The sequence below is a fragment of the Corvus moneduloides genome, unplaced genomic scaffold (assembly GCF_009650955.1).
Source record: "Corvus moneduloides isolate bCorMon1 unplaced genomic scaffold, bCorMon1.pri scaffold_102_arrow_ctg1, whole genome shotgun sequence".
Lineage (NCBI taxonomy): Eukaryota > Metazoa > Chordata > Aves > Passeriformes > Corvidae > Corvus > Corvus moneduloides.
In genome coordinates this window covers 37,281-177,960 of record NW_022436873.1, presented here as the reverse complement: position 1 = coordinate 177,960, position 140,680 = coordinate 37,281, and the positions used below count along the sequence as shown (strand labels likewise).

The following is a 140,680-nucleotide window of genomic DNA, read 5'->3' as shown; positions in this document are numbered from 1 at the left end:
GATGGGATGGGATCAGTGGGGTGGGATGGGATCAGTGGGATGGGATCAGTGGGATGGGATGGGATGGGATGGGATCAGTGGGATGGGGTGGGATCAGTGGGATGGGATCAGTGGGGTGGGATGGATGGGATGGGGTGGGGTGGGGTGGGATCAGTGGGATGGGATCAGTGGGGTGGGATGGATGGGATGGGGTGGGATCAGTGGGATGGGATGGATGGGATGGGGTGGGATCAGTGGGATGGGGTGGGATGGGATGGGGTGGGATGGGATCAGTGGGGTGGGATCAGTGGGATGGGATGGGATCAGTGGGATGGGGTGGGGTGGGATGGGGTGGGATCAGTGGGATGGGATGGGATGGGGTGGGGTGGGATGGGATTGGATGGGATTGGATGGGATGGGATCAGTGGGATGGGATCAGTGGGATGGGATGGGATGGGGTGGGATCAGTGGGATGGGATCAGTGGGATGGGATGGGGTGGGATCAGTGGGATGGGATGGGATGGAGTGGGATCAGTGGGGTGGGATCAGTGGGATGGGATGGGATGGGATCAGTGGGATGGGATGGGGTGGGATCAGTGGGGTGGGATCAGTGGGATGGGATGGGATGGGATGGGATGGGATCAGTGGGATGGGATGGGGTGGGATCAGTGGGATGGGATGGGATGGGATGGGATGGGATCAGTGGGATGGGATGGGGTGGGATCAGTGAGATGGGATGGGATGGGATCAGTGGGATGGGATGGGGTGGGATCAGTGGGGTGGGATCAGTGGGGTGGGATGGGGTGGGATCAGTGGGATGGGATCAGTGGGGTGGGATGGGATCAGTGGGATGGGATCAGTGGGATGGGATGGGATGGGATGGGATCAGTGGGATGGGATGGGATGGGATCAGTGGGATGGGATGGGATGGGATGGGATCAGTGGGATGGGATGGGATGGGATGGGATGGGATCAGTGGGATGGGATGGGATGGGATCAGTGGGATGGGATGGGATGGGATGGGATCAGTGGGGTGGGATGGGATGGCTCGAGTGGATTTTTTCCCCCTTTTTCTCTTTCCTAGCTGGATTAACCCTTCTGTGGGAGGACAAAAAAATGGGAATATTGGGATTTTCCACTCCGAACCGTCCCTTCCTCTGCCTCGGGAATCATTTGGGAACAGCTCCCAGGCCTTTTCTCCCCTTTTTCTGGGAAAATTTGGGAACCAGGGCCTGGCAGGGAAAGGGAGAAAGGGAAAAGCTGCAAATAACGGGAAAAAGGGATTTTTCCTTTGCGAAGGCTGTGATGCTCCAAGACGGAGCTAAAATCCCAAAGGACTGGGATGCTGCGCTGGGATCAAATATGGAAATTTGGGACGGTTTTATCCCCCTTTCCTTCCTCTCCCACTTCCCGCTGGATTTATTCCCACCCATCTTTAAATCCCGATGTATAATTCAACCACCCCTGCCCTGCATTTCCTCATTCCAAGGACTTTCCCTCCCTCAGGACTCCCTGGAAATCCTCCCTGCATTTGCCCCATCCTCGACGTTCCCGTTTCGCGTCCAAGGACAAAAACCCCCTCCCGCGGCTTCCCAAAAGCCCCATAAAAGCTCCAAATTCCCACTGAATCCCAGCCAGCGAAGCACTTCAGCGTCTCCGCGGTGATTAACGAGGAGCAAACGCCTGGATTTGGGATGGAGCCGGGATTTTCGGAGCCGTGCGGGGACGAGGGAAGAGCCGCGGGAGGAAATCCCGCTCCTTGTTCTACGCCGCCACCGATTTGTTCCCGTTTTTCTCCCTCTGCATCCAGGAGTCGGAGCCGGTTTGGGAAAAGAGGGAAAAAATTCCCTCTGGATGCATCCAGGAGAATCTGCTGAGCGCCTTCCCTTTCTTCCAGCAATTCCGCCAATTCCGCTCTGCAAGAAGGGGGAAAGACCAGGAGAGAAATCCATGGATTTCAGGGAATTCTGTGTTTTCCCGTTTTTCCTCATCCCGGGGCGTTTTTGGGATTTTTGGGGGTTTTTATCCCGCGGAGATTTTGGCAATCCTGAGCTTTTTAGGACGCTCCGATTTGGAGCTGCCCCCAAAGCCTTTCAACTCCAACCTTTTCCAAAGAAAACAACGGAGAGCAGTTCGGCGCTGGGAATTGGCGACAGGGAGTTAAGCTCGGCCTAGGCTGGGTTTAAGCCGTGCTTTGGCGCAAATCCTTCCCCAAGGAGCCAGGAAGGAGGAATTTTCCTGCGGGAAGCAGCTGCTTTTGGCAGTTTCCTTTGAAATTTTACAAGTTTCCCTTCAATTTTCCATTTTCCCCATTATTTATGGGATTTCCCTTCCTTTGTTCCCATTTCCCCTCCTTTTTTCCCCCTTTTTTTTTTTTTTTTAAATTCTCCCTTATTTTTGGAATTTCCCTTTTTTTTTTTTTTTGAGCATTTCCCCTCCTTTTTGTTCCCTTCTTTTTAAAAAATGTCCCCGTTATCTTTGGAATTTCCCTGGATTTTTTTCCACTTCCCCCCCCTTTTTTTGCCCCTTTTTATATGCCAAATCTCCCCGTTATTTTTGGAACTTCTCTTTATTATTTTTCTCCAATTTCCCCCTTTTTTCCCCTTTTTTTCCTTTTTTGTTTTTTGATTTCCACATTTTTTATGGAATTTGTCTTTATTCTTTTTTCTAATCCCCCCCCTTTTCCCCCCTTTTTTTCAAATTTCAATTTCCCTGTTATTTATGGAATTTTTTTGTTTTTTTCCCCAATTTTCCCCCCTTTCCATTTTTTAAAATTTCCCTTGATTTTTTCCCAATTTCCCCCTTTTTTCCCCCCTTTTTATTTGCCAAATTTCCCCACTATTTTTGGAACTTCTCTTTATTATTTTTTTCCAATTTTCCCCTTTTTCCCCCTTTTTTAATTTCCCCTTTGCAGCCACAGAAATCGCGGATTCAGGAATGGATTGGGATTGGGATGGGTTTTGTGCCATCCCCGTGTCCCAAACTGGGATTGGGATGGGTTTTGTTCCATCCCCGTGTCCCAAACTGGGATTGGGATTTGTTTTGTTCCATCCCGGTGTCCCAAACTGGGATTGGGATGGGTTTTATTCCATCCCTGTGTCCCAAACTGGGATTGGGATGGGTTTTATTCCATCCCCGAGTCCCAAACTGGGATTGGGATGGGTTTTGTGCCATCCCCGTGTCCCAAACTGGGATTGGGATGGGTTTTATTCCATCCCTGTGTCCCAAACTGGGATTGGGATGGGTTTTGTGCCATCCCCGAGTCCCAAACTGGGATTGGGATGGGTTTTGTGCCATCCCCGTGTCCCAAACTGGGATTGGGATGGGTTTTGTTCCATCCCCGTGTCCCAAACTGGGATTGGGATGGGTTTTGTTCCATCCCCGTGTCCCAAACTGGGATTGGGATGGGTTTTATTCCATCCCTGTGTCCCAAACTGGGATTGGGATGGGTTTTGTGCCATCCCTGAGTCCCAAACTGGGATTGGGATGGGTTTTGTTCCATCCCCGTGTCCCAAACTGGGATTGGGATGGGTTTTATTCCATCCCTGTGTCCCAAACTGGGATTGGGATGGGTTTTGTTCCATCCCTGTGTCCCAAACTGGGATTGGGATGGGTTTTGTTCCATCCCGGTGTCCCAAACTGGGATTGGGATGGGTTTTATTCCATCCCTGAGTCCCAAACTGGGATTGGGATGGGTTTTGTGTCACCCCTGAGTCCCAAACTGGGATTGGGATGGGTTTTATTCCATCCCTGTGTCCCAAACTGGGATTGGGATGGGTTTTATTCCATCCCTGAGTCCCAAACTGGGATTGGGATGCGTTTTGTTCCATCCCGGTGTCCCAAACTGGGATTGGGATGCGTTTTGTTCCATCTCGGTGTCCCAAACTGGGATTGGGATGGGTTTTGTTCCATCCCCGAGTCCCAAACTGGGATTGGGATGGGTTTTATTCCATCCCCGAGTCCCAAACTGGGATTGGGATGGGTTTTATTCCATCCCCGTGTCCCAAACTGGGATTGGGATGGGTTTTATTCCATCCCTGTGTCCCAAACTGGGATTGGGATGGGTTTTGTTCCATCCCGGTGTCCCAAACTGGGATTGGGATGGGTTTTGTTCCATCCCTGAGTCCCAAACTGGGATTGGGATGGGTTTTGTTCCATCCCCGAGTCCCAAACTGGGATTGGGATGGGTTTTGTTCCATCCCCGAGTCCCAAACTGGGATTGGGATGGGTTTTGTTCCATCCCGGTGTCCCAAACTGGGATTGGGATGGGTTTTGTTCCATCCCCGAGTCCCAAACTGGGATTGGGATGGGTTTTGTTCCATCCCCGAGTCCCAAACTGGGATTGGGATGGGTTTTATTCCATCCCTGTGTCCCAAACTGGGATTGGGATGGGTTTTGTGCCATCCCCGAGTCCCAAACTGGGATTGGGATGGGTTTTGTTCCATCCCTGTGTCCCAAACTGGGATTGGGATGGGTTTTGTTCCATCCCGGTGTCCCAAACTGGGATTGGGATGGGTTTTGTTCCATCCCTGTGTCCCAAACTGGGATTGGGATGGGTTTTGTGCCATCCCCGTGTCCCAAACTGGGATTGGGATGGGTTTTGTTCCATCCCGGTGTCCCAAACTGGGATTGGGATGGGTTTTGTGCCATCCCCGAGTCCCAAACTGGGATTGGGATGGGTTTTATTCCATCCCTGTGTCCCAAACTGGGATTGGGATGGGTTTTGTACCATCCCCGAGTCCCAAACTGGGATTGGGATGGGTTTTGTTCCATCCCCGAGTCCCAAACTGGGATTGGGATGGGTTTTGTTCCATCCCTGTGTCCCAAACTGGGATTGGGATGGGTTTTGTTCCATCCCTGTGTCCCAAACTGGGATTGGGATGGGTTTTGTGCCATCCCCGTGTCCCAAACTGGGATTGGGATGGGTTTTGTGCCATCCCCGAGTCCCAAACTGGGATTGGGATGGGTTTTGTTCCATCCCCGAGTCCCAAACTGGGATTGGGATGGGTTTTGTTCCATCCCGGTGTCCCAAACTGGGATTGGGATGGGTTTTGTTCCATCCCGGTGTCCCAAACTGGGATTGGGATGGGTTTTGTTCCATCCCGGTGTCCCAAACTGGGATTGGGATGGGTTTTGTTCCATCCCCGTGTCCCAAACTGGGATTGGGATGGGTTTTGTTCCATCCCCGAGTCCCAAACTGGGATTGGGATGGGTTTTGTGCCATCCCCGTGTCCCAAACTGGGATTGGGATGGGTTTTAGTCCATCCCTGTGTCCCAAACTGGGATTGGGATGGGTTTTGTTCCATCCCCGAGTCCCAAACTGGGATTGGGATGGGTTTTGTTCCATCCCTGTGTCCCAAACTGGGATTGGGATGGGTTTTGTTCCATCCCGGTGTCCCAAACTGGGATTGGGATGGGTTTTGTGCCATCCCCGTGTCCCAAACTGGGATTTCATCGTCTCCTTGAGCTCTTCCATAAATCCCAGCCCGCCCTGGAGCTTTTCCCAGCCTCTGGAATGGGGGACGCCTCCCTGAGGGCACCTTTGACTTCCCAACCTCCTTTTTGGTGTCGCTCCAGTGCCAGCAGCGTCCTGGATTTTGGGATCTGCTCCACTTCCTCCATCCTCTGGCCCGGCACGGAGTTTAATTAGCAGGGTGTGTAATTAGGGCATTCATTTGGGAAGTGGCAACAGCTGGGGCTGCGTTGGCCCCCCGACGGCTGCAGAACACCCGGAATTCGGGAATTTGGGGGGGAAAAATGAGAAATGCGCCTTTTCCCCCTCATTTTCACGCCGCTGGGGCGGAAACATCAAAGGTGGGGGGTGGGGGGGGGGAGCTTTTCCCGAAGAAAGGGAACAAAAATTCCGTGGGACCTCCCGCTCTTTGGAATGCCGGCTTGGATCGGGCTGGAGAGGAGGGAAAGGCGGCATTCCCGGCACGTTTGGGAACCTTTTAGAGGCCGAACATTCCAGGGAATCGCTGGAGAGGGATTTGTGCCGTTTGGAGCCGCGACTGAAAAGCTCAATTCCGGCTTTTTAACGGAGCAGGAGGAAAATGGGAAGCGATGTGATGGGATGAGCTCGGAGCCGCGATGGGATGAGCTGGGAATGGAAAAGCTCCCGTGGAAGGGGAGGGAAGAGCAATTAATGGGATCGTTCAGGGGGATTTGAGAGCTGGATAATGGAGCCGTTACGGCCTCGTGTGCTCCGCTGGGATCGAAAGGAAATCCCGCTCGTTTTTCCCTAAAAAAAACGGTGGAATCGCTGCATGGAGCAGTAGGAGGAACTGGGAGAACTGGGATCTTATCCAGCTTAACTCGAGGTGTTGGCTTCGGGGAGGTATTTTGGGATAAATCCCTGGGTTTTGAAGGATAATGACAATTTTTGGCATTGTCCTTCCCTGCCCTCCCATTCCAGCCTGATTTTTGGGATATTTTGGGATATTTTGGGATAAATTCCCATTTTTTAATCATAATTTTTGATATTGTCCTTCCCTACCCTCCCATTCCAGCCTGATTTTTGGGATATTTTGGGGTATTTTGGGATATTTGGGGATATTTTGGGATATTTTGAGATAAATCCCCCTTTTTTGAAGGATAATCATCACTTTTGGCATTGTCCTTCCCTGCCCTCCCATTCCAGCCTGGTTTTTGGGATATTTTGGGATATTTTAGGATATTTTGGGATAAATCCCCATTTTTTGAAGGATAATGACAATTTTTGACATTGTCCTTCCTTACCCTCCCATTCCAGCCTGATTTTTGGGATATTTTGGGATAAATCCCTGTTTTTTGAAGGATAATCATCACTTTTGGCATTGCCCTCCCCTGCCCTCCCATTCCAGCCTGATTTTTAGGATATTTTGGGATAAATCCCCGTTTTTTGAAGGATAATGACGATTTTTGGGATTGTCCTTCCCTGCCCTCCCATTCCAGCCTGATTTTTGGGATATTTTGGGGTATTTTGGGATATTTGGGGATATTTTGGGATATTTTGAGATAAATCCCCCTTTTTTGAAGGATAATCATCACTTTTGGCATTGTCCTTCCCTGCCCTCCCATTCCAGCCTGGTTTTTGGGATATTTTGGGATATTTTAGGATATTTTGGGATAAATCCCCATTTTTTGAAGGATAATGACAATTTTTGACATTGTCCTTCCTTACCCTCCCATTCCAGCCTGATTTTTGGGATATTTTGGGATAAATCCCTGTTTTTTGAAGGATAATCATCACTTTTGGCATTGCCCTCCCCTGCCCTCCCATTCCAGCCTGATTTTTAGGATATTTTGGGATAAATCCCCGTTTTTTGAAGGATAATGACGATTTTTGGGATTGTCCTTCCCTGCCCTCCCATTCCAGCCTGATTTTTGGGATATTTTGGGGTATTTTGGGATATTTTGGGATATTTTGGGATATTTTGAGATAAATCCCCCTTTTTTGAAGGATAATCATCACTTTTGGCATTGTCCTTCCCTGCCCTCCCATTCCAGCCTGATTTTTGGGATATTTGGGGATATTTTGGGATAAATCCCCCTTTTTTGAAGGATAATGACAATTTTTGACATTGCCCTTCCTTGCCGTCCCATTCCAGCCTGATTTTTGGGATATTTTGGGATATTTTGGGATAAATCCCCCTTTTTTGAAGGATAATGACAATTTTTGGGATTGTCCTTCCCTGCCCTCCCATTCCAGCCTGATTTTTGGGATATTTGGGGATATTTTGGGATATTTTGGGATAAATCCCTGTTTTTTGAAGGTTAATGACAATTTTTGACATTGTCCTTCCTTACCCTCCCATTCCAGCCTGATTTTTGGGATATTTTGGGATAAATCCCTGTTTTTTGAAGGATAATCATCACTTTTGGCATTGCCCTCCCCTGCCCTCCCATTCCAGCCTGATTTTTGGGATATTTTGGGATAAATCCCTGTTTTTTGAAGGTTAATGACAATTTTTGACATTGTCCTTCCTTGCCGTCCCATTCCAGCCTGATTTTTGGGATATTTTGGGATATTTGGGGATATTTTGGGATATTTTGGGATAAATCCCCCTTTTCTGAAGGATAATCATCGTTTTTGGCATTGTCCTTCCCTGCCCTCCCATTCCAGAGTGTCCCAGCTTGGCCTTGGCTCCAATTTTCCAGCTCCCGCAGGGAATGGGATGGAGATCCTTGAGCTTCCCACTTCCAAGGCAGGATTTTCGCCTCCCCAAATTCCGGCTGCTCAGGGGAAATCCTGGATTCGCCAGGATCAGGGGATTTTGTTGCTTTGGGAAAACTTCTCCCTCTCGTGCCCGGAGCATTTTCCCACCCCATCCACAAATCCACATCCCGGAATGGAATTTTTCCATCTTTTTCCTCATTTCCCTTTCTTGCACCAACCCCCTGGGCTGGGTTATGCCGGGAAAGGACGTTGGAATCGCTTCCAGCCCCATTCCCGTCCCATTTCCCGCCATTCCTGCCCTCTGCGCTTTTCCCTCCTCCGTCCCCTTTGCTTTCCCGGGAATGCCGTGTTCCCTCCTGGCTGCTGGACCAGCACAGGGAAATTTCGATCCAGATGGAGTCAGTTTTTAATCCAGACATTCCCGTTTTGTCCTTGACCCGGAACCTCCCTCGCTCCAGCCATAAATCCGTGATCCTCTCTTATTTCCCATCTTCCCCCCCCCCCCTCTAATTTTAGTGGAATTGCTCGTTCCAGGCGTTTCCAGGCGATGGCAGGGAATAAATGGAGGCATCGGGCGTCGTTCCGTTAAATTAAACTCCTCCAACGTAAACACATTCCCGTTATCAGCGGGAAAAGCGCAGCCAAGGAGCCTTGGGAACAGGGAGATGTCCTTATCTGCAATTCCAGGCGCCGGCAATCGGGAATTGCCGGGGACGGAGCCGTCGATGGCTCCCTGCTGGAGCCACTGAGCTTGGAAAAGGCCTCCAAAACCATCAAGTTTGGGGGAAGAGGGGAATTTCCGTAGCGCTGGACGCCCTCCCTGGGGTTTTCCTGGGGCTTTGCAGAGGAAATAGGGAATTTTGTGGAGGGAATAAGGAATTCTGCAAAGGAAAAGGGAATTTTGGGAGGCAATAAGGAATTTTGTGGAGGGAATAAGGAATTCTGCAAAGGAAAAGGGAATTTTGGGAGGCAATAAGGAATTTTGTGGAGGGAATAAGGAATTCTGCAAAGGAAAAGGGAATTTTGGGAGGCAATAAGGAATTTTGTGGAGGGAATAAGGAATTCTGCAAAGGAAAAGGGAATTTTGGGAGGCAATAAGGAATTTTGTGGAGGGAATAAGGAATTCTGCAAAGGAAAAGGGAATTTTGGGAGGCAATAAGGAATTCAAGGGGATGGGAGGGGCTGGCCCAAAGGGATGAACACCAGGCCTTGGCCCTCTGTCCATGTGGATGGAAAAATTGGGATCTGGAGCTCTGGAAGTGGGATTTGACCCCATGGAATGAGCCACAAAACTCTTGGATTCGCTGCTCCGAGTGAGGAGGAATATTTGGGTTTTAACCTTAACAATCCCTTTCCAGACCCGGAGCGGATCCCTGGCCATGGATCAGCGGCTCCTGGTGGATCCCAGTGGGAATGACCTTGGAATGACCTTGGAATGACCTTGGAATGACCTTGTTTGGGATGCTCCAGGTGCCAGAAATGATGAGTTCACCCCCCAGCTCATGTTTATCCCAAGAAAGCTCTGTGTAACCGAGCTCCGGAGCATCGATTCCGGGTTCAGCCCTTGGAAAAGCTCCGGGATGACCTCAGGCGTCTCCCTGTCCTCCTCAATCTCGGATTTTGTGCCTGGGAAGGGGGAAAAAAGGGAGAAAGGGATCCTCCAGAATTTGGGAATAACCCAAATAATGGGATTGGAAGCATTGGGAGGAGCCAATTCTCCCTTGGGATGCTCCTGGAATGTGACGTGGGCCCCATCCCGACCTGAAGTCATCAACGACACTTCCTGTGCAACATTCCTGGTTGCATTTGCTGGGAAAACGGGAAAAATAAATTCCAGTGAGCTCGGGAAGCTCTCCCGGAGAAGCAAAGCCCCATTCGGGGCCGTTTTCCTCCCGTTCCAAGCGGGATTTTCGCTGCTGTCGGCTTTTCCTGGATTTAAAAAGTTTTGGGGAAAGGGAAGATTTGGGGTGGAATGTTGCATTTTTTGGGAATAACCTCTCGGTGAGGGCTGCTCCTGCCCCGCCATATGCTGGGTCTCTCCTGTCTTTTTTTTTGGGATTTTTTGGGGATTTTTGTGGCAGTTAATGCTCCTAATCCTACAAAAACATGGGAATTTTTCTTACGGGAAACAACGCTGGGGAACGAGGCCGCCTCTGGGAACCAGAGCAATGCCAAACCCCTCGTTCTGATCTCCGCTAATTAATTAAGCAGCATGGAACCTTTCCCACCTTTCCCCACGGATCTGCTGAGCGCTCCCCATCCCGCCCCACGGCGATTCCCCCTGGGATCTTCTCCCGCGCTGTCGCATCGCTTCCGTGAATTATTCACACCCTTCGCCGGCGCCGCCGTGTCCCCGAGCCGTCCCCGGATGATTTTAAGGCTCCGTGACAGGTCGGGGACCGGATCGGTGGCGCCGATCCCGGGATTGCGGCGTAGTCACAGCGCATTAAGGGTGTGAGGAGGCCCCGCGCTGGCACCGGGAGATGATCCCAGCCCGGAGATGATCCCAGCCGAGGGATAATTAACGAGGGTCTGATCATCCCTGATGGCCACGCCGGTGAATCCAGGGAGAGCGTGATCCCTGGAGCTGCCGGAGCGGGATGCGGCGGGACAGGGCTGAGTTTTCCCGGGGTTTGGTGCCCGTGGGGATGATCCCGGTGCCGCGGCAGGTTGTGCGCGTTCCCAGGGCGCCATCCGAACCTTTGGGGCGCTGTTACCTCGAATTAACGTCCTTTTCCTCCCCCTTCCCGCTCAAACCTCTCCCTTTGCTCCTCCGGAGCGTGAAGGTCACGGATGAGTTGGGATTATCCAGAAGCCACCTCGGATGCTGAAGGTGAAGGTGAAGCCACCTTGAGTTTCTCCTTCCGTTGGGCGCCGGGACGGCCCAAAAATCCGATTCCTGCCTTTTTCCATCCTTTTCCTGCCTGTGAAATGCCTGAATCCTGCTGGCGTCTGCGGGGAGGAAGTCAACTGGAAGGGAGGAAAAGCTTGGACTTGGATCCGGAGCAGAAACCAAACTGTGCCGGTGCCAGGCCTGGAATCGTCTGCTCCCGTCACGGTGGGGGGTTCGTCTTTGCGGCTTTCTCTGCCAAAACCACCCCGGGACGGCTCCAAACTCCCCGCGGGGCGGCTCCGCTTGGATGCAGCTCCTTCCCGGGAGGGTGGGATCCCATCCAGGCCCTGCCGAGCGTGGCTGCTTGGATTTGGGGTCTCTCGGAGCCGCGGCAGCGGAGAGGGATGATGAGGTTTCGCTGCAGCTGAGCCGAGTGCCAAAGCCCTCGTTAAAATTGCAGGAGCTTGGCAGAGTTGGAATCTGAAACTTGGACAAAGCCGCCGTTTCCTCCCCCCAAAGTACAATCAATTCCTTTCGTCTATAAATATCCTCTATAAATAGCGACGGGAAGAGGTTTCAACACTTCCAAAGGCTCTTTTGGGGGAAGAAAAGCTGGAAAACTGGGGCTAAACCCCTTCTTTTCTCCCCACGTCGGCTCAGCGGAGGCAGCACCGCACCCTCGAGCACCCCGGGGAAGCCTCTTGGCTCTGTTCCGAGAGCCTCCAGGAGCCAGGCTTGGAGAAAAGTCGGGAATAAAGCGTGGTTTTATTCCCAGCCGGGTGTCTGGAAGAGGCAGAGTCCATAATGGGGTCAATGACTCGGCCGCGCTTCCCCCGGGCTTGGCAAGGACCTGACAAATTGCTGCGCTCCCGCCCGGCTGCGCCGATTCCTGCCCGCCGGAGACCTCGGAGCGGGTCATTAGTGCCTAATTAGAGCCTAAACGCTCTCATTTGTCCTCCCCTTGTCAGCGCAGCGCCGGGGAGATCCCTCCCGGCCTCGTCCTCCGGCGTTCCACGGGCTGGGAACGCGGGAAAGGCGAGAAAAGCCATAAAATCCAGGGGGTTTTTCTTGTCTGCTTCGCAACGAGAATTAATCCTGGCCCAGCACGGGCTAAAGCCTGGCTTGGCTCTTTGTTCCTAGAGCCCGGCTTGGTGTTTTCTGGCCAGAGCCTGACTTGGCTCTTTCTTTCTAAAGCCACACTTGGCTCTTTCTTCCCCAAACCCAACTTGGCCTTTTCTTTCCAAAGCCTGGCTTGGACTTGTCTTCCTAAAGCCCAACTTGGCCCTTGATTTTCAGAGCCTGATTTAGCATTTCCTTCCTAAAGCCTGACTTGGCTCTTCCTTTCTAAAGCCCCACTTGGCTCTTTCTTCCCAAAACCCGACTTGGCCTTTCCTTCCTTAATCCCCACTTGTCTCTTCCTTTCCGGAGCCCCTCTTGCCTTTTCTTTCCAGAGCCAGATTTGGTCTTCTCCATCCTAAAGCCTGACTTGGCCTTTTCTTCCTAAAGCCCAACTTGACTCTTTCTTCCTTCCTAAAGCCCCACTTGGTTCTTTCTTTCCTAAAGTCTGACTTGGTTCTTTCTTTCCAAAGCCTGGCTTGGCCTTTCCTTCCTAAAGCCCAACTTGGCCTTTCCTTCCTAAAGCCTGACTTGGCTCGTCCTTTCCTTCCTAAAGCCCAACTTGGCCTTTCCTTCCTAAAGCCTGACTTGGCTCGTCCTTTCCTTCCTAAAGCCCAACTTGGCCTTTCCTTCCTAAAGCCCCACTTGGCTCGTCCTTTCTAAAGCCCCACTTGGTTCTTTCCTTCCTAAAGCCTGACTTGACCTTTCCTTCCTAAAGCCCCACTTGGTTCTTTCCTTCCTAAAGCCCTACTTGGCCTTTCCTTCCTAAAGCCCCACTTGGTTCTTTCCTTCCTAAAGCCCAGCTTGGCCTTTCCTCCTTAAATCCCCAGCAGGGCTTGGCCCCTCTCTGCTTTCTCCTCCTCCTTTTCCCAAGGAAACGGTGGAATCCCCATCCCTGGGAGCGCTCAAACCCCGTGCACGTGGCCCCTGGGGCCGAATTCAGTTCATGCTTGGACTCCACGACCTCGGAGATCTTTTCCAGCCTCCAGTTCCGTGATCCCTCTTCCCTTCGCTGCTGCCAGCTCCTCCTGCCAAGACCGCCTCCGGTTTAGGAATAAATTCCCAGGTTTTGTGTTCCTGGGATGGCAAATGGAGTTCCGGGGATTTGGAACATTCTTCTGTTTTTTCCTGCTTTTCCCTCCGGATTTTTTCCCGTCTCACTCAGAGCCCAACTCGGCATCGCCGGGTGACAACGTGATGACAGCGGCTCTGGGAAGAGGGGGAGGAGATGGATTCGTGTGAGGGGGAAAAAACTGGGAAGAGGGAGGGAGGGAGGGAAGGACCGAGGAGACGTGGAGATGCCACTTTGCTGCTCACACTCACCGTGATTATCCCATCCCGGCTCCTCGGAGCCGCCTCCCCCTTCCCTGGGAGATGGGATCCGTGTCCTCCCCCACCTCTCCCGGCTTTTCCCGGGTTTATTTTTATAGATTTTACGTATTTTATATTTATGGTTTTCCGTAAATAAATCAGGAGCCATCCCAGCGCCGTGCGATGCGAGGACATGGAAGGATCCACGTGGATCCGGGATTGTCCCTTCCCACGTCCAAGCTGGAGCACAAAGAACCCTGGGATGGCTCCAAAATTAGGGCAAAATGGGTCTTTTCCCTAAAATAATGGGGAATTTTCCTCTTTTTGCCCCCAAGGCGAGGGTAAGATCTTTGCAGGCTGAGTTAATGAATTTTTAATTAATATGCAATTCAGGCAGGAGCCTGGCTGTGGAAACGGGTTTTTTGGGATGCACATTTTTGGGATGAGGGTTTCCATCCATGGGGCACGGCGGGCTGGGATTCATCATCAGATCCAGGGGTTATTTTCCCTACGGTTCCCTTGGGAATCTGTTGTCAGCTGTGCCCTGACTCTAATCCCTCCCCAGGCCCTTCCTCTGGATCTCGGGATCTCCTCTCCCCAAACCCTGATCCAGAGGCGAGGCCGCATCCCAAATTCCCAGCAGGAAGGAAAATCCTTCGTGTCCAGCCTCCGATTCCGTGGCACGAGGGGATCGCAGAGGCCGGAGCTGGCAGAGAAACCCAAACAAATCCCGATTTTATTTTTTCCTCCTTTTCCTCCCTTTCTGCCTCACCTTGAGCTCCCCCCCGGCTCTTCCCGAGGCGGCAGCACCTGGCTCCGGGATTATTTTTCCCATCCCTTTTTGGCAGCGCTCCCTCCTCCCGCACAAACGCAGCTCCTATAAATAACCGCGGCTCGTGCTCGCTCCCCCTCCCTCCCTCCCTCCCTCCCTCCCGCGGATCCGTCTTCTTTTCTCCTTGTCTGTCCCTTCTCCTGCCAGGAGGAGCCGCCGGAAAATCCAGGAGTGGGGGTTGAGCTCATCCATGTCCCCCTCATTCCTGAAATCGGCAGCATCCAAAGCACGTGGGGGGATTTTTCACTGGATTTATGCACCCCCCCCTCCAATTTCCTCCCCGATCCCCCATAATTAATTCCCGTATTTCCTTTTATCCTTCCTGATGTTCCCAAATCCAGGCAGTCGCTTCCTACAAACTCCCCCCCGACCACGTCACTGGGTTTCCACCCCACAGATATCCCTAAATTTGTGTGTTTCCCGAAGGAAAGCGTTGGTGACGATGTTTTCCAGCCTTTTTTTGGGCACAATGGGGTTGGGATGGATTGGGAGGGAATGGCTGCACGCGGATTGGGAACAGGATCCCTTGGCCCGTGGGAATGTGGATTTCCAGAAATAATTCCAAGCTTGGGATGAGCACAAATGTCCAAGAAGTCGAAATTTTTGGGAAAAGCTAAAACTGAGCTCAACCCGGGGGATCCCGAAGGATAAATCCGGGCCCGGAGAGCGGAAACTGCTCCCTGTGCGACCAAGGATCAACTCAGGATCCCCCATCCCAAGGGATCGCAAATCCGGCTTGGACTTGGGGTTTTTCCGGTGGGGAATTTGCTGGGAATGGTGGCGGGGTTGGGATAATGAGATGCTGCTCACGCTCCCTAATGAAGTGCCGAAGGAACTCGGCGCCGGCTCCCGGCAAATTAGATCGGGATTATTGGAGCAGTGAGAATGGAGCGATCCGAGCTGGCACCGGAGCGGGCGGGAAGGGCTGGAAGCGCCCACTGGCCTCGACTGCATTCCCTGGAAAGGAAGAAAGGATGGAAACCCCTCCCAAAAGCTGGATGAGAGCAGGAGGAGAGGGAAGGGATCGGCCTTTCCGGTGGCGATGCCGATTGGAGCAGGAATGGGATGTGGGAATGGGGCCCTCTGGAGCATCTCCGGCTTTCCATGGGCTGCATCTCCCCGGATTTGCTTTTCCTCCCATTCCTGCTGGGATTTGGCTCCTTTGCAGAGGAGCTTTTCCTGCAATTCCCGGCTGGATCTGGCTCTGATCTCCTTTCCAAGGGGTCCTTGGGTGTTTGGATCCTCCAAATGTGGCATTTTTGGGAATGTGAGGGATTTGGGAATGTTTGGATCCTCCAAATGTGGCATTTTTGGGAATGTGAGGGATTTGAGAATGTTTGGATCCGCCAAATGTGGCATTTTTGGGAATGTGAGGGATTTGGGAATGTTTGGATCCTCCAACCGCGGCGTTTTTGGGAATATGAGGGATTTGGGAATGTTTGAATCCTCCAAATGCGGCATTTTTGGGAATATGAGGGATTTGGGAATGTTTGGATCCGCCAAATGTGGCATTTTTGGGAATATGAGGGATTTGGGAATGTTTGGATCCTCCAAATGTGGCATTTTTGGGAATGTGAGGGATTTGGGAATGTTTGGATCCTCCAAATGTGGTGTTTTTGGGAATGTGAGGGATTTGGGAATGTTTGAATCCTCCAACCGCGGCGTTTTTGGGAATGTGAGGGATTTGGGAATGTTTGGATCCTCCAAATGTGGTGGTTTTGGGAATATGAGGGATTTGGGAATGTTTGCATCCTCCAAATGTGGCATTTTTGGGAATATGAGGGATTTGGGAATGTTCAGATCCTCCAAATGTGGCATTTTTGGGAATATGAGGGATTTGGGAATGTTTGGATCCTCCAAATGTGGTGTTTTTGGGAATGTGAGGGATTTGGGAATGCTTGGATCCTCCAAACGCGGCGGTTTTGGGAATGTGAGGGATTTGGGAATGTTTGGATCCTCCAAATGTGGTGTTTTTGGGAATTTGAGGGATTTGGGAATGTTTGGATCCTCCAAATGTGGTGTTTTTGGGAATTTGAGGGATTTGGGAATGTTTGGATCCTCCAAACGTGGCGGTTTTGGGAATGTGAGGGATTTGGGAATGTTTGGATCCTCCAAACGCGGCGGTTTTGGGAATGTGAGGGATTTGGGAATGTTTGGATCCTCCAACCGCGGCGTTTTTGGGAATATGAGGGATTTGGGAATGTTTGGATCCTCCAAATGCGGCATTTTTGGGAATATGAGGGATTTGGGAATGTTTGGATCCTCCAAATGCGGCATTTTTGGGAATATGAGGGATTTGGGAATGCTTGGATCCTCCAAATGTGGTGTTTTTGGGAATATGAGGGATTTGGGAATGTTTGGATCCTCCAAACGCGGCGGTTTTGGGAATGTGAGGGATTTGGGAATGTTTGGATCCTCCAAATGTGGTGTTTTTGGGAATTTGAGGGATTTGGGAATGTTTGGATCCTCCAAATGTGGTGTTTTTGGGAATTTGAGGGATTTGGGAATGTTTGGATCCTCCAAACGTGGCGGTTTTGGGAATGTGAGGGATTTGGGAATGTTTGGATCCTCCAACCGCGGCGTTTTTGGGAATATGAGGGATTTGGGAATGCTTGGATCCTCCAAATGCGGCATTTTTGGGAATATGAGGGATTTGGGAATGTTTGGATCCTCCAAATGTGGTGGTTTTGGGAATATGAGGGATTTGGGAATGTTCAGATCCTCCAAATGTGGTGTTTTTGGGAATTTGAGGGATTTGGGAATGTTCAGATCCTCCAAATGTGGTGTTTTTGGGAATTTGAGGGATTTGGGAATGTTTGGATCCTCCAAACGCGGCGGTTTTGGGAATGTGAGGGATTTGGGAATGCTTGGATCCTCCAAATGCGGCATTTTTGGGAATATGAGGGATTTGGGAATGCTTGGATCCTCCAAATGTGGTGTTTTTGGGAATTTGAGGGATTTGGGAATGTTTGGATCCTCCAACCGCGGCGTTTTTGGGAATATGAGGGATTTGGGAATGCTTGGATCCTCCAAATGCGGCATTTTTGGGAATATGAGGGATTTGGGAATGCTTGGATCCTCCAAATGTGGTGTTTTTGGGAATTTGAGGGATTTGGGAATGTTCAGATCCTCCAAATGTGGTGTTTTTGGGAATATGAGGGATTTGGGAATGTTTGGATCCTCCAAATGTGGCATTTTTGGGAATGTGAGGGATTTGGGAATGCTTGGATCCTCCAAACGCGGCGTTTTTGGGAATATGAGGGATTTGGGAATGCTTGGATCCTCCAAATGCGGCATTTTTGGGAATATGAGGTATTTGGGAATGTTCGGATCCTCCAAACGCGGCGTTTTTGGGAGTATGAACTTTAAATTGGGATCACGGTCGAATTTCCCAGGAAAAAATGCGTTTCCGATGGATTTCACCCCAGTTCGGCTCTTTCCCATCCTCAGCCAAGCGCTGCTGGGATTGGGATGAGCCGGATCCCCCTTTTCCCATTCCCACCGCGATCCCTTGGGAAAGAGCCACCCACCAACGGAGCCGATTAAAAGCATGGAAAACACAGATTTAATTAAACCCAACCTTGCCTTTAACAGGAAAAGAATTCCACCCTTTTCCATGGAACAATGGATTTTCCCAGCCCTCCCGTGCCGGGATTCCTCCCTCTTTTCATACCTCTCCTTTATTATCCCTGGCTGGGAGCAGGCGCTGCTTGATTTGCATAAATTTGCATCAGGAATTGGGGGGGGGGGGGGGGAAGGAGGAGGGGAGGGAAAAAGAGCTGGAAAAAGGAGATTTTCCGGCACTGAACTCGCTCCAAAGAAAGGAGCCCCGGCTGGAGGAGGGAAAAGGCAGGAAAGGGTGGGAAAGATCCCGGATTTTTCGAGTTCACCCATTCCCTGGTGGTTTTTTGGGAGCGAAAAGCTTTCCCAAGCTTGACAGGGAGCCAGAATTCCCGGTTTATCCGAACACAAAACCTCTAAAACGGGATCCTCTGGGCAGCCCCTCATTCCGGTGTTTTTCTCGGGAAGGATCCGGAATTCTCTGGCTTTTCCACGCTGGGGAAACGTTGGCTCTGAGCTTCCAGGTGAGGGAAAGGCCTTTGGAGCCTCCGAGGCTGAGCTTGGAGGATGGGATGGGATCAACTGTGGGATCTGGAAGGTCGTTTTTCTTCAGGATTGGCTTTTCTTGGGATTTAAGGAAAGGCCCATCCACGGGAGAAGCATCCGGGTGGGAGAGGAGCGTGGAGAGCAATGACCCCACCCCCCAGAAGCAGGAATTATCCATATGTGGAATCAAAACGGCTGAATTCCCAAGTTTGGACAGGCTGGAGAGGCCGAATCCCCAAGCTCCTCCTCTGGGATCGTCGGAATTATCCACGATTGTTGCTGGGATGGGATTTTCCAGCTTTTTCATGGATAACCAGAAGTACTCGGGGCGGTTTTCCTCCTGGCTGAGGTTTCTAGGGATTCAAGCCAGGGATTGAGGGATTGGGGAGATGTTGGAATGAGGCTTTTCCTCACCCCTTGGAGCCTCTCCATCGCCACCGTTCCCAGGGATCCGCCCCTTTTCCCAGGGGAGAACGGACAGGAAAAGAGGGAACGGCCTCAGGGTGCAGCAGGAGGGGTTTTGGTCGGATACTGGGAAAATTCCTTCATGGAAAAGGTGCTGAAGCCCTGGAATGAGCTTCCCATCCCTGGAATTGTTCCAAACCCCCTGGATGTGGCCCTTGGCGCATGGAGGTGCCGTGGGAATGGTTGGACTCCATGATCCCGATGGCCTTTTCCCACCTTAATTCCATGATCCAATGCCAAAGGACGGGGATGGACCATGGTGCCGCTCCAAATCCCGAATTTTTGGGATGTTTTCCTGGTTTTTATTGGCAGAGGAGCAGCTCCCAGGGTTTTGTGTTCCCAAGGAGAAAATGATCCCTCGGTCCATGGCCAAAATCCGGCTGTTTTTTGGGAAGGGAATGCCCAGAATGAGCCATTTCCAGGTTTTTGTGGCTTAAATCCTTCACGTTCCCATTCCATCCCCACCTTATGGATGGATCCTGCTCGTTCCGTTATCCCGAGCTGTCAATCACCTGTCAGAGTGATGGACAGGTGCCTGGAGGCGACGTGGAATCCCATCCCAAGATTTCAGGGAATTACGGATGAGTTATGACCATGTCAATCCAGGCTCGCGGTCCCATCGGAATCCGTGCCAAGATCTGAGGGAATTATGGATGATTTATGGAATTGTGGAGGGTGGCAAAGGCGTGGGATCGGGATAATCCTGGAGTCGGAATTCAATCCGTGTTTTAATTCCCAAGTCCTGGTTTCGGCGTTCCAGCCTATTTTGAGGATGGAGAAGGTGGAAAAGAGCTGGAAGAAACGACCGGATTCGAGGAGTTATTATGGGAGCTCACCTGATCACCCCGGAGAGGGAGAAATTCCCGGGAAGTCGAGTTCGTGCCACATCCGAGTGATTTCCTGGTGAAATCCCACGGAAATCCCGTTTTCTTCTCTGCAATGACCTCGGGGAAAGACAAATCCCTGGACCCGGGGCTTTGCTGCCTGCTCAGGCCCTTCCTGTGGAATTTGGGAGCCAACTCGGATCCAAGTCGGCTTCTCCCAACCCTTCCCCATCCCACTTTGGTGGGAATAAAGGCTGGAAAATTTCCAGAGGGGTTTTTTTTCCCGGTTTTTCTCCTCCTCTGTGGCATTCTGGGGGAAACCGAAGCATTTCCCCCCCTTTCCTTGGGTTTTCCAGCCTTGAGTCGCCTCCTTCCCCAGGAAATTTCCGTTGCCTCTTCAGCCGGGGCTGTGGATGGAGATTTTTCCCTTTTTATTCTCAGGGTTTATCCCTTTTTCCCCCTTTCCCTCCTTTTTTCCCTTTTTTTCCCTTTTCCCCCCTTTTTTTCCCTTTCCCCCCTTTTTATCCCCCTTTTTCCCCTTTTTTTCTTTTTTCCCCTTTTTATCCCCCTTTTTCCCCTTTTCTCCCCTTTCTCCCCTTTTTTTCCCTTTCCCCCTCTTTTTTTTTCCTTTTTTCCCTTTCTTCTCCCCCTTTTTTTCTCCCCTTTTTATCCCCCTTTTTTCCCCTTTTTTCCTTCTTCCCCCCTTTTTTCCCTTTTTTCCCCCCTTTTTCCCCTTTTTTCCCTTTCTTCCCCCTTTTTCTTCCCTTTTTATCCCCTTTTTTCCCCTTTTTTCCCCTTTATCCCCTTTTCTTCCCCTTTTTTCCCCCTTTTTTTCCTTTTTCCCCCTTTTTTCCCTTTTTTTCCCCCCTTTTCCCCATTTTTTCCCTTTCTTCCCCTTTTTTCCCTTTTTTTCCCTTTCTTCCCCTTTTTTCCCTTTTTTTCCCTTTTTTTCCCATTTTTTCCCTTTTTTCCCTTTTTTTCCCTTTTATCCCCTTTTTTTCCTTTTTCCCCCCTTTTTTCCCTTTTTTCCCTTTCTTCCCCTTTTTTCCCCTTTTTTCCCTTTTAATCCCTTTTTTTCCCTTTTTTCCCCTTTTTTCCTTTTTTCCCCCTTTTCCCCCCCTTTTCCCTTTTTTCCCCCTTTTCCACTTTTTTCCCTTTTTCCTCCCTTTTTCCCTTTTTTTCCCTTTTTCCCCTTTTTTCCCTTTTCCCCCTTTTTTCCCTTTCCCCCCTTTTTTCTTGAGCTCCCTTTTCCCAGGAGAAACGTGGCTTTGTAGGCACCGGCAGCAAGAAAATTGGATTTTCACGGATTTTTGGGATCAGGAAGACCCTTTTTGGATCCAGAGGGGTGGGAAAAGCTCCTCACCTGGGGAAGCAGAGCAGCAGCTCCCCCAGAATTTTGGGAGCTGTTCCTTTCCCGATCCAGGGCCATGAAATCCCAGCAGGATCCTTCCAGCCGAGGGAGGAGCCTCCCGCTCTTCCCCCGGGAATTGGAGCCGGGGTTGGATTTGTCCGTCACCACCTCGCACTGGGAATATTTTCCACCTTTTTTGGGTTTTATTTCTAGGGATCCTATGGGGGCTGGGAAAATCCCGCTCTGTTTTGTGGGATGACATCATTCCCGAGTTCTTGAGGAGAAGGTGGGAGCAGCAGCACCCACTGGTGCCAGGGAATCTCTGTGGGAGTGGGAAGATCCCGGGAATGCAGGGAGCAGCTGGAATGCGGCGAGCCGGGGTTTTGGGGGAATTTCTGCCGATTCCGGGCCTGTTTTGGGGTCAGGTTGGTTTTGCCAGTGTGGGATGATCCCGCTGGATCTGTTCCCTGCCAAGCTGAAGGAAGGGATGGGGTTAAAAGTGCTGGGAAAGCAGGAGAGGAGAGCTTTTGGTGGGAATTGGGCATTTTTTGGGATTTGAAGGAGGAAAGCAGTGAAGTTGTGCTGGGAGGACGATGGGATCGGTGTTCCTGGGAATTTGGGGCTTTTTGGGATTTTGCAGGGCCGAACTTTGACGTTGTGCTGGTGTCACCTCAGGGATTCTGAGAAAGGAAGCCGAGGAAGGAGCAGGAAGAGCCGGGCATCCCAAATTTTGTATGGAATTCTTTCCAGGGTGAGTGGAGGTGCAGAAACTGGGAGCGATACAGAGGAAAAACCTCTGGGTTCCCGGGTTTTTGGGATCCTGGTGCAAGCTGGATTTAACTGGGATGAAGGCATTTCACCCACAGGGAGCTGGGAATGGGCTGGGAATGCAGCTGGAATGGGAAAGGGAATGATGAAGTGGGGAAAGGGAATGATGAAGTGAGGAAAGGGAAGCTCCGAGTTAGGCTGGTGGGAAAAGGTGGGAAAATGCCACCGGATTCCTCCGCCTGGGATGCGCCTTTGGGAGCGGCCAGAGGGGACTGGGAACATCCATGGAACCCCACTTTTCCAGCGAATGGCCCCCCCCAATCCGGGCTGTTCCCGATGCCCTGGAATTCACTGTGTGGGATCGGGGAGGGGGGGTGCAAAGGGAGCGCTCCTGACTCAGCGGGAGTGGGACAAATCCAGGTGGGCCGGGACACCGGGAATGCGCGTGGGAGAGCAGCTAAATCCGGCTGGGAGTGACTCAGAGCACGAGGGATTGGCTCAGCCACCCCCGAGGTCCCTTTCCCTGAGTTCCCAAAGCTCCAGAGGAGAAGGAAAACGCCGGAGGCCTCCAAAGGGGTGGATTTGGGATGGATTTGGGATGGCTCCGCTTCCAACCCTCGGGAAGCTCCATTGGCCACGGCTGTTGGGATTTTTTCCTCGTTATTTTAATGTATTCCTTAGTTTTTCAATGTTTTATGGAGCTTCCCAGAGCTGGGAAAAACCCCCTGGGATGTGCAGTGATCCCTCACTTTTGGCTGAGGCTCCGGCCTCCGGCATCGCCCCAAATTCCCCCCAAACTCCACAGAATTCCAGTCCAGGTGAATTCCCAGCTCCCACAGAAGGTTCTCCCGATTATTTCCGGGGGAAATATGGAATTGGATGCGATTATTGCCGTTATTCCAACAGGAATGATCATTCCGCTGGGAATTGGGTGGGAAAACACCGGCAGAGTTCACCCGGAGAGGCGGAAGCTGCTCCATCCCTGGAATCACCCAGGGCCAGGCTGGATGGGGCTCCAAACATCCCGATCCCGCTGGAGCCATTCCCGATCGTTGCAGGGTTGGATTAAATTGGATTTAGAGCTCCTTTCCAGCCCAAATTTTTCCACGATCTTGGATTTTATGGAACGGTTCGGCCGGGCCAGGTGAGAAATTTGCTTTTGGGGCAGCACTGGAGGGAGAAAAGGAGGAATTTCTGCTGGATATTGGGATTTTCCTGGCAGAGCCGGCGCCCTCTCCCCAGTGAGTTTTCCGACTCCTTTCTTTCCCTTGGCTGCTGGAGGAATTCCCAATTAATCGCTCCTTCGGGCTCTGATCCCATGAATCAGATCCAAAGCTTTCACGGGAATTTTTCCCGGCCCTCCCTCTGTGCTTTATTCATGATTTTCTTGGGAATGTTTAAAGATCCACAAAGGATCCCAATCTTTTCTCCAGCCACATCCCTCTTCCCAAAATAATTGCTCCAATGGCCTCTGGAGAAGGAGGCTTTTCCTGGGAAGCATTTTGCTCTTCTTTTCCCTTTGAAAAAATCCATTTGGGGCCTTTTTTCCTCCTTTTATGCCTCCTTTTCTCCTTCTTTCTTTTTCTCCCTTTTCCCTCTTTTTTTCTCCCTTTTTCTCCTTTTTTTCTCCTTTTTTTCCTCCTTTTTTCCTCCCTTTTTCCTTCTCTTCTTCCTCCTTTTTCCTCCCTTTTCCTTCTCTTCTTCCTCCTTTTTCTTCCTCCTTTTTCCTCCTCCTTGTCCCTCTTTTTTCCTCCTCCTTGTCCCTCTTTTTTCCTCCTTTTTACCTCCCTTTTTCCTGTTTTTCTTCATTTTTCCCATTTTCCCTCATTTTTTCCTGCTTTATCCTCATTTTTTCCTCCTTCCCCCCCCCTTTTTCCCTCCTCTTCTCCTCATTTTTTCCTCCTCATTTTTTCTTCCTCCTTTTTCTCCTTTTTTCCTCCTTTCCCCCTCCTTTCCCCCTTATTTTCCACCTTTTTTCCTCCTTTTTCCCCCCTCCTTTTCTCCTTCATTTTTATCTCCTTTTTTTCCTCATTTTTTCCTTCTTTTCTTCCTCCTTTTTCCTCCTCCTTTTTATCTCCTCCTTTTCCCTCTTTTTTCTCCCTTTTCTCTGTTTTTTCTCCTTTTTTTCCTGTTTTGTCCTCCTTTTTTCCTCCTCTTTTCCTCATTTTCCCCTCCTTTTCCCCTTCCTTATTTTCCTTCCTTTCCCCCTTGTTTTCCAACTTTTTTCTCCTCCTTTTTTCCCTCCTTTTTTCCTCCTGCTATTTTCCTCCTCCCTTTTCCCTGTTCTTCCTCCTTTTCTTCATCCTTTTTTTCTCCTTTTCCCTCTTTTTTTCCTGTTTTTCCTTCCTTTTCTTCCTCCATTTTCCCTCCCCCTTTCCCTCCTTTTTTCCCTCCTTTTCCCTCCTTTTTCTCCTCCTTTTTCCTTTCTCTTTCCTTCATGTCCAAGCTTGGGACAATCCCTGAGGAAAAGGCCATTGCCTCGGCTCCATCCCTTCCTTCCCAATCCCTCCCGGGGATTTTCCTGCTCCCATCCCAGCTTTTCCCGCTGCTTCCAGCCTTGGAAAACTTCTCCCGGAGGAGCAGGAGCCCTTCCAGGACAGCAGATGGCTGAGGAGGAGGAGGAGGAGGAGGAAAATCATGGATGCAAATGCTCCGGGATGTCTTTGCAACATTCCCAGTCAAGGTCGTGCCGCCAGGAAAAGCATCCTCCAGGATTTTCCCCCAATCCCCCAAATTCTGGGATATTCCATGAATACTTGAAGCTTTCAAAGCAGCCCGACCTCTCCAGAGATGCCAATCCGAGGAATCCGCAGGGAGTGCGAGGACCCCTCATCCATCAGCTGGGATGAACCTGCACTTTTTGGGATGTCAGGGATCCTGGGATCGCAATCCCACGTTTGGAGCAGCCGGAATTGCCGGGCGTTTCTGCCATCTCCAGAAAATCCCCATTCCCAGCTTCCCGAAGTGGGGTTCCCTTGCAGGAAGACGGGATCTGCTGGAGATCTCCCACAGGAAACCCTTTGGAATGTCGAGATTTATTTGGATATCCCGGGGGGGTGGAATCCATAAATAACGGACCCAAAAATTCCAGGGATTCTCTCGAAGCTTCGAAACTTCTCCAGACCCCTGGAGAACTTCACAGCCTGGGATGAGAATATTCCCTGTTTAATTCCCCCACCAGGGATTTAAGAGGAGCAGCAGAGCCGGGGGTGCCGGAATTAAAGAGATCAAAGCAATTTGAGCCTCGTTATCTCCAAATTCCCGGGAAACTGAGGCTGAAAGCCGGGAAATCTCCCAGCAGCCAAAAGCTGGGAAAGGGGGAGGGAGGAGAAAGCAGAATTCCCAAATCCCTGCTCTGCTGACGAGGTGAAAGCGCGGAGCTGAAATCCCCGTGGAGCGTTTGGAGTGACAGAGGCTCCAACAGGGAATAATTCTGCTTGAAAGAGCCGGATTGAGATAAAAAAGGGGATTTTTCCCAAAAAAGTGCCAGCTCGGAGCTTGGCTGAGGCGCGGGAAGTTATTTTGGGAGAAAAGGCGGCTTTTAGTGTCATTCCAAGGAGTTTCATCTTCCATCGGCAAACTCTGCCCCTGGATTTTGTGCCGCCACTTGGAGCGGCCGGAATTGTTCGGATCCCACGGTTCCGCTTCATCCCGAAATTCCTGCTCGCTGCCGTGGTCCCTCCAGATCTCCGGGATGGTGTGGGAATAACATGGATGGGAAGGCTCTGGCACAGCTTCTCCAGGAATCTGGGGCTGCCCCATCCCTGGAAGTGTCCAAGGCTGGGTTGGAGCAACCCGGGATGGATTTTTGAGGTCCCTTCCAACCCAGTTCCCAGCCAACATTCCCAGTTCCCAGCCAATATTCCTGGTTCCGAGTCAAAATTCCCACTTCCCAGCCAATATTTATGGATCCCAGCCAGTATTCCCAATTCCCAGCCAATATTCCCAATTCCCAGCCAATATTCCCAGTTCCCAGCCAATATTCCTGGTTCCGAGTCAAAATTCCCACTTCCCAGCCAATATTTATGGATCCCAGCCAGTATTCCCAGTTCCCAGCCAACATTCTCAATTCCCAATAAATATTCCCACTTCCCAGCTAACATTCCGAATTCCCAGCCAAGATTCCCAATTCCCAGCCAAAATTCTCAATTCCCAGCCAACATTCCCAGTTCCAAGCCAAAATTCCCAATTCCCAGCCAATATTCCCAGCTCCCAGCCAAGATTCCCAGTTCCCAGTAAAAATTCCCAATTCCCAGCCAATATTCCCAATTCCCAGCCTAGATTCCCAGTTCCCAGTAAATATTCCCAATTCCCAGCCAACATTCCCAATTCCCAATAAATATTCCCAATTCCCAGCCACTATTCCCAGTTCCCAGGCAATATTCCCAGTTCCCAGCCAACATTCCCATTTCCTGGCCTAGATTCCCAGTTCCCAGCCTAGATTCCCAATTCCCAGTAAATATTCCCAATTCCCAGCCAAAATTCCCAGTTCCCAGCCAACATTCCCAGTTCCAAGCCAAAATTCCCAGTTCCCAGCCAATATTCCCGGTTCCCAGCCAAGATTCCCACTTCCCAGGCAACATTCCCATTTCCCAGCCAACCTTCCCAGTTCCCAGTAAACATTCCCAGTTCCCAGCTGGTATTCCCATTTCCCAGCCAACATTCCCAGTTCCCAGTAAACATTCCCAGTTTCCGGCTGGTATTCCCAGTTCCCCGTCCTGCCTGGGCACAGCTGGATGCTCCCCACGCATTCCCAAATCCCATTTTTTCCCAACCCCCCCCCGCGCTTCCCAGGCTGGAATTTCCATTTCGCTTCCCAACTAAAACCCCCAAAATCCCCGAACCCTCCCAGATCTCCTGCGGAGTGAGAATGAATTAAAAGAATTAAATGAATTAAAAGAATTAAATGAATTAAATGAATTAAATTAATTAAATTAATTAGTGGTCATTGTGTCATTAATGCCAGACTTTAATTAAATCGTGGGGGAGATAACGATTCCGGAGCTTCCCACCAGCCGAACATTCCCAGGATGGAGAAATTCCTCCTGGAACGGATCCGAGGCGAGTCCTGTCCTGCGGTGAAGCTCCAAGGCCGGACATTCCAGCCGATTTTCCACCTAAAACCGGCTCCTTCTGCCTCTTCCTCTCCTCTTTTCCAGCCTTTCGGAGCTCCCGGCTCTTTCCCGGGATCGAATCCTGGGAGATCCGGGATCTCCTCAGCTCCTTCCCATCTCTGTGCCTTGGGAAAGGTGATCCCTCGGGACGTGGAGTGGCCGGATCTGGACCGACTTCCTGGAGTCACCCATGGGATTTGCCGGGGCGGGGTGGGGGTGGCTCATTCCAGGAATTCTTTGGAATGTTGGCTGCCGGAAAAGCTTCTCATCCAGCTCACCGCATCCCTTGCTCCTGGATGGATTTGAGCTACTCCAGAGGGCTGGGAATTCTGACCCAACCCTGTTTTCCAGGTGATTTTTTGTCTGCCAACGTCTCCAAGGTCATTCCCAGGTATTCCGTGGATTTTCCACCCTTTCCCAAGTCTCTGGTTGGGATTTGCAGGTGGAGTTTGGGCCATTCCTGAAATTCCCAGGATTTCTGTGGGAAAAAGGTGCCGGTTGGATTCCTAACGAGGAGAAGGTGCTCCCAGCTGGATTTTGAGCTGGAAAATGTTGGATTTCCCTGTAATTACCGCCCTGCCCTAAAAACAGCCGCCTTCCCCCATCCCTGACATTCCCAGCCTGGCAATTCCCACCGATTCCTCCTTCGTGGACACGGAGCAGGAACTCTTCCACATCCCGATTTAATTCCAGTTCCTCGCCTCCCGCTGCCAGCACAGCCACAGAGCCGGATCGGGAACGATGAGCTCCGAGGCCTCGGGAACGGCGCCGGAATGTGGAGGGGGCAGCTCCTTCCGTGGCCTTTTCCCAAGCTCCTTCTCCTGGCAGCATTCCAAGCAAACGCCGGAGGATTTGGGATTTGCTGGGGTTTTACTTCCCTTTGATATCCAGGAATTTTCATTCGAATTCCGCCGCTCGTCTCCCGCTTTTCGCTCCGTCCTTCATCCCCGCCTCTCCCACCTGGAATGTTTCCCTCTCCGGCTTTTGGAGCTGGAAAAGCTCCTGGGAGAAGGTTTTGCTTTGAAGGAGCGGGAACATCCCGGGATAGATATTCCTGCTGGTGACTCCTCGTCCTGTTCCAATGTCCCCTGGGAGAGGGGATGTCTTCGCGGATCTCCCAAGAGCTCCGAAATCTGGGAAACAAAAGGAAAATCCTGGCTAAAAATCCCTTTCCTGCCAATTCCTCCAGGTCCTTTTCCTCCTTGGAATATCTCCCGATCCAGCCCGAGGCTGGAGGGAACGGTGGTGTGCCAGGAAAGGCCGCGGATGTGCCCGGAATTCCGAGAGACTCCGAGCTCCAGGAGGGCAAAGCCTCCTCTGAAAGGTTCCAAAACCTCTGGAAAAGCAGGATTTTCTCTTGGATGTCGGTTCCATCAAAGCCAGGGGGTCCCAACTCTCTTGGATTCATCCCAGGGGGAGCCGGGTCGGGATCTTTCCCTTCTTCCTTCTCCTTCCCACTCCTGGCTTTGATTTATTCCTGTTGGATTTGCTCAAAAGCAGGAAAAACCTGGAGCTCCAGCTCCCGTTTTTCCAAGGCTGGGAGAGGATCAGAAGCTCCAAAGTCGTTATTGACTAAATTCATGGATTTTGGAACAAATTTTATGGAAAATCACTTTTTTCCCACTTTTTACTCTGGGAAAAAAAAAGTTCCCGATTTTCCTCTGGATCCGGCTGCTCTTCCACATCCTTTAAGGTCAATTCCATCCTTTCCCATTCCTAAATTTTGGCTGCCAAGGCCACGGCTTGAGCTGTGCTGCCCCAACCCCTCCTGTCCCATTCCCGACATTCCTTGGGAATTCTGGCTCTTTTCCAAGGATTTTTAGGATCTGAACCCTGCGGGCTGCAAAATGGGGCTTCTCCCACATCGCTCCCATTCCAGGGCTGTGTTCCCATCCCCACGGATCCTATTCCGACCTTTTATAGGGATGCCGATTTTCCTTGGATTGGGGAGCTTTTGGGGCTGGAAAATTGGGAAAAGCTCCGGTGCACTCCTGCTAAAACACCAAGGAATTCTCCGGGGGGAAAACCAGGATTTATTCCTTTGGGGGAAACATTCCCAAAGCTGCCTGTCCTGGAAAAATTCCTCTCCGAAGGGCCCCCGCCAAGGCTGGATTTATTTCTCCAGCAGCAGAGCCTGGAGGAGGGGAATTCCGGACCTGAGAAATGTGGGATGGGGGAAAGATGAGGAATCGGGAGGCTGGAAAAATCCCTGGGGGAAACTTCACTGGAGAAAAGATTGGAATGTGACCGCATTTTGTGGATTTGGGATCTATTTCGTGGATTTAGGAGATATTTTGTGGATTTGGGATGTCTTTTCTGGATCTCGGATCTATTTTGCGGATCTGGGTTCCATTTTCTGGATCTAGGATGTGTTTTATGGATCTCGGATCGATTTTTTTGATTCACGATCTATTTTGAGGATTTGGGATCTATTTTGTGGATTTACGAGATATTTTGTGGATTTGGGATCTATTTTCTGGATTTAGGAGATATTTTGTGGATTTGGGATGTCTTTTCTGGATCTGGGATCTATTTTGCAGATCTGGGTTCCATTTTCTGAATTTGGGATATATTTTATGGATTTCGGATCTATTTTTTTGATTTGCGATCTATTTTGTGGATTTGGGATCTATTTTCTGAATCCGGGATATCTTTTCTGGATTTGGGATCTATTTTGCTGATCTAGGGTCCACTTTCTGGATTTGGGATCCACTTTCTGGATTTGGGAGATATTTTCTGGACCTGGAATTTATTTTCTGGATTTCGGATAGATCTTTGTGGATTTAGGGTCTATTTTCTGGATCTGGGATCTACTTTATGGATTTGGGATATATTGTCTGAGTCCGAGATGTATTTTGGGATCTATTTTGTGGATCTGGGATCCATTTTCTGGATTTGGGATTTATTTTCTGGATTTGGGATCTGTTTTCCCAATTTAGGTGTTTTCCCTTCCCGTGTGCAGTGGTTTGGATCCGTTTTCCAAGAAAATCTTCCCTGTCGCCCTCGGATCCCTTTTCCCGCCTGTTTTTTCCAGCCCCGCTTCCTCCAGCTCTTCTCCAGGTGTTCGGATGGATTCAATCCCTCATTCCAGCCTCTTCCCATCCCTCTCCTGCCCGAGGAGCAGCCATTTCCATATTTATTAAATTCCTTTCCCGGGATCCGCAATCCCCAGCTCATCCCGCTCCCAGCGCCGGGAGGTGGAGCAGGGATGGGAAGAGGGGGAAAATACGGACGGGAAAACACGCGGGAATCAGGATCTTGTTTTTCCTGCCTTATTCCCACTTTTCCTCACCCTGGAGCTGCCGGGAGCCGGAGCAGACGGAATGGGAAACTCCACGTGGGATTTTCCAGCTCCAAGGATTCCGTGCTGGGATCCAAACGCTGCTTTCTACGGACTTAATGAAGCAGGAGGTGCCCGGATTCTCCTGGAGATGGGAGCGGGATTCATCCCGCGGGAATTCCGACGTTGCCGCACGGATGTTTCACATCCCAGCTCCTGCTCCGGCTGCTCCCGCAGTGATGGGAAGGTGGAAAGATGGAAAGATGGGAAGCTGGGATCACGGGAAGGCCCTGGGATGGGAGGATCAGGGCAGGATTTGACAGCGATTCCCAAATTCCCGAGGAGCAGCGCTGAACCGACGTCTCCTCCAAAATCCTTTATCCCCATTTTCCCTGGCAAATCCCGGGAAGGATCCTCGGGGCTGAGGGGCAGTGGGATTTATCCCCTTTTCCCTCCTCCTGCTCAAAACCTGGAATTTGGCTCTGGCCTGCTCAGGCGTCCCAAATCCCCATTTTGAGGCCTTGGAGCTTTTCCTTCCTGGGAATTCTCTCTGGGAATATTCACCCACTGAGGCGCTGCTCCCAGCCCCATCCTGAGCTCCTTTTCCTTCCACGGATGGCCGGGAATTGACCGAAATGTCTCCAATTTGGGTCAAATCCAAGGATTTTTAGCTCTCCTGCTGCAGTAGCTCGGGCTGCTGGCAGCGCTTCCATAATCCACCTTTTTTATTCCAAGGAATAACGATACTCCAGGATGGGAAAATCCCACCAGACAGGAAAATCCCATTGACAACTTTGGGAATGAGCCTCAAACCCACGGATCCCTCTGGGCTGTGGAATTCCCAAAGGAAGCGGATCAATCCTCCAGGCCCTGGAATTCCCAAAGGAAGCGGAACAATCCCTCCAGGCCCTGGAATTCCCAAAGGAAGCAGATTGGCCTCTCCAGGCTCTGGAATTCCCAAAGGAAGCGGATTTATCCCTCCAGGCTCTGGAATTCCCAAAGGAAGCGGTTCGGCCCCTCCAGGCCCTGGAATTCCCAAAGGAAGTGGATCAATTCCTCCGGGCTCTGGAATTCCCAAAGGAAGCGGATTGATCCCTCCGGGTTCTGGAATTCCCAAAGGAAGCGGATTGGCCTCTCCAGGCTCTGGAATTCCCAAAGGAAGCGGAACAATCCCTCCAGGCTCTGGAATTCCCAAAGGAAGCGGATCAGCCCCCCCAGGCTCCAGAATTCCCAAAGGAAGTGGATTGATCCCTCTGGGCTCTGGAATTCCCAAAGGAAGCAGAACAATCCCTCCAGGCTCTGGAATTCCCAAAGGAAGCGGATTGATCCCTCCAGGCTCTGGAATTCTCAAAGGAAGTGGATTGATCCCTCCGGGCTGTGGATTTGGGAGGAATTCCTCAATGGGAAATTCCCAAGCCGGGAATGTGGGACGGAGCAGAATTTGGGAATCGGGGATGAGCCGTGCCGGGAGGTGCCAGCTGGGAAGGTGGGATTGTTTTTCCAGGAGTGTCAATAGCCCGGGATCCGTCCGGCGGCGTCGCTGTTTGAGCAGCCCCGGCTGTGTTTGCTCCCGAGCCTTTGGGGCGGGAAACGTGCGGAAAAGCCGCTCATCCCGGTGCCAGGCGCAGGAATCCCACCGGATCCGCTCCTGCCGCATTCCCGGTGGCTCCAGGCACCTGTCCAATCCCATCTATCCTTCCCAGCCTTGGCTCTTCCCAAGGTTTAGGGCAGGAGCAGAGGTCGGGAAGGGACGGAGGTGGAGCTGGAAAAGCTCCCACTGCCAGCGGCATTCCCAGTTTGGGAATGTTCCAGCGCTCAGGGCAGGAACCCCCTGAATTCCCAAGGAAAACCCTTTTAGGAGTGATTTTCCCATGGAAAAATGGATGCGTTGTCCTGTTACCTATGGAAATATCCAGGAAAAATCCGGGATCAGGCTCCTGGAAGCTCCAGCGTGGGCGGAGCGAGGCGCTGGACACAAAGAGGACCTGACAGGCCTTGGGAAGTGAAGGATCGGGATGGACATCCGGAAAAAAATCCCGGAGATCTCCGGGATGAGAGGGCAGCAGGGGCTGGGCTCGGGGACCTGGCGTCACCTGCAGAGGGAGAAGATTCCATGAAAAACCAGGAAAAACAAGCGGCAGGAAGGAGGAACCGGTGCAAAGCCAGGGATGCTCCCACGAAATGCCCGAAATATCCTAAAATCCCACTTTTTTGGGGGGAGCAGCTCTGGAGCAGTGCGGAGCCGTCCCCGCTTTTCCAAGGGGTTTTCCCTGTGTCCGTCTGGATGGGAGAGGATTCCATGGGGTGGATTTGGGGCCGGCAAATGCTCCAAGGGGTTTTTCCCATTGTCCCGAGCCTCAGTCAGGTTTTTTCGGGATTTGCACTGGAAATTTCCCCTGTGGAAGTGGCCCTGAGCATGAAATGAGGAGATTATGGAGTTTTTGGGAATTTTGTGGAATTTTTTTGATTTTCTGGGAATTTTTGGGAATTTTGGGGAATTTTTGGGAATTTTTAGTGCCAGCGCTGCAGAACCAGGCTTGGGATTCCCCATCCTTCCCGTCCATCCCAAAAATTCCACACCCAGGCACCGATCCCATTTTATCCCTAAACATTCCCAAAGCAGCGCTTCCAACCCTTCTTCCCAAAAAACCAACCCCCTGTTCCCATCCGACCTCCTGGATCCCTGCAGGATAAATCGGGATTATTCCTGAGTCCCCAAATCGGTGTTGAAATCCCAAATCCCGTGGAAATCCCAAATCCACTTCTCTCATCCGGGCAGGAATTTTGAGGCTCAGCTCTGACTCCTCCTCATCCCTCACGTTCTTTGGAATAGGGAATTCTTCCCCCCTTTTCCCACTTTTTTTCCAGGCTTCTCCATGCCAAAGCCACCAGAGAACCGCCTCGATCCCAAAAAATCCCGTGGGAATTCACGGGCAGCTCCGACCTGGCTCCGACTCCATCCTTCACCCCCTCAATTCCAAGGAAATTCCCGTTAAAATTCCAAATTCATTTCGAGCCTCGAGTTTTCCCTTCTTTCCCCTCCCAATTCCCCAGTTTTTCCCAGCTCCTGGGATTTTTCTGGAAGCTGGAGCTCAGCTCCGGGAGTACGGGGATATTCCTGCCCTTTCCTCGCTCCCACTCTTGGATTTTCCTGCTGCCTTTCCCGGTTTTTGGTCACCGGTGGATTTTCCATCCCAATCCTCCCATTTCTTTGGTTCCCAGACCCCATTCCAGGAGGGATTGCCCTGCTCAAAAATCCCTGGAATTTATCCGAGGAGATGCTCCATCCAAACTTCCCCCACCCCGGGATTCATTTCCCAGGGCGATGCTCCAGAATAAATTCCCAGTTATTCCAAATTTGGCACTTTCTCCTTAAATTTGGGACTTTCTCCCGAAAATTCGGGATTTCCTCCCTAAATTTGGGATTTAACCCCCCAAATTCGGGTATTTCTCCCTAAATCTGGGACTTTCTCCCTAAATTTGGGATTTCCACCTCCAATTTGGGATTTTCTCCTTAAATTTGGGATTTTCTTACCCAGTTTGGGACTTTCTCCATAAATCTGGGACTTTACCCCCAAAATTTGGGATTTTCTCCCTAAATTTGGGATTTTACCCCCTAAATCCGGGATTTTCTCCTTAAATTTGGGATTTTCTTACCCAGTTTGGGACTTTCTCCTCCAGTTTGGGGCTTTCTCCCTGAAGCTGGGATTTCCTCCCAAAATTTGGGACTTTCTCCCCAAAATTCAGGATTTCCTCCCAAAATTTGGGACTTTCTCCCCACAGTTCAGGATTTCCTCCCTAAATCTGGGGCTTTCTCCCTGAATTTGGGACTTTCTCCCAAAATTCGGGACTTCTTCCCTGAATTCAGGGTTTTCTTCTCTAATTTGGGATTTAGCACCTGGATTTGTTCTGGAAAGGTCGGGAAAAAAGAACCAAACTGGGAAATTCTCCCTTCGGGAGCCTTTTTTTGGCCCAAATTCCCATGGCCGAGGGCGGGTGGAGGAGACTCACCCGGAATGCGCTGCCCTGGATTCCGGTGCTCCCAAAGGACTGCAGGAATCAGGTTTGCACCTGGTTTTCCAGGCCGGATCAATCCCTCGGGAATCTGGGAAGGACGGGAGGGCGCCAGCTCCATCCGAAAACAGGGATTGGTTTTTTTAGGGAGGGAAGGGATCCGGCTTTGCAAGGGGCAGCGGGAAAATCCTTCTTTATGAAAACATTGGGAATAATCGCCCCGGTGGATGCGCCCGGATGAGGCAGGAACATCATTCCCGCCCTTCCCGAGGCCGGGAATTCCCTGGGGCATTCCAAGGGAGCTCTCACCAGCCATTGGATTCACAGGGAATTAAAAGCCGGGAGAAATCGGAGCGAGCCGGACACGGATCCCCCCATTTCCGTCGCTCCCTGTCTCCTCGATGTCCCGGGAGCCGCCTGATGGGCCGGGAGCTGCTCCCGGGATTTGCCCGCGGAATCTGGAGGCTGCCAAGGAAGCTTTGCCTTCGGATCACAAATCCGGCTCGCAGCGTTCCGAGTTATTCCCGTTTATCTTTCTCCCACTGGATCGTGGCTCCGGGCAGAGGTTGTGCAGCCAGGGCTGAAATTCCCATTGGGAAGGAGTGGAAATGTGGGAATTTTTGAAATCCTGGTTTCGTTTTGTTTTCCAAGGAGGCATCGGAGCCGCGAAATCTTTGGGAAAGAATTCCCAACTTCCCTAAAATCCTCCCTTGCCTCATCCAGGGGTCACTCCCATCCAATGGGAGCTTTCAACCATGGAAAAAGCCCTCGGCTAAGGAAAGCGGGAATGCTGGGAAAGCTGAATTTTGGGAATGTGGAGGTTACGGTTTTCCCATGGAAAAATAGATGGGAAGAGCCAGACTTTGGGCTGGGAAAAAGTCCTGGATTGGGTCATCCTGCAACGATGGATTTGGGAATTTTTGACTCCTGGTGTTTCGGTTTTTCATGGAAAACTCCTCGTGAGGGGGGAAATGGAGGAGCTGGAGTGGGACACCGGGGTTTGGGTTGGTTTTGTCCCGGATTTCCGGGCACTGAGGGATGGGTGACTCCAAAACTTTGTCCTGGTGTTTTTTCCCCGAACAAAAAAGGATCCTGGGGTGGGATTTTGGGGGGTTTTCCATGGAATTGGCTTTCGGGGGGATGGGGAACAGCCGGAATTCCAGCCTGGTAACACCAGTCTGATCCAAACTGGTGGGATTTGATTCCCAAAAATCCTCCCTGACAGGAACCAGGCTCTGCTGGATCCATGCAAACCCCATCCAGTTAAATCCATGAATTGCTGGAATTCCTGGGTTTTCCTTTCCTTCTCCCCCTGCCTCCAATCCTGTGGGAAAATCCTGTATCCCAACCTGCCCTGTATCCCACATCCCTGTGGGTCCCTGCTCCTGGATCCTGGATCCTGCATCCCATATCCCAGCCCTGCATCCCAACCCTACATCCCAATCCCTCCTGCATCCCACATCCCAATCCTGGATCCCACATCCCGATCCCACATCCCAATCCTGAATCCCACATCCCAACCCTGCATCCCACATCCCAACCCCTCCTGCATCCCACATCCCAATCCCACATCCCAACCCTGCATCCCACATCCCAATCCTGAATCGCACATCCCAACCCTGCATCCCAATCCTGCATCCCATATCCCAACCCTGCATCCCACATCCCAACCCTGCATCCCACATCCCAATCCCACATCCCAATCCCATATCCCAACCCTGCATCCCAATCCTGCATCCCACATCCCAACCCTGCATCCCACATCCCAACCCTGCATCCCGCATCCCAATCCCACATCCCAACCCTGCATCCCAACCCTGCATCCCACATCCCAACCCTGCATCCCACATCCCAACCCTGCATCCCAACCCTGCATCCCACATCCCAACCCTGCATCCCGCATCCCAATCCCACATCCCAATCCTGCATCCCACATCCCAATCCTGAATCGCACATCCCAACCCTGCATCCCAACCCTGCATCCCACATCCCAACCCTGCATCCCGCATCCCAATCCCACATCCCAATCCCATATCCCAACCCTGCATCCCAACCCCTCCTGCATCCCATATCCCAACCCTGCATCCCACATCCCAACCCTGCATCCCACATCCCAATCCCACATCCCAATCCTGGACCCCACATCCCAATCCCACATCCCAACCCTGCATCCCACATCCCAACCCTGCATCCCACATCCCAATCCCACATCCCAATCCTGGACCCCACATCCCAATCCCACATCCCAGCCCCTCCTGCATCCATGTTCCCCCCTCACCCCCGTGTCCCCATTCCTGTCACCCCTCTGCCCTTCCCCTGCTCCTTCCACCCCCTCAGCTCCCAGTGCCCCCCCCCACTCCCCCAAAATCCATCCCTGCATCCTCCCCAAAATCCATCCCTGGATCCCCCCCAAAATCCATCCCTGGATCCCCCTCCTCCCCCAAAATCCATCCCTGGATCCCCCCCAAAATCCATCCCTGCAACCCCCCCAAAATCCATCCCTGGATCCCCCCCAAAATCCATCCCTGGATCCCCCTCCTCCCCCAAAATCCATCCCTGCATCCCCCCTCAATCCATCCCCCCTGGATCCCCCCTCAATCCACGCCCCCCCCGGATCCATCCCCCCGCATCCCTCCGTGATTCCCCCCCCGCTCCTTCCCCCCCCAATCCCTCCCCCCTCTCTCCTCCCCGCCCCCCGCTCCATCCCGCCCCCCTCAGCCCCTCCCGGGGGCCGGGCCGGGGGCGGGCTCAGCCCGGGGGGGGCCGGGGGCGGCCGCTCAGCCCCGCTCGGCTCCGGCTGCTCCAAATCGGCTTAAGGGCGGCAGCGGCGGCGGCGGCGGAGCTGCGGCACCGGGGGGCAGCGCCGGACAGGGCCGAGCCCCCTCCCCGGACCGAACCGAGCCGAGCGCCGTCCACTCTCGGACCGAGCCGAGCCCCCTCCCGGACCGAACCGAGCCCCCTCCCGGACCGGGCCGAGCCCCCTCCCCGTGCCCAGCGATGCCCGCCCGCCCCCCGGCGCGGGGGCCCCGCTGAGCCCCCTCCGCGGGCACCATGCGCACCATGAGCCCCCTGCCCCTCTGCCTCCTGCTCGGGCACCTGCGGCACCTGGCTCTGGGTGAGTGTCACCCCCCGAGGGGACAGGGACCCCCCGGGCCCGCGGGAGGGATGGGGTGACCCCCGCACCGGAGTTGGGCGCCCCCGCCCTGGGGTTTGGGGTGAGGGGGGAGGGGGGGGCGCCCATGGAGAGGAGAATGGGTTTGGAGCGGGGAATTGGGGTTGGTTACTGGGACACGCGGTCTGGGGGCGGTATTGGGGCACCCCCTAACCGGGCACTGGTGTGGGATCTGTTATTGGGGCACCCCATAACCCGGCACTGGTGTGGGATCTGTTATTGGGGCACCCCATAACCGGGCACTGGTGTGGGATCTGTTATTGGGGCACCCCATAACCCGGCACTGGTGTGGGATCCGTTATGGGGGCACCCCATAACCCGGCACTGGTGTGGGATCCGTTATGGGGGCACCCCATAACCCGGCACTGGTGTGGGATCCGTTATGGGGGCACCCCATAACCCGGCACTGGTGTGGGATCCGTTATGGGGGCACCCCATAACCCGGCACTGGTGTGGGATCCGTTATTGGGGCACCCCATAACCGGGCACTGGTGTGGGAGCTGTTATTGGGGCACCCCATAACCCGGCACTGGTGTGGGATCTGTTATTGGGGCACCCCATAACCCGGCACTGGTGTGGGATCCGTTATTGGGGCACCCCATAACCGGGCACTGGTGTGGGAGCTGTTATTGGGGCACCCCATAACCGGGCACGGGTGTGGGATCCGTTATGGGGGCACCCCATAACCCGGCACTGGTGTGGGATCCGTTATGGGGGCACCCCATAACCCGGCACTGGTGTGGGAGCTGTTATTGGGGCACCCCATAACCCGGCACGGGTGTGGGATCCGTTATTGGGGCACCCCATAACCGGGCACTGGTGTGGGAGCTGCTATTGGGGCACCCCATAACCCGGCACTGGTGTGGGATCTGTTATTGGGGCACCCCATAACCCGGCACTGGTGTGGGATCTGTTATTGGGGCACCCCATAACCGGGCACTGGTGTGGGATCTGTTATTGGGGCACCCCATAACCCGGCACTGGTGTGGGATCTGTTATTGGGGCACCCCATAACCCGGCACTGGTGTGGGATCCGTTATTGGGGCACCCCATAACCGGGCACTGGTGTGGGAGCTGTTATTGGGGCACCCCATAACCGGGCACGGGTGTGGGATCCGTTATGGGGGCACCCCATAACCCGGCACTGGTGTGGGAGCTGTTATTGGGGCACCCCATAACCCGGCACGGGTGTGGGATCCGTTATGGGGGCACCCCATAACCCGGCACTGGTGTGGGATCTGTTATTGGGGCACCCCATAACCCGGCACTGGTGTGGGATCCGTTATTGGGGTACCCCATAACCGGGCACTGGTGTGGGAGCTGCTATTGGGGCACCCCATAACCCGGCACTGGTGTGGGATCTGTTATTGGGGCACCCCATAACCGGGCACTGGTGTGGGATCCGTTATTGGGGCACCCCATAACCCGGCACTGGTGTGGGAGCTGCTATTGGGGCACCCCATAACCCGGCACTGGTGTGGGATCCGTTATTGGGGCACCCCATAACCGGGCACTGGTGTGGGAGCTGCTATTGGGGCACCCCCTAACCGGGCACTGGTGTGGGATCTGTTATTGGGGCACCCCATAACCGGGCACTGGTGTGGGATCTGTTATTGGGGCACCCCATAACCGGGCACTGGTGTGGGATCTGTTAATGGGGCGCCGTTAATGGGGCGCCGTTAATGGGGTGTCGTTAATGGGGCGCCTGCTTTGCACCCAGCAATGGGGCGCTGGGGGACCCCGGGAGAGGCCGGGGGGTCTCATCCATGGGGCCACCCCCGTGTCCCCTTTTCCCGCTTCTCCCGGGCTCCGGCTGCGAATCCCAGCCCTGCTCCAGACGGGGGTGGGGGGGGTGGAATCTGTGCTCTGGGGACCCCCACGAGCTCAGTTTTGGGGGGGTCGCAGCCCCTCCTGCTCCTTTGGGACCCCCAAACCCCGAGCAGGGAGCAGCATCCCCCAAATCCCCGCTGCGCTGGGGGATTGCAGCTGCCCGAGATCCCAAAAAAACCACCCCGGGACTCCTCTCCGCTCCCCACCGCAGCCCCAAACCCGCGGCTCCGGGGAGGGGAAAACACCCGGGGAGGGAAACTTTCCCCTCCTCTCATCCCACAGCCTCAGGAGCAGCCGTGGAATTGTATTCCATGTCCATTTGAGGCCAATTCCCTCCTTTTTTCCCCCCAAATCCCCGCTCGGGGGTCTCAGGTGGCCGCTCCTTCCCGAGCCCCGGCTGCTCCCGGGAAACCGGGAGCTTTTCCAGCCTCCGGGAGCTGGAGGCGCGAGCGGAGCCTGCTCGGCATCTCCCATTTTTTTTTTTTTTTTGGGTTTTTAATGGACTTTTTCCTCTCCGGGAAGCGCCGGCAGCCGCTGCAGGGCGCGGGGCGGGGGAGCCTCTGCTCTGCGGGGCCGGCGCCACACAAAGGAGCCGATTCTTCCCCGGCTGCTCCCGCTCCGTCCCTCCGGGATCTCCGAGCAGGAGCCCAGCCTGGATTTGGGCTCTGGCAAGAATTCCCCGCATCCCTCTTTGCCTTTCCCGCTGGGATTTGGGTCCTGCCGGGCTGCGGCTGCTGCTCCGAGCCCACCCCTCCCCCCCCCCCCCCTTTCATCCCGAGCATCCCCCACGATCCCAGCATCGGGAATAAAACCCGCTCGGGAAAAGGAGGGGAGGGGAGGGGGGGAACTTGTGCCAAACGCAGCCCCGGCTCCCTCCCCTCCCCGCTCTCCTCCGCCGCCGTTTTAAGGTCACGGACAGACAATTTCCAAGGAACAACGCATCCCCCCGGCTTTTCCGTAGCTCCAGCTGTCTGTCACTGGCGCAGGGATCATTTTTCCTGCCTCTCTCCTGCTTTTTTCTCGCCGCGGATCGGGCGGTTGCTCTCGTGCTGTTGATTCCGGAGCGGAGAAATCTCTGTTTGTGGGGTGGGGGGTTTTTTTGGGCGGGGGAGGGGGGGAAATGGGATCAAAGTTGGTTCGTGGAGGGGCTGGAGGAGCTCGGGGAGCCCGGAGGGGTTGCGGGTGATGAAGTGATGGATGTGGCGCCGGGAATTGCTTGGATTTGGACATCCAGGAGCTGGATTTGGGCTCTCAAACCCCACAGGAACTTCGCGGCTTTGCTGGATCCCGAGGATCCGCCGTGTTCAGCACCTCCTTCCCTATGGAGGCCGCCCCTGCCCGTGCTCTTTTTGGGATTCCAACCCAACCCGGCCTGGAATTCTGCGATTCCACCCCTCGGCTGTCCCAAAAACCCCAGCCCGAGCTCTGTTTTTGCACCACGCAGCCCCAAATCCCGGCCAAATCCTGGGTTTGGGGCACCTCCCTTTGCTCGGCGCAGCAGGGGCTGAGCTGCTCCCGAATTTCGGGGAGGCAGAGCGTTGTTCCCGAATTTCGGGGAGGCAGAGCGCTTGCCATTCCCGAATTTCCGAGGGCAGATGGCTTTTCCCTGGCTGACGGCATCCTTGGCCGGAGCCGCCGCTGTGCCCTCCCCGTCCCTCTGTCCCCTCCCCAGCCCTCCGTGCCCTCCCCAGCCCGCCTGCTGAGGGATCCAAGGGATCCAAACACCGGGAAGATCCAGGTGGGCACGTCCCCAACGCGCCGATTCCCGCTGTTCATCCCCCCGTTTGCCGTATGACCCCCAAATCCCTTTTGTTTTGTAGGGAATTTCGCCTGGTTTTATTGTCCCCTCGTTGACCCCCTCATCCCTGCCGCATCCCGGAGGATCCCGCTGCCGGAGCGATCCCCAGAAATCCTCTGGAAGCACTTCCCGCCCTACAAATCATCCGTGGGAAGCTTCGTTGGGCTTTCCAGCCCTTTTTTCCATCCCTCACCCGGTCAGGAAAAGCCCTTTTGTGACCCCCGAACGGAGCTGGGCGGGATTGGGATCATTCCCGAGGTGTTTCCCAGCCCTCCGGGAGCATCACCCCTCGGATTCCAGCTTTTTTTTCTCCTTTGTCCTCGGCTCAACCTCTCCTTTTGTCCAAAAAAAAAAAAAAAAAAAAGGAAAAAAGCCGCCGGGGCCGGGGCTAAGTGGGTTAAGGAGCCGTCAGGAGGGAAAAACGAGGCCACGCGGAGGAGGCAGCGGCTGGACCATGGAAAAGGAGCCGGAGCGCCAGGAAAAGAGGCTGGAAAAGCGCCCCTCTTCCCCAAATCCGTGGATTCCGGGGTCAGGGCTGGCTCGTTCACTCCCCGCCTGAAATACGGCCCCAGAAAGGGCTCCTGGGGGGTGTTTTAGGGCCGTGGCGAAGCCTCCGGGGAGGGATGGAAGCGTCGCGTTCCCGGAGATTTCCAGAGGTTTTATCCCGGTGATTTGCGTTGGCTTCTGCTGCCCACCCCCAGCCGGGGAAGGGGGGGAAAAAAAAAAGGGAAAATCCAAGTGTTTGAAGCTTTTCAGGGATTTGTCCTTGGGGATATCCCTGAAAAATCGAGTTTGGGAAAAAAGCTCTTTGCGGTTGGGATTTTACCTGGAATTCTCGCCCCTCTCCGTTCCCCCCGAGGTTTTCCTGGCAGGGGTTTTCCCAGCTGACACGGAAACCCCCGGCTGGATCCTTTTCCAACCTGGAAAAGTCGATTTTTCCTCGTTTTTGGAGGGAAAACCCAGCGTGGGGCTTTCCCCAGGGTAGTAGGAGCCACCTGCTCCTGTTTCTTTTTAATGGAAGGAGGAATTTGGTGGGAATTTGGTGGGAAAAGGAGGAGCAGGGGATGGAATCCTGCTTTAATTCACCTGTAAATCCCAAAAATCCATCCCACATTCCCGCCACCCTTTCCTAGTAACGCTTTTCCCATCAAATCCCGCGTTCAGCTCTTTTTTTGGAAGTTCTTCCTGCTGTGTCCACGAATCCCGCATTTCCACGGAGCCTCTCCGGGTAAATCCAGGCCACGCAGCCCCTTCGGAAAATCCCCCTCGCTGTGCTAATTGCCCTTCCCCAATTAGCCCAATTTCCCTCTTCCCACTGGCTGCTTTTGGGAGCTGCCACTTCCAATCTAGAGCTCGGGAAAAAGCTGCGACTCCGGCAAGGATCTTCCCTCTCCTTGTGCCATTCCAGGATAATCAACATCTTCGGGACAGGGAGACATTCCCGGCTTTATTTCTCCATGGAAAAGCTCCTGTGTTAAATCGTGGCTGCTCCCGGAGCGTTCCCAAAGATCCCCAAGCTCGGTTTGGGGGTGTTCACTCCCCAAATTCCCTTGGGATTGGTGGCATCCCCCCAAAACCAAAGCCTGGGAATGTTGTAGGGTTTGGCTTGGGAATGTTGGTGCCCTTCGGCCTGGGAGAAGGAATTGAGATCCAGGCGCCGGGAGCCCGGAGCCGAGCGGGCCCTGCCCTGTGCAGTTGTTAAATATTCCCGGCTCCATCCCACGGAATCCTGGGATGCTCTGGGTGGGAAGGGACCTTCAATCCCATCCCATGCCACGGGCAGGCACAGCTCCCACCATCCCAGGTGGCTCCAGCGTGGCCTTGGACATTCCCAAGGATCCAGCCATAGCTTCTCTGGGAATTCTGTGCCAGGGCCTCTCCACCCTCCCAGCCGGGAATTCCTTCCCAAAAACTCATTCCAATTTCCCTCTGGAATTGGGGAGCCATTCCCTGTGTCCTGTCACTCCAGGCCCTTTTGAACAGACTTTTCCCATTTTTTCTGTCGGCTCCTTCAGCTCCTGGAAGGCCAAAATTGGGTCAACCCAAAGCTTCTCTTCTCCGGGCTGAACATTCCCAACTCTCCCAGCTTTTCCTTGGAGCCTCCTCTGGATTCCAGCAGCTCCAGAGGGCAGAATTCCCGCTTTTCCTGCTGTGGGATCAGCCCTGGACTTGGGAGGTTTCCACGGCCAGGTCCTTCTCCACGTGCTCATCCCAGCCTGGATCCATCCCCGGGATTGCCGCGCTCCAGGTGCAGCTCCTGCTCCTGTTAAACCTCAGGAGATTCCCGTGGGCCGCTCCTGGACTTCTCCAGGTCTGGAAGCCTGGAGGCTTCTCAGGTGCCTCCAGACTCTTCCAGGTCTTGCATCCCAAATCCATGGGTGGTCCTGGAGCATCCGGATGATCCCACCAGGCACCCTTTCCCATGGAGAGGTTTCCCATTCCTGTTTTTTCCCCATAGCCATCACCAAAAAATGCTTTTTCCTGCTGGGAAATCCTTGGGATTTGGGAATGCTTGACCGACTCTCACCTCGTGTTCCGGGATCTGCCAAGGAAAAGCTCTCGGGATAAGAGCGGGGTTTTAGTGAATCCAGGTGTGGGAATTCGGCTGAGACGGAGCCAAGGATCTTCCCGAGGCTCCGGCAGCGCTTGCCGAGGGAAAAGCTTTGCAGGGAGCTGGGAATGGAGCTGGAATCACAGCCTGGATGGCTGGGAATGGGCACAAATTCCTACCTGGAACAGGTGCAGGGGGACGAAGCAGCATCACCCCCTTGGATCCCCTAGTGATGGGATTTGGGGGATTTTTCCCACTTTTCCACAACAAATCCTTGACTTCAGCCACGCCGTGTCTGGCTCTGTGCTCAGACCCCACAGAGAGGCAAAACGAGGCGAGGAGCCCCCAGATCCTGAATTTTGGGAGGCAGCTCCGGCTGTGCGAATTCCCGGCTCTGCGAATCCCGGCGGGAGGGATGCAGCTGACGGATGGGGCTGGAATTGTTCCCGATCCAGCTGCTCTCTTTGCCCTTTTGTTTGCTTGCGGCCGCGCTGCCGGGCTCGTTCCGAACTCGTGGCTGGCGCTCCCATTCCATTCTCTCCTTCCCGCTTTTCCCCTCTTTTCTTCTTTCCCAAAATAACCCGTCAATCACCGGCCTTGTTTTCAGCGCGTTGGGACCCGGATCTGCCGGGAATGCCAAGGGCGGGTGGATTCCAAAGGCAGGGATAATAACCCACGGCTGTTGTTCCCTCTTTGGAATTGTTGATTTTATCCAATTAGGGATTGGGGCTCTCCAAAAGCCGTTGGATCAGGGAAGGTGCCTCGTTTCCACTCCCACCTTGGATTCAGCTCCGAGGAGGTTGGGGAAACGCCAGGAAACGCCACAATTCCCAGCAGAGGGAATGGGAACAGGGCTGCAGAGGTGGGAATGTGGCTCCACCGAGCCCTTCTGGGCCTCCCGGCCACACATTTTGGCTCCTCTGGTGCCAGGAGTGCTTTTCCATCCCGAAAATCCTGCCTGGAGCAGGGGAGGCAGGGAATTCGTTTGTCTCCTGCTCAAAGCTCCGGAATAATTTCCCCTTCCTGTAATTCCTTGGTCAATTTTCTCCGGACGGGAGGGCAGAGGGGATTAAAGCCCTGCTCTACCTCCCTGTGCCCGGGGATAAATCCTGGAGCCGCTTCCCATGCGGCCAGGACAGGGGAAGCGGGAGCTGGGAATCTTCCTTTGGGATGCGTCTCCTGCTTTTCCACCTCTTTGTTCCTTTCCCAAGGATCTGCAGCCACAGGGAAGGGCCGGAGCCAGAGAGATGCTCCGTGGGGGGAATTTGGGATCGGAGGGATGGGTGGGATGAAGGGTGATGGGAGGTGACACTTGCATCTGCTTCGTGGTGGTCTCCCATCCACGGAAATGCTTTTTTTTGGGATGAATTCCATGGATAAGCCTGGATTTATGGATAGAACATTGCTTTGGAGGCCGCTCGTGCCGGGCTGGTCCCAAGGTGGGATTTGCTCCTAGATCTGGGGTCTGGAAAAGAGGGAAGTGATGGAAGGGACATTTTTGGCCGGTGATTGTCACCATGGGATGTCCCGGGATGGATTTGGGAACCTCTGGCTCTTCCCAGAAGCTGGGAACAGCAGGAGAGGGTCACAAAGGCTCCAGCTCAGCAAATTCCACCAAAATCCTTGGGGTCATCCCAATTTCGGGATGAGGGGGATGTAGATGAGCTCCCTGTGAGCCTCTTGTGGAGATGTTCCCCTTCCTCATCCCGAGTTCTCCATGGTTGTGTCTTTCCTTTGGGAAAACCCCCATGGAATGGCTGGGAATGGCCTGGGAAGGGATTTTGATGGGGTTGAAATTCCCAGCGCAGCTTCTGGAGAGAGAATTCCAAAGCTTCCAAGGCTTTGGAAGATTCCCAGCCTGGATTCCTGGACCAGGATTTGGGATATTCCCGCTGTTCCGTGGAGAATCTTCCTCCTTTTTTTAGGCCCAGCTGCCCCCGTTCCCTGCAGATGGAGCCGCACAAAGTGTGGGAACGCGGGATCCACGTGGGAACGCGGGATCCACGTGGGAATGCGGGATCCACGTGCCCGGGCTCTGCCGTCCCACCCTGCACAGCTCCGGGAGCATCCCGAGAACCGGGGGCGGAATTTGGCTGCTTTCCTGGCTTTCCTCCTAAAAATAAACCCTGGAGTGTTGGATCGTGGGAGGACCCCATGACTCGGAGCAGGGTGGGAGGGTTTGGGGGGCTGGGAAAGGATGAGGGGCCCAAAATATTCCCAGGGAGCTGCTGGGGAGCGGGATTTTCCATGGGGGAGGGATGGATGGATGGATGGATGGATGGATGGATGGATGGATGGATGGAGGGATGGATGGATGGATGGAGGGATGGAGGGAGGGATGGATGGATGGAGGGATGGATGGATGGATGGACACAGGGATGGATGGATGGAGGGATGGATGGATGGATACAGACTGGATCCACTGAGGAGTGGGATTTTCCATGAGGGATGCGAGGCTGGATCTGCCGGGGAGAGGATTTTCCATGGGGGATGGAAACACTGGATCTGCTGGGGAGTGGGATTTTCCACGTGGAGATGGACGGATAACACCGGACCCGCTGAGGGCTGGGATTTTCCATGGGGGAGGGATGGATAGCACCGGCTCTGCTGGCAAGCGGGATTTTCCATGTGGGATACGAGGCTGGATCTGCTGCTGGAAAAGCACCAGGCAATGGGCACATCCCGTTCCAGAAAGGATCCAAAGGATGCAATTCCCACCAGGAATGAGGGTTCCAGAGAGCCCATCCCGCATGGAAAACCCTCCAGCGCTCCGGCTCCACTCGGAATCCTTCTCTTTGGAATTGGATAATGAGATGTTTTCCATAAACACCGGCTCCTGGTGGCTCTTTTGAAGTTCTGTTTGCGTCTCCCTGCATTATTCCGGCTTTTTTTCCCTAGGGAAGTGCTTTGTGAAGAGTGGAGATCGTTGGGATTCCTCCCAAATTTCCGCCGTAATTAGCACAGGGCATCGGAGGCGAGCGGAGCTCCGGGAAGCGCTTCCCAAATTAAACCCTCCCATCCCTGGCAATTTGCGGGGTTGTTTTTATTTAGAGCAGGAAAATCTGGGAGATTCCATGGCAGGAGAGGGAGGATTTGGACACTGGGATGCTCGGGATGCTCCCGGCACTCTTGGTTTGCATGGATCGCACTCTGGATCTGCTCCATGCTTCCCGGCAGGAATAAAAAAAAAAAGGGAGGAAAAAATCCCAGAGTTTTTGGGCTGAAAGGATTTGATTGGGGAAAGGAGAGCACTTCCAGCCTGGAAAATGGGAATGGGAATGGGAATGGGGGCCACTTCCCACCTGGAAAATGGGAATGGGAAGGGAGAGCACTTCCAGCCTGAAGAATGGGAATAAAGAGCACTTCCTGCATGGAAAATGGGAATGGGAATGGGAATGGAGAGCAATTCCTGCATGGAAAATAATGGGAATGGGAATTGGAATGGGAATGGGAATGGGAATGGGAATGGGAATGGAGAGCACTTCTTGTATGGACAATGGGCTGGGATTGGGAATGGAGAGCACTACCAGCCTGGAAAATGGGAATGGGAATGGGAATGGGAATGGGAATGGGAATGGAGAGCACTTCCAGCCTGGAAAATGGGATTGGGAATGGGAATGGGAATTGGGAAATGGGAATGGGGGGCACTTCCCACCTGGAAAATGGGAATGAGAAGGGAGAGCACTTCCAGCCTGGAAAATGAGTTGGGAATGGAAAGGAAGGCACTTCCAGCCTGGAAAATGGGAATGGGAAGGGAAGGCTTTCCCAGCTGGAGAATGGGAATGGGAATGGGAATGGGAATGGGAATGGGGAGGGCACTTCTTGTATGGAAAATGGGCAGGGATTGGGAATGGATTGGGAATGAGAATCGGAATGGGAATGGGAATGGGGAGCACTTCCAGCCTGAAAAATGGGAATGGGAATGGGAATGGGAATGGGGAGCACTTCCAGCCTGGAAAATGGGAATGGGAAGGGAGGGCTTTCCCAGCTGTTTGACATCCCGGGCTCTCCTCTCCGCCCCGGTGAGCAGGAAGACCTCCCGCATTCCCGGCCTCTCTTCCCGCCCTCCCGGGAGCACTGAATTAAAGGAATATTGGCTGATCCCACGCTTGGTTATGTTTTATTAACACGGAGCCGCGGCCTCCCGGCACATCCAGCGGATCCGAGGCTCTGCCGGGTGTTTTTCCCTCTTTTCCAAGCTCTGGCTGCTGCTGTTATTCCCAATCCCACTCCTTGGGTTGGCTGGGAGGTCAGGCTGGGATCTCCTGGAAAAGGAGGGAAATTTGGGATGAAAAATGGGAATATTTGGTTTGTCTGAGGATGCTCCGTGTCCTGGCGGGATTGGGGATGGAAGCTGTGCAGCAGGAATGGGGATGGAAGCGGGAATAGGGATGGATTTGGGAAAGTGGAGTCACGGACACCGCATGGAGCCATGGAAAAATCTCCTCCCGATTTTCCAGCTTTGCTCCATCTCAGGCCGATCAAGCCAGGGGTGGGAGAACCTCCGGGATGTCGGATCCGGGGGAAAAGATCCCAAAAAAAAGCCAACATCCCACAAGGAGAGGTAAAGCAGGAATCAGGGCTGAGATTTTGCTCCGTCAGCCTTTGGGATCAGCGGGAAAAGCCAAACACGGATAACACTCCGGAAGCGCTGGGAGAGGGAAAGGTGTCAATTAGCACTAATTTCCCAGTGGTGCGGAGATGGATCGGGATTCAGGGAACAGCCCCGTGGAGATGGATCGGGATTCAGGGAAGAGCCCTGTGGAGATGGATCGGGATTCAGGGAAGAGCCCTGCAGAGATGGATCGGGATTCAGGGAAGAGCCCTGTGGAGATGGATCAGGATTCAGGGAAGAGCCCCATGGAGATGGAGCGGGATTCAGGGAACAGCCCTGCGGAGATGGATCGGGATTCAGGGAAGAGCCCTGTGGAGATGGATCGGGATTCAGGGAACAGCCTTGTGGAGATGGATCGGGATTCAGGGAAGAGCCCTGTGGAGATGGATCGGGATTCAGGGAACAGCCCTGTGGAGATGGATTGGGATTCAGGGAACAGCCCCGTGGAGATGGATCGGGATTCAGGGAAATGCCCTGTGGAGATGGATCGGGATTCAGGGAACAGCCCTGTGGAGATGGATCGGGATTCAGGGAAGAGCCCTGTGGAGATGGATCGGGATTCAGGGAAATGCCCTGTGGAGATGGATCGGGATTCAGGGAAGAGCCCTGTGGAGATGGATCGGGATTAAAGAAAGAGCCCTGTGGAGATGGATCGGGATTCAGGGAAGAGCCCCGTGGAGATGGATCGGGATTCAGGGAAGAGCCCTGTGGAGATGGATCGGGATTCAGGGAAGAGCCCCGTGGAGATGGATCGGGATTCAGGGAAGAGCCCCGTGGAGATGGATTGGGATTCAGGGAACAGCCCTGCAGAGATGGATCGGGATTCAGGGAAGAGCCCCGTGGAGATGGATCGGGATTCAGGGAACAGCCCTGTGGAGATGGATCGGGATTCAGGGAAGAGCCCCATGGAGATGGATCGGGATTCAGGGAAGAGCCCTGTGGAGATGGATCGGGATTCAGGGAACAGCCCCGTGGAGATGGATCGGGATTCAGGGAAGAGCCCTGTGGAGATGGATCGGGATTCAGGGAACAGCCCCGTGGAGATGGATCGGGATTCAGGGAAGAGCCCTGTGGAGATGGATCAGGATTCAGGGAAGAGCCCCATGGAGATGGATCGGGATTCAGGGAAGAGCCCTGCAGAGATGGATCGGGATTCAGGGAACAGCCCTGTGGAGATGGATCAGGATTCAGGGAAGAGCCCTGTGGAGATGGATCGGGATTCAGGGAACAGCCCTGTGGAGATGGATCGGGATTCAGGGAAGAGCCCTGTGGAGATGGATCGGGATTCAGGGAACAGCCCTGTGGAGATGGATCGGGATTCAGGGAACAGCCCTGCGGAGATGGATCGGGATTCAGGGAAGAGCCCTGTGGAGATGGATCGGGATTCAGGGAAGAGCCCCACGCATCCTCTCTGTGGGAGCGGGGAAGTGTCGGGGAATCAGCGCCTGGAATCGGGGCTGGAAGAGGGAGATATCCATTAATCCCATTAGGGACGTGGAATTACCGGGAGAGCCAAGGGATTATCAAGCACGGAGTGTGAATCCGGAGGAGCGGGAGCGGCGATCGGCAATCCTGCTTTGTCCAGGGAACGGGGCTGGAGAGGACGGGAAAGGCGGAGTTGGAAGAGGCTGGGGCAGGGAGATCCTGAGGGATGGGATCGGCTGTCCCGAGGGATGGGGGAGGGTTTGGGATGCAGCCGCCCCTTGTCCCAGTGGCCGAGAGAGACGTCTCCAGGCCAGGGCCACATCCCAGACCTGGGAATTCCGGTGGGAATTGTGGCTGTGAAGGAGTCTGTCCCAATAACCCAATCCCTCCCTTCCTTCCTTCCTTCCGAATTCCTTCCTTCCTTCCGAATTCCTTCCTTCCTTCCGAATTCCTTCCTTCCTTCCTTCCTTCCTTCCTTCCTTCCTTCCTTCCTTCCGAATTCCTTCCGAATTCCTTCCTTCCTTCCGAATTCCTTCCTTCCTTCCTTCCTTCCTTCCTTCCTTCCTTCCTTCCTTCCTTCCTTCCTTCCTTCCTTCCTTCCTTCCTTCCTTCCTTCCTTCCTTCCTTCCTTCCGAATTCCTTCCGAATTCCTTCCGAATTCCTTCCGAATTCCTTCCTTCCTTCCGAATTCCTTCCGAATTCCTTCCTTCCGAATTCCTTCCTTCCGAATTCCTTCCGAATTCCTTCCGAATTCCTTCTGAATTCCTTCCGAATTCCCTCCCTCTCTCCCTAGAAGCCTCCGGAACATTCTCCACAGGAACACCGAGGGTTTTCCAGCAGAGCAGGGAGCCTTTGGGGCTGATCCAGCTGCCCCAGGCTCCCCCCAGGTCATTTTTTCAGGAAAAAGCCGCACATCACACCCGGAATTCCAAAATCAAAGTGGATTTTGGAGCTCCTGGGATTCCTGCCCAGACCAGGTTTATTTTCCCTCTTCCTCTGCCTCAGGCTGTGCCTTTGGAGGAGGAGTTCAGAAGGAGAAATCCCAAAATGTCGATACCGATGATCCCTTCCCAGCTCCTCCGTGCAGGAATCGATGGAGGGAGCAGAGATCGCCCGGAGCCGACAGCTGGGAGGGAGGGGGGATCGATGGCTCCTCATTTGTCACCAATCCAAAATCTGGGATAATTGGATTTCCTGCAAGTGGAGAAATAAAGCCGGGAATTCATCAGGCGGGTCAGGGTCACCCCTTCTCCAGGGCCACCTGGGCTTGGGAAAACCCGCTTGGAATTGATGGGAAACCCAATGGGAGCTTCCAAACCTAAATCCTCTGACTTGCCTTAATGGAATGAATGATCTTCCCTCTTTTTCCCATCCCAAGCCTGTGGCTCTCCCGATAAAGCTGGAAAAAAGAGTTTTAGGGAGGACTGGGAAGTTTCAGGTGGGAAAATTCCTTCCTGGGGTTATTTTTGGGAGCAGGAGCACCTCTGATAACCCCCTGCTGTTATTCCAGGACAGGAGTTTTTGGGGTCTCCAATATTCCCTTGCTGTTACTCCAGGAATTTATGGGATCTCCAATAACCTCTGCTGTTATTCCAGGAATTTTTGGGATCTCCAAAATCCCCTTGCTGTTATTCTGGGATGGGATTTTTTGGGATCTCCAATAACCCCTTGCTGTTATTCCAGGAATTTTTTGGGATCTCCAATATCCCCTTGCTGTTATTCCAGGAATTTCTGGGATCTCCAAAATCCCCTTGCTGTTATTCTGGGATGGGATTTTTTGGGATCTCCAAAACCCTCTGCTGTTATTCCAGGAATTTTTGGGATCTCCAATAACCCCTTGCTGTTATTCCAGGATGGGATTTTTTGGGATCTCCAGTATTCCCTTGCTGTTATTCTGGGATGGGATTTTTTGGGATCTCCAATAACCCCTTGCTGTTATTCCAGGAATTTTTGGGATCTCCAATAACCCCTTGCTGTTACTCCAGGATGGGATTTTTTGGGATCATGGATGAGCTGGAAAAGGCCTCGCTTTCCCCTTCACAAGTGGGAAACTGAGGCATGGGAAGACCCGGAATCATGGAATGGTTTGTGTTGGGATGGACATTAAAGCTCCTCCCATTCCACGCCTGCCACAGACAGGGACGTTTTCCATAGGTTGTTATTCCAGCCTGGCCTTGGACACTTCCAGGGATAGGGAGCAGCTCCCGGCTGCTTCCTGCTCCGTTAATTATTCCGGCTGGGATTAACTCCAGCCAGGATTAACACCCCGAGCCGCGGCTTCCCAGAATTGGCTGCTGGTGCCATAATCCTCATCCCGACAAAGGTGAAACAGCGGGAAAACCCTCGGCTGCCGCCGCCAAATCCCTCCCAAGCCATGGACTGAGCTCTGCCAGGGGTTTGGAATTTTTTCCCAATTTTCCAATCCGGTTTGGGGCTCTAACAAGGAACACCGGGTACAATAATTCCCTTTTTTCACTCTGGAATTTCATTCCTGGGATGGATTTTGCTCAGCGCCTCTGGCTGGGGATAAAATCCTTTATCCCAGGTGAGGTTTTTCATAATCCCCGTGCCCGGGGGCAGCACCCAGAGGGTGCAACTTCCCGGGAGAGACTCCAGGAGGATCTGGCTGGCGGGGAACCTCTTCCCTGTCAAGATGTGGAACAGAGCCGCTGGAAAAGGAAAGCTGGGAATTTGGTGGTGTGGGGAAAAATCCCGCTTCCAATCTTTTTCAGAGCTGGATTAGGACACGGCCTCTCCTTCTCCTGCCTCACTTAATTCAGGGTTAAAGCCACATCTGCACACGGAGCTCAGATCCCGCTGTGCTTCCCACGGAGCTGCTTGATTAAAAATCAGGGAAAAGCGGAGCAGGGGGGGAAATTTTAGCCCTGGGGCGGCTGCTAAGCCTGGAGGACACCTGGACATTCCGGCCTGGAGCGTTAATCCAGGTTAATCCAGGTGTTGAGGAGGCACCGTGCTCTGCTGGAAGGGTTTTAGGGCATGTTGAGCCAATCCGGAGGCATTCCGTTGAATTTGGTGGTTGGTGGTGGCGCCTGCTTGGCAAAATTGGGATTGTAGGAAAATTCCTCAGCTGGTGATTTTGGGATTTGCTGGAGAAAGACAAAAATCCATGGAAATGGACTGGAGAGTGATCCATGGGGCAGCTGGAGGGAGCTGGAAAAGAGAGAAGGGGGGAAAAGAAGGAAAAATTGGGATTTTTTTTACAGTTCTCGAGGTTCATTGGGATCAGCTGGAAAAAGGAAGAAGGAAATCTCTCCTGGGATTTATCAGCAGGAGGGAATTCCTGCCCTGCAGCCCAGACTGGGCGGTGGCAGCACTTCCGGGTGGAAAACTGAGGAAAATCCAGGAGGAAAACCCTCGGGAAATCCTGCAGGAACGGGATTTGTTTCTTCGGAAAAGGGAAAATTTGGGATGAGAGGTGGCACCTCCCACCTGTTTGGCCTCATTTGGCCAAAATCCATTGGCTTCACCCCATGGAATGGGAATAAAATCGAGGAGTGACTGATCTGGGAGATTCTGCCTTGATTAGCTGGGCGGGGCTTGATTGGCAGCTGGTGCTGCAGGGAATCAGCCCTGATTTGCATATTTGCATAGATGCAAATGAGGGGCGCGATCTCCATTTATCAAATGAGGCGTCTCAGACCCAACCTGACCCCGAGGAATTTTTGGCTCCGGCAGCTGCTCCAACATCTGGGAAGAGGCCACGAGGTGCCGGCGGAGCCATCGTGCCAAATTAGGGATGGTGCCAGGATTTTGGGGGAATTTGGCCTGGCTGGATTCATTTTCCCACCTTTCCCAGGATGAGGCATCATTTTGGACTCTGAAAGCGCCCAAAATGATCCAAACAAAAAGAAAAATCTGGAAAAATCTGGAAAAATCCTTAAATAATGTGGAAAAGCAACAAGAAAAATGACACCGGAATGAGGACAAATATCCGGCTCTTCCCAAAATCCCAACCCAACGATCCATCCTGAGCTCTTCCAAAATCCAAACCCACTGACCATCCCAAGCTCTTCCAAAAATCCAAATGACCCATCCTGAGCTCTTCCCAAAACCCCATTTACCTGTCCCGAGCTCTTCCCAAAATTCCAACCCAACAAGCCACCATGAACTCTTCCCAAAATCCCAACCCAACGACCCATCCTGAGCTCTTCCAAGATCCCAACGACCCATCCTGAGCTCTTCCCAAAATCCCATTTACCTGTCCCAAGCTCTTCCCAAAATCCCAACAACCCATCCCAAGCTCTTCCCAAAATCCCAGTGACCCATCCCAAGCTCTTCCCAAAATCCCAACCCAACAACCCATCCTGAGCTCTTCCAAAATCCCAATGACCCATCCTGAGCTCTTCCCAAAATTCCAACCCAACAACCCACCATGAGCTCTTCCCAAAATTCCAACCCAACAACCCACCATGAACTCTTCCCAAAATCCCAACCCAACATCCTAAGCTCTTCCCAAAATCCCAACAACCCATCCCGAGCTCTTCCCAAAATCCCAATGACCCATCCTGAGCTCTTCCCAAAACCCCATTTACCTGTCCTGAGCTCTTCCCAAAATTCCAACCCAACAAGCCACCATGAACTCTTCCCAAAATCCCAACCCAACGACCCATCCCGAGCTCTTCCAAGATCCCAACGACCCATCCTGAGCTCTTCCCAAAATCCCAACCCAACAACCCATCCCAAGCTCTTCCAAAATCCCAATGACCCATCCTGAGCTCTTCCCAAAACCCCATTTACCTGTCCTGAGCTCTTCCCAAAATTCCAGCCCAACAAGCCACCATGAACTCTTCCCAAAATCCCAACCCAGTGACCCATCCTGAGCTCTTCCCAAAATCCCAATGACCCATCCCGAGCTCTTCCAAAAATCCCAATGACCCATCCTGAGCTCTTCCCAAAACCCCATTTACCTGTCCTGAGCTCTTCCCAAAATTCCAGCCCAACAAGCCACCATGAACTCTTCCCAAAATCCCAACCCAACGACCCATCCCGAGCTCTTCCAAAATCCCAATGACCCATCCTGAGCTCTTCCCAAAATCCCATTTACCTGTCCCAAGCTCTTCCCAAAATCCCAACAACCCATCCCGAGCTCTTCCCAAAATCCCAACAACCCATCCCAAGCTCTTCCCAAAATCCCAACCCAACAACCCATCCTGAGCTCTTCCAAAATCCCAATGACCCATCCTGAGCTCTTCCCAAAATTCCAACCCAACAACCCACCATGAACTCTTCCCAAAATCCCAACCCAACATCCTGAGCTCTTCCCAAAATCCCAACAACCCATCCCGAGCTCTTCCCAAAATCCCAACAACCCATCCCGAGCTCTTCGCAAAATCCCGGTGACCCATCCAGAGCTCTTCCCAAAACCCCATTTACCTGTCCTGAGCTCTTCCCAAAATTCCAGCCCAACAAGCCACCATGAACTCTTCCCAAAATCCCAACCCAGTGACCCATCCTGAGCTCTTCCCAAAATCCCAATGACCCATCCCGAGCTCTTCCAAAAATCCCAATGACCCATCCTGAGCTCTTCCCAAAACCCCATTTACCTGTCCTGAGCTCTTCCCAAAATTCCAGCCCAACAACCCACCATGAACTCTTCCCAAAATCCCAACCCAACATCCTGAGCTCTTCCCAAAATCCCAACAACCCATCCCGAGCTCTTCCCAAAATCCCAATGACCCATCCCGAGCTCTTCCCAAAATCCCATTTACCTGTCCCAAGCTCTTCCCAAAATCCCAACAACCCATCCCGAGCTCTTCCCAAAATCCCAATGACCCATCCCAAGCTCTTCCCAAAATCCCAACCCAACAACCCATCCTGAGCTCTTCCCAAAATCCCAACAACCCATCCCGAGCTCTTCCCAAAATCCCAATGACCCATCCTGAGCTCTTCCCAAAACCCCATTTACCTGTCCTGAGCTCTTCCCAAAATTCCAGCCCAACAAGCCACCATGAACTCTTCCCAAAATCCCAACCCAACAACCCATCCCAAGCTCTTCCAAAATCCCAATGACCCATCCTGAGCTCTTCCCAAAATCCCATTTACCTGTCCCAAGCTCTTCCCAAAATCCCAACAACCCATCCCGAGCTCTTCCCAAAATCCCAACAACCCATCCCCCTCCACCGCTTTGAGCCACCGTGGGAGCCCCAGTGGGACATCCAAAGTGATATTTTATGGGAATATCAGCGGGATGAAGATGTGGAGATAAAACATTCCCCCCTCCAGCACTGCTGGGAGGCGGAGGGATTTTATGGAAACATTGGAAGTGGAAAGGGGGGGAAAATGATGACTAAAACTTCCCAGCGCTCCCATAAATGCTCCTAAACATCCTTCCCACCCGGAGATAAATATTCCATGTGTGATTTACAGCCCTGCATTCCCAGGCCGTGCGGGGGGGAGGTGGTGGCAGCCGATAAAATCCAATAAATCACTGGGAATGTCATTGAAGCCACCACGTTCCTGCTGATAAGCAGCGTGGGGTGGGAAAATCCATCTTTTCCGCGCTGGCTGCTCCTCGATGGAGTTGATTTAAGGAGTTTTGGGATTGGGAGGCGTTTCCCGAGTCTTGGAAGGGTCTTGGATCCTTCTCTGTGCGTTTTCATGGAGGGAGATCCTCTTCCGGGGGGTTCGGCTTTGGGGGGGGTTGGAATTTTGTCCCAAATGGAAGAAAATTCCCGTCCAAATAGTTCCCAAATCTGACTGATCCTGGTTTGCTGGTGGCTGTTGCTCCCCTCCAATCCTGTTTTTCCTCTGTTCACCCCCAAATCCTCACTTTTCCAGCATCCCTGCTTTTGTTCCATCTATCCCAGGGAGATACATCCCAAATCCAACTGATCCCGGTTTTCTGGTGGCTGTTGCTTGCCTCCAATCCTGTTTTTCCTGCATTCATCCTCAAACCATCACTTTTCCAGCATCCCTGGTTTTGTATCTGCTGGATTTGGCTCTTGGGATGAGTGGGATGCGATCCTTGGATCCACCATGGATTTACATCTCTGAGTATCTGGGAAATCCCTGGATTTTTAGGATGAGGGACCCCCCTGAACATCCAAACGATGATTCCAAGGCCATTCCAAGGGTTTGTAGCAGGGCCTGGGCTCCATCCAAGGAAAACTGTCACGGTTTTCCCTTCGAACATCCATCTTTTTCCTGGAACGCCCCATTCCCTGCGGATTTGTGCCGGAGATGTCGAACAAGCGCGAAATTGACGCCGCGAGTTGGAGCGGAGCCGGGAATGGGCTCCCTCATCCCGTGCTCCAGTGAGCCGGAACAGCTCCGAGGAGCTTGGAAAAAGTCGGATGAAGACGTTCGAGGATTTATTCCAGTCCGTGCCCAGGCCACGGAGCTGATTCCGACGGCTCAATCCCACCTGGATCTGTTTGGCAGGAGGCGCGCGGTGAAGGCGGAAAACGCTGGGGTTTTCCTGGGATTTATTGGGGATGGGGAAAGCTGGGCTTGAGTCACTGTGGGAAGGAAAGCGGACAGCGAAAGGTGGAAAAGTGGGAAGGAGGAGATGGAAAAAGGCCGGAGATGGGGGTCAGAGAGATGGGAGGGCACGGCAGCACCGGGAGGCTCCCAAATCCCAAATTCCCCGTAGCTTTTCCAGCCCCAAAGTGCCCAAACTCTCCCTTTCCCTCTGAAATCCTTTCTTGTGCCGACGGGGATGAAAATCCCACGGAGCCGGAATGTTTGGATGGTTTTTAGCCCAGCAGGATCCCTTTGGATCTCATTCCTCATTTCTCTGCCGCCTCTGGAGCTGCTGCCCTGGCCGGGCCGGAGTCTCAAAGCTGATAAGAACCATTCCCACCCCTCCGGAAGATAAAAGGGACTCTGGAGCTCGTGATGAGGAAAAACAGGTCTGAAAATGGATTTTTCCTGAAGATCCATCAGCATCAACCCTCAGGAAGCCCTCAGGTGGTGTTGGAGATGCTTCCCATGGACACAAGGACATTGGGAATCACGGCACGGAGCAAATGGGGCATGAATCCTTTTTCTTTGGACTGGGATATCTTTTCTTTGGGATGTTTTGCTTCAGAGGAATCTGGGATTTAAGGAAAAAAAAGGGAAGCTGGAAAGTGGTTAAAAATTCCACCTCAACAGGATTTGGGTGTTGAAATCCTTGGGAGCTGCGTTTGGGGTTTGCGCTGTGCTTTATAAAAATAGGGAATCATGGAATGGGTTGGATTGGAGGGACCTTAAATCCCATCCCATTCCCTACCACGGACAGGGACACCTTCCCCTGTCCCAGGGTGCTCCAAGCCCAAGAAGGCTTTGGACAATTCCAGGGCTGGAGCAGCCTTGGCTTCTCTGGACAGAACTGATCCATACAAATTCCATCGTTGCGTAATTCCGAAGTGTTTTGCCCACGGAATGTGACCGGAAGCAGCCCCCAGGGCCCGGCTGTCCCCAGCATGGAGTGGTTCCCTCACTTCATCTTCATTTAAAAGGGGCCAAGAGGCCAAAGGGGCCGCGCTCAATCCATGGATCGATCCAAAGGATCGATCCAAGCCATCGATTCCCACCGCAAAGAGCTAAGGAGGCTCGGGATACATCCATGGAATCCGGCAGAATTAATTGGGAATAAACGGACCAAACCACGGGCTGGACATCCCCCTGCTCATTCCATACATTTTCTCCGGATCCTTTAAAATTTAGGAGCCGCTTTGGTCCAGCAGCCCCCCCTACGGAATAATTCCAGATCCAGCTGCGGAATTGTTCCCTCCCACTTATGGAAATGAGGCAGGGAAGTGGCTCCTAATGAGATGTTTGTGAGGGAAGAGGAATTTTAATTACCGGCTCTTAATTGTCTGCTCGGCCCGTTAACATCCCATTTTCCCGGGATTGATGCCATTCGCTCCCTGCCAGCCCGGGCTCCTCCTCGCCCAGGGGTGACGCCAACTTTCCCGGGTTTATTTTAGGGAATGCGCCCGTTTTCCAAAAGCCACGATGATTTTTGGGAAGGCAGTGGAGGGGTTGGGGATGTTTAACCCAGCTGGAGCTCGTCTGGTGGAATTTTGGGAAGCAAAGCTGAATATCCAAGGCAAACTCAGCACGAGGCTCCCCCAATCCGTTTTTCCCCCTTCCTGAAGGCCTGTTTTCCTTGGAAGCGCGGCGCCGACTCCGGCTGTCACATCCCATTCCCTGGCTGGTGTTAAACCCGTGTCAAACGCTTATTCCCGTTTAAGTAAAAAATCAAACCCCAGTGCAGCTTTCCAGGAGGAAAAGCTCCGGATTCAGCAAAATTTGACCGGTCTGGATGGGGCCAGCCGGGAATTCTTCACCCTTGGAGCCCTCCCGGGTTAACGAGGAGAGGCAGAGCCTTATTCCGACCGTAAATTGTCCTGGAATGTCATAAATAAGGCATGGCCAGAGCCGGGAAGGGAGAGGGAAGGAATTTGCTGCGTTCTCAGGAACAACTGGAGCTGTTGAATTTTTCATGAACAAGATGTTGCAAAGTGCCGCCAGTCAGGACGCGTTCGGTTCACGCGGATCCGCGGGTGACATCCCTGGATCTGCCACGGCCACGGACATTCCAACCCCTCCGGTCGGGAATTTGCAGCAGGAGCATTCCTGGCTTTTTCCAGGGGCGTTTGCACCCCTTTAGATCCCACCTCAAGGGGGAAAGCGTCTCCTGCTCTCCTTAAATCCTTGGAATTGCAGGAGATCCGCCCGTTAAGGGAGTGCTGGTGTCTGTTTTCCCGTTCCTTCCTGGTTTTCTCATCCCATCCCGGCTTGGAAAAGGGAGGTGGAGGAATGGGAGGGAATTATGGATAAGGCCCGTTAATCACTGGCTAATTAAAATGTCGAGGTGTTCACGTTGTCACCAGCTCCTCAAGGATGCCGGGGACATTCCAGAGGGGGATGGAGCCACTGGATTCCAAGAATCCCTTGCCCTGGCTCCATCCTGAGCTCCCGCTCCGCTCGGATCCGTTGCCGCTTCCAAGGACCATTCCTAAAAGGATGGGGATGGGTTGGACTCTGGGGACATGGAAAGGGGGAAAATCCATCCTCAGCTGGGGCTGCCCCATCCCGGGATTTGCCCAAGGTTGGATGGGGCTTGGAGAAATCTGGGATAGCAGGAGGAGTCCCTGCCCATGGAATGGGATGAGCTTTAAGGTCCCTTCCAATCCAAGCCATTCCAGGGTTCCATGGGCTTGGAGTCAGATTTTTTGGGAAGCGCAGGGAGGTGAGAAATCCGGGATTTCGATTTATATCAATAAATAAATGTTGGATTTCCATGTGGGTTGGAAGGAATCGGGAGCCTGGGCAAGACGTGGAAGGGGCTCCTGTGGTGCTGGGATTCCTTGGAAAGCTCTGTCACTCCAAGGCCTCCAGGCCTTTCCTTGGCAGATTCCCACCCATCCATTCCCTCGCTCCCCTGCTCCCCAGGAACCTCAGCCTACGGGGGATTCCGGCCACTGGCCGTTCCCATGGGGCACCCGACTGCGTTTGTGGGCAGAAATCCCCATGGAATGCTGGAAAGGGCTGGGAATGGGGTTTTTATTCAGCATCCCGCACTTCCAGGGCTGGAGCAATTCCTGCCTCATCCCTGGGAGCTCTTTTGTAATTGGAAGCACCGAGCTTGTTCCGATGTTCTCCTTTATTAACGCGTCACTCCCGATTTCAAAGGACATTCCCTTTATCCCTCCCTTCCCCCTCTCCTCGCCCACTTCCCTTTTCCCTTTTTTTTCTAATTCCCCTGAAACTGGATGGGGCCAGAATTCCCAGCGATTGCCGGCAAAAATATCCTCTCCTCCCCAGGGATGCGATCTAATCAGAGGGATGAATTTCCAGAGGGCTGAATCCGATCCGGGGGAGGCCCGGCCCGGCTTTCTCTGGAAAATCTCGGATTGAAAAGAGCAAAGGGGAAGCGGAGCGAGGCTGAGAAGGGGATGCTGATAAGGGGATGATGATAAGGGGATGCTGATAACGCGAGGGATGACGGAAATTTGGGATGGGCTCCTCCTTTGGAGCCCTTTTGGAAGAGTTCTTCCCATGCAGCAGTTCCGTCACTGCGGCCGCTTTGTTCTCCGCAGTAAATCCCAAAAAAAGAGAGCAGGGCGAGGCTGAGAAGGGGGTGCTGATAAGGGGGTGCTGATAAGGGGATGCTGATAAGGGGATGCTGATAACGCGAGGGATGACAGAAATTTGGGATGGGCTCCTCCTTTGGAGCCCTTTTGGAAGAGTTCTTCCCATCCAGCAGTTCCATCACTGCTGCCGCTTTGTTCTCCACAGTAAATCCCAAAAACGAGAGCAGGGCAAGGCTGATAAGGGGGTGCTGATAAGGGGATGATGATAAGGGGACGATGATAAGGGGATGCTGATAACGCGAGGGATGACGGAAATTTGGGATGGGCTCCTCCTTTGGAGCCCTTTCGGAAGAGTTCTTCCCATGCAGCAGTTCCGTCACTGCGGCCGCTTTGTTCTCCGCAGTAAATCCCAAAAACGAGAGCAGGGCGAGGCTGAGAAGGGGGTGCTGATAAGGGGGTGCTGATAAGGGGATGCTGATAACGCGAGGGATGACGGAAATTTGGGATGGGCTCCTCCTTTGGAGCCCTTTTGGAAGAGTTCTTCCCATGCAGCAGTTCCGTCACTGCGGCCGCTTTGTTCTCCGCAGTAAATCCCAAAAAAAGAGAGCAGGGCGAGGCTGAGAAGGGGGTGCTGATAAGGGGGTGCTGATAAGGGGATGCTGATAAGGGGATGCTGATAACGCGAGGGATGACGGAAATTTGGGATGGGCTCCTCCTTTGGAGCCCTTTTGGAAGAGTTCTTCCCATCCAGCAGTTCCATCACTGCGGCCGCTTTGTTCTCCACAGTAAATCCCAAAAACGAGAGCAGGGCAAGGCTGATAAGGGGGTGCTGATAAGGGGATGATGATAAGAGGATGATGATAAGGGGATGCTGATAACGCGAGGGATGACAGAAATTTGGGATGGGCTCCTCCTTTGGAGCCCTTTTGGAAGAGTTCTTCCCATCCAGCAGTTCCATCACTGCTGCCGCTTTGTTCTCCACAGTAAATCCCAAAAACGAGAGCAGGGCAAGGCTGATAAGGGGGTGCTGATAAGGGGATGATGATAAGGGGATGATGATAAGGGGATGCTGATAACGCGAGGGATGACGGAAATTTGGGATGGGCTCCTCCTTTGGAGCCCTTTTGGAAGAGTTCTTCCCATGCAGCAGTTCCGTCACTGCGGCCGCTTTGTTCTCCGCAGTAAATCCCAAAAAAAGAGAGCAGGGCGAGGCTGAGAAGGGGGTGCTGATAAGGGGGTGCTGATAAGGGGGTGCTGATAACGCGAGGGATGACAGAAATTTGGGATGGGCTCCTCCTTTGGAGCCCTTTTGGAAGAGTTCTTCCCGTGCAGCAGTTCCGTCACTGCTGCCGCTTTGTTCTCCACAGTAAATCCCAAAAAAAGGGAGCCGAGGGAAGCTCTGGAGCAGCGCTGACACCTCGCAGTTGTTCCCTGTCGGGAAGTGAAGGGAAGGGGAGGATGAGGGATGGGATTCGCACGTCAGCCGCAGCCAAACAGCGGGATTTGGACGGCTCCATCTGGATCCCTGCTTTATTTTCCAGCTCCTGGCTTTGTTTTCCCGGTTTTCTCCTCCCCTCCACGCATCCTTGGCCGGCTCCTGTGGGGACTCGGCATCTGTTTCCCTCTCCCTCTTCCCTCCTTCTTTTCCACAACTTCTGGGATGGTTTTGCTCTGGATTTGAGGAGCATTTGGATTTTCCCCTTCCCTGCCCTTCCAGGCATCAGCTTTTTGTGGGATCCTCATCCCACGGCACCGGAGCAATAAATCCTGGAGCTCCAGAGCTTTGGCTTTTCCACACGGGAAAAGCTCGGGAGCATCCTGTGGTTCTACTCTGGTGTTTAAGGCCCAGCCAAGCCAGAATTCCCTGGAATACAGGTGGAAGCTGCTCCTGTTGCCAGCTCCGAGTGGTTTTCCGGCACATGGAGGGAGCAGAGGGGGAAAAAATTCCCATTTTGGGGGTTTTTTCTTGGCCACCCAGAAGATGCAGGTCAGGGATGGGTTTGGAGGAGGATTTCCTTGGAAAAATGCTTGGATGGATGGATTTGCTGCGTGGGAGTGGCTGGGGCCACCCCGAACTTGGTGCTTTTTGACTTGAAAAATCCACCAAAAATCAGGGAATGGCCCAAACACCACCTTGGCGGGACCGGGATGGGGATGGTTCTGCTTCCCATGGAAGTGCACGGGTCTGGAAGGGAATACCATGGGAAGAGGGATGGAAAACATCTGGGAATGCTGCTCTGGGAACTCCTGGATCCCATGGACAGGAGGGAAAATCCAATCTTTGCTGGGGATGGGGATGGGGATGGTTCCTCTTCCCATGGCAGTGCACGGGTCTGGAAGGGAATAGTTCGGGAAAAGGGATGGAAAACATCTGGGAATGCTGCTCTGGGAACTCCAGGATCTCCACACCCCACAGGCACCAGGGAAAATCCAATCTCCACTCCGGCTTTGCCGGTTCCTCCCCGGCTCCCGTTAATCTTCCGTTGATCCAGGGGCAGGCGGGAGCTGGGATCCCACCCGGAGGCTCCCGCTCCGTGGAAAGGCGAGAGCTTTTCCGCCCGCATCCCGATTTCCTTGCGGCGGCTCCTGCTGCGCTGCCAAGGATTTGCTCATCCCCCCCGCTGCTTTTCCGTGCCTGTTGCTCATCCCGGCGTTCGGAAATGTCAAAAGCCGAGCGAGGGGAATCGGGGCAGCCGGAGAGACCTCGGCTGCCCTTCCTCCATCCATCCTCCTCCTCCTTTTCCTCCTCCTTCCCCACCCCTGCCTTTTCCACCCACAAAGCCCCGAATCCGAGGGCCCCTCGCGCAGCCTTGGCAGTCACAGGGAATTAATCCCCGCTTTAGGAACAAAAATAAACCCTGGACAGGCTGGAAAGGCTGGAAAGGCACTGGCCGCAGACAGACAGGGAATGTTGGCCAGGATTTCGGTGGCTCCCGGCGAGGAGAACCAGGATTCCGGGATGCAACATCGAAATTCCATCATTCCCAGCATCATTCGGGGCTGAAAAGGGATTTAACCCTCAGCCCTACTCCCGAAAAATCCCAAAAAATCCACTTTTCCCCCGTATTTCCTTGTGCAGAGCTGTTCCTGCAGCCCCCCCAAAAGCAGCACAAAACGGGATTTTCCGGCTTTATCCCGGTATTCAATATTCCAGGCCATGCTGCCCTGCTGCCGCAGCCGGCACGTGTTCCCGGAGCGTGTTCTCCCGCAGGTCGTGCCTGGGATTTATGGCACAAACACCTCCAAGTTGTTTTACAAGGAATGCTCAGCCTCAGATCACTGCCTGGGAGGCACCAAAAATCCCAAGAATTCACCTTCCCCCCTTTCCCAGGGCATCTTCCACAAAGGAATCTCGGACTTCCAGCCCGGTTTCCAAACCCGCTCCTGTTTTCCCACCTGGTGCAAGGAGTGGTTAAAAAAACCGGGAGTTTAGGGTGGGTGAGGGGGTTTTTTTGGGATGTCGTGGTGTCAAACAGGGAAGGATGCTGAGACAAGGCTGGGATTTTCCAGGTTGTCTATCCATCATCTCCCAACAGCCACAGGAAAGGCAGGAAAATAAACCGGGAATGCAACTGCTCCCTGCTCCCCTGCTCCCGATTTCCCAGCAAATCGAGGGGAAAGAGGGGAAAAAAGGGATGGATGGAGCTGGCCAGGCTCAGATTTTCCCTCTGGAGCGAGGATGGATCCGGCATCTGGCGGTGGGGAGATGGGGAAGGGGCTGGAAAACGGCCGGGTGGGGAAGCTGTTGGACCCATTCCCATCAGGAATGAGGAATTTGGGAAGTTTTATGGAAGCACAGGGGAGAGAACCAATGAGGGGCAGACGATGGGAAAACCAGCAAGGATGGGAATTTGCAGTGGGAATGGCGGCTGCTGGGATTTTCCCAAATTCAGGAAGGATTTCCTTCCGTTTGGATTTTTTGGGATGGTTGGGAGCAGCCCAAATCCATCCCAGCGAGGGGTCAGGACTTGGCTGGGCTTTCCCTGGGGTACAACAGCGCCATTAATCCATGAAACCCTTGGAAAACAGCATTCGAACCCCCGCTCCGAACTTCCCTGGAGCTCAGGTCACTTTTCCTGCCTTTTTTTCCCGCTTTTCCAGCCTATCTGACCGTCAGCATCGAGCCCCTGCCTCCGGTGGTGGTGGGAGACGCCGTGACCCTGAAATGCAACTTCAAAACCGACGGGAAAATGCGGGAGATCGTCTGGTACCGGGTGAGCTGCGACGCCTCGGGAATGGGAACGCGGAGCCTCGGGAACAGGAGGTCAAGGGCGGATGAGGCAGGAAAAGCAGCCGGAGCTCCGGCTGATGGGAATATCAATTCCAGGGAGGAGGGAGGCAGCGGGGAAGGCCTTGGAAACCACGGTGGGGTGGGATGAGGGATGGCTTTGGAAAAGGGAATTTGGGGGGCCGGGTTTATTTGGGAATGGAGGATTTTGAGGCCAGGTTTATTTGGGAAAGGGGGGATTTGGAGGCCAGGTTTATTTGGGAATGGAGGATTTGGAGGCTGGGTTTATTTGGGAATGGAGGATTTGGAGGCCAGGTTTATTTGGGAATGAGGGATTTTGAGGCTGGGTTTATTTGGGAAAGGAAGGATTTGGAAGCTGGTTTTATTTGGGAATGAGGGATTTTGAGGCTGGGTTTATTTGGGAATGGAGGATTTGGAGGCCGGGTTTATTTGGGAATGAGGGGATTTTGAGGCTGGGTTTATTTGGGAAAGGAAGGATTTGGAGGCTAGGTTTATTTGGGAATGAGGGATTTGGAGGCTGGGTTTATTTGGGAATGGAGGATTTGGAGGCCAGGTTTATTTGGGAATGAGGGGATTTTGAGGCTGGGTTTATTTGGGAATGAGGGATTTTGAGGCTGGGTTTATTTGGGAAAGGAAGGATTTGGAGGCCAGGTTTATTTGGGAATGAGGGATTTGGAGGCTGGGTTTATTTGGGAACGGAGGATTTGGAAGCTGGTTTTATTTGGGAATGAGGGATTTTGAGGCTGGGTTTATTTGGGAACGGAGGATTTGGAGGCCGGGTTTATTTGGGAATGAGGGGATTTTGAGGCTGGGTTTGTTTGGGAAAGGAAGGATTTGGAGGCCAGGTTTATTTGGGAATGAGGGGATTTTGAGGCGGGGTTTATTTGGGAAGGGGGATTTGGAAGCTGGTTTTATTTGGGAATGAGGGATTTTGAGGCTGGGTTTATTTGGGAAAGGAAGGATTTGGAGGCCAGGTTTATTTGGGAATGAGGGGATTTTGAGGCGGGGTTTATTTGGGAAGGGGGATTTGGAAGCTGGTTTTATTTGGGAATGAGGGATTTTGAGGCTGGGTTTATTTGGGGAAGGGGGGAATTTGGTTGTTGGTTTTATTTGGGAAAGGTGGAATTCTGAGGCTGGTTTTATCTGGGAAAGTGGAAATTTTGAGGCCGGGTTTATTTGGTAAAGGGGGGATTTGGAAGCCGGTTTTATTTGGGAATCAGGGCATTTGGAGGCTGGGTTTATTTGGGAAGGGGGATTTGGAAGCCGGTTTTATTTGGGAAAGGAAGGATTTGGAGGATGGTTTTATTTGGGAATGAGGGAATTTTGAGGCCGGTTTTATTCGGGAAAGGTGGAATTGGCGGCCGGGTTTATTTGGGACTGAGGGGATTTGGAGGCTGGTTTTATTTGGGAAAGGGGGGAAATTGGATGTTGGTTTTATTTGGGAATGGAGGATTTGGAAGCTGGTTTTATTTGGGAAAGGAAGGATTTGGAGGCCGGTTTTTTTTGGGAAGGTGGAATTTTGAGTCTGGTTTTATCATCCCGAGGGCTCCGGGAGGGTTTTTCCAGGTGTTTTGGTGTGGTTGCCAGGTGGATTTAGGGACGGCAGGATTGGGATTTGGATGCGGGAGCTGAGGTTGGCACTGTTCTGCGAAGAGCTTGGTGGGTGGGAAATGATGGAAAAAAGGGAGGAATCAGGAAAATCCGGGATATCCAGGATTTGGGGAGAAGTTTGGGGCTCTTCATGCAGAGCTTTTAAAAAAAAACTTTCCCTGTTCCCAAAATCTTTGGGAATTTGGGATGTTGGTCAGGATGGAAGCTCCTGGGGTTTTTTGGGAAAGGGAGGATTTGAAGGCTGGTTTTATTTGGGAATGAGGGGATTTGGAGGCTGATTTTATTTGGGGAAGGTGGAATTGGAGGCTGATTTTATTTGGGAAAGCGGGAATTTTGAGGCTGGTTTTATTTGGGAAAGGGGGGATTTGGAGGCTGGTTTTATTTGGGAAAGGGGGGAATTTTGAGGCCAGTTTTATTTGGGAAAGGGGGGATTTGGAGGCTGGTTTTATTTGGGAATGAGGGGATTTTGAGGCTGGGTTTATTTGGGAATGGAGGATTTGGAGGCCGGGTTTATTTGGGAATGAGGGATTTGGAGGCTGGGTTTATTTGGGAATGGAGGATTTGGAGGCCAGGTTTATTTGGGAATGAGGGGATTTTGAGGCTGGGTTTATTTGGGAATGAGGGATTTTGAGGCTGGGTTTATTTGGGAAAGGAAGGATTTGGAGGCCAGGTTTATTTGGGAATGAGGGATTTGGAGGCTGGGTTTATTTGGGAACGGAGGATTTGGAAGCTGGTTTTATTTGGGAATGAGGGATTTTGAGGCTGGGTTTATTTGGGAAAGGAAGGATTTGGAGGCCAGGTTTATTTGGGAATGAGGGGATTTTGAGGCGGGGTTTATTTGGGAAGGGGGATTTGGAAGCTGGTTTTATTTGGGAATGAGGGATTTTGAGGCTGGGTTTATTTGGGGAAGGGGGGAATTTGGTTGTTGGTTTTATTTGGGAAAGGTGGAATTCTGAGGCTGGTTTTATCCGGGAAAGTGGAAATTTTGAGGCCGGGTTTATTTGGGAAAGGGGGGATTTGGAAGCCGGTTTTATTTGGGAATCAGGGCATTTGGAGGCTGGGTTTATTTGGGAAGGGGGATTTGGAAGCCGATTTTATTTGGGAAAGGAAGGATTTGGAGGATGGTTTTATTTGGGAATGAGGGAATATTGAGGCTGGTTTTATTCGGGAAAGGTGGAATTGGCGGCCGGGTTTATTTGGGACTGAGGGGATTTGGAGGCCAGTTTTATTTGGGAAAGGGGGGAAATTGGATGTTGGTTTTATTTGGGAATGGAGGATTTGGAAGCTGGTTTTATTTGGGAAAGGAAGGATTTGGAGGCCGGTTTTTTTTGGGAAGGTGGAATTTTGAGTCTGGTTTTATCATCCCGAGGGCTCCGGGAGGGTTTTTCCAGGTGTTTTGGTGTGGTTGCCAGGTGGATTTAGGGACGGCAGGATTGGGATTTGGATGCGGGAGCTGAGGTTGGCACTGTTCTGCGAAGAGCTTGGTGGGTGGGAAATGATGGAAAAAAGGGAGGAATCAGGAAAATCCGGGATATCCAGGATTTGGGGAGAAGTTTGGGGCTCTTCATGCAGAGCTTTTAAAAAAAAACTTTCCCTGTTCCCAAAATCTTTGGGAATTTGGGATGTTGGTCAGGATGGAAGCTCCTGGGGTTTTTTGGGAAAGGGAGGATTTGAAGGCTGGTTTTATTTGGGAATGAGGGGATTTGGAGGCTGATTTTATTTGGGGAAGGTGGAATTGGAGGCTGATTTTATTTGGGAAAGCGGGAATTTTGAGGCTGGTTTTATTTGGGAAAGGGGGGATTTGGAGGCTGGTTTTATTTGGGAAAGGGGGGAATTTTGAGGCCGGTTTTATTTGGGAAAGGGGGGATTTGGAGGCTGGTTTTATTTGGGAATGAGGGGATTTTGAGGCTGGTTTTATTTGGGAAAGGAGGGAATTTTGAGGCCGGTTTTATTTGGGAATGAGGGGATTTGGAGGCGGGAGCTGCCCCTGGGTCACCACTCCTGAGCCTTGATCCAGCCTCAGGTTCACCAATCCTGAGCTTTCTCCAGGAAAATTTGGGATAAACTGCCAACCACAAATGGTTTTATCCAAGAACACATGAAGTTTTCCAGGGAAAACTGCTGGAGGAGGCAAAGAAAGGGCGTGGCATCGGATGGAGCAGCTGGGAATGTTTTTCCTTGGATTTCCCATCCTGGTCCTGCTCCCTGAACAAGGAGCAGCCCTTTCTCCATTCCCAGGTTTTTAAATAAGGAAAGGAGCTCTCCGGACGGGTACAAATCCGGCCGTTGGAATGTGATGTGTGCACGGAACCATTTCCATGGGATCTGGGACGGATTTTCCTATAATTATTTATGGATGGACATGGATAAATGCTGGACAGGGCATTCAGGCAGGGAATAGAACCCCAAACCTGTCCCAAATCCCAAATTCCAGCTGCGAATCGGCTCCGTTGCCCTCTTTTTTTAGGGAGGAATTTTTTTCCGCCGGCTCCACCGTCTCCGCCAGCTTTTTCCTTCCCTTTTCCACTCGGTAATATTGGATTAACCCACTTTCCCGGGAGCTGGGGCTGGATTTGCATAATCCCCCCTGCGAGGAGGGACGCGGGAGCGGCCGATGCTCCGGAGCAAATGATGCTCCGAGAAACCTCGGCGGGAACGGGAAGGGCAAAAATATCCCAGCTTTTATTTTTATCCCTGCAAATCCCCCCTTTCTTCCAGGGTTTTTTACCCCTCCTTCCCTCTTACTCCTTTCCCAGGGAGCTGCCTGGGTTTGGGAAGTTGCGTTTTTCATGGAGCATCTCAGGATTTGCCCAATTCCTTCCTGGTTTTAAGTTTTTTCTCCCGTTTCTGCCCCGTCTTGTCTCGCTCCTGGACTTTCGCAGCTTCCCGAAGCTCCAGCGGCAGCTCGCGGGTGCTGGAGGTGACGGATGGATCCGGGAGTGCCGGGGCGGATCCGCCGGAGCTGCGGAGTTCTGTTTATTCCGCTTGTAAATCATGGGAATGTGGCTCCGGAGCGCTGGATTGGGGTCACGCGGGGCTCCTCTTCCCCGTGGTTTATTGGACAGGGAGCAGAGGGAGCTCCTGGAGTTGGAGGGATCTGAGCTGCTCCAGGCGGGAAGGGGCAGGGAAAGGGGGAGAGAGGTGGAAAAGTCAATGGCGGCACTTGGGTGGGGAATGGAGGGGGGAATAAACCCTGGGATGGATCCATAACCCTGGGGTGGATCCATAACCCTGGGATGGATCCGTAACCCCGGGATGGATCCGTAACCCCGGGATGGATCCATAACCCTGGGGTGGATCCATAACCCTGGGATGGATCCGTAACCCCGGGATGGATCCGTAACCCCGGGATGGATCCATAACCCTGGGGTGGATCCATAACCCTGGGATGGATCCGTAACCCTGGGGTGGATCCACAATCTGTGGGGTGGATCCGTAAGCCCTGGGGTTAATCTGCAAGCCCTGGGATGGATCCACAATCTATGGGATGGATCCATAACCCTGGGATGGATCCATAACCCTGGGATGGATCCACAACCCATGGGATGGATCCATAACCCATGGGATGGATCCATAACCCATGGGATGGATCCACAACCCATGGGATGGATCCATAACCCCGGGATGGATCCATAACCCTGGGGTGGATCCATAACCCTGGGATGGATCCGTAACCCTGGGGTGGATCCACAATCTGTGGGGTGGATCCGTAAGCCCTGGGGTTAATCTGCAAGCCCTGGGATGGATCCACAATCTATGGGATGGATCCATAACCCTGGGATGGATCCATAACCCTGGGATGGATCCACAACCCATGGGATGGATCCACAACCCATGGGATGGATCCATAACCCTGGGATGGATCCATAACCCATGGGATGGATCCACAACCCATGGGAGGGATCCACAACCCATGGGATGGATCCATAACCCTGGGATGGATCCATAACCCATGGGATGGATCCACAACCCATGGGATGGATCTGTCACCCCTGGGGTGGATCCACAACCCATGGGAGGGATCTGTAACCATGGGATGGATCCATAACCCATGGGATGGATCCGTTACCCGTGGGATGGATCTGTAACCCGGGGATGGATCCATAACCCATGGGATGGATCCACAACCCATGGGATGGATCCATAACCCACGGGATGGGAGTATAACCTATGGGATGGATCCGTAACCCCTGTGATGGATCCATAACCCTGGGATACATCCATAACCCACAGGATACATCCATAACCTATGGGATACATCCATAACCTATGGGATAGATCTGTAACCCTGGGATGGGTGGATAAGCTATGGGATGGATTCATATCCCATGGGATGCATCCATAACCCACAGGATACATCCGTAACCCAAAGGATACATCCGTAACCTATGGGATACATCCATAAACTATGGGATACATCCGTAACCCACAGGATACATCCATAACCTATGGGATACATCCATAAACTATGGGATACATCCGTAACCCACAGGATGCATCCATAACTCCCTGGGCAGGTGTATAACCTGTGGAATGCATCCATAACCCCTCAGGGCACATCCATAACCCACGGGATGAATCCATAACCCACAGGATACATCCATAACCTATGGGATACATCCATAACCTATGGAATGCATCCATAACCCCTCAGGGCACATCCATAACCCATGGGATGAATCCATAACCTATGGAATGCATCCATAACCCCTCAGGGCACATCCATAACCCATGGGATGAATCCATAACCTATGGAATGCATCCATAACCCCTCAGGGCACATCCATAACCCATGGGATGAATCCATAACCCACGGGATGTATCCATAACCTATGGGATACATCCATAACCTATGGAATGCATCCATAACCCCTCAGGGCACATCCATAACCCACGGGATGTATCCATAACCTATGGGATACATCCATAACCTATGGAATGCATCCATAACCCCTCAGGGCACATCCATAACCCATGGGATGAATCCATAACCCACGGGATTCATCCATAACCCACGGGATGCATCCATAACCCACGGGATTCATCCATAACCCCTCAGGGCACATCCATAACCCATGGGATGAATCCATAACCCACGGGATTCATCCATAACCCACGGGATTCATCCATAACCCACGGGATTCATCCATAACCCCTCAGGGCACATCCATAACCCATGGGATGAATCCATAACCCACGGGATTCATCCATAACCCACGGGATGCATCCATAACCCACGGGATTCATCCATAACCCCTCAGGGCACATCCATAACCCATGGGATGAATCCATAACCCACGGGATTCATCCATAACCCACGGGATGCATCCATAACCCACGTTATGAATCCGTATCTCCCGCGTGGGTGATCCCATCGGGATCTGTGCGCTCCGAGGCCGAGGAGCCTCTTCCCACAGGTGAAACCCCACAGAGAAGCCCCAGAGTGCAGCCAGCACCCGCAATTCCAGCAATTCCCCTGGATTCCTCAGGGATGAGGGACAGGGAGAGGTTCCTCCCCCTGGGAAACCCCTCCGCCGCTGGAATGCAGCCGATTTTAGCATTCCTGAGATGAGCAAAGGGGATTTTTCCCGGAATAAACAGGAACACATCTCACAGGCAGAGGCGTTAATTAACATCCAACAATCCCAACGCCTCCGGAAGGTGTGATGTTCCTGGGAACAGGTGCGAACATGGATCTGCACCTGGAGAGCTCCCGAAAAAGCCTTGGCAGGAGACGGGGGTGGCGGAATCCGTGCGAACGAGCTCGGAGTGAGGCCGGGAAGAGCTGGAGCTGTTCCTTGGCTCCTGGCGCCGGCATCTCCGGGGCTGTGCCGGATCCTGAGGTGGGTCCAGGCATTCCTGAGGTGGCTTCAGGTGGGAATGTCACATCCAAGTGGGAATGTGGCCGGTGACACCGATAAAGTCCCGGCCTGCAGCAGCACCGGTTCCAAGTGGAGCAGCGGAGCCAAAGGAAGGACTCCCGAATTCCAAACCCTTCCCACGCCACCCAGTGCTGCTGGGAATGCCCAGAGCCTCCAAAATTTGGGAATTAGCTCAGGAGGAGACACCAGAATGCCGCTTTTTCCCCTCTCGCTCCCAGAAATTCCACATTTTCCAGCCAACCCCACTCAGTCCGAGCCGTGCAGGGATTTCCAACCCCACTTCCCTTCCGGGGACAACTCGAGTTTTATGGATGAGAAGGAATTCCCTAAAAATGGAGCAGAGCTGCTGATGGAGAGATTTCCAGCCAGCAGCTCCTGGAGGACTGGCTGGTACCATCCATCTCCAAGAGGAGAATTTATTTGGAATGCTGTGAATTCCTCATGTTCGGGGAGAAAAGGCTGGGAGCATCCGCAGAATTTATGGAGCTCTTTATTCCCAAGGCCTCGCTCCGGCTCCGGAGAGGCAGCAGAAAACAGGGATGTGCCTCCCAAAATTGCACAACTCTCCCATAAAATGTTGATTTGCTCATTCCCGAGGTTTTTGGGATGCTGGAAAAGGGCGGTGGGTGATCCCTTTGGGATGTGGGGCTCATTTTGGGACCAAACCAGCAAGGATCGCGCAAAGGAATCAGCTCCTCTGGATTTTGGGAAGGGGAATGTGGCGTTGGGGGCTCGGAGCAAGGTGGGATTGGTGGTCCAGGAGCCTCGGGATGGGAGGTTGGATTTCAGCTGGATGTGGATTCTCCAGGGAATGGGCAGGAAAAAGCAAAACCAGGAGTTTTCCAGGATAACGAGTTTTTCCCGGTGGCTGTGATTTTCCAGGGAATGGGCAGGAAAAAATCTAAATCCGGGGTTTTCCAGGATAACAACTTTTTCCTGGTGGCTGTGATTTTCCAGGGAATGGGCAGGAAAAAGCCTAAATCAGGAGTTTTCCAGGATAATGAGTTTTTCCAGGTTGCTGTGATTTTCCAGGGAATGGGCGAGGGAGGCAGGAAAAACTGAAATCCGGAGTTTTCCAGGACAATGAATTTTTCCCGGTGGCTCTGACGTGGACACCGCGGACGGCCCCAACACCAGGAGCGCTGCAGCTGCTCCAGGGAATTTTCCCTCTTTCCAGAACAATTGTCCGTTCGCTTGGAGAAAGGGCATCCATCGATCCAGCCCCGGGACACGGAGCCTGGGCCAGATCCCAATTCCGGCCCTTTCCAACCCCTCCCAAATCGCTCCCTTCATCCCGCATCCATCACTTCCCGATGGTTTTGGATCCTTTGGGCATCCCGGCAGGAGGCTCCGGGATTTTAATGGATTTCGGGAACAGCGAATGTTCGGGTCAGCATGGAGGGGAGGGCAGGAGCTGCCTCTGGAACAGCCGGGTTTTGTCGGGAATGGGATTTTCCTGGGGTTTACAAATAATGCAGGAAGCAGCCTCGGGCCTGGAATGTGTTCCTGCGCCCCTTTTCCCTTTTTTCTGACATTCCTGGATGTGGAGACATCCGTTGGGACCGGAACCGTGCGATGCTGCCCGATTAGCCTCCCTTTTTTGGTTCCCAGCAGGCAAAAGTTGGGCTGCAAATTCCTATCGAGCTCCTCTTCCCAAAAAAACCGCCCCCGGGGCATGGATAAAAGGTTGGAATTAGGGCTGATCCCAGGAGAAAAACAATTCCTGAGGGGCCTTTTCCTGGGAGCCGTCAGCTCCCTGTGATTCCCTCAGGGATGCGGCTCTTCCCCGGGCTCCGAATCCTAAGGGAATGTGAGGGGTCCCGATTCCGGAGGGTGATTCCAGAGGTGTTTTCCCACTCCTATGCTTGGATAGAGGGGGATTTGGGCCCACATCTGTCCAGATGTGCAGGGAAAATCCCGTGGGTGCAAATTCCCAACCCGTGGGCGCCAACTCCACCATTCCCAGTGCTTCCCACCCTAAAGGAATCCCTGAAATCCCTTTGGATACACAAAGAGCTTCTCCATCCCCGAGCGGCTCCCAGGTTTCTCCTCAAACCCAAAGAAAAGTCCGGAAAAATCCTCAGAAAATTCCCTGGAAAATTCCCCCGGTTCCTGAGGCCAGAGATTTACAACTCCCATCATTTTTCCCACTTTTCTTTATCCCACATCGGTGCCAGGGTGGAATTTCTTTCCCATAAAAGCCTCAGCCTGGGATAATAAACGGGAAGAGGTTTTTTAGTGATGGATTTTTTCCCTCCTTTTCGGCCGCTTTTTGCCATGAAAAAAGTGGGAAAATAGGAAATCGGGAATAACGGTGGAGTTTTGCCCAAGTGTTGGGTGGGGAAATGGGGTCTTGGCCCCAGGAAATGTTGGATTTGGGGATTAAATCCCAAAATCTGCCGCTGCTCCTGGTTTATTTTAAAAAATGGGAATTTTAACTCTGCTGGATCTGAGCTGGTTTTGCCCCCAAATTCCCATTTTCCTCCTTATTTTTCCACTAAAACTCCTCCTCAAAAGCAGGGAAGATAAATCCAGAGGTGCTGGGGGGCACAGAGAGCAAAAGTCCTAAAAGGAGACAGTTCCCATTTAAAAATGACAATTCCTGGCTGGAAAACGAAGCCGGCGATGGAATAATGGCATGGAAAACGTGGATTTTGATTTTCATCTCAGCAGGGGCATCAGAAATCCATAAATCCCAGCCTTAAAGGTCCTGGGATTCTATGGAGAAATATGAAAATCGTGATTTAATAGAAATGGAAATAAAATAGGAATAAAAATAAAATAGAATTAGAAATAAAATAGAAATAATATAGAAATAGAAATATAGAAATAGAAACAGAAACAGAAACAGAAATAGAAATAGAAATAGAAATAACCCCTAAAAATAAAAATTTTAAATATATATATAAAATTCTAATTTAAATATTTAAATGTGCTGCATCAAAATATTAAATTAATTGTATTTACAATATTCACTATAAATATATTAAAATTCAAATCGATTCAAATCTAAATAAATACGAACATACAAAAACGATGTTAAAGTGCAAATAAATATATTCATTTTACTATTAACACTAATACCTCAATCAATGTATTCAAATCCAAAGAAATTTATTCAAATTCTCCCCATAAAACCCCTTTGAAATATTCATCAATGGGCCCAAAATTGCCCAAATTCCCAAACTCGGGACACTGGGATTGTTTCCTGCAGGTCACTGACGGCGGCACCATCAAGCAGAAGATCTTCACCTTCGATGCCATGTTTTCCACCAACTTTTCCCAGATGGAAAACTACCGGAAGCGGGAAGACCTGGTTTACCAATCCACCGTGCGGTGAGTCCCTGTTTGCCATTTAATTCCAATTTTTAGGAATTTCTTCCCTCTTTTTGGTGCTGTTGAAGAGATTCCGGCAAAACCCGCCCCCCCATCCAAGGGGTGTTCCCATTTTCCTGCTGATCCTCAGGGAAAAAGCGGAAAAATGGGGATTTCTAGAGGTGGGAATGGGCAGAGAAATCCAAAGCTTGGGAAAATCAGGAAAAAAAGATCCATATTTATTTCTGAAACAGGCGCGGGAGCTTCTCCTTGCTTTTATTCCAAGTGGGAATCGCTTCCAGAAATTCCAGGTTTATTCCTGATCCCACACCTGCTCCATTCCCGCTGCTCTAAAACCAACGGTAGATCTTGGAAAAAAAGGTCAGGAGAAGCTTCATCCAAGGGGAAAAAACTGGGATGAAATATTCCTTCCTCCCGGCTTCTTCCCAGCCTCGTTTCATTGGGAAATGAGAATTTTCTAATTGGATTTTCCCAGCTCGTTTTTCCTGGTGGGAGGTAAGGAAAATTCCAGTTGTGGTGGGGGAAAACCGGGATTTCCTCCAGCCATGGGATGTTTTCCACCTGGAAATATCCAGGAATGGCTTGGAAAGGGCTGGGCCTGGCTCATCCCGTGGGATGAGTGGGTGGGAATTGGGAAATTCTTCCCAATCCTTTGGAATTTGAACATTTTTAGGGGATTTTTCTGTTTGGAGAAGGTTTTGGCAGCTCCAGGCAGGAATGTCCCATTCCCTGACTCCGCGGCCACCTTTCCGGCTTCCCCTTGGATTTGGCCGTCACTCGCCTCCAGCCAGGAACACCGGGAAAATCAGGGAATTAAACCGGATTAAAACATTCCCTGTGCCCACGGTGGGAATTCACGGGATGAGGAATCCAGTGTTCCCCGTGCACAGAGAGAGGGATTGGGAGAATCCCTGGAATGGGGGACAAGGAATCCAACATTCCCTGTGCATGGAGAGAGGGATTGGGAACATTCCTGGAGCAGGGAATGAGGAATCCAACATTCCTTGGTCATGGAATATTTCCCTGACCCGGCAAGGAAAAGCCGAGGATTTTTTGGGCTCCAACGGCTCCGTTTCCCTCCCTTTCCCCGCCCGTTGTAGAACGAACGGAATTTGGGAGCAGAAAATTCCCTCGCCCAAGCACCGGGCACTTGAAAGCCTCCGGAACAGCCGGGAAATCGGGAGATGTCGGTGGGAAAAGACTTCTCACGCCATCACCTTTTCTTCCAAGGAAAACAGGAACCAACCTGGGGACAAGGAGATCGTTCCCAGGCAGGGCCGGTTTTCCCAATCCTTGTCTTTTTTTGGGAAGTCCCTGCCTGATTTGGGCTCTCCGGAAGAGCTGGAGCAAGCCCGGGAAGGTTTTGGGGATGGGTGGGGCACTTGCCAACCCAAATTTTTCTTCCTGTTCATTCTCCCTTTGTTTTTCCATCTATTTATTCTTTTTTTGGGAATCTTTGCCATGGCTCGGGCACAGCCGGAGCCATCCCAAGGAGCGTTATCCCAGGAGGAGCCGTCCTTATCAGCGTTATCCCGATCCTTATCAGCATTAGCCCGGCCTTATCTGCATTATCCCGGTCCTTATCAGCTTTATCCTGAGTGGAGCCGGCCTTATCAGTGTTATCCTGGTCCTTATCAGCGTTATCCCGGGAGACACTGGATTGTCAACGTTTTCCCGGTTCCTTATCAGCGTTTTCCCAGTCCTAATCAGCGTTATCCCGAGTGGAACTGTCCCAGGGATCGTTATCCCGGGAGGAGCCGGCCCTATCAGCGTTTTCCCTCTCCTTATCAGCATTTTCCCAGTCCTTATCAGCGTTATCCCGGGAGGAGCCAGCATTTTCCCAGTCCTTATCAGCATTTCCCCGCTCCTTATCAGTGTTTTCCCGCTCCTTATCACCCCGGCCTAGGGGCTGCCGGAGCCGCCTCTTTCCATCCCGGTTTGGGGCCGTGAAGAGCAAAACCGGGAGAGATCCAATCCCTCCAATCCCGTTTTCTTTCCCCCCTTCCCTTGATTAAAATCCCACCCTCGTCCTGCAGTGTCGCTTTCTGAATTCCCAAATCCCTTTTTTCCCGCGTTCCCAACTTTGTGGGGCCGGTTATTCCCGGTCTCCCATCCTCGGGAATACCAAACCGATTTGCAACTCCAAACGGATCCTTCCGAAAGAGACGGAGCGGGATCAGAGCTGCTCCGAATCGGGAGATTCCCGATCCATGCGTGGATAATCGGAGGCTGGAACAGATGGTGGAGGCGCACTTGGAAGCTTGGAAAGGAGGGAATGCTCGCTTCCAGGGGGGCTCCTTGGAGCGGGAAGGCAGCCAGGGGCTGGGAGAAGGGAAAAGTGGAGCCGGAATCACCCCAGAAGGGAAATTTCCCCGGAGCGGGATCTTTAAACTGCTCCATGAGGGAATTTCTCCCATCCTCATGGGATGGATGAGGTGGAATGAGGCTGCCGGAGGGGAGGGATGGATCCCTTGACTGGAAAGCGGGAATGCTGCCGGGGGGAAGGTGGAAATCTGCTGGAAAGGCAGGATGAAGCTTCCGCATGGTGGGCTGGGATAACGGTCCCGACTGGAAAGGCGGGATGCTTCCAGCTGGAAAGGTGGGATAATGCTCCCGACTGGAAAGGCCGGATGTTTCCAGTTGGTGGGGTGGGATAACGGTCCCGACTGGAAAGGCGGGATGCTTCCAGCTGGAAAGGTGGGATAATGCTCCCGACTGGAAAGGCCGGATGTTTCCAGTTGGTGGGGTGGGATAACGGTCCCGACTGGAAAGGCGGGATGCTTCCAGCTGGAAAGGTGGGATGGGATGATGCTGCCTGGAAAGGCGGGATGCTTCCAGCTGGAAAGGTGGGATGACGTTTCCAGCCAGGGAGGTGGGAAGTCACAGACCGGAAAGGTGGGATGGGAGCAGCTGGAGAGGTGGGATGGGATGATGCTGCCTGGAAATGTGGGATGTTCCCAGCTGGAGAGGTGGGATGGGAGCATTCTGCCCGGAAAGGCAGGATGATCCCAGCTGGAAAAGCAGGATGGTGCTGCCAGCCGGGAAGGTGGGATGGTGCCAATGGCATGGTGGGATGGGATGGTGCCAGCTGGTGAGGCGGGATGGTGCTGCTGACTGGAAAAATGGGATGCTGCTGGCCAGAAAGGTGGGATTCTCTTCTCCAAAAAAGTGGGATTCTGGGGACCAGAAAAATGGGATTCCGGAGATCAGAGTTGTGGGATGCTGAGGATCAGAAAGGTGGGATTCTGAGGACCGGAAAAGTGGGACACTGAGGATGACAAAGGTGGGATGCTACGGAGCAAAAAAGTGGGATGCTGAGGACCAGAAAGGTGGGATTCTGGGGATCAGAATTGTGGGATGCCAGGGACCAAAAAAGTAGGATAGTGAGGATGAGAAAGGTGGGATTCCAGGGATCAGAAAGGTGGGATGTTGAGGAGCAAAAAAATGGGATGCTGAGGACCAACACGGTGGGATTGTCTGGTCCAAAAAAGTGGGATACTAAGGATCAGAAATGTGGGATTCCGAGGATCGGAAATGTGGGTTGTTGAGGACCAGAAAAGTGGGATTCTGGGGACCAAAAAGGTGGGATTCTGGGGATCAGAATTGTGGGATACCAGGAACCAAAAAAGTGGGATGCTGAGGATCAACATGGTGGGATTGTCTGGTCCAAAAAAGTGGGATACTGAGGATCAGAAATGTGGGTCGTTGAGGACCAGAAAACTGGGATTCTGGGGACTGGAAAAGTGGGATGCTGCTGACCAGGGAGCTGGGATGCTGCCCATGAGTGAAGTGACCTCTGTGCAGCCTCCCGAGCATTCCCAGCTCCAGCAGCTCCGATCCTTCGGCACAGCTCCTCCTCTCCCGTTTTCCCCACGTCTATCCAAAGCCTCCGGATAAAAGGCGGATTGACGAGCGCTCCGGGGTCACTTGGAATTTGGGTCACTTGGAATTTGGGATTTGGGTCACTTGGAATTCGGGATTTGCTGTTTTTCCCCCCCTTCCACGTTGCTGTGCTGGGGTGGCCTGGCAGGTCCGGTGCCGAGGTTTTCCGTCGGCGCTCCGTGGTCACGGATTTGTGCCTTTCCCTCCCATCCACGTCTCTTCCAATAACGCAATTCCTTCCCCTCGGAGGAGCTGTCAGTGCCAGTGAATTCCGGCTGCTAAAGCATTCCCGGCCTCTTCCTGCTGCCTTTGGAGTTATTAGGAGTTTATTGATCCCTGTGCAACGCTGCGGCATCCGGGTGCTGACCGCTGAATCCCACGGGAAAACGGGATGGGGATGGAGTGGTGAGTGCTGTCCCTCCTCCACAGCCTTCCCGAGGTCCGGATTTCGGACAACGGTCCCTATGAGTGCCACGTGGGGATCTACGACCGAGCCACGCGGGAGAAGGTGGTGCTGGCATCCGGGAATGTGTTCCTGAATGTGATGGGTGAGCGTCGGGATCGGGATCACGGGGAAAATGACTGCGGGGTCTCCGGGTGTGGGGACAGCAGGGATTGGGATCGTTCTGCCATCCTCGGGGATGGGGTGGGGACGGGGATGGGCGGGAGGACAAGGATGGGGATGGGGATGGGGATGGGGATGGGGATGGGGATGGGAGGGAGGACAAGGATGGGGGTGGGGATGGGATGGGGAATGGGGATGGGGATGGGAATGGGGATGGGAGGGAGGACAAGGATGGGGGTGGGGATGGGATGGGGAATGGGGATGGGGATGGGGATGGGGATGGGGAAGGGGAATGGGGATGGGATGGGGAATGGGGATGGGGATGGGCGAGAGGACAAGGATGGGGATGGGGATGGGGACGGGAATGGGGATGGGAATGGGGATGGGATGTGGATGGGCGGGAGGACAAGGATGGGGATGGGGATGGGGATGGGATGGGATGGGGATGGGGATGGGGATGGGAGGGAGGACAAGGATGGGGGTGGGGATGGGATGGGGATGAGGATGGGGATGGGGATGGGAATGGGGATGGGGAAGGGGAAGGGGAAGGGGATGGGGACGGGATGGGGATGAGGATGGGGATGGGATGGGAATGGGAATGGGAATAGGAATGGGGGTGGGGATGGGAATGGGAATGGGAACGGGGATAGGAATGGGAATGGGGATGGGAATAGGAATGGGATGGGGATGGGGATGGGGACGGGGAAGGGAATGGGGATGGGTGGGAGGACAAGGATGGGGATGGGAACGGGATGGGGATGGGGGTGGGAATGGGGATGGGAATGGGAGCGGGAACGGGGATAGGAATGGGAATGGGGATGGGAATAGGAATGGGATGGGGATGGGGATGGGGATGGGGACGGGGAAGGGGACGGGGAAGGGGATGGGGATGGGTGGGAGGACAAGGATGGGGATGGGAATGGGATGGGGGTGGGAATGGGGATGGAAATGGGAATGGGGATAGGAATGGGAATGGCAACGGGGATAGGAATGGGAATGGGGATGGGAATAGGAATGGGATGGGGATGGGGACGGGGATGGGGACAAAGACGGGGACGGGCATGAGGGTGAGGATGGTGTGGGGAGGGGCATGAGGATGCCCATGGGGATGGGAACAGATATGAAGATGGGGATGGGACAAGGATAGGGATAGGGATAGGGATAGGAATAGGGATAGGGATAGGGATAGGGATTGGAAGGAGAATGGGGAATGGGATGAACATGGGGTGTAGGACGGCCATGGGAGTGGGTGCTGGGATTGGAATGGGAATGGGGATGGAAATGGGGACAGGAATGGGAATGGAAAAGGGAATGGAGATGAAAATGAGGACAGGGATGGGGAGAGGGAGGAGGATGCCCATGGGGATGGGGATGAGGATGGGGATGAAGTTGGGGATGGGACAAGGATGGGGGTGAGGAGAGGACAAGGAGAGGGACAGGGATTAGGATGGGGAATGGATTGGAAATGGGGATGGGAATGGCAGCAAAGATGGGCACGGGAATGGGGACAAGGATGAGAATGGGGATGAGGGAGAGGATGGGGAGGTCGGTGAGGATGAGGATGAGGATGAGGATGAGGATGGGACGGGGGTGTTGAGGACTCCATGCTGACCTCCTGCCTCTGCCCCGGCAGCTCCCCCGACGTCCATCTCGGTGCTGGCTGCCGACACCCCGGCACCCTTCAGCCGCTACCAGGCGCAGAACTTCACCCTGGTGTGCGTGGTGTCCGGCGGGAAGCCCGCGCCGCTGGTGAGCTCCGGGCGGGATCATCCCTCCCACGGACACGTGGAATAACCAAACACCCGTCCTCCATAAAATCCACCAGATCCATGTGCTGTTCCACAAGGCAAAGCCCGCTCCCCAATTCCCATCTTTCCATGGAGACTGCGGGAAGGAGTTCCATCCATAGGGCCGCCGGGGACGTCCCCGCCACGCTCACTGTCCCTTTTATCCCCTCCAGGTGTACTTCAAGCGGGACGGGGAGCCCATCGAGGCCACCCCGCTACCAGAGCCGCCGGTCGGCGCCGGGAGCTGGGCCCCCCGCAACCTCCTGCACCGCGACCTGGACGACACCAAGGTGCCGAAATCCCTGGCAGCCAACGGCGAGCTGGGAATGGGAAACCCCTTCCCCACGGCGGATCCGCCGCGGGGGCTGGCGGCCGAGCGGGATTCCGTGACGGAAAGCATTCCCGAGACGGTGGTGAGCCGGGAATTCCCGCGCTGGGTGCACATGGCCGAGCCCATCTATTACTTCCGGCACACGCACGCGCCCGTCAGCGACGGCACCGTCGAGGCCCGGGCCACCCTCACGTGGACCCTGAACCCCCAGATCGACAACGAGGCCCTGTTCAGCTGCGAGGTCAAGCACCCGGCGCTCTCCATGCCCATGCAGTCCGAGGTCACGCTCGGTAAGCCAAGGGATTTGGGCCTTTTCCTGCGTTTTCGGCACGTTTGTCATTTTTTGGGAATATTTTTCCATTTTTTTCTTCGCTTTCTCCTTCTCATTTTTAGTTTTGGTCTCCATTTTTTGGCTTTTCGCCCCCACTTTTTGGGTTTCTTTTCCATTTTTTGGCCTTCTTTTCCATTTTTTGGCCTTTTCCCCCCATTTTTTGGCTTTTTCCCTCCATTTGTTCGCTTGGTTTTTCATTTGTTTTCCTTTTTTCCTTTTCATTTTTTGGCTTTTCGTTCCATTTTTTTTGCCTTCTTTCCCTTTTTTGCTTTTTCTCTTTTTTTTAGCTTCTTTGAGAATTTGTTTTCCTTTATCCTTTCATTTTTTGGCTTTTTTTCCCCGTTTTTTCCCCAGGTTTTTCCCATTTTTTCCCATTTGTTCGAATTTTTTGCCCTTTTTTCTCATTTTTTTGCCCTTTTTTCGCATTTTTTTCCCTTTTTTCCCTTTTTTTTGCTTTTTCCCCATTTTTGGCTTTTTTTTTTTTTTTGGCTTTTTTTTCCCATTTTTTATGGCCTTTTCCCCAATTCCTTTTTTTTTTGCTTTTAATTACACTTTTATTTTTTGCTTTCCTCACACTCATTTTTCTCTCCTTTTGTCCTTTTCTTTTGGGGGTTCACGTGGGGATCACATGGGGCTGCATCGGGATAGAGGTGGTGACGCCAAGGCTCCACAAAAGTTGGGATGAGAGGAGGGAATTTTGGGCATCCATCAGGCAGGAGAAGGGATTTTCCCGGTGTTTATGCCCCCCCCTCCCAGCCACGGGTGATGTTTAGGGTGGGGTTTGTGGGATAAAAAGGGATTTTTGGGGAATCTGTGTCGGGATGAGCAGGAAGGGGGTGTTGGCCATGAGGAGTGCCACCTCCACCCGTCCCAGTCCCAGGAGATCCAAGGACATCCCATGACCCTTGTTGGCCATCACAAAGCTCATCCCAGTGGGAATTGCCAGGCAGGGAATTCCCAGGTTGGCTCCTGCCTGTGAGGCTGGCGAGGCCCCAGCTGTGAGAGGGGGATGGGATTGAAGCCAGGGAATTTGGCTCCCCACATTCCCAGGCCTCTGGAAGAGCAGAAGCTCCTCAGGTGACCATGGGATCCAGGGAATCGGGTCTTTCTCCACCTGGGGCTCCCCTGCCCTCTCCTGGCTCCCATTGGAAGAGGCAGAGCTCTCCACGGGGGTTTTCCAGCCTCAGGACATTCCTCTGGAAAGGCTCTCCCAGCCTCGAGCCAGGTGGAGCAGCCTGAGCTTTGCTCCTGGCCAAGTGGAGCACTTGGCTCCTCATCATCTCCTGGAGAGCTTCTCCTCCTTGGCTTCCCGATGTCTCCTCATTAAATCATCCAAAACCTACGGAAATCCTGCATTTTCCCACCTTCTGGAGCTCGGCGGGTTTAGATCTGAGGCTGAGACCTCGTGGTTTTGCTGCTCTTGCCCAGGAGGTCCAAGACCTGGATTGGCAAAGCTCAGCCCATGTTGTCCCCTGTCCCCAAATCCAGGGTTCTCCTTGTCCCTGGAGGTGCCTCTGCAGCTCCACTCCCATTTTTTGGGCGCCATCCCAGCAGATCCTCATATATCCATAGTATAAACACACACACTATAAATGAATATAAAATATACATTCCCAAGATAAGATATTCCCAAGAAAAGTTGCATTAAACCCAACACCAGCCCCTTCCCTTGCTCCCCAAAGCTGCCTTTTGGTCTCGTGGTGGGATCATCTTCAGCCCATCCCGCCCAGTCCTGCTCCAGAGGGCCAGATCCCAGGCCCATGGATAGAGCAATCCATGACGGGGCTGTGGGGTGTCCAGGAAGAGCATCCCGGGCAGGGATGGCCATTCCAAGGGCAAGTGTCCACCACTACAGCTCTCCAGTGGCTCCTTGTCTCTCTGTGTTGTGCCGGGGTCATGTCCGGGTTCATTTTGTCCCATCCATGGCAAAGCTTGGATGGACAAAGGGTGACAAACCCAAAGCACAACCTCCCTCCTGCCCATTGCCCCTTCTCCTCCCATGAAAGTCCAGGCAGCTCCGGGATGTCCCATCCCACTCCTGGCCCAGCGGGGACATCCACAGAAGCCCAGGTGGAAGCAGGAGCAGACCCTGCCTGGTGTCCGTCCGTCAGAGCAGATGAGCATCCCGAGTCTGGCACGGGAAAAGGGATTCCCTGGTTTTTCCCTGCTCTCCTCGGGATTTTGTGCCAGCCAGGCTTTGGGGTTGTCTCCAGTGCGAATGGCACCTGGGTGGGACTCACCAAGGTCACATTTTTTGGGAATGCTTCTCTGACGTGTCCATCTCCGTGGCTTCAAACCAGCCTGATCCTTCTTGGCCATTTTTTTCCAGCAGAGAAGGGCTTGGTTGGGAAATAACTCCTTCCCATCAATCCATCCCATCCCAGCCATCCATCAGCCTCACACTTCTCCCGTTCTCCCGCCCCGGGGGGTCCTTCCCTCCCCGTCCATCCGTCATTCCGGTGTCACTCAGCCTGGCCATCCATCACCAGGCCGTCACCCCCCAGGCTGCCACCCCTCACCGGGATCATCCATCAAAGCCTCGTTAACCCTGCCAAGGGCACTCCCGGCACCGGGAATGTCGAGTGGCGCTGACGGCTCTTCCCGTCCCCTTCCCGTGCAGTTGCTCCCAAGGGCCCGAAGATCACGATGACCCCGACGAGGGCCCACGTGGGGGACACCGTGCGGATCCTGGTGCAGGGCTTCCAGGTCAGCATTCCCACAGCTGCGGGGGCCAACGGACAGCCGCCATCCGAGGCTTTATGGGCTTGGCTGGGTGGCCTTGGTGGTGTCACCGTCCCTATGCTGGGATGGGTTGGCCGAAGTTGTGGCGGTTCCATCCTGGAAGTGTCCAAGGGCAGGTTGGGTGGGGCTTGGAGTAACCTGGGATAGTGGAAGGTGTCCCTGCCTGTCACAGGGGGTGGGATGGGATGAGCTTAAAAGGTCCCTTCTAACCCAAGCCCAGACCCAGACCCAAATGTGGACTCAAACCCAAACCTAAACTCAAACCTAAACCCAACTCCAAAATCAAACCCAAACCTAAACCCAAACCCAAACTCAAACCCAAACCCAAAATCAAACCCAAACCCAAATGCAGGCTCAAACCCAAACTGAATCCCAAACCCAAACTCACTCAGACTCAAACCTAAACTCTAACTCAAACTCAAACCCAAACCTAAACCCAGACCCAAACTCAGACCCAAATCCAACCCCAAAATCAAACCCAGACCCAAACCTAAACCTAAACCCAGACCCAAACTCAAACCCAAGGCCAGACCCAAACTCAAACCCAAACTCAAACTCAAACCCAAACTCAGACCCAAACCCAAAATCAAACCCAAACCCAAGTGCAGGCTCAAACCCAAACTGAATCCCAAACCCAAACTCACTCAAACTCAAACCTAAACCCTAACTCAAACTCAAACTCAAACTCAAACCCAAACCTAAACCCAGACCCAAACTCAAACTCAAACCCAAATCCAACCCCAAAATCAAACTCAGACCCAAACCCAAACCTAAACCCAGACCCAAACTCAAACCCAAACCCAGATGCAGACTCAAACACAAACTGAATCCCAAACCCAAACCCAAAATCAAACGCAAACCTAAACCCAAACCCAAATGCAGACTCAAACCCAAACTGAATCCCAAGCCCAAACCCAAAGTCACTCAGACTCAAACCTAAACCCAAACTCAAACTTAAACCCAAACCTAAACTCAAACCCAAAACCAAACCCAAAATCAAACCCAAACGTAAACCCAAACCCAAAATCAAACCCAAACCTAAACCCAAACCCAAACTCAAGCCCAGACCCAAACTCAAACCAAAACCCAAAACCAAATGCAGACTCAAATCCAAACTGAATCCCAAGCCCAAACCCAAACTCAAACTCAGACTCAAACCTAAACCCAAATCCAGAGCCAAACTCAAACCCAAACCCAGATGCAGACCCAAACGCAAACTGAATCCCAAACCCAGACCCAAACTCCAACCCAAACCCAGACCCAAACTCAAAACCAAACCCAAACTCAGACTCAAACCCAAACTCAAACACAAACTGAATCCCAAACCCAAACCCAGACCCAAACTCAAACCCCAACCCCAGATGCAGACTCAAACACAAATTGAATCCCAAACCCAAACTCAGACTCAAACCTAAACCCAAACTCAAACCCAAACCCAAACTCAAACACAAACTGAATCCCAAACCCAAATCCAGACCCAAACTCAAACCCAAACCCAGACCCAAACCTAAACCCAGACCCAAACTCAAACCCAGACGCAAACTCAAACCAAAACCCAAATCGAGACTCAAACCCAAACCTAGATGCAGACTCAAACACAAACTGAATCCCAAACACAGACCCAAACCTAAACCTAAACTCAAACCCAAACCCAGACCCAAACTCAAACCCAAGCCCAGACCCAAACTCAAACCCAAACCCAGATGCAGACTCAAACCCAAACTGAATCCCAAGCCCAAACCCAAACTCACTCAGACTCAAACCTCAACCCAAACCCAAATCCAGACCCAGACCCAAACTCAACCCCAACCCCAGATGCAAACTCAAACACAAACTGAATCCCAAACCCAAACCCAGACCCAAACTCAAACCCAAACCCAATGCAGACTCAAACACAAACTGAATCCCAAACCCAGACCCAACCCCAACCCCAAGCCGGATTTGATGATTTAATCTCCAGCTTTGCTCCCTCCCCTCTCCCCCTCGCCCCGTCCCTCTCCCCGCAGAACGAGGTGTTCCCGGAGCCGCTGTTCACGTGGACGCGGGTGGGCAGCCGGCTCCTGGACGGCAGCGCGGAGCACGACGGGAAGGAGCTGGTGCTGGAGCGGGTCCCGGCCGAGCTCAACGGCTCCATGTACCGCTGCACCGCCCAGAACCCGCTGGGCTCCACCGACACCCACACGCGCCTCATCGTCTTCGGTACGGCGACGCCGCGGCCGCACCGCGCCCTCCACGGCTCCCCACTCGGCTTCTCCCCCCTAAAATTGTCTCTCTGCTCTTTGTTTCCCCATAGAAAACCCGAATATTCCCAGAGGACCAGAAGACTCCAACGGTGAGTGGTGCTGGTGGTGCTGGGATTTCCCTGGGAATGCTCGGGGACGGAAGGGCTGTGCATGGAGGGTCCGGCCTTGCCTTGGGCCAGACCCTGGGCCACCTCTTCTTGCTTTGTCCCGAGCCCTTTCCCATCCCTCCTCGCCTCATTCCAAGCCCTTTCCCATCCCTCCTTGCCTCATTCCAAGCCCTTTCGATCCCTCCTTGCCTCATTCCAAGCCCTTTCCCATCCCTCCTCGCCTCATCCCAAGCCCTTTCCCATCCCTCCTTGCCTCATCCCAAGCCCTTTCCCATCCCTCCTTGCCTCATTCCAAGCCCTTTCGATCCCTCCTTGCCTCATTCCAAGCCCTTTCCCATCCCTCCTTGCCTCATTCCAAGCCCTTTCGATCCCTCCTTGCCTCATTCCAAGTCCTTTCCCATCCCTCCTTGCCTCATTCCAAGCCCTTTCCCATCCCTCCTTGCCTCATTCCAAGCCCTTTCCCATCCCTCCTTGCCTCATTCCAAGCCCTTTCCCATCTCTCCTCGCCTCACTCCAAGCTGTCGTCCATCTCTCCTTGCTTCGTCCCAAGCCTTTTCCCATCTCTCCTCGCCTCATCCCAAGCCATTTCCCCTCCCTCCTTGCCTCATTCCAGGCCATTTCCCATCTCTCCTCACCTCATTCCAAGCCCTTTTCCACCTCTCCTCACCTCACCCCAAGCCCACGCCCACTCCTCCTTGCACCCTTCCAAATCCTTTCCCTTCTCTCCTCGCCTCATTCCAAGTCCTTTCCCCTCTCCTCGCCTCGTTCCATGCCCTCTCCTGTGTCCTCAGGGATATTCTCACACCAAAAGTGACCCCACAGATGCTCCCATCCCGTCCCTCACCCCCACCCGACCCCACCCAACCCCCAGACCCAGTTTAGGTGGGGGGATCCCCCTCCAAAACTTTGGTGCCCCCATCCTGCTCCAAACCTGGTGTCAGGAAGTGGCTCCATGAACTCCTGATCCCTTTTTCCCTCTTCTCCAGGTTCACTTCCCAGCCACTGCGGCTTCAGATTTGTTTTGGCGCTCACCCTAACAGTGATCCTGGAGCTCACGTGAAGCTTCGCCACCTCCTCCTCCTCCTCCATCCGGCTCCTCCCGGCATTCCCAGCTCCGGCCATCGGCTCTCCCGCTCTTTTTTTTCTATACTCTCGACAGTCTCGGTCTCTTTCCGTGTCCTGGCTTCTTCAGACAATTGAATTAAACGGAAAAAGGAAAACCTCTTCTGGGAGAAGGTTGTAACTCATGTTTTACCTGTGCTGGGATTCCCAGCTCTGTCTCAGGGTTCCCAGCTCCGTCTTGGGGTTCCCAGCACCATCTCGGGGTTCCCAGCACCATCTCGGGGTTCCCAGCTCCGTCTCGGGGTTCCCAGCTCCCTCTTGGGGTTCCCAGCACCATCTCGGGGTTCCCAGCACCATCTCGGGGTTCCCAGCAGCGTCTTGGGAATCCCAGTTCCATCCCAGGGTTCCCAGATCTGCCTTGGGATTCCCAGCTCCGTCTCAGAGTTCCCAGCACCATCCTGGGGGCTTCGCAAGGTCTTGGCAGGAGGGGGCAGGAGGATTTTCGGTTTCAAGGACCAAATTTTCCCTAGAAAAACCCAATTGCATCATTCCCACCACCCCGAGACACTCCAAGTCTCGTCTCCCCGGGGTGAGGACCCGCACGCGTCCCCAGCCCTCCTGAGGCCACGGAGGCGGCGCCGGGAGCCCGAAAGTCGTGGATCACTGGGTTTATCCGGTGGAATTCTGGCTGTGCTGGGAATCAGGGCCGTGCGTGCCACTTGTCCCGGGCTGGCTGAGGAATGACAAGTGACAGGAGGCTCCCAACCCCAAATGTCAGCACTCACACTTGAGTGGGCAGCGCGTCCCGTCGGCACCGGCCCCTCCTGGCCAGCTGTCCCCATGGAAACGCGCCGGATCCTGGCCATTCCCGCTGTCCCCCATCCCGGGCTGGCGACAATCCTGCTGCGGGATGGCTCCTGGAAAAATCCCGGTGGTTTTGTCCCAATCCTGGCTGCTTCTCCTCACTGTGGAGCATCCAGCTGTGAGCCGGAATCCCTGGGGAGAAGATATGGGATGGGGTAAAAGATCCCAAGGATGGGGCGCTCCCAAGGCTTTTCCTCTGGGAACTCCTAATCCTGTAGGATTATCCAGCGGCCGTGTGACGCCTCATCTTCCCAAAGCCCCGCACGAGAGCTAAGCGTCATTATTACCGTGATGATTAATTATTATTAAGCAGACTCCAGCCCTTCCCCACTCCGTTGCCAAGCTCGCCGCTTTCCCAGCCTCGGAGGAGCCGAACAAACCCACGGCAGCTCCGGAGCGTCTTCCCGTACGAAATCCCAGAGTTTTAGCATTTGGATTGGGAGCAAAAGGATCGGGACTGGCCGGGATGCGTGGGAGGATCAGGAGCTCTGCTTCCATCCCGAAGGAACGGCATCCGAGCATTCTGATCCCATCGGAGCTGCGCTTTCACTCTGTGGATGAGAAGAAAGTCCTGGTGTTTTCCAGAGGAAGCGTCGTTTCTTCGGGAATTCTCCCTGCCTCAGTTTCCCCCCACGCTCTGGAGAGCCTCTCCCATGGATCTTTCTCACCTTCCTCATGGATCGGAGCCACTCCAGGAGCCTCATCCCACCATAATTAAACAACCACCAGGATTAAACAACCATTGGACCTCCTCGCTTGGAAAAATGAGCATTTCCATGGAAAAACGAGCATTTCCAGACTTCATTTAAATGCAAACGTGATGGGGTTAGCCCAGAGCCGTGGAAATGAGGAGCATTCCCGGAGCCGTGGAAATGAGGAGTGATTCCAGCAGCAGGGCCACCACTGGCTCTGCTCGGTGCCATCTCGGGAGCACCGGGATGTCCCCATCCAGCGGCTGGGACAGGAACGCCTGGCTCGGTGGGCCTGCATCCCAAACCCACCCCGATTCGGGATGCTCAGCTCTTCTCCCAGGGATTCCGGTGTGGATGGATCAGCCAGAGGTTGGGACCTTCCCAGCGCCGGCACGGACAAAGATGAGTGAGGGAATTTGGGAGTTTCTTCTCATTTTGGGGCAGAGCTGCTGCCTGTTTTCTGGAATTCCTCCCAAAATGAGGGGCACAAAGGGATTCCATCCCACCCAAAAACGAGGGCCACAAAGGGATTCCATCCCACCCCAAGACGATGGCCACAAAGGGATTCCATCCCACCCCAAAACGAGGGCCACAAAGGGATTCCATCCCACCCCAAAACGAGGGGCACAAAGGGATTCCATCCCACCCCAAAACGAGAGCCACAACGGGATTCCATCCCACCCCAAAACGAGGGCCACAACGGGATTCCATCCCACCCCAAAACGAGGGGCACAAAGGGATTCCATCCCACCCCAAGACGATGGCCACAAAGGGATTCCATCCCACCCCAAAACGAGGGCCACAAAGGGATTCCATCCCACCCCAAAACGAGGGCCACAAAGGGATTCCATCCCACCATCCCACCCCAAAACGAGGGCCACAAAGGGATTCCATCCCACCATCCCACCCAAAAACGAGGGCCACAAAGGGATTCCATCCCACCCCAAAACGAGGGCCACAAAGGGATTCCATCCCACCATCCCACCCCAAATACGAGGGGCACAACGGGATTCCATCCCACCCCAAAACGAGGGCACAAAGGGATTCCATCCCACCCCAAAACGAGGGGCACAACGGGATTCCATCCCACCCCAAAATGAGGGCACAAAGGGATTCCATCCCACCCCAAAACGAGGGGCACAACGGGATTCCATCCCACCCCAAAACGAGGGCCACAAAGGGACCCACCTCACCTCCTGCCCCCTCCCCATCCTCTCCCTCCAGGTAATTCCAAAGGACCCCAATGAACTCCCACTCTCCCCCCCGTTCCCGATCCCGTTGTTTGAGGCGCTGGCAGTGAATAATGCAGGAGGAGGCTGGAGGGGAAAGCAGCGGCTCAGGTTGTTCCATTATTGATGAGAGCTGACAGATCCGCGCCTGACAACCTTCCGAGGAGATCTGATTAGCTCGGAAAAAAAAAACCCTCAGCGCCTTTGCCAGGGCTGACGCCAGCTGAAAACCCCAAGGAGCGGCGTTATGGATGTTCCCGAATTCCAGGGGACTTTGGAAAAGGTTTTAGCGAAATTTGGAAGCCGTAATTACGCTCAATTAGAGTCACAAGCGCCGAGACGTCAGCGCTGCAGAGAGAAATGGGGATTTATCCAGCGGATCTGCATTTTCTCCATGGGTTCTTTGGGATAGCAGGAACCAGGGATGATGCTCCGGCCCGGCAGGGCTGAGAAACTCAGCGGGAGCTTCTCTCGGTGCCTCCCCCGCCTCCCCCCCGCTCATTACCGGGCGGGTTCACGGGGCTGGCGAGCCCATGAATAATTCATCCCTCTCCTTCCCGGCTCCCGAACGCCGGGATCTTTGTAGATCCAGCCGCGGGATGAAAGCCCCGGCAGGGAGCGGTGAAGGGCCCGGGAGGTCGCGGCTGCCAGACCCTTTCCCAATTAGCCGAGCCCTGGAAGCCGTGCCCAGACTCCACACGCGGCCCTGCTCCCCTCAGCTCCGGCACTCTCCTGCTTTCCAGGCAGGAGAAATACCCCTTTTCCCAAGGTTTTGGCCAGACCGAGCCCCCCAGGGATGGATTTTGGGGCTCTATCCAGGAGAGAGGCTGGGTGGGCTGTTTTGGATGCACGACACCGCCCGTGTTCCAAAATCCAGTTTGAATCTAAATATCCTCATTCCCCAACCTCTTCCTTGCTGCGTTTCCCCACACGAGGTGCCAACATCCCAAATATTCCCCTAAAGCCGTCGTCGTCCCGGTGTTCCCAGCAGGGATGAGCACGGGGATCGCTGAGTGCCCAATCAGCCCGGCGAGGTCCCTTCTCTGCTTCTTTTCCATCCTTTTCAGGGATATAAAAACATTTCGCTATTTAGGACAGGATCCTCCAGCTGAGAGCGACCCTGGAGGGTCTGGGGACCACCACGGATCCCGTGTGAAGCCGTCCTGGGAATTTCAGCATCCCAGCCCGGCCTGGGGGACACCTGAGCACTCAGGGACGCCGGGGATGCTGCAGAACCTGCCCCGAGGAGGTTCCGAGGCTACTCCCCATCCCAAAAGCTCAGGAAGCGGCTGGTGGGGATTGGCTGCTCCGTTGGGATGAGGTTTGGGATGTTGAGGACAGCGGGAATGAGCTCCCACCCCGCACTGGAGACCCCTGGCAAAGCCCCCTCCCACCGCAGCCACCCCCACATCACCCCCACGTCCCCTGGGTTCATTCCTTAGGAAAATCCCAGCGGATTGGGATGGAGCCAGTGGGGAGCGAGGCCCTGCGTGAAACAGGAGCTTCCGCCCACCCCCAGTTTGGCTCTTGCGTTCCTCGTTTTTTGTGCTTCTCTCAGAGGCGTTCCCTCGGGGAAAAGGAACTGGATTTGATCCCTTTGGATTCCGCTCCCTTGGCAGTGCTGGGAAGCGATGCCGTTCCCCGAGCTCCCTCCTTTCCCCCCCACCACGGTCCAAGCTTTGTTGTCTTGGGGGAACCACAATTCCCTGGGATCTTTGGAATTCAGGCCAGGAGCTCAGCACCTTTCCAGGGGGAGGGCACAGCCCTGCCTGGCGTCCTCTGTGCCTCAGTTTCCCCACGGTGACTCTGACCCTTGCGACATCCCTTAGGAATGACAGCTTCCACCTCTTCCCATCCCGAATTTCTCCCTGCTTTTATTCCTCCCCTCGTCCCTCTCCTCGTGCCCGCAGCCGCCGTTGAACTCCAGCCTCGATTTCCTCTCCAGTGCCAGGATTTTTCCCCCTTCCAAAGCCCCCGGCTCCTTTCCCACCAGCTCCTCATTCCCTGCTGCTTCCACTCCGAGAGACCCCACGAGCTCCGGGGCGCTTTCCCGTCAGCCCTCGTTAGGCAGCGCGCAGCAAACGAGGGCCACCGAATTAATTAATCACTGAATTAATTAATCACTGAATCAGCCGCCGAATTCGTCACCCGGCCGTGCCACGGAGCAGCTGCTCGGCATCAGCCCAAAGGCTCCCGGCTGCTTCTCCCTCCCTTTTCCGGGAGCACCGAGGGATGAGGAGCCTTTGCTGGGCAAAACAACTTTTTTTTCCCCAAACAATTTTCCCGTTTTCCATTGCACGATCCGTTTTCGGTGGGAGGGCAGCTCCTCGGGGGTATTTTTCCTGCCTTTGTGCTTCCTTTGGCTCTTCCCCGAGCCTCCCTCTCCGTTTCCCAGGCCAACAGATCCGGCCCTGGGCTGCACCTTTCGCTGGAGCCCAGCCCATCCCAAACATTCCCGGCTTCTCCGGAAGCCTCCTGCCAGCTCTGCCCGCTCAAAGTCACCTTGTCCCAAGCCGCCGCGCTCCGGCCTCTCCCGGCAAATCATTAATCGGCTCCTCGGCATTTCCGCATGGAAAAATGCCCCAGCGGGCACCCCCGGCCTGGCATTCGGACATGCAGCTGCCCGGGAAGCTGCTCCTGTCGGCGGCCGCGCTGCTGCTCCTGTCCCTGGCGTTCAGGTTTTATAGGAACCGCTCGCTTCCCGAGGGAAAAATCCCACCGGGAGAGCAGCGGGAAAACCAGGATGGGGATGGGGATGGGGATGGGGGTCTGAGGAGGAGGAGGGGTGGGGAGGACAAATCTGGGAATGACCCCGGGATGCAGCACGAGGATCTCAGGGGGGAGAGGAGTTTTCCAAGGAGTGAGGAGGAGAAAGGAGAGGGGATGGGTTCAGAGCTGGGTCTGATTCCCAGGAAAGCCCCGCTCGGTCCAGATGGGAGGGAAAGGGAGCTGGGAAGGAAACTGGGATGGAAGTTGGGAACAAAATCGGAAAGCAAAGCAGGAATTGAGCTGGGGAATGATCCCGGGAGCAGGACGGGAAGCGAGCTGGGAAAAGAGCCGGGAAGTAAGTCGGGAAGTAAGTCAGGAAGCAGGCTGGGAATCAAGCCGGGAAATAATCCAGGAAGAAAGCCGGGAAGTGAGCCGGGAAGCAAATTGGTAACGAAGGCAGGAAATGAGTCGGGAAGTGAGCAGGGAAGCGAGCCGGGAATAGAGCTGGGCACCAAGCTGGGAAGTAAGCTGGGAATTAAGTCAGGAAGCAAGGCAGGAATCGAGCTGGGAAGTGATCTGGGAAGCGAACCAGGAAGCAAGCTGGGAAGTGAGCCAGGAATTTTGCCGGGAAGCGAGCTGGGCCCTCACGACCCTGCGGATAGGGACACACCTGCCCCGAGCTCCGGGTGCTCCCCAGGGATTTGGGATACCCGGACGGCAGGGGATGGATGCGCCCAGGGCACGGAGCAGGATCCAGGCAGCCGAGGCCGGAGCGGGGAGGGCAGCACGGGCACCATCCGGACCCTCAGCGTCACCTCCAACCTGGGGCTGCTGCTGACGGCGAGCGAGGCGGGCTCGGACTCGTCCTACTCCTTCTCCTCGGTGGCCAAGATCCAGGTGGAGGAGAACTTCATCCCAGAGCACCGGGACAGGGACAAGGGCAACCCCCCAGGGCCTGGCCTGCGGGGCAAAGTCTACGACTACTTTGTGCAGTCCGTCTCCGAGTCGGTGTCCAGGCAGACGTCCCTGCCCTTCGTCCCTGCGGGGACATCCCAGGGCCGCGGGGAGCGGGGCCGGGCAGAGCCGCAGAGAACCCAGGAGCAGAATCCAGCTTTGGAAACTCCTGATCCCACCACCTCGTGCACAGCTCCACAGGAGGGCACGGAGAGCCCTCCTGAGCCACCCTCTCCTGGCACCCTCGGGATCCCGCTCTCCGGCGAGGGCGGTGGAGTCGCAGCTCCATGTCCTGACCCCTCCGAGGTGCCACCACCCGCCCGGGTGCACCTGGGGAACTGCTACGAGGTTCTGTGCGCGGCCAAGGCGCGGCAGCTGCGGGCCCTGCAGGACGCCGCGCTCCGGGTGATGAGTGCCCACCTCCTGCAGGTGCTGCGCTCCCCGGCCATCTACAGCCGCCTCAACGCTGGCGAGCGGGAGCTGCTCCTGCGGCACCGCACCCGCGGGCGGCCACGCCTGGTGGTGGCCGATGTCCCCCTGGCTGAGCCCGGCCACCGCCGCGGCCGCCTCTGCTACTACGACGAGGACGAGGACCGCTGGTGCCACGTGTGCCACATGCCGGCCGAGGTGGCCGGGCGGGGCAGTGCCATGTGCAGCCTGTTCAATTACCTGTTCGTGGTGGCCGGCTGGGAGGGCGAGGGCCGGGCGCGGAGCCCCTCTCGCCGCGTGCTCTGCTACGACCCCCTGGCCGACAGCTGGCGCGACATCTGTCCCCTGCGCCAGGCACGGCCTCGCTGCCAGCTGGTGGCCCTGGACGGCCACCTCTACGCCATCGGGGGCGAGTGCTTGGCCACCGTGGAGCGCTACGACCCCCGGCGGGATCGCTGGGCCTTCGTGGCCGCCCTGCCCAGGGACACCTTCGCCGTGGCCCACGCGGCCACCGCGTGCGACGGGGACATCTACGTCACCGGGGGCACCCTGCGCTCGCTGCTGCTGCGCTACGACGCCCGCGGGGACAGCTGGGCCACCAGCCCGGCCATTGGCGACCAGGACAGGACGGCCGAGCTGGTGAGCGCCCACGGCTTCCTGTACCGCTTCCAGCTGCGGCGCGGTGCTGGCAACACCGATGTCGCCGATGTCACCGTGTCGCGGTGCAGCGCCAGCGCCAGGCTGTGGTACCGCTGTGCCAGCCACCCCCTGCCTGAGCCCGCTGGGCTCCGCTGCGCCGTCCTGGGCAGCCTCGTCCACTGCCTGGGCAGGAATTCCCATCTCCGCTTCCTGGCCGACCCCGTCTCGCCGCGGTTCGGGGCCAAGGAGCTGCGGCCTTTCCCGGAGCCCCACGGGAGCCTCCTGCCCGCGGTCCTGGTGCTGCCCGAGGGGGGCACGGAGCCACCGCGGCTCTGAGGGGTCCCCAAGGAGGGGGGGCAGCTGGAGAAGGAGCTCCCAGCGCGCAATCCGAGCATTCCATGGACCCGGCCTCTTCCCACCGCCCGGGATGGAGGAAGGGATGGAGCCCTCGGACAGCAGCAGGAAACGCGGCCCTGAGGCTCCGGGAAGAGCCGGACGAGCTGGGTGGACTCGTTTGCTCAGGGCTGTTTGAACAGGGGCGTGTTTGTTTGGCTGGCAGCAAATCCCGGATCTCCGCGGGCTCCAGCTGTCCCGGGGCCCTGCAGGACCTGATTTAGACCCGGCTCAGGACCTGATAGAGACCTTATTCAGGACCTGATTCAGAGCTGATTTGGGACCTGATTCAGACCTGATTTGGGACCTGATTCGGGACCTGATTCGGACCTGATTTGGGACCTGATTTAGGACCTGATTTTGGGACCTGATTTTGGACCTGATCCAGACCTGATTTGGGACCTGATTCAGACCTGATTTGGGACCTGATTTGGGACCTGATTCAGACCTGATTTGGGACCTGATTTGGGACCTGATTCAGAGCTGATTTAGGACCTGATTTGGGACCTGGTTTGGGACCTGATTCAGACCTGATTTAGGACCTGATTTGGGACCTGATTTGGGACCTGATTTGGGACCTGATTCAGACCTGATTTAGGATCTGATTTTGGGACCTGATTTGGGAGCTGATTTAGGACCTGATTTGGGACCTGATTTGGGACCTGATTCAGACCTGATTTAGGACCTGATTTGGGACCTGATTCAGACCTGATTTAGGATCTGATTTTAGGACCTGATTTGGGACCTGATTTGGGACCTGATTCAGACCTGATTTAGGATCTGATTTTGGGACCTGATTTGGGAGCTGATTTAGGACCTGATTCGGGACCTGATTCGGACCTGATTCAAACCTGATTTAGGACCTGATTTTGGGACCTGATTTTGGACCTGATCCAGACCTGATTTGGGACCTGATTCAGACCTGATTTGGGACCTGATTTGGGACCTGATTCAGACCTGATTTGGGACCTGATTTGGGACCTGATTCAGAGCTGATTTAGGACCTGATTTGGGACCTGGTTTGGGACCTGATTCAGACCTGATTTAGGACCTGATTTGGGACCTGGTTTGGGACCTGATTTGGGACCTGATTCAGACCTGATTTAGGATCTGATTTTGGGACCTGATTTGGGAGCTGATTCAGACCTGATTCAGACCTGATTTAGGATCTGATTTTAGGACCTGATTTGGGACCTGATTTGGGACCTGATTCAGACCTGATTTAGGATCTGATTTTAGGACCTGATTTGGGACCTGATTTGGGACCTGATTCAGACCTGATTTAGGATCTGATTTTGGGACCTGATTTGGGACCTGATTTAGGACCTGATTCAGACCTGATTTGGGACCTGATTCAGACCTGATTTGGGACCTGATTTGGGACCTGATTCAGACCTGATTCAGACCTGATTTAGACCTGACTTAGGTTCCCAGTGGTAAACCTTGGCCCTGACACGGAGCGTTTTAGGGCGGAGGTCGGGTCCCCAGGGAGGTCCCACCCGGAGCTCCACCACCCTCGCTCAGACGCCTCACCCTGAGCGAGGTGGAGCTCAGGGTTGGCCTCGTTATCTCTTATCTCGTAACTCCTTATCTCTCACCTCTTCCTCCTCAGCTCGGAGTTCTGTATTGAACCTGCCTCTATTTATGTAAAGCGGCATCGGGGGTTTAGGTGCAGCTGGGCCTAAATTAAAGCCAACATTCCATGAAATGAACCCCGCGCCTTGTTTTAAGCCGAGCCTAACGGGAAGCAAGAGCCCGCTGCGTGTTTGACATCCCGGATTAGGCACGGGCAGTGCTCCCGGGAGGAAAACACGGGAACAGACACTCCGTCATCCCCCTTTCCCAGATTTTCCTGCCTCAGGAGCCAGGGAAGCCCGGGAAGTACTGGGAGCTCAGGGATGGAGCTGGAGCACCCCCGGGAATCGCTGTGTATCCCACACTTCCAGAGGGGCTGGGGGAAAGGAGCTTAAATCCCATCCAGTTCCACCTCCCACTATCCCAGGCTGCTCCAGCCTGGCCTTGGACACTTCCAGGGGTGGGGAATCCACGGTTTTTCTGGGAATTTGCTGCTGCTCCCGGTGGTTTAGGAGAGCCTGGGTTAATGTTCTCCCAAACACCCTGTCCCACTCTCCAGCGCCCTTCTCCCACCCTGGAGCCATTCCAGAGGGATCATCCCGCTGCTGCCGGGCTGGAATTGCCGCCTCCCACATCCCAGAGTCTCTTTTTAGGGATGTTTCAGCGGGGAAATTCCACGACTCCCCAAAATTCCTTATTTTTGCCCATCATTATTGAACTCCTTGCTCTGTAGTCACCTCTCGCTCGCGCTCCCACACATTCCTGCTTTTCCATGGGGAAATCCAGGTGCTGGAGCATTCCAACCCCTCTTGTCGCCATCCCCATCCCGGATTTTCGTCCTTCACCTCCCTGTGACCGCTGGAGAGGGGAATTCCCGGCCCTGGAGCCCTTCCAGGGGACATTGGGTTGTTTTCCATCCCAGGATCCCGCCTTTCTCCTGGCGCCGTTTAATGTTTCACCTTCCCTTTAACCCCTTCCTGCTCGGGCTGTGCCTGCCGATCCCGTGGCATTCCCGCATTCCCGAGGGATCAACGCCAAGGACGTTCTCCCTCCCCCGCTCCTGCACTCTCCAAGATTAATTTGGGAAGCATTTGGGAGATTAAAAACGCCCGGGAACATCCCGTGCTCGTCCTGCCGGGAAGGACACCCGGGCTGGGAGCCGGGAGCGTGCGGGAATGACTTTGGGATGAGGGAAAGGGAAAATAAAGGGAAAAGGACAAATCCAAACGCATGCTCAGACCCAGATGGTTTTTTTCCCTGCTCCCCAATCCCGAAGGTTTGGATCGTTCCCTGCTCCCGAATCCCAAAATTTGGTCCTTTCCCTGCTCCCGAATCCCGAAGGTTTGGATCGTTCCCTGCTCCCGAATCCCAAAATTTGGTCCTTTCCCTGCTCCCGAATCCCGAAGGTTTGGATCGTTCCCTTCTCCCCAATCCCGAAATTTGGTCCTTTCCCTGCTCCCGAATCCCGAAGGTTTGGATCGTTCCCTTCTCCCCAATCCCGAAATTTGGTCCTTTCCCTGCTCCCGAATCCCGAAGGTTTGGATCGTTCCCTTCTCCCCAATCCCGAAATTTGGTCCTTTCCCTGCTCCTGAATCCCGAAGGTTTGGATCGTTCCCTGCTCCCCAATCCCGAAGGTTTGGATCGTTCCCTGCTCCCGAATCCCAAAATTTGGTCCTTTCCCTGCTCCCCAATCCCGAAGGTTTGGATCGTTCCCTTCTCCCGAATCCCAAAATTTGGTCCTTTCCCTGCTCCCGAATCCCGAAGGTTTGGATCGTTCCCTTCTCCCCAATCCCGAAATTTGGTCCTTTCCCTGCTCCCGAATCCCGAAGGTTTGGATCGTTCCCTTCTCCCCAATCCCGAAATTTGGTCCTTTCCCTGCTCCCGAATCCCGAAGGTTTGGATCGTTCCCTGCTCCCCAATCCCGAAATTTGGTCCTTTCCCTGCTCCCCAATCCCGAAGGTTTGGATCGTTCCCTGCTCACCAATCCCAAAGGTTTGGATCGTTCCCTGCTCCCGAATCCCGAAGGTTTGGTTCATTCCCTGCTCCCAAATCTTGAAGGTTTGTCCTGCTCCCAAATCCCAAAGGTTTGGATCGTTCCCATCACTTGGGATCTTATGGTTGATCCCTCCTCCCTCTCTGCTGGAACTCCAGGAATTCTGGGAATCCCTGGAATTCCAGGATTCTCCAGCAGGTGAGACTCCTGAAATTTTGGGAATCCCTGGAACTGCTGGAGATTTCCAGTGGCTGGAAGTCCTGAAATTCTGGGAATCCCTGGAATTCGGGATTCTCCAGCAGCTGGGACTCCTGGAATTCCGGGGGCTCTCCCTGCTGCAGCAGAAGTTGGTTTCAGGATAATTTTTCCAGCTCAAGTAGAATTCCCGGTGCTCTCCCAGCACATCCAGGGCAGCCGGATGCTCCCGTCATTTCTCCTTCCCAGCTTTTTCCCAATCCTGCCTCCTCAGCGCCTTCCCTTCCGCTCTGTTTTCCCTGGATTTGCTCCCGGGAAGCATCAGCAAAGCTGGAGCCGGGGAGCGGAAGAAAAGCTGAGCTGGTTCTGGGGGAATTCCAACGGCATGAGACTCTGGAAAAGCTCTGGAAAAGCTCTGGGAAAGCTCTGGGAAAGGGCTGGAAAAGGTCAGGGATCCCCCAGCACTGCTGGATCCCCCTCATCCCATTCCTGGAGCTCCATCCCAAACCTGGATCGTTATCCCTGAGTGCAAATTCCGCTGGAATTGGAATGGGGTAGGAATGGGATGAGGTGTTCCCAAAGGATCATGGAATATCCCGGAAGGGATCCAGAAGGATCAAATCCAACTCCAGGCCCTCCACAGACAGCCCAAAATTCCACAGCGTCCCTGGGAGCGTTGTCCCAATGCTCCTGGAGCTCTGGCAGCCTCGGGAATGTTCCCATTCCATGAGGAGCCGCTTCAGTCCCGACAACCTCTGGAAAAAGCAACTTTTCCTGAAATCCAAGCAGAATCTCCATGTTACACCAGGATCCAGGGAATGCAGAAGTCTCCATCTCCATCCTCCAGGAATTCTGCTGGACATGCGGAAAGAAACCCTGGAACCTTCCCAGCTCCATGCAGGAACTGAGAATGGCTCAATCCAGGGATATTCCCACATTTCCTACACCGGGATGTGGCTTCCAGGGTTTTGCTTCCCTAAAAACAGCAGGAAAACTCCTTCGGGAGGAGGATTCTCCCACCTGGATCCAGCTGGGAATGCTCCAACTGCTCGAAAATTCCCATCCTTGAGGAGGGCCGGAAGCGGAGAGGCAAATCCCGGGATTGGGTTCCATTCCCAGATGGATTTTCCCTCTTCCCAGGGGCTGTTCCCTGGATTCCATTTCCCAAATCCCAGAGGAATCCCAAAACAAAGGGATCCTTCGTGCTCCGAGAGCACGGGAAGGATGCGGCTCATTCCCAACCTCTCCCTTTCCCGGGAAATTCCCATCATTTTTAAATCAAGTTCAAATCAAGGAATGGGAATTCCCAAGGAAAAGGGAGCTCAGGGAATTCATGAGGAGAAGCCAAAGAAATGGGAATTCAAGGGAATTCCTGCAATTTTGAAGGAAAAATAGTTCTTCATTCCTTGGGATTTAGAGGGGCGCAAAAACTCCCAGAAATTACTGGGAAGTTCCAGGAATGGGGATTCGCATCCCGAAGGTTCCGGAGTTTTCCCAGGGAGCTGCCAGTGATCCCAAACCCCGGATATTCCCTGTTTTACCCATCCCGAGAGCTCTCCCTTTTCCTGCTCCAGCATTCCCAACTCCTTCCCAATCCTTGGGCTCTGCTGACCCCTCCTGGGCCGCCTCTAAAAAGCCGGGAATGAGCCCCGGGCTGATCCCAGAAATGCTTTTCCCATCTCCAAAGGGCATCCAAGGTATCCAGGCGCTGCTCCTGCGGGAATTCCAGGGATGGCTGGAGAGCTTCTTCCCAAAAAAACCTCGGGCAGAGCCCAGGTCGGGCAGGAGGCGCCTCGGGTTTTCCAGTTCCTTCCCAAATCCGTAACAGAGAGAGAACGGAGCCCAGCATTCCATGGAAACGCTCATCCCGCAGTGTGGGACAGCCCTGGATGGGCACAATTCCAAGGGAATTCCAGGGGAATTCCAGGCCAGGCTTGAGGATGTGGAAATTCCCAGGCTCACACGGCTCCCGTATCCCAAAATCTCCCATATCCCATTCCCTGCTTTCCATCCTCGCCGTCCGCAGGGGTAACGAATCCCGGGAGTGGCGCTGGCTTCCAGGGAAAACCATTCCAAGGGAATCCTGGAGTGCAGGGATCAGAGCAGGAGGAGCCTCCATCCACACCCGCAGCTCCCGGAGGGAATTTGGGATCAGCTGGATTCCCAAATCGCGGAGATTCCTGGTGGGAATGCAGAGCTCTCCCCCAGGGAATTCCAAACTTCCCGTTGGAGCCTTCCAGGTTCCCAGAACCTGGGATCATTTCCCTCCCACTTCTGGTGCTCCAGGAATTCTGCAATTCCAGCCTCTCCCGTTCCCAAGGGATGATGGAGCAGCTCAGGGACGCAGCTGGAAAACAACAGAATTCCTTCTCCAGGAATTCTCGATCCAAGCCCAAACCTTCCCAAGTGACTCCCAGTTTTTGCTCATCAACATTTCCCAAAGTTCCTTCAATCCCAGCTGGAATCCCAATCCTTGGAAGCGTCTGAGAGGACAAAAAAGAGAGACCCATGGGATTTCATGGATTGGGGCTGATCCCAAAAATGCTTTTCCCATCTCCAAAGGGCATCCAAGGTATCCAGGCGCTGCTCTTGCGGGAATTCCAGGGGCAGCTGGAGAGCTCCTTCCCAAAAAAAAACCTCGGGCAGAGCCCAGGGCGGGCTCCGAGGATGGATGTCGTGGCTTGGCGCTGACCCAACGCCGGGCACCCACGCCACGAGCCTCGCCCTCCCCTGGCACAGCCGGGCAGAGGAGGGAAAAGGGGGAAAAACCAATTCAGGAAGGGCTCACGAGTCGGGATGAGGAGCGGGAGAAACGCTCCGAGGGCGGAACGGGCTGGGCAGGAGGATAACGAGGAGTAGAGGAAGCCCTTGGAATGATTTACCAAAATACGAATATCGATCCAACATCGGTATCCAACTGAGACGGACAAAAACTCTCCGAGAGTTCGGCGTTAGAAAGTGAATGTTTCATTTTTGCGTGGGAGAGCTCCCTAAGTTGCAGGCCCCGGCCCAAGCAAACACGACACTTTTTATTTCCACATATTATGAATATCCAAAATACAAAATGCATATTCATCGTGTTGACGCCTCCCATTCTCCGCTTCGTATGGAAATGAGCTTCCATGTCATTAAGCACGCGTAGCGCGTGATCTGAATGGAGTCGGTGGTCTTGAATTGGGTCGGTGGTCCTAAGGGAGATGAAGTAACTCATCTTCCTCACTCTGACCTTTATGCCTTTCTGAGTTTTAACAATCCTAATTACTTTAGTGACCTCTAAGTTTCCTCTTGCGTGACTTTTGGATGGGGCTCCCACCAAGGGAGGAAATTGGTAACTGTCTTTATTCTCTACACCAACTTATCAATGTTTCTGCTCGTTATTCTGAGCACAGCTAAATGAACATGCAAATGAGAGGTCATCAGTTACTTGGGAATCAGTTACTAACATCTAAAACACTATTTCATCAGTTATTTGGGAATCAGTTACTAACATCTAAAACTCTATTTCATCAATTATTTGCTAATCACTTACTAACATCTAAAACTCTATTTCATCAGTTATTTGGGAATCAGTTACTAACATCTAAAACTCTATTTCATCAGTTATTTGGGAATCAGTTACTAACATCTAAAACTCTATTTCATCAGTTATTTGGGAATCAGTTACTAACATCTAAAACTCTATTTCATCAGTTATTTGGGAATCAGTTACTAACATCTAAAACTCTATTTCAAGTCCAGCTCTCCTAACTATTTTGATTATCCCTCACTGGGCCCAAGCCTACACCTGAAATCCCAAGCCTACGACTAAAATCTTTGTGTTTCCTCATAAATTCATGTTTCAGGAGCACCTTCCGCCCCCCCGCCCCTTCCTCCTTCCCCCGGCAGCGCAGGGAGACAGAGGGTGGGGATCTTGGTCCCTTCCTCACCTGAGGTTTCCTTCTGCTCGGCTCAGGTTGAGAAGTCGTTCCTCTGCGAGCCCGTGAGGTCCCCTCCCGGGTGGATCTCTGCCTCCTCCATGGATCCCCAGGGGCTGCGGGTGGATCTCCAGGGGCTGTGAGTGGATCTCTGCATCCCCATGGATCTCTGCATCCCCCGTGGATCCCCAGGGCCTGTGGGTGGATCTCCAGGGGCCGTGAGTGGATCTCTGCATCTTCCATGGGTCCCCAGCGGCTGCGGGTGGATCCCCAGGGACTGCAGGTGGATCTCTGCATCCCCCATGGATCCCCAGGGGCTGTGGGTGGATCTCTGCCTCCTCCATGGATCCCCAGGGGCTGCGGGTGGATCTCTGCATCCCCCATGGATCCCCAGGGACTGCAGGTGGATCTCTGCACCCTCCATGGATCTCCAGGGGCTGCAGGTGGATCTCTGCATCCTCCATGGATCCCCAGGGACTGCAGGTGGATCTCTGCAGCCTCCAGGGATCTCCAGGGGCTGCGGGTGGATCTCTGCCTCCTCCATGGATCTCCAGGGGCTGCTTCACCGTGGTCTTCACCGCGGCCTGCAGAGGAATCTCCTCCCCCTCCTTCCCCGCTGCCCTTGGTGTCTCCGTGCTGTTTCCCTCACACGTTCTCACCTCCTCCTCTTCTCTGACCAGAATCCCAAAATCTTGTGACTTTATTTTGATTTCCTTCTGAAATCTGTTATCCCAGAGGTGTTACCAGCCTCTCTCAGTGGCCCAGCCTTGGCCAGTGCCGTGTCCATCCTCAGAGCCATCGGGGATCGGCTCTGCCGGACACGGTGGAAGCTTCCAGCAGCTTCTCACAGGAGCCACCTCTGTGGCCCCCCAACACCAAAACCCAGGCAGTGCCAGACCAACACAATGGGAAAAGAAAAATGCCAAACAATGAAACCTCTCGCTGCGGAGAGAACCTGGTACATTCTCCGAGTCCTTTCTTTGGGCGTGCTCTCTCTCTCTCTCTGTCTCCTCTTCGGAGCCGGGTCGGCCCTCTGGGCCTCGGTGGAAAGTTCCAGAAGAGAAGAAGAAGAAGCTGAAGTCTCAGGGAAAAAAAAAATTTAACTTTCCGTCCTTTTCTGGAGAAACGGAGCTGAAATGTGGCTGAAAAGCGGGGAAAGGGGGTTTCCTCCGCACACAGAGGAGGACAGTGACCTCGGAGCACACAAGATCCAAGATCGGAGACGCGCGCCTGGCGTTTGTCCTTCCTCTCGCAGCCGCTTTTAAAGGCACAGAGAGGCACGGGAATCGTGGCTGGGCAGCGAGCGGCCATAGGGGACACGCGGCATGAGGTCACCCCAAGACAAGCAGCCCTGCGGCCGGTGCCAGGAGTGGCCATGCGGCCGGTGCCAGGAGTGGCCGTGTGGCCGGTGACAGGAGTGGCCATGGGGCTGGAGTGGCCATATGACCAGTGCCAGGAGTGGCCATGCGGCTGGAGTGGCCACATGGCCGGTGCCAGAAGTGGCAATGCAGCTGGAGCGGCCACGTGGCCGGTGCCAGGAGTGGCCCTGCGGCCGGTGCCAGGAGTGGCCATGCGGCTGGAGTGGCCACATGGCCGGTGCCAGAAGTGGCAATGCAGCTGGAGTGGCCACACGGCCGGTGCCAGGAGTGGCCCTGCGGCCGGTGCCAGGAGTGGCCATGGTGCATTTTCAGCTGCATTTGGGTGCACTTCGGGTGCATTTCAGGTGCATTTTCAGTGCATTTCAGGTGCACTTCGGGTGCATTTCAGGTGCATTTCAGGTACATTTCGGGCCCATTTCCGTGCATTTCATGCCCATTTCAGGTGCATTTTCAGTGCATTTCGGGTGCAATTCAGGTGCATTTCAGGTGCATTTCGGGCCCATTTCAGGTGCATTTCAGGTGCATTTCGGGCCCATTTCAGGTGCATTTCAGGTGCATTTTGGGCCCATTTCAGGCGCATTTCAGGTGCATTTCTGGTGCATTTCAGGTGCATTTTGGGCCCATTTCAGGCGCATTTCGGGCCCATTTCAGGTGCATTTCAGGTGCATTTCAGGTGCATTTCGGGTGCATTTCAGGCCCATTTCGGGTGCATTTCAGGTGCATTTCAGGTGCATTTTGGGTGCACTTTGGGTGCACTTCGAGTGCATTTCAGGTGCATTTCAGGTGCATTTCGGACGCATTTCAGGTGCATTTCAGGTGCATTTCGGGTGCATTTCAGGGTTCATTTTGGTGCATTCCACCTGGACGAAGTCGTGCACCTTAAGGATCCTTCAATAAATACCGAGGTAAAAACCCCTTTTCCCCTAAACCATCTTTGGTTCTTCATTTGACGACCAGGGAAAGGCAACAGTGGGAAACTCCAACGGAGAGAAGACTCCACGGCACAGCAGGAGGAGGAAATTCCTTTCCCCGAACGAGCTGAAGAAAGATTTTTAGGAAATGAAAGATTGACCAAAACCCTGTGTTTCGTCTTGTTTTCGCGGTCGGTGAAAAAGAGGGAGGGGCTGGGGAAAAAATGAGTGTTCTGAAGGTTTATTTGAGTTCTCATAATTACCCTTTTCACTTTGAATTCTGTTCAGAATAAATTTTCTTTCTGCTGTTTAAATTTGGACCTGTTCGGTCTCAGAGGGTTTTTCCCCTAATCCTTATCTCAACTCATGGAGCCTTCATTTCGTTTTCCCCTCCCCTGCTCAGCTCTAGCAGAGGAAAATGAGTGAATGGATTTTCGTGGGTGCCTCTCTTTTAGTCAGTGTCAAACCCCGATGGATTTCCTTTTTATTCCTTTTTTATTTCCTTTTTCTTCCTTTTTTCCCCCTTTTTCTTCCTTTTTTCCCTTTTTCTTCCTTTTTTAATTTCCTTTTTATTCCTTTTTATTTCCTTTTTCTTCATTTTTTATTTCTTTTTTATTTCCTTTTTATTTCCCTTTTAATTCCCTTTAAATTTCCTTTTTCATTTCCTTTTTATTTCCCTTTTAATTCCTTTTAATTTCCTTTTAAATTTCCCTTAAGTTTCCTTTTTATTTCCTTTTCCCCCCCTTTTCATTTCCCTTTTTAGACCCCCCCGGCTCTCCCAGAAATTCTCTTGAATTTCCCGAGGTTTTTCCCCTGGTTTAACCCCTCCAATCCCACCCCAGCTCATCCTGCTCATCCCATGAAAAATTCCAACATTCCTTTGATAATTAAAGCTTTTGTGCATCTCATTAACGAGCCCGGCTCCAAATAAACTCTCAGATTTCCAGGAGGACACGGAGCCTTTCCTGGCTTCCTGTGGGGTCGGAGCTCTGGATGGGAACCCCCCACACTTCCCGATTTTCCATCCCGCGGAGACGCTCCAAGCAGGATCAGTAGGAGAGGGAGGCGGGCGGATCCTGACTGGGCTGATAAATTCCTTGGAGATGTTTTTCCAGCTGGGAGCGGCTCCCAAAGGGAGCTCCAGAGGGGTCCGGCTCCCCAGAGCCTTCCCTGGGCTTTGATGGTTCCAGGGCTTTGTGCGCGGCGGAGATTTGGGATCACCTGGAATGAAGGGATTGTCCCAGTGTCCTCCAAAGCCAGATGCAGCCCCACATCCCCGTGCAGGCAGGGATTTGGGATCACTGGGAATGAAGGCGCGGAATTTCCGTGGCTGCCCTGGTGCTGAGGCAAATCCCAAATTCCAACACCTCCATCCATCCATCCATCCATCCATCCATCCATCCATCCATCCATCCATCCATCCATCCATCCCAGTGTCCGTCCATCCATCCATCCATCCATCCATCCATCCATCCATCCATCCATCCATCCCTGTGTCCATCCCTCCATCCATCCATCCATCCATCCATCCATCCATCCATCCATCCATCCATCCATCCATCCATCCATCCATCCCTGTGTCCATCCCTCCATCCATCCATCCATCCATCCATCCATCCATCCATCCATCCATCCATCCCTCCCTCCCTCCCTCCCTCCAGGAATCGCTTCCCGATCCTTCCCAGCCCAATCCACGCGGTGGCAGCAGGGATCTGCCGATGGAGCACCGGCAGCGCAGGAAGAGCGGCCGCCCGCTGCTCATCCCAAAAAATCCCAGGAGCCATTCCCTGGAGGGGTTCCGAGATCCCCGGGCACATCCCAAGGGAATTCTCCCCTCAGAGGGAGGGAGGGAGGGAAACGTCCCTGAGCTGTGTCCAGGCTGTGTCCGAGCTGTGTCCGAGCCGTGTCCGAGCTGTGTCCGAGCTGTGTCCGAGCCGTGTCCGAGCCGTGTCCGAGCCGTGTCCGAGCTGTGTCCGAGCCGTGTCCGAGCTGTGTCCGAGCCGTGTCCGAGCCGTGTCCGAGCCGTGTCCGAGCAGTGTCCGAGCTGTGTCCGAGCTGTGTCCGAGCCGTGTCCGAGCTGTGTCCGAGCTGTGTCCGAGCCGTGTCCGAGCTGTGTCCGAGCTGTGTCCAGGCCGTGTCCGAGCCGTGTCCGAGCCGTGTCCGAGCTGTGTCCGAGCCGTGTCCGAGCCGTGTCCGAGCTGTGTCCGAGCTGTGTCCTAGCCGTGTCCGAGCCGTGTCCGAGCCGTGTCCGAGCTGTGTCCAGGCCGTGTCCGAGCCGTGTCCGAGCCGTGTCCGAGCCGTGTCCGAGCCGTGTCCAGGCCATGTCCGAGCTGTGTCCGAGCTGTGTCCGAGCAGTGTCCGAGCTGTGTCCGAGCCGTGTCCAGGCCGTGTCCGAGCCGTGTCCGAGCCGTGTCCGAGCCGTGTCCGAGCTGTGTCCGAGCAGTGTCCGAGCCGTGTCCGAGCCGTGTCCGAGCCGTGTCCGAGCCGTGTCCAGGCCATGTCCGAGCCGTGTCCGAGCCGTGTCCGAGCTGTGTCCGAGCTGTGTCCAGGCCGTGTCCGAGCTGTGTCCGAGCTGTGTCCGAGCCGTGTCCAGGCCGTGTCCGAGCTGTGTCCGAGCTGTGTCCAGGCCGTGTCCGAGCCGTGTCCGAGCCGTGTCCAGGCTGTGTCCGAGCTGTGTCCGAGCTGTGTCCGAGCTGTGTCCAGGCCGTGTCCGAGCCGTGTCCGAGCTGTGTCCAGGCTGTGTCCGAGCTGTGTCCGAGCCGTGTCCGAGCCGTGTCCAGGCTGTGTCCAAGCGCATCGGCCCGGACACGCTGACCTCTGCAGGAACTCCGGGAATCCCTTGCTCCGGTGGCCCCGTGGGGCAGGAAAAGGGGATCCTGGAATTCCGGAAATGTCAGGAAATATCAGGAAATATCAGGAAAATAGGGGAAATCATGAAAAATCAGGAAAAAATGGGAAATATTGGGAAATATCAGAAAATATCAGGAAATATTAGGAAAAATTGGGAAATATCAGGAAAAATCAGGGGAAATCAGGAAAAATCAGGAAAGTCAGGAAAATCAGGAAAATCAGAAAAAACCCAGGAAATATCAGGAAAAATTTGGAAATATCAGGAAAAATCAGGAAATATCAGGAAATATTGGGAAAATCAGGAGAAATCAGGAAAAATCGGGAAAAATCAGGAAATACCAGGAAAAATCCGGAAATTTCAGGAAATATCAGGAAAAATCAGGAAAAGTAGGAAATATTGGGAAATATCAGAAAATATCAGGAAATATCAGGAAAAATCAGGAAAAGTAGGAAATATTGGGAAATATCAGAAAATATCAGGAAATATCAGGAGCTATCAGGAAATATTGGGAAATATTGGAAAAAAATCAGGAAAAATCAGGAAAAACAGGAAAAATTGGGAAATATTGGGAAATGCCAGCAAATATTAGGAAATATGAGGAAATATGGGGAAATATCGGGAAATATTGTGAAATATCAGGAAATATTGGGAAAAATCAGGAGACATCAGGAAAAATTGGAAAAATCAGGAAAAATCAGGAAATATCAGGAAAAAATCCTGAAATGTTGTGAAAAATCAGGAAGTATCAGGAAAATCAGGAAAAATCAGGGCAAATTGGGAAATATCGGGAAAAATCAGGAAGTATCAGAAAATATCAGGAAATACCAGGAACTATCGGGAAATACTGGGGAAAATCAGGAGAAATCAGGAAAATCAGGAAAAATCAGGAACTATCAGGAAAATCAAGAAAATATCAGGAAAAATCAGGAGAAATTGGGGAAAATCAGGAAAAATCAGGAGAAATCAGGAAATATCAGGAAGTATCAGGAAATATCAGGAAAAATCAGGAAAATCAGGAAAACCAGGAAAAATTGGGAAATATCAGGAAAAATCAGGAAAAAATCAGGAAATATCAGGAAAAATCAGCTCAGCCACATAAAAACCCAACAAAAATACATTTTTGGGGGATAGAAACCCCATTTTTTGGGAAGGCTCCTGAAGAATTTCCAACCCCTTTAACGGAATTGTCCTGGAATGTCCGGCGCGGATCCCCAGGCCAAGGGAAAACCAAATCCCAGCAGTAAAAACTCCCAAGTTTTCGGCTTTTGAAGGAAAAATCAGCTCTGGGTGCGATCCCGGCTGGGCTGGGACCCCTGGCATGGGATGGGATCCAGGAAAATCCCCAATTCCCTAAATTCCCCTTCCCATTCCCGGTCCACAATGCTGGAATGTGCTTTTTTTCCATGGAAAATCCCTTTATTTTGCCATTTAATTCCGTAAGACCCAAGGCTTTGGGGGCTTTCTTCAAATACTAATAAACTATTAATAAACTATTAATGAACTATTAATAAACTATTAATACACTATTAATAAACTATTAATACACTATTAATAAATAATAATAAACTATTAATAAATTATTGGTAAAGTGTTAATAAACTATTAATATCTTCTTAATAAACTGTTAATAAGATATTAATAAAATATTAATAAATATTTCTGTGAATAGTAAAATAGTTCCTATGTAAGTCTCAATCTTACAGGGGTTCCCAAATACTTTATTTTTCCATTTTTTATTGTTTTATCCATTTATCTGTGGGATTTAGAGGGGGGAGGATAATTATAATTATTATTATTATTATTATTATTATTACTTTTTTAAAAAAAATTATTATTATTTTTACCATCTTGATTTTATCAATATTCATGTGAGTTTATTATTGATAATTCCTGATTTAATCAATATTTGGGTGGGTTTATTATCGATATTCCCAGATTTTGATCAATTATTGATAATTCCTGATTTGATCAATATTTGGGTGAGTTTATTATTGATAATTACTGATTTGATCAATTATTGATAATTCCTGATTTAATCAATATTTGGGTGGGTTTATATTGATAATTCCTGATTTAATCAATACTTGGTGAGTTTATTATTGATAATCCCTGATTTAATCAATATTGGGTGGGCTTTTAATTGATAATTCTTGATTTAATCAATATTTGGGTGACTTTATCATCGATAATTACCGATTTGATCAACATTTGGGTGAGTTTATTATTGATAATCCCTGATTTGATCAATTATTGTTAATTCCTGATTTAATCAATATTTGGGTGAGTTTATCATTGATAATTCCTGATTTAATCAATACTTGGTGAGTTTATCATTGATAATTCATGATTTGATCAATATTTGGGTGAGTTTATTGTTGATAATTCCTGATATGATCAGTTATTGATAATTCCTGATTTAATCAATATTTGGGTGAGTTTGTCATTGATAATTCCTGATTTAATCAATATTTGGGATCATCGAGTTTTTCCTGGTGGGTTTTCCTACAGAAACGGGACAAAGGAGCCGATTTTGGGGTCCCACGATTTGGGGAGTTCCTATTATTGATAAATCCCTGATTTCCATCCATATTTGGGTGAGTTTATCATTGATAATTCCTGATTTAATCAATACTTGGTGAGTTTATCATTGATAATTCCTGATTTAATCAATATTTGGGTGAGTTTATTATTGATAATTCCTGATTTAATCAATACTTGGTGAGTTTATCATTGATAATTCCTGATTTAATCAATATTTGGGTGAGTTTATTATTGATAATTCCTGATTTAATCAATACTTGGTGAGTTTATCATTGATAATTCCTGATTTAATCAATATTTGGGTGAGTTTATCATTGATAATTCCTGATTTAATCAATACTTGGTGAGTTTATCATTGATAATTCCTGATTTAATCAATATTTGGGTGAGTTTATTATTGATAATTCCTGATTTAATCAATACTTGGTGAGTTTATCATTGATAATTCCTGATTTAATCAATATTTGGGTGAGTTTATTATTGATAATTCCTGATTTAATCAATACTTGGTGAGTTTATCATTGATAATTCCTGATTTAATCAATATTTGGGTGAGTTTATTATTGATAATTCCTGATTTAATCAATACTTGGTGAGTTTATCATTGATAATTCCTGATTTAATCAATATTTGGGTGAGTTTATTATTGATAATTCCTGATTTAATCAATATTTGGGTGAGTTTATTATTGATAATTCCTGATTTAATCAATACTTGGTGAGTTTATCATTGATAATTCCTGATTTAATCAATATTTGGGTGAGTTTATTATTGATAATTCCTGATTTAATCAATACTTGGTGAGTTTATCATTGATAATTCCTGATTTAATCAATATTTGGGTGAGTTTATCATTGATAATTCCTGATTTAATCAATACTTGGTGAGTTTATCATTGATAATTCCTGATTTAATCAATATTTGGGTGAGTTTATTATTGATAATTCCTGATTTAATCAATACTTGGTGAGTTTATCATTGATAATTCCTGATTTAATCAATATTTGGGTGAGTTTATTATTGATAATTCCTGATTTAATCAATACTTGGTGAGTTTATCATTGATAATTCCTGATTTAATCAATATTTGGGTGAGTTTATTATTGATAATTCCTGATTTAATCAATACTTGGTGAGTTTATCATTGATAATTCCTGATTTAATCAATATTTGGGTGAGTTTATTATTGATAATTCCTGATTTGACCAATATTTGGGTGGGTTTATTATCGATATTCCCAGATTTTGATCAATTATTGATAATTCCTTATTTAATCAATATTTGGGTGAGTTTATCATTGATAATTCCTGATTTGACCAATATTTGGGTGGGTTTATTATCGATATTCCCAGATTTTGATCAATTATTGATAATTCCTTATTTAATCAATATTTGGGTCGGTTTATTACTGATAATTCCTGATTTAATCAATATTTGGGTGAGTTTATTATTGATAATTCTTGATTTAATCAATATTTGGGTGGGTTTATCATTGATAATTCCAGATTTAATCAATACTTGGTGAGTTTATCATTGATAATTCCTGATTTGACCAATATTTGGGTGGGTTTATTATCGATATTCCCAGATTTTGATCAATTATTGATAATTCCTTATTTAATCAATATTTGGGTCGGTTTATTATTGATAATTCCTGATTTGATCAATATTTGGGTGAGTTTATTATTGATAATTCCTGATTTGATCAATTACTGATAATTCCTGATTTAATCAATATTTGGGTGAGTTTATTATTGATAATTCTTGATTTAATCAATATTTGGGTGGGTTTATCATTGATAATTCCAGATTTAATCAATACTTGGTGAGTTTATCATTGATAATTCCTGATTTGACCAATATTTGGGTGGGTTTATTATCGATATTCCCAGATTTTGATCAATTATTGATAATTCCTTATTTAATCAATATTTGGGTCGGTTTATTATTGATAATTCCTGATTTGATCAATATTTGGGTGAGTTTATTATTGATAATTCCTGATTTGATCAATTACTGATAATTCCTGATTTAATCAATATTTGGGTGAGTTTATTATTGATAATTCTTGATTTAATCAATATTTGGGTGGGTTTATCATTGATAATTCCAGATTTAATCAATACTTGGTGAGTTTATCATTGATAATTCCTGATTTTAATCAATATTTGGGTGAGTTTCTTATTGATAATTCCTGGTTTGATCAATTACTGATAATTCCTGATTTAATCAATACTTAGTGAGTTTATTATTGATAATCCCTGCCGGATTTTCCTACAGAAGCGGGAAACAGGAGCTGATTTTGGGGTCCCACGAGGTTCCAATCCCCCCAGAAATCCCAAAGAACCTGGGGAAAAAGAGGGGTGGAAAAAACCCTTTTTGAGCTTCCCCCTCATTCCCGAGGCCCTGCCTGGCTGGAAATCCCCTTTTCCCTGAGCAAAGCCTTTTTCCAGCAGAAAAAGAGGGATTTGGAGCATCCCGGGAATCCTCGGGGGGTCCCTCGGGCCACCAGGCAGAGCAGAACCGCTGGAATTTGCCAAGGTTTTCCTTAAATTCCTCATTTTCTTCACCCTTCATCCTCTTCCTCGCTGGAATTCCCGCTGTTTTCCCAGCTTTCCAGCTGGATTTAGGGTGGGTTTTACCTCACCTGGTGCGGCAGGTGAGGCTTTGTTAAATCCGGTATCAATAATTATCGATAATTAGCAATAATTATCCACATTCATTCCACCGAGGGAAGAATATTCCAGCCGGGAATATCAGAACAGACCCCAAAATCCATGGAAATATCCGCAAAAATCAGGACAGACCCCAAATCCATGGAGATGTCCCCAAAAATGCAGACAGACCCCAGATCCATGGAGATGCCACCGAAAAATCTGGACAGACCCCGAATTCATGGAGATGGTCCCAAAAATCAGAACAGACCCCAAATCCATGGAGATGTCCCCAAAAATCAGGACAGATCCCAAATCCATGGAGATGGTCCCAAAAATCCAAATAGACCCCAAATCCATGGAGATGTCCTCAAAAATCAGGACAGACCCCAAATCCATGGAGATGTCCCCAAAAATCAGGACAGATCCCAAATCCATGGAGATGGTCCCAAAAATCCAAATAGACCCCAAATCCATGGAGATGTCCTCAAAAATCAGGACAGACTCCAAATCCATGGAGATGGTCCCCAAAAAATCTGGGCAGACCCCAAATCCATGGAGATGCTCCCCAAAAACTCAGGACAGACCCCAAATCCATGGAGATGCTCCCCAAAAAATCAGGACAGACCCCAAATCCATGGAGATGTCCCCAAAAATCAGAACAGACCCCAAATCCATGGAGATGTCCCCAAAAATACAGACAGAGCCCAAATCCATGGAGATGCCGCCGAAAAATCAGGACAGACCCCGAATTCATGGAGATGGTCCCAAAAATCCGAATAGACCCCAAATCCATGGAGATGTTCCCAAAAATCAGGACAGACCCCAAATCCATGGAGATGCCCCCAAAAATCCAGACAGACCCCAAATCCATGGAGATGCCAACCAAAAAGCCAAACAGAGCCCAAATCCATGGAGATGTCCCCAAAAATGCGGACAGACCCCAAATCCATGGAGATTCCATGGCTGGAATGGTGTGGGAATGGTGTGGGAACAGGGATTGGGATGGGAATGGTGTGGGAATGGTGTGGGAATGGTGTGGGAACAGGGATTGGAATGGGAATCCCACATGGAAGCGGCTGGAATGGTGGGGGGGGGGGGCACTGTTTGCTTTGGGGCATCCCAAATCTTGCCGAGCCTGGAGCTGGAGATGTCCAGGAGAAAAATCCCCCGAAATCCCAATCCCAGTTTTCCACAGTCCCGGGGTTTTCCCAGCTCTGTCCCTGTCGCCTTCTCCAGGATCCGCATTCCCTTGGGATCTCTCGGGGGGCACAAATCAGGACAATCCCCTGACCCAGGCCAGTTCCTGATTCCAGACCTTATTCCAGAGGCGAATCCAGGCAGGAAATGCCAGGAAAAGCCCAGGGAGCACCAGGATCCTGGGGGATTCCGGGAAAATCCCACAGCGACAGCTCGCTGGGAAAAGGGGGATTTCATCCCACTCTGGGAATCTGATCTGGGAAAAGAGAGTTGGGACTGCCGGAGGGACGGGAATCCTGTGGGATTGGGGAATATCCCAAAGCGGGAACTGCCGGAGGGACGGGAATGGTGTGGGATTGGGGAATATCCCAAAGGGGGAACTGCCGGAGGGACGGGAATCCTGTGGGATTGGGGAATATCCCAAAGGGGGAACTGCCGGAGGGACGGGAATCCTGTGGGATTGGGGAATATCCCAAAGCGGGAACTGCCGGAGGGACGGGAATCCTGTGGGATTGGGGAATATCCCAAAGCGGGAACTGCCGGAGGGACGGGAATCCTGTGGGATTGGGGAATATCCCAAAGCGGGAACTGCCGGAGGGACGGGAATGGTGTGGGATTGGGGAATATCCCAAAGCGGGAACTGCCGGAGGGACGGGAATCCTGTGGGATTGGGGAATATCCCAAAGCGGGAACTGCTGGAGGGACGGGAATGGTGTGGGATTGGGGAATATCCCAAAGGGGGAATCGCCGGAGGGACGGGAATCCTGTGGGATTGGGGAATATCCCAAAGGGGGAGCTGCCGGAGGGACGGGAATCCTGTGGGATTGGGGAATATCCCAAAGGGGGAACTGCCGGAGGGACGGGAATGGTGTGGGATTGGGGAATATCCCAAAGGGGGAACTGCCGGAGGGACGGGAATGGTGTGGGATTGGGGAATATCCCAAAGCGGGAACTGCCGGAGGGACGGGAATGGTGTGGGATTGGGGAATATCCCAAAGGGGGAACTGCCGGAGGGACGGGAATGGTGTGGGATTGGGGAATATCCCAAAGGGGGAACTGCCGGAGGGACGGGAATCCTGTGGGATTGGGGAATATCCCAAAGGGGGAACTGCCGGAGGGACGGGAATCCTGTGGGATTGGGGAATATCCCAAAGCGGGAACTGCCGGAGGGACGGGAATCCTGTGGGATTGGGGAATATCCCAAAGCGGGAACTGCCGGAGGGACGGGAATCCTGTGGGATTGGGGAATATCCCAAAGCGGGAACTGCCGGAGGGACGGGAATCCTGTGGGATTGGGGAATATCCCAAAGGGGGAACTGCCGGAGGGACGGGAATCCTGTGGGATTGGGGAATATCCCAAAGCGGGAACTGCCGGAGGGACGGGAATCCTGTGGGATTGGGGAATATCCCAAAGCGGGAACTACCGGAGGGAGGGGAATCCTGTGGGATTGGGGAATATCCCAAAGGGGGAACTGCCGGAGGGACGGGAATGGTGTGGGATTGGGGAATATCCCAAAGCGGGAACTGCCGGAGGGACGGGAATCCTGTGGGATTGGGGAATATCCCAAAGGGGGAACCGCCGGAGGGACGGGAATGGTGTGGGATTGGGGAATATCCCAAAGCGGGAACTGCCGGAGGGACGGGAATCCTGTGGGATTGGGGAATATCCCAAAGGGGGAGCTGCCGGAGGGATGGGAATCCTGTGGGATTGGGGAATATCCCAAAGCGGGAAGCTTCATCCTTGTTGTTTGGATTTATCCCATGAAAATTCCCGGCTCATCCCAGAGATGTCGGGCTTGGATCAGGGAATGCTTCCAGGCCGAGCTTCCAGCCCGAGTTAAACCCGGCCTAAGGGTGGAGCCGCTCTGCCTTTTGTGCCATATCCGGGAGTTTTATCCTTGCATTTGAGCTCTGGGAAAACGAAAACGCCAAGCCTGGGATCCCGGCCGGATTCGGGAATGAGCAGGTGCAGAATCCCGCTCTTGGGAAGGTGTAGCGGGGTAGAAATGGGAATTTTTCCTTTAGGAAGAATCCTGGAATTGTTCTCTCCCCGCTTGAGGGCTTCCAAGATTCCATCGGGGACTTCTCCCTCCTCCAGCGCCAGGAAATGCCGTGGGAATGGCAGCGCCTTTTCCCTGAGGAAAAGGGAGGACGCGGGGGAATTAGGGACGGGCAGGGAGCTTTAGGGCCGTGCTCCGGAGCGGGGGATCCCCCAAATCCCCTCCCCGATCCCATCCCGGCTTCTCCCATCCCACTGCAACCGACGGCCGGTTTGGGGAGGAATTCCGGGACTTTTTGCCCTGGGAGAAGCTGCCTTGGCCCAGGAGCTCCTGGGGACACTCGGGATCTGCTGGGGACACTCCTGGGACATTCGGGATCTCCTGGAACACTCCTGGGGACACTCAGGATCTCCAGGGACATTCCTGGGGACACTCGGGATCTGCAGGGACATTTGGGATCTCCTGGGACTCTCAGGATCTCCTGGGGACACTCCTGGATTTCCTGGCGACACCCGGGATCTCCTGGGGACACTCCTGGGGACACTCGGGATCTGCTGGGGACACTCCTGGGACACTCAAGATCTTCTGGGGGCACTTGGGATCTGCTGGGGACACTCAGGATCTCCTGGGATGCTCCTGGGACACTCAGGATCTGCTGGGACACTTGGGATCGCTGGGGACACTCCTGGGGACACTCCTGGGACACTTGGGATCCTCTGGGTTCTCTCAGGATCTCCTGGGGACACTCTTGGGGACACTTGGGATCTGCTGGGACACTCGGGATCTGCTGGGGATGTTTGGGATCTCTGGGGACACTCCTGGATCTCCCGGAACACTCCTGGGACACTCGGGATCCTCTGGGGACACTTGCGATCTGCTGGGGACACTCGGGATCTCCTGGGGACATTCGGGATCTCTGGGGACACTCCTGGATCCTCTGGGGACACTCCTGGGACATTCAGGATCTGCTGGGACACTTGGGATCGCTGGGGACACTCCTGGGGACACTCGGGATCTTCTGGGGACACCCGGGATCTCCTGGGGACACTCCTGGGGACTCTCAGGATCTCCTGGGGACACTCCTGGATTCCTGGCGACACCCAGGATCTCCTGGGGACATTTGGGATCTCCTGGGTTCTCTCAGGATCTCCTGGGAACACTCCTGGGACACTCGTAGGATCGCTGGGATCTCCTGGGGACACTCTTGGGGACACTGGGGATCTGCTGGGACACTTGGGATCTGCTGGGGACACTCCTGGATCTCCTGGGGACACTCCTGGGACATTCGGGATCTCCTGGAACACTCCTGGGGACACTTGGGATCCACTGGGGACAGTCCTGGGACACTCAGGATCCTCTGGGGACACTTGGGATGGCTGGGTTCTCTCAGGATCTCCTGGGAACACTCCTGGGGACATTTGGGATCTCCTGGGTTCTCTCAGGATCTCCTGGGAACACTCCTGGGACACTTCAAGGACACCTGAGATCTCCTGGGGACACTCTTGGGGACACTCGGGATCTCCTGGGGACTCTCGGGGTCTCCTGGGACACTTCTGGATCTCCTGGGGATCTCCTGGAACACTCCTGGGGACACTCAGGATCCTCTGGGGACATTCGGGATCTCCTGGGACACTCCTGGGGACACTCAGGATCCTCTGGGGACATTCGGGATCTCCTGGGGACGCTCTGGGGACACTCCTGGGGACACTTGGGATCCGCTGGGGACAGGATCTCCTGGGACACTCCTGGGACACTCAGGATCTGCTGGGACACTTGGGATCGCTGGGGACACTCCTGGGGACACTCCTGGGACACTCGGGATCCCCTGGGTTCTCTCAGGATCTCCTGGGGACACTCCTGGGACACTTCAAGGACACCTGGGATCTCCTGGGGACACTCGGGATCTCCTGGGGACTCTCGGGGTCTCCTGGGACACTCCTGGATCTCCTGGGGATCTCTTGGGGACACTGGGGATCTGCTGGGACATTTGGGATCTCCTGGGATTCTCAGGATCTCCTGGGGACACTCAGGATCTACTGGCGACTCTCGGGGTCTCCTGGGACACTCCTGGGGACATTCGGGGTCTGCTGGGACATTTGGGAACTGCTGGGGACATTCAGGATCTCCTGGGGATGCTCCGGGGACACTCCTGGGGATACTTGGGATCCCCTGGGGACAGGATCTCCTAGGACACTCCTGGGACACTCAGGATCTGCTGGGACACTTGGGATCTCCTGGATCTCCCGGGGATCTCCTGGAACACTCCTGGGGACGCTCAGGATCTGCTGGAGACACTCGGGATCTACTGGGGACATTCGGGATCTCCTGGGGACACTCCCGGATCTCCCGGGGATCTCCTGGAACACTCCTGGGGACGCTCAGGATCTGCTGGAGACACTCGGGATCTACTGGGGACATTCGGGATCTCCTGGGGACACTCCCGGATCTCCTGGGGATCTCCCGGGACACTCCTGGGGACATTCGGGGTCTCCTGGGGACTCTCGGGATCTGCTGGGACATTTTGGGGCGTTAAAGGGAACAATCCCAATGGAATTTTTGGGATCGTGTTGAGGGCGGGGGTGGGGGCGGCCCTGGATTCCCAGATCCTGGAAAAGGAGCCGCTTTTCCAGCTCCCAGCCCGCTTTTTAACCAATTTTCCCTCGGCTCCCGAGGTTCCTTCCTGGGAAATAAAAACCTCTCCCGGCTCCTCCTTTCCCGATTTTTTCCCCGACGGTCGCTTGGAAAAATGTGGGAATTCTTTTTTCTTTTTTTTTTCCTTTCCCCCCCCCCCAAATCCCCGCTTTTCAGGGTGGATTTCTCGCCCTTTAAAGGGAGATTTATGGGATAATCGCTTGGAAAAACAACGCAGGATCTCCCATGGAAAACCTTCCCACATCCATAATCTTCCTGGAATCGCAGGAGGTCCCAACTCGTCATTAAATAATTCATCCCCGGGCGCTTTTGGGATTTTGTTGGGGTTTTTTTCCCTTGTGGGGAAAATCGGGATCAAATCCTTCAGGTTTTCCTCGGGAGATTGATCTTCCAAGGAGATTTCTCCTGCCGGGATGCGCCCCGCTCCAGAAATGGCACCACATCCCCAAAAAAGAATTCTAAAAAGGAGTTTTGGAGGAGAACCCTAATTAATAAAATCGTGAAGAATGGGAATCAATTAATCAATGAATCAAACTCTCATTAACAAAATCGGTGATTGCAGCTCCGGTGCTTTTCCAGGCGGGTTTAATCAACCTTGAGAGCGCCTTTTCCATGGGAAAAAAAATGGGATGCGGAGCCCTTTTTGCCCCCAAAATTCCGCTTTTCCAGGGGCGCATCCAACTTGGAAGTGCGGGGGATAATGGGACGCGCCTAAAAATCCCAAATGAAATCAAGCCCGATGCCAGGCGCGCTCCGGAGTCAGCTCGGATTCCCGAGCCGCGCATTCCCGAGGCGCCGCTCCAGAGGGAATTGCGGCATTTATCGAGCAGGAACATACCTTGGGAAACCATGGAGATGCGCCGGGAAAAGCGGGAAGCGGGCGGGAATTCCGGCCCTGGATTTAATCCATCGCTCCCCGGGGGAGAGGAGAGAACCGGGGCTCGCTTTAATCCACGTGGGGAGCGAGGCAGAGCCGGGAAAAATATGGAAAACTATGGGAAAAATTAAAAAAAAAACAATTAAAATTTCCGATTTAACCCCTCAAAAAAGGGTGATCCCGCCTGGAATGGGGGGTTCATCCCATAATTTTTGGGGTGATGGGTGGGGGAATGGTGTTCCTGTCACCCCCCGACCCCCCCCCCAGGCAAACCCTGGGGCTGCGGCCGCCCAGCAAAAGAAATAAAATAAAAATGAAAATAAGAATAAGAGTAAGAATAAGGATAAGGATAAGAATAAGAATAAAAATAAGGATAAGAATAAGGATAAGAATAAAAATAAGGATAAGGATAAGGATAAAAATAAGGATAAAAACAAGGATAAAAATAAGGATAAAAACAAGGATAAAAATAAAAATAAAAATAAAAATAAAAATAAAAATAAAAATAAAAATAAAGTAGAAATGAAACAGAAATAAAAATTTAAAGAAGGGAAATAAGAATGAAAATAAAATAAAAAAAAAAAGATTAAAAAAGGAAAATAAAAGAAAAATAAAAAAGAAATCTGAAAAAAATCGATAGAAATATAAAAATAAAAATAAAAATAATCAGTGGAGCAGCGTGGCCACCGCCCGGAGCTGGCAGCAAGTGCTGCTGCACGAAAAGTGAAGTTTTCCCTATTTTTTTTGCCTGAAAGTGCCAAATCCTCCCCCAGTTCCAGGAGAACGGGGAAAGGGGGGAGGAAAGGGGGAAAACAAACGCCAGGGATTTTCCTGCCGAGGAAACCCAAGAGGGCTCGGGCTCGGCTCCCTGAGTTTCACCTTCCCCCGGCGCCGGCAGAGCAGAAATATTTAATTTTCAACTTTATTCCCAGGCTCCTTCCCCCGATCCCAGGCAATAATTGAATTAGGGCGGCAGGAATGCGCCGGGGCCGGGGCTCCGGGATTTCCCCCGCCCCCCCAAAAAAAAACTTCGGGAATTGGCGTTTTTTGGGACGCGAGGCTTTTTCCTCGCTCTCAGGAGCCCCAAAGTCGCGCCTGAGCCGCGCTCAGCGTTTGGGCGCAACTTGACACCTTGGGAAGAATTTTCATTTCGCGCTTTTCCCCCTTCGTTTTTTGGGTTATTTTGTATCTTTTGAGGGCGATCGGGATGGATTTGAGGCGTGGAAAAGGCAAAAAAAAAAAAAAAAACCAACCCCAAACCCCAAAACTGCGCAGGTTTAGGCGCGGGTTTAGGCTGAGCTTTGCCTGAGGAAGAAGCTAAAGATGCGGCCCAGGAGGGCTCCAGGCCGGGCTTTAATCCCAAAGCAAAGCGGGACAGGGCTGAGGGGGGACGGGACGAGGTTTGGGGACAGCATTTGGGGACAGCGGCGGCGCTGGCGCTCCCCGCCCCCTCCCGGGGGGGTTTTGGGCCGGGGGCGGCGGAGTTTTTAGGGCCGAGTCCCTTTTACAGCTGCGAACAAAAGGCAGCGCTGGCGCCGGCGTCACGTCCCGCTGCGCGCACATTCCCGCTCCCAAAGCTGCCGCTTTTTGGGGCAAAAACGGGAATTCTCCGACCCGCCAGTCACCCCCGGAAAGCGCGGCCAGCCCCCAGCCCGCCCCGTCATTAATGAGGTTGTTAATTAGTGAGGGAGGCATCTGGGGGCGGGGGAAGGTGTGGGGTGGCTGGGCCGGTCCCAAACGCGGCCCCACAGAGCTGGGGGAGGGATGAGCCATTCCCACCCCCCATGGAGGGATGGGAAAAGGGGGAAAAGCGGCTCCAAACCCCTTGGAAGGAGCGGGGTGAGGGGTGGGGAGCGCCGGGCTCGGGCGGGCACCTCTTAATTAATTAGCTAATTAATTGTTTATTTATTTATCGCGTTCATTTATTTAATTTTTCTTTAATTTCTCGCAATATTTTTAAAAAGTTTTTGATTTTTTAATTTTAATTTTTAGTCATTTTAATTTTTAGTCATTTTAATTTTTACTCATTTTCATTTTTACTCATTTTCATTCATTTTCATTTTCATTCATTTTCATCTTTATTCATTTTAAATTTTTATTCATTTTAAATTTTTATTCATTTTAAATTTTTACTCATTTTTCGTTTTTTTCCCCCCCCAATTCTAACTTATCTCCGACTTCAATTTCTTTTTTTCTTTCATTTCTTCTTATTTTTTTTTTCCCAAGCCACGCCGCAATTCCCCCACCCCGAGCCGGGCTCCCGCCTTTCCCCTCCTGGAATAGTCTTAGGAGGGGGGAAAAAAAAACCCCAAAACCCCCCAAAAAGACCCCACAAAAAACCCCAAAACGAACACAAACCCTGCAATTCCCGAACTTTTCCCGCTCCCTTTCACCCCCCATCTCTTTCCCATCCGCTCCGGGGGCTCCATGAGGAGCCTGCTGATGGACAATCATCCCAAAAAAAACCTCTGGAGAAGGAGCGCGGGGCTCTGCTCCCATTGGTGCCGGGGCCCGGCGCGGATCCCCCTTCCCGGCCGCCCATAAAAGAAAGGAGCTGGAGCCTATCAGAGCCCGCCCGTCCTTCCCACCGCCCCAACTTCCCCGCTGGAGCAACTTCCAGCCCCCCTCCTCCTCCTCCTCCTCCTCCTCCATCCCTCCAGCGCCACAACCGCGCCGCGAGGAGCAAAACCCGCAGCGCACCGAGCGAATCCGGGGGGCCGCGGCTCCCCCCACGCTCTGCCCCCCGCCAGCCCTAAGCCAGCCCTAAGCCAGCCCTAAGCCCAGCCCTAAGCCCAGCCCAGCTCCCAGGCAACTTTGGCTGCGCCTTGCTCTTCCCGGGTGACATTCCAGCGGAGCGGCCGCTCGGGACGCAGCCCCCAAAACTTTCCCGGGAATTTCTGGTGGGTGATCCCCCCCCCCCCCCCCGCCCCGTCTCTCTCCTCACCCCTTTTTATTCGGCATTTTGATTTTTTGGGGGGTTGTTTTTGGCGATTCTTGCCGTCATTGCCCTCTTTTTTCGCCCTCGGAGCCCACATTTCTCCCTTGTTTTGCAGCCGCTGGAAGGGCTGGGAAGGTTGGGATCGCCGCGGCTCCGTGGAGAGGCGGCCCCGCAGCCTCGCCCCGGTTCTCTCCCGGTTCTCCCGGGGCCCAGGGGTGTCCCCCCCCACCCCCGGTTCTCTCTCGGCCGCCGCGACCCCTCCCCGACCATGGCAGCGCTGCCCGGGACGGTGCCGCGGATGATGCGCCCGGCGCCGGGGCAGAACTATCCCCGCACCGGCTTCCCGCTGGAAGGTAGGTCTGGAGAAGGGAAAAGCGCCGCTCCATCCCTCTGGAATTACCCGGGGGGGGCCCCTTCGGGCAGGGGTGCGGCTGAGCTCCGCTCCTGGGGGGTTCCCCACAGCAGCATCCGACTCCTCACCCCCCACCCAGCCCCTTCCCGCTGCGTATTCCCGGGATTTGCCTCGCTGTTCGCCCGCGTTTCGAGTGTTCCCGGGTATCCCGCGGGATTTTTGGGGCAGCTTCTCCCGCTTTGGGGTTTGGTTGTTTTTTTTTTTTTTTTTTTGGGGAGGGGGTTTTGGGTTGTTTTTTTTTTTTTTGAGGGTTGGTTTTTTAACGTCCCGACAATTTCACCTCCGCGTCAAGGCGGGGGAAAACAACCAAATTGATGGGGTTTAACTTATGGGGGGGGGGGGGGGGTTAGGAATAAAAACCTTTCGCCGGGGGTGCTCCAGGAGCAGCGGGAAGCCGGGATGTCCTTGGCTGCGGCTGGCGGAGCGGGGACTTGGGAGCTGTCACCTCGCCGAGTGTCACCCGCGCCTCCCTCCGCCGTGCCTTTGTCACGCGGGGAGTGATTATTGCCAGGCACACGCATTCCCCTAAAAAAAAAAAAAAAAATTAAAAAAAATAGGAAAAAGAAAAAAAAAAAAAAAAAAGGCAAATTTCGAGCGGGACCCCTCTGGCCGCATTGATTAAAGCGGGGAAAATTTCATCCCGCCCGTGCTCAAGTGGCGAATCCCAAACCTGCGGAAAACCACGCAGGCTGCAAAACACACAGGGCGCGGGGATTTGCTCAAGTGCTTTTCTGTAGCAAATGAAGTAAAACAGACGGCAAGGGAAAGGATCAAAGGATTACAACAATATTTGCACAACATGACTGGGAATAATGAAAGGAGAGAGCGGCCGGCGCTTTTAGCGGCTCTTGAATGTAAAATTGGCCACTCGAGTGTTATCTGCCGATAATGATACATCCAGGGAGCGCCGGCCAAAGTGACTCGGAATTAGCGGTGCATGATTCTGGCTAAATCGCCAGGCGGTTTCTGGAATCGACTTTTCTTTGTAGCGAGAAGGGAATAAAAAAAATAATAATAATAAAAAAAGGGGGGGGGGGGAAGAGAAAAAATTAAAAAATAAATAAATTCCACCCCCCTCTCCCCTCCAGCCTGGCGCAAATTGCCCAGCTGAGTTCTGCCCCCCTCCCGTCCTTCCTCCCCTCCTTTTCGCTTTAATTTCCAGCCTGTGAAATCGGGTTAATCTACAAGATTTACAGCGCGAGATATTCGAGAAATTGCGGAGGGGGCGAAGGAGCCGCCGCTGCCCCCGAGCCCGGGAGAGGCGGCGGCGAAGCGGCCGCGGGGTGAAACCCCCCCGAACCCACAAAAAAAACCCCCGAACCCACAAAAAAACCCCTCAAAACCACCCCAAAATCCCCCCCGAGGGTGTTTCAGAGGTGATTCCCGAAAGTTTGTTTGAAAGCAGAGCTCCGTAAATCGAGGCGAGAAGCGGAGGGAGATTTTTTTGGGGGGAGAAACGGGAAGTTTTGGGAGGGTTTTGTCGTGCGGGTTTGGATCTTGTCGCGTTTAAAGCGCCGGCTGCGATTTGAAACAAAGGTGCGAAACCCTAAATCCGGACACATTTCCAGGGATGGGCACACAGGGGGTGTCTCGGGAATGGGCGAGCGGCTCGGGGGGCGATTTTTATTTTCCCACTTTCCATGGGGAAAGTCTCCGGTGTGGTACCGGGATGAAACACCGGGATAAACACCAGGGTAAAACACCGGGATAAACACCGGGATAAACACCGGGAGAAACACGGAGCGCAGGGCACGGGCGAGATCTTTCCCCTTCTTTTAAACCCCCAAATCCCAGGAGAAAAGCGGGAGGTGCGGGGAAGGACGCGCCGCGTTCCGCTGGATTTTTTCCTCCAATTTTAACTTTTCCCCGTTTTGTTTTTTTTCTTCTGGTTTGGTTTTTTTTTTTTTTGGGATCGGTTTTTTCCCCCCCCCCCCCCCCATCTCTCCCTCGCAGTGTCCACCCCGCTGGGCCAGGGCAGGGTGAATCAGCTCGGAGGGGTTTTCATCAACGGGCGCCCGCTGCCCAACCACATCCGCCACAAGATCGTGGAGATGGCGCACCACGGCATCCGGCCCTGCGTGATCTCCCGGCAGCTCCGCGTCTCCCACGGCTGCGTTTCCAAAATCCTGTGCCGGTACCAGGAGACGGGATCCATCCGGCCCGGGGCCATCGGCGGCAGCAAGCCCAGGGTGAGTGCGCTGCGGGCACCGCGCGGAGCCGCCTTCCTTTCGTCCCAAAATGCCACCGGGTGGGGGGTTTTTTTTTGGGAGGGGGGGGGTGGGTGCAGCGCGAGTTTTCCAAGCTTTTTTTTTGTTATTATTTTCGGGGAAAAGGGGTTTTAATAAACCTGCGTTTTTCGGCCTCTGATGGGGAGAAAGTTGAAGGCGATGAATGAATTAAAGAGGGGGTTTTTTTTGGGTCGCTTCCACGCGCAACAAGTGGCGCGATCGCGTTGGAGCGATTCCGTCGGGCCCCGCGGGTGCGGGGAGCGGGGAATTCGGGGATGTTTTGGGAAGAGCTGCTCAGAAACACCCCAAAAAGCGTCCCCTGGAGCTCCGGGTGATCCCACCCTGCCCGCTCTCCCGGCCCTCAGAGACTCCACTTTCAGGACGGCCAACATTCGGCCTTTTCCCAGCTTTATCTCCCCTTTCCCCCCTTCCCAATGCCCATTTTCCACCCCAAACCCAGCAGCCAGGGCCGAGCTGCGCTGCTCAGCGCTTCTTTTGAATTAAAAGCGCTTTTTCCCTCCTCTCCCTTCCCCTCTCTCCGCACCCTCGGGGACACCTCCGCCGCCCCTTGGTCACAAAAGCAGGTCGCGACTCCCGACGTGGAGAAGAAAATCGAGGAATACAAGCGGGAGAACCCCGGGATGTTCAGCTGGGAGATCCGGGACCGGCTGCTGAAGGACGGGCACTGCGACCGCAGCACGGTGCCCTCAGGTGAGAAGGCAGCTTGGCCACACCGCCCCCAACCCCCCCGAATCCCGTGGGAATGTTTATCCCACGGGAAAGGTTTTCCAGACGTTCCCAACCCTCCTGGTCTCTGCTTTGATGGAGGGGGGAAAATCATCCCCAGAAAAACCCAGGATAGGAGGGGGGATTTGTGCCCTGGCTGCTGGAAAAACAAACACAAGCCAACCCCTTTTCCCAACTTTTTCCAGCTCCCTGGAAAGCCGGGGGGATGCTGGGGCAGGGGGAGAGCCCCAGAGGAGCCCCCCAAATCCAGGGGGAAAGGGGAGCCCGGTCGGTCCCGCTGGGATTTGCTCGGTGGCGGGGGCTGCGCAGCGATGGGATCCCGACCTCACAGCCAGAGATCCCGACTGCTCATGGGAAGCGAGGCTGGATCCCAAATTTTAGCCTGCAGGGATGTGCCTGGGGTCTGGTGGGGCTCTGCAGGGCTTCGCTGTGAGGTCCCTGTGGGTTTTGGGGCGGCTGCGCCTTCTCTGTGGGGTGAGAACAGGCCCGGAGCTCCATCCCGGCTGTGCTTCCCATGGGGAGCTGGGGAGAAATTTGGGAATTTTGGGGACTTTTCCCGGTCCCGGAGCAGGTGGTGCCCCTGGGGACGCTGCCAGTGCCGGTGTCGGGCACATCCCGGTGCTGCCCGGGCCGTGGGGACGGCGAGCGGCGGGTCCCGCTTCGGCAATTTGGGGAACTCTTCGGGCGGTGCCGACAGGTGCATTCCCATGGGAAAAGGGGACACAAGGCCTCCTCCTGCCCCGCGGCATTCCCACTTTTCCCAAGGCAGCTTATACTCGCCTTTCTGCCTTTGACTGTCCGAGGTTTAGTGAGTTCGATTAGCCGCGTGCTCCGCATCAAATTCGGGAAGAAAGAGGAAGACGAGGACTGCGACAAGAAGGAGGAGGACGGCGACAAGAAGGCCAAGCACAGCATCGACGGCATCCTGGGCGACAAAGGTACCGCGTGTGCCCGCGCCGCGCCGGGGGGGGGACGTCGGGGCCACGGGATGGCTCCAGAACCGCTGCGTTTGGATTCCCCCCTTCCCCACCCCAAAAAGAAAAATCCCCGCTGGACGCGCAGAGGGGAGCGGGGCCGGCGGCGTTCCCAGGAGGAGGGAGAGTTGTCGGTGCTTTGCTCGGGATCAATTATCCATAAAAAGGGCCGGGAATGGCTGGAGAAGGGGCGGGGGGGGTGGTGGGAGAGGCGCCTCGGAGGCCGTAAATGAATTTGTTAAACAGATTTCGCTGCCGCCGCCTAAGTGGTCCCCTGGAACCGGGGCTGACAGGTGACCGATGGCGCCGATCAATATCAATTAGGGACGGGAGCCGCGAGCGCCGCGAGGCACCGAGGGGACACGGGGGGGGGATGGGGAGGGGTCCCCGGAGCGGGGCTGCACCCCCGAGTTATCCGGGGGAAATCATCCAGGGAAAATTATCCAGGGAAAAGCCTCGCGGGTGTTGGCGGAAGGCTCCGAGCCAGGCCGCTGGCGGGGTTGTGTTATCACCTCCCAAATCCGGCGTTTTCTGCCGAAGAATCCAACTTCTCGCGGCTGTGGATGCGGGGTTGGGGGTGAGGAGCTGCGGTGGGGGTGGGATTTGAGTGCGGGCAGCGCCGTGATTCCCCTTCCCCCAAAAAACCAGGTGGAATTTTGCGGGAGCATCCATGAGATTTGTCAGTGAAGGCGCTTGGAAAAACGGGAAACTTTGAGCCACGGGAGGAGGAGCCGCTGGGTTTGGGCACAAAATGAGCTCCTTGTGGCGGAGCCCGGCGCCTTTTTGGGGGGAAAACGGGCGGTTTTGGGAGTCTCGGGCAGCGGGAAATTGGGATTTGCCGGTTTTCTCCCGAATTGGTGCAAAGCGAGGACGGGCTGGGCCTGCTGGGGTTGAGCCGGAGTTGGAATTTTGGGGGATTTGTGGCATCGCCGCTGTGGGGGTGAGCGGGGTTTTCCCCCAATCCCGGTGTGGGAATCGCTTCCAAACTTTCCCCGTCGCTCCCAAGTTTCCCCCCCAGTTTGGGACAACGCGGGGCAATGGTGGCGTGGGGGGAATTTTGGGGCAGAAAAGGCTCCCCCGTGCTCCCATCAGTTGGAAATGAAGGTGCACAAAACGGGGTTTATTTTTTATTATTTTTTCCTTTTTTTAAAGGATCCGATCCCCCCCACCTTTTTTTTCCCCCCCCTCCTCTTTTCCCAACCTTGAAGATGAACTTCACTTGCAAAGACCTTCGAGTCTATTGAAGCTTTTTAAGGAAAAGATTCCTGCCCACAAAAGCAAACAGCGGAGGGGGGGAAAAAAAGAAAGAAAAAAAAAAAAAAAAAAGGAAAGAAAAAAAAAGGAAAGCAAAATAAAAAGAAAGAAAAATAAAAAGGAAAGAAAAAAAAGGAAAGGAAAAAAAAGAAAGTAAAAAAAAAGAAAAGAAAGAAAATAGGGAAGAAAAAAGAAAGAAAAAAGGGGAAAAAAAAGAAAGGGGGGGGGAAAGGGGGAAAAACCCGAGGCTGCCTTAAAAACAGAGTAAAGGGATGGGGGAGGGAGGGCGCGTCCATTCTCATTCAAAATTCCGCGAGGAGGAGAAAAACTTTTGGACAAAGGGCCGAGGAGGGGAAGAAAGGGAGATAAATTATTCAAAACTCCCTGCTGTTAGATAGTTTTGTAATATTATCGGAGCGGCTGCTGCAGAAAGGCAGAGCCGTTGGACGCTGCAAAATGTTGCTGTGATTTGGAGAGGGGGGCGATGCTCATTTGCAAATCGGGGCCATTGTGTGGGCCAGGAGCTCCCCCCGCTCGCTTTTCGGGGTGTTTTTAGGTTTTATTAAAGTGGGGGGAAAGGAGATTTTGATGGCGGGGGGTGTTGTTTAAATTGAGTTTCGAGCCAGCGTGGCCGCTGGGGAAAATATCTTTATTTTTGGAAGCGTAGGTTGGTGAGGTGTTGTTTTTATTTTCTTTTTTCGCCGTCCCCGCGCGCGTTTTCATCGCCACCCCCCAAAAAGAACCCACACAAACAAAACAAAACCCCAAAAAGAATTAAAAAAAAAATCAGAATGCAGGAGCTGGGAGCTTTTTATCCCTGATTACCACGCAGAAAGTGCGTGTCAAGAGGCAAAACAAAACGCTCCCTTCTCCCTTCATGGGTGAGGCCGCGGACAAATCAAACACGAGCCCCCATTCCGGGATGAAAGGGGGCTAATTTGGGCAAATTCCCCATTGCCGGAGCCTGTGGAGCGCCGCGCTCCCTCGGAGCGCGCAGAATCCGCCTCTCCCAGCCCCGCAGAGAAATCCCAATTTATCAGCAATTCCCTTTTTTTTTTTTTATGGTCGCGCCCCGGCTGCGCCGAGTGCGGAGAAATCCCCCCCCCCCAAAAAAACCCCACTTGAATTCGGGGGTTTTTGGGGTGCGGGGCGGGCTCTGCGCATCTCCAAAGCCGCGGCTGCAAAAGAAGCGTCCGAAATTCCAAATTTCCCGCCGCCCGGGCGGGTTTTAACGCCTGGGAAAGTTTTAATGGCCCCAATTAAGATAATTGATGATCCCGCTTGTAAAACACTGGCGGGCGGCGGCTGCGCGCTGGGAAACGCCGCGAATTCTGCTCGGAGGAAAAAAAAAAGAACCCAACCCCGCAGTTTGTGCTTGGAGAAAAAAACCCAACCCCGCAGTTTGTGCTTGGAAAAAATCCCAACCCCGCAGTTTGTGCTTGGAAAAGCCGCGATTTCTGCTCGGACACGACGCGATTTTGCACCCCACAACTAAAACCTCTGCGGAGCTCTTTGCCCCCTCCACCCAAATTTTATTCCCCGCTAAAACAAACCCATCCTCGCGCGGCCGGAGGGCGGCGGGGGGAGAGGGATGATTTTTTATCAATTTCCGCGTCTCCAAGCGAATTCTCCCTCCGAGAGCTGCGGAGGGAGGAGGGGGGAAAAAGGAGGAAAAAAAACTTTATTTTGGCTTTTTTTTTTTTTTTTAATCTCTTTTTTTTTCTTCTTCTTCTTTTTCTTTTTTTAATTTTTTTTTAAATTTTTTTTTTCCTTTCCGCTGCTGCCAAACGCTCCGTGGCGGGTTCTCCTCGCGGGGAGCCGGGGGAAGACAGCCCTAAATGCTCTCTCTTTTTAAGTGGGAAAGAAAGCTTCCACCCTGCGCCTGTTTCTTTCTATCGTCTGCTTGGCATTTAATAATGTTAAGACTTATTAGAGCTGGTAATGAAAACTGTGGCTGTTGAATAGGGAGCTGTGTTGGAGAAGGGTGTAATAGCTCCAAGGCATGCTAAGAAATGTATTTATCCCCAATCAGTACTCACTCTCTGAGTTCCCAGCACAAACGTTAAGTTGAAGGGTTTTAAGGCAGATTAAATTGAGCCTTTATTTCTTTGCACTTTCATCTTTAAACGGCTCACTCCAGCTAGCCCTGGGCGGATATTCATGAGGCTTCACTTTGGGTTTCTATTTTTTTTTTTTTTTTTTAATATATATTTATTTATTTATTTAATAGAGATATCCTTGTTAAGAGCGAGTTGTTGTTGTTGCTGTTGTTGTTGTTGTTGTTATTATTATTATTATTATTATTATTATTTGGGGTTGTTGTTATTTATTAGGGCCGGCGGGGAGGGGGACGCGCCGCTCTCCCCCTCGCTGGGAGGTGCAGGGGGTGGGAATTTGGGCACCCCCAAATTTTGGGGGGGGCGCCGCTCGGGGGGCTTGATGGGGAGGGGGAATTAATTGCGGCCAATTAATTGGGGGGGAGGGGGGGTCTGGGGATGGCGCTGCTGGAGGGGAAGCTCGGGGGTCACCCCCACCTCGAGAGGGTCACCCCCAGCCCGACCGTGTCACCCCCGGGCCGCAGCTGCCCCCTCCCCCCCCGGAGCCCCGCGGGATGCTCGCAGGGACCCCCGGCTCGGTTGTGGATTTGGGGTGGAAAAGCGGATTTTTAGGGAATTCTCCGCCCTGCCCCGCACCTCCGCACTCCGCTTCGTGCGTCCCCCTCCACCCCCGAGTTTGTGCCCCGGCAGATTTTGGGGGAGAGCGGCGGGATTGGGGTTCCTTGGAAGTGGGGGAAGGTGAGACCAGCGCTGGGGAGGGGAAAGGACAATTCCACCCGGGAGCAGCAGCGGTTTTGGGGAGCCGCGGGGAGACTTTGGAAGGTCCTGCCCGATTTGACGGAGCTCGGGGAGGGAGAAGGGGGGGACAAAAGAGGGGGACACCCCCCCAAAAAAAGCTGGGAAGGGGCTTTGTTCCCCACGGCGGGAGCGAGGAGCGGAGGGAAGCGGCGCTGGCGGGGCCGATTGATCAGCAAACAATCGGCGTGGGTTTAAAAACCAACAAGCGGCTCCTCTGTAAATGTGTGTTTAGAAGCGCGATGGGGGGGGCCGGGACGGGGGGAACCGGGAGCAGCCACTTCATCAAATCAAGGGATTACCAAAGGTTGGCAATCTAATCAAACAGAGCCCAGGCGGGATTTGTGAGTGTTGCGAGCGGGATCAGCTCTAATAATGGGGGGCAGGAAAGAGATAGGGAGGTGTCAAGCAATTCATTGGCTTTAGGCTGAGTTATTCCGTGCATATTTCAGGCCGAGAGAGGAGAGGGAAAAGAGGGAGGGGAAAAAAAAAAAATTATGGAAAAAAAAAAGCAGGGAGAAGGGAGAGGGAGGAAGGGGGGGGGGATGGATGCGAGCACACACGGAGCTTACATGTCACAAAAAAAGCTGAGACAAATGAGGTACAACAATAAACACAGATAACAATTACAAAGGCAAACAGTGGCTTTTGGGAACGAGTAGCTGCAGAACCTGGGCTACATAAACAAAGTCGGCGAATGTTTGCAAGATAAACTCCTGCCTAAATCGAGTGTGACGGCGGGGAGAGAAGAGAGGAGGAGAGATAAGGTTGGAGAGGGGAATGAACGAGAATAATCGAACACGAGGCGCTTGGCAAAAAAAAAGAAGAAAACCCCCAAACTTAAGACAAGGATGCGGCGAGCGGGGTTCGGCTGTGCGGGGAGGAGTGAGGGGATTTTAGGGAGATGTTTGTGATCCTGGGCTCCTTTGGGGTTGGGGGTTTTTCTTTTCCTCTTTCCCGGCGTCGTTCCCTCCCCCCCCTCGCCATCTCCCTGCTTTGGGGGAGAAGAAAAGGTTCAAATCCCGGAGCGCGGGGAGTGGGAAGGGAAATCTCGGGATCAGAGGCAGGTGGGGTTCGCCCGGGACGGGAGAGGAAGTGCACGGGAGACGTTTTAATGTGGAATTTGGAGGTGATTTCATGACCCGGGGCGGGTAGGAAGCGGGTTTTGGGCGACGGGGTGGAGATGGAGGAGCGATAGAGCCGCGCAGGAAGGAAGCGGGAAGGTCTCGTCCTAATCCCGGGTTTGGGCCCTAATTGGGCCGGGAGAGAGGGGGCAGGGTTGGAATCAAGGCAGGGAAGGCTGAGAGGGAACTGCGTGACCCGGGGGATGCTGGAAACCAACAGATCCCCCCCAGAAAACGCCGCTTTTAACCCAAAATCATCTCAAGGAGCAGCTCAGGGCCGCGCTGGGGTCTCGCTCTCCCGCGGAGCCGCGGCCGTGCGGATCTTTCCAAACGGGAATTGTGCGCCAAAGAGGGGGAGAGACGTGTCTGCAGCGTGGTTAAAGGAATTAGATATTTACCAGTTTGAAATAAGCCTGGTTCTGGGAGAAAAAAAAAAAAAAAAAAAGGAAAAAAAAAGGAGAGAGAGAGAGAGAGCGGAGATGAGACGGGAGAACACTTCAAACGAATTCATCATCTGGAGTGGCGAAGGGGAGATTTAGAGACAGTATTGGGAAGTTATTTAGATATTAATAACATATTTTCCTGAGGCGTCAGGAGTGCCTCCATCCGCACTTTTTTTCTCGCAGCTATTTGGCTGGGTGAAATATGGGAGACCCAAATGTTGGGAAGAGATAACGCAATCAGCCGAGCCCTGGTCCTGCGACTGCATCACGGCGTTAAACCCGGATTAACCTCCCCTTTCCACCCCCCCACACGCCGCCGTTCCACCTCCCCCCCCAAATTCCCCCCCCCCCCCCCACACCCCCACGAGGAGCTTTTTCCAAATTTTTTCAGGGGAATTTCCATGGATTTTAAGGCACGTATGACAGTGGCCTTAAAGAGGGAAGGGACTCGCTGGAGCATTGGGGTGAGGGGGCTGGGGGCAAAAGGATCTTTGGGGAAATTGCGTTTGCCACAAAAGGGGGGGGATAAAAAAAGGCAAATCGGGGCCCCTCTGCAGACCTGGGCTCTGTGGATATTCCGTATTTATGGACGTTATTCTTAAAAAGAAGGGGGCAGGGAAAAAAAACCAGCTCGTTTCCTTCAGCCGCCGCTTTTCTCTCCTCTCCTCCCGCGGGGTTTTATTCGCCTTCTTGTGGGTTTTTAAATAAATTCTGTGGTTATTTCATGGGAACTTCGGCCTGGTTTGGACTCTGGGTTTTTTTTTTTTGGGGGGGGGGGGGGGGTCAGGAGATGCTGAGGGGGTCTCAGGTGGGGAAGGGAAGGAGGGATCCGAGGTGGGAAAGGGGAGCGCTGAGTGGGAGATGCTGAGGGGGTGGCGGAGGAGCCAGACCCCCCCGGATTTGGGGTTTTGGGGGGCTCTTGGCCCCCTGCTCCCCTCTCATCCCAGGAAAATGAAGGAGTTGGGAAGCGCAGGTGCAGCACTGGCAGGGAGCAGAGTTTCCGATGGGGGTCGCTGGATCCCCTCCCCCCCCCCGCTTCCTCCCAAAAATCCCCTCCACCTCTTCCTCCTCCCTCTTCCTCCTCCTCCTCCTCCTCATTCCCGGCTCATCCCCGAGCTGGCACCCGGCGGGAGCACGCCGCAGAAGGAATTCGATGTCACTACTGCGTGTTTATAAAGACATTTGTCACCCGGAGTTGGGGACAGCAGGGGAAGGAAGAGCCTGGGGGGCGCGGGGAGGGCGAGCGGAGCTGGGTTTGAACGGCAGAACGCGGGTGATGAGGGTGATGAGGGTGATGAGGGTGATGAGGATGACGAGGGCGATGAGGGTGATGAGGGCAATGAGGGCGATGAGGGTGATGAGGATGACGAGGGCGATGAGGGCGATGAGGGTGATGAGGGCAATGAGGGTGATGAGGATGATGAGGACGATGAGGGCGATGAGGGTGATGAGGGTGATGAGGATGACGAGGGCGATGAGGGTGATGAGGGTGATGAGGGTGATGAGGGTGATGAGGGTGATGAGGGTGATGAAGGTGATGAGGGCGATGAGGATGACGAGGGCAATGAGGGCAATGAGGGTGATGAGGATGATGATGATGATGAGGATGATGAGGGTGATGAGGGCGATGAGGATGACGAGGGCAATGAGGGTGATGAGGATGATGAGGGCGATGAGGGTGATGAGGGTGATAAGGATGATGAGGGTGATGAGGACGATGAGGGCGATGAGGATGATGAGGGTGATGAGGATGATGAGGGCGATGAGGGCGATGAGGACGATGAGGACGATGAGGACGATGAAGGCGATGAGGGTGATGAAGGTGATGAGGGTGATGAGGATGATGAGGATGATGAGGACGATGAGGGTGATGAGGGTGATGACGATGATGAGGGCGATGAGGGTGATGAAGGTGATGAGGATGATGAGGACGATGAGGGTGATGAGGATGATGAGGGCGATGAGGACGATGAAGGTGATGAGGGCGATGAGGATGATGAGGGTGATGAGGATGATGAGGGCGATGAGGATGATGACGGTGATGAGGGCGATGAGGGCGATGAGGGCGATGAGGGTGATGAAGGTGATGAGGATGATGAGGGTGATGAGGGTGATGAGGATGATGAGGACGATGAGGATGATGACGATGATGAGGATGATGAGGGCGATGAGGGCGATGAGGGCGATGAGGGTGATGAGGATGATGAGGATGATGAGGACGATGAGGGTGATGAGGGTGATGAGGGCGATGAAGGTGATGAGGGTGATGAGGGTGATGAGGACGATGAGGGCGATGAGGGTGATGAGGGTGATGAGGATGATGAGGGTGATGAGGATGATGACGATGATGAGGATGATGAGGGCGATGAGGGCGATGAGGGTGATGAGGGTGATGAGGGTGATGAGGATGATGAGGGTGATGAAGGTGATGAGGGTGATGAGGACGATGAGGGTGATGAGGGTGATGAAGGTGATGAGGGTGATGAGGGTGATGAGGGTGATGAGGATGAGGGTGATGAGGACGATGAGGGTGATGATGGTGGCGATATTTTGGGAGCACCGTCCGGGACTGACCCGTGCGCTTGAACGGCCCTCGGGGCTGTCGGGAGGGACAGGGGGTGTTGGAGCTTCTCGGGGAGGGTTTGGAGCTCCTCAGGGAGGGTTTGGAGCCCCTCAGGGAGGGTTTGGAGCTTCTTGGGGTGGGTTTGTAACTCCTTGGGGAGGGTTTGGAGCTCCTCGGAGAGGGTTTGGAGCTCCTTGGAGGTGTTTGGAGCTCCTCAGGGAGGATTTGGAGCTCCTCGGAGAGGGCTTGGAGCTCCTCGGAGAGGGCTTGGAGCTCCTCAGGGAGGGTTTGGAGCTCCTTGGAGGTGTTTGGAGCTCCTCAGGGAGGATTTGGAGCTCCTCGGAGAGGGCTTGGAGCTCCTCGGAGAGGGCTTGGAGCTCCTCAGGGAGGGTTTGGAGCTCCTCGGAGAGGGCTTGGAGCACCTCGGAGTGGGTTTGGAGCTCCTCGGAGAGGGCTTGGAGCTCCTCGGAGAGGGCTTGGAGCTCCTCAGGGAGGGTTTGGAGCTCCTTGGAGGTGTTTGGAGCTCCTCAGGGAGGATTTGGAGCTCCTCGGAGAGGGCTTGGAGCTCCTCGGAGAGGGCTTGGAGCTCCTCAGGGAGGGTTTGGAGCTCCTCGGAGAGGGCTTGGAGCACCTCGGAGTGGGTTTGGAGCTCCTCGGGGAGGGTTTGGAGCTCCTCGGAGAGGGTTTGGAGCTCCTCAGGGAGGGTTTGGAGCTCCTTGGGGAGGGTTTGGAGCTCCTCAGAGTGGGTTTGGAGCTCCTCGGAGAGGGTTTGGAGCTCCTTGGAGGTGTTTGGAGCTCCTCAGGGAGGATTTGGAGCTCCTCAGGGAGGGTTTGGAGCTCCTTGGAGGTGTTTGGAGCTCCTCAGGGAGGGTTTGGAGCTCCTTGGAGGTGTTTGGAACTCCTCAAGGAGGATTTGGAGCTCCTTGGAGGTGTTTGGAGCTCCTCAGGGAGGGTTTGGAGCTCCTTGGAGGTGTTTGGAACTCCTCAAGGAGGATTTGGAGCTTCTTGGGGTGGGTTTGTAACTCCTTGGGGAGGATTTGGAGCTCCTTGGAGGTGTTTGGAGCTCCTCAGAGTGGGTTTGGAGCTCCTCAGGGAGGGTTTGGAGCTTCTCGGGGTGGGTTTGTAACTCCTTGGGGAGGGTTTGGAGCTCCTCAGGGAGGATTTGGAGCTCCTCGGGGAGGGTTTGGAGCTCCTTGGAGGTGTTTGGAACTCCTCAGGGAGGGTTTGGAGCTCCTTGGAGGTGTTTGGAGTTCCTCAGCGAGGGTTTGGAGCTCCTCAGGGAGGGTTTGGAGCTTCTCGGGGTGGGTTTGTAACTCCTTGGGGAGGGTTTGGAGCTCCTCGGAGAGGGTTTGGAGCTCCTTGGAGGTGTTTGGAGCTCCTCAGGGAGGATTTGGAGCTCCTCGGAGAGGGCTTGGAGCACCTCGGAGTGGGTTTGGAGCTCCTCGGAGTGGGTTTGGAGCTCCTCGGAGTGGGTTTGGAGCTCCTCAGGGGAAGTTTGGAGCTCTTCGAGGAGAGTTTGGAGCTCCTTGGACGGGGTTTGGAGCTCCTCGGACGGGGTTTGGAGCTCCTCGGGGAGGGTTGGAACTCTTCGGGGAGGGTCTGGAGCTCCTCGGGAAAGGCTGCAACTTCTCGCGGGGAGCCGCATCCCCTTGGAGGGGCTGGGAAAGGGGAGAAGGGCCTGGAAATGAAAAAAAACCAAAGCAAGGCCAAGAAAAAGCAGAAGTAGGTGAGGAAAAGTCGAGGCAGCTCGAGGAAATTGAGAAGCTTTAGAGCCTTTGATCCTTGGATGCTTTCCCTTATCAGAAACATTTGCGGTGACACCGCCACAAAGGGAGTTCAGCACATTACAGGCGGCTCGGGCCGCGCGCAGGAGCCGCTCGCTGTTAATTAGCGGCCGCTCCGTCTGGTGGGACACGCGGGATCTGAGGCTGCACATTTCGTGCTCGGCTGGCTCCGGCTCCGCTGGTGAACCGCGGCTTCTCCGCGGCTTCTCCGCGGCCTCTCCGGGGCTCTGCGGGGCTCTGCGGGGCTCTGGGGGACCGGGGCTCTCCGAGGGTTGGGCCGGGGCTCTTCCCGGACTCTTCCCGGATTCTTCCCGGGCTCTCCTCGGGCTCGCCTCGGACTCTCCCCGGGCCTCTCCCGGGGCTCTCCGGGGCTGTTTGGGGCTCTCCTCGGGGCTCTCCTCGGACTCTCCCCGGGGCTCTCCGGGCCCTCCTCGGGGCTCTCACCGGGGCTCTTTGAGGCTCTCCCCGGCCTCTCCTCGGACTCTCCCCAGGGCTCTCCTCGGGGCTCTCCCCGGGGCTCTTTGGGGTTCTCCCCCGGGCTCTCCCCGCGGATTCTCCCTGGGCTCTCCCCGGGGCTCTTTGGGGCTCTCCCCGGGCTCTCCTCGGAGCTCTCCCCAGGCTCCCCTCGGGCTCCCCTCGGGCTCTCCTCGGGCTCGCCTCGGGGCTCTCCCCGAGGCTCTCCCCGGGCTCCCCTCGGACTCTCCCCAGACTCTCCCCAGGCTCTCCCTGGGGCTCTCCTTGGGCTCGCCTCGGACTCTCCTCGGGGCTCTCCCCGGGGCTCTTCCCTGGCTCTCCTCGGACTCTCCCCGGACTCTCCCCGGACTCTCCCCGGGGCTCCCCTCGGGGCTCTCCCCGGGCTCCCCTCGGGCTCTCCCCAGACTCTCCCCGGGCTCCCCTCGGGCTCTCCCCGGACTCTCTCCGGGGCTCTTTGGGGCTCTTCCCGGACTCTCCTCGGGCTCTTCTCAGGCTCTCCTCGGGGCTCTCCTCGGGCTTTCCCTGGGCTCTCCTCGGGGCTCTCCTCGGGCTTTCCCTGGGCTCTCCTCGGGGCTCTCTTCGGGGCTCTCCCCGGACTCTCCCCGGACTCTCCTCGGACTCTCCCCGGACTCTCCCCGGCCTCTCCCCGGCCTCTCCTCGGGGCTCTCCTCGGACTCTCCTCGGGCTCTTCGGGGCTCTCCCCGGGGCTCTCCCCGGCCTTTCCTCAGACTCTCCCCGGGGCTTTCCCCGGCCTCTCCCCGGCCTCCCCTCGGAGCTCTCCCCGGACTCTCCCCGGCCTCTCCTCGGGGCTCTCCTCGGACTCTCCTCGGGCTCTTCGGGGCTCTCCCCGGGGCTCTCCCCGGCCTTTCCTCAGACTCTCCCCGGGGCTTTCCCCGGCCTCTCCCCGGCCTCCCCTCGGAGCTCTCCCCGGACTCTCCCCGGACTCTCCCCGGACTCTCCTCGGGGCTCTTCGGGACTCTCCCCGGCCTCTCCCCCGGGCTCTCCCCGGGCCTCTCCTCGGGCCCTCCTCGGGCTCTGCGGGGCCGGGGCGCCGAGCTCATGGATCAGGAATATCGTGAGGAATATCGTGAGGAATATCGCGACCTCCGCACGGCCGGGGCAGGCTAGGGCTCGCTCACTGATGAATCCGCGGCTGCCGCGAGGTTTTTGGGAGCGCGGCTTTGGAGGGAAATGTTGGGAAGGAATTCCAGAAGGAGCAGCCAAGTTTTCCTCCTCAGGAGCGCGGGAAGGAGGGATTGAGGCCGTATGGGAATGTCCCAGCCCCGGGACGCCCCCTCCGCCTCCACCTGATCCCGAGCGGGGTTTTTTGGGAGCGGAGGGAAAGTTGGGGTTCCAAGAGGGGGCGGCTTTCCCCAGGACCGGGCCGGACCCTGCTCTGCCCCATAAAAGGTGTCCCACTGCCCCATAGAGAGAGGGGTGTCCCAAAGGACGTGCCCTGATCCCAAAGGATTCTGCCTGCCCCTAAGATGCTCTCTGCCCCCAAAGGATGCTTCCTGATC

At 53.4% G+C, this 140,680-nt stretch overlaps 3 protein-coding genes and 2 long non-coding RNA genes across 5 annotated transcripts; 3 read left to right on the top strand and 2 right to left on the bottom strand.

The window, feature by feature from the left end:
- Positions 1 to 26,711: 26,711 nt before the first annotated feature.
- Positions 26,712 to 35,587, bottom strand: LOC116438688. Its single transcript, XR_004237882.1, has 3 exons — positions 34,150 to 35,587; positions 32,039 to 32,231; positions 26,712 to 27,991 (listed from the first exon to the last, which is right to left on the bottom strand). It is a non-coding gene; the product is annotated as an uncharacterized LOC116438688 (long non-coding RNA).
- Positions 35,588 to 36,908: 1,321 nt separating this feature from the next.
- IGSF21 (immunoglobin superfamily member 21) lies at positions 36,909 to 88,878 on the top strand. Its single transcript, XM_032097685.1, has 10 exons — positions 36,909 to 37,267; positions 64,690 to 64,802; positions 75,545 to 75,666; positions 79,978 to 80,096; positions 81,747 to 81,862; positions 82,074 to 82,521; positions 85,183 to 85,268; positions 87,311 to 87,503; positions 87,598 to 87,636; positions 88,641 to 88,878. Exons 1-10 carry the CDS (start codon positions 37,204 to 37,206, stop codon positions 88,712 to 88,714), a joined length of 1,374 nt encoding a protein of 457 aa, XP_031953576.1. The 5' UTR covers positions 36,909 to 37,203; the 3' UTR covers positions 88,715 to 88,878.
- On the bottom strand, positions 70,605 to 71,279 carry LOC116438687. Its single transcript, XR_004237881.1, has 4 exons — positions 71,198 to 71,279; positions 70,935 to 70,974; positions 70,815 to 70,894; positions 70,605 to 70,695 (listed from the first exon to the last, which is right to left on the bottom strand). It is a non-coding gene; the product is annotated as an uncharacterized LOC116438687 (long non-coding RNA).
- A 4,947-nt stretch (positions 88,879 to 93,825) lies between the features above and the next one.
- Positions 93,826 to 97,346, top strand: KLHDC7A (kelch domain containing 7A). Its single transcript, XM_032097686.1, has one exon. It carries the CDS (start codon positions 94,079 to 94,081, stop codon positions 96,566 to 96,568), a length of 2,490 nt encoding a protein of 829 aa, XP_031953577.1. The 5' UTR covers positions 93,826 to 94,078; the 3' UTR covers positions 96,569 to 97,346.
- A 27,082-nt stretch (positions 97,347 to 124,428) lies between these two features.
- On the top strand, positions 124,429 to 128,899 carry LOC116438683 (paired box protein Pax-7-like). Its single transcript, XM_032097674.1, has 4 exons — positions 124,429 to 124,658; positions 126,671 to 126,906; positions 127,527 to 127,656; positions 128,502 to 128,899. Exons 1-4 carry the CDS (start codon positions 124,574 to 124,576, stop codon positions 128,897 to 128,899), a joined length of 849 nt encoding a protein of 282 aa, XP_031953565.1. The 5' UTR covers positions 124,429 to 124,573.
- Positions 128,900 to 140,680: the final 11,781 nt, after the last annotated feature.

Bases quoted from the DNA above. Each gene is read 5' to 3' on its own strand.
- IGSF21 (XM_032097685.1), top strand. From the start codon at position 37,204: ATGCGCACCATGAGCCCCCTGCCCCTCTGCCTCCTGCTCGGGCACCTG. The intron at 37,268-64,689 runs GTGAGTGTCACC...CCGCTTTTCCAG, and splicing joins CCTGCGGCACCTGGCTCTGG to CCTATCTGACCGTCAGCATC. The intron at 75,667-79,977 runs GTGAGTCCCTGT...CCTCCTCCACAG, and splicing joins GTTTACCAATCCACCGTGCG to CCTTCCCGAGGTCCGGATTT.
- KLHDC7A (XM_032097686.1), top strand. From the start codon at position 94,079: ATGCCCCAGCGGGCACCCCCGGCCTGGCATTCGGACATGCAGCTGCCC.
- LOC116438683 (XM_032097674.1), top strand. From the start codon at position 124,574: ATGGCAGCGCTGCCCGGGACGGTGCCGCGGATGATGCGCCCGGCGCCG. The intron at 124,659-126,670 runs GTAGGTCTGGAG...TCTCCCTCGCAG, and splicing joins CACCGGCTTCCCGCTGGAAG to TGTCCACCCCGCTGGGCCAG. The intron at 127,657-128,501 runs GTGAGAAGGCAG...TCCGAGGTTTAG, and splicing joins CCGCAGCACGGTGCCCTCAG to TGAGTTCGATTAGCCGCGTG.